The sequence below is a fragment of the Acomys russatus genome, chromosome 13 (genome assembly GCF_903995435.1).
Source record: "Acomys russatus chromosome 13, mAcoRus1.1, whole genome shotgun sequence".
Lineage (NCBI taxonomy): Eukaryota > Metazoa > Chordata > Mammalia > Rodentia > Muridae > Acomys > Acomys russatus.
In genome coordinates this window covers 48,584,675-48,728,440 of record NC_067149.1, presented here as the reverse complement: position 1 = coordinate 48,728,440, position 143,766 = coordinate 48,584,675, and the positions used below count along the sequence as shown (strand labels likewise).

The following is a 143,766-nucleotide window of genomic DNA, read 5'->3' as shown; positions in this document are numbered from 1 at the left end:
AACTCCACATATATACATTCATACACACATTTGGTGGATGAAGCAAAGTTCTAATAACTTTATTTTTCTCCTATGACTAATACACCCCAGCAAAAGCTTTCAAGCAGTAAAAAAAAAAATCACAATGTGATTCTATTCTATTTTTTCTTCTAGTGAATGATAACAATGAGTATAAGTTAAAAATATATGTTCCCCAATACCTCACATGATCAAATGTTTTATGTGTTATGAATTAAAGAGTTAAAAATACATGTTCCCCAATACCCTCACATGATCGAATGTTTTATGTGTTATGAATTAAAAAGAATCAACAAATTATTCCCAAAACGGAAACACATTGATAACTAAGTACTTGTTATGGATTAACAAAGTGTAAGCAAGCAAGGTAATTTTGTGAGCCTGTTTCTCTTACTGGCAGGCTGCAATTTGCTGTTACAAAGAAAGGATCAATTAGTTTATTATTTATCTTAAAAAGTAAACTTATAAAAACCTTAAAAGAAACACAAATCTAAACATTTATATAAAAAAACAGTCGTTTAGGGGCTGGAGAGAGATAGCTCAGAGGTTAAGAGCACTGAGTGCTCTTCCGGAGCTCCTGAGTTCAATTCCCAGCAACCACATGGTGGCTCACAGCCATCTACAATGATGCCCTCTACTGGCCTGCAGGTGTACATGCAGACAGAACATTGTATACGTAATAACAAATAAATCTTTAAAAAAACAAAAACAAAAAACACAGTCATTTATACTTTAAATCCTCAGGATGCACATTTATTCACTAATAATTTTTTTATTAAATCCCAACTAGAAGCTGAGGGCAAAAAAATTACAAAAAAAAACCAATCACTATCATTGTAAGTGCCAATGACACTGCCCAGTGAGGGGGCTGGAAGCCCCTTTGGAGTCTTCAGACAACTCAGATTATGAGGGATGTGGTGACCGTGAAGGCAACGAGTTGAGGGGTGCTCATAGGTTCCCCCATCGTGCTTGTGCTAACCAGGAGGCTGCATCCCATCAGCTCTAGAGCCAGTCCCGCCTTGGAGGAGCCCCTTCTGTGACGGGAAGAGGAACTGGGTCAACTAAGACTTTCTCATTACACGCCTTTGTCTTCAGGTTTTTCTCCTTTCTAATTACGCTGTTCTTGGAGGGGTATTTCCTGCTCCCTTCCTCCTTTAAGGAGAGGGAGAGATGGAGCAGGCAGCCTTTGAAAACCGAATGTCCCTCTGCCTGCTCCATACATCAAGTGTGTTTCCCACTACTTATTGTGTGTAAGCAAGCCAGGACTTCCTTTGTATCATTAGTTTCTTTTTTAAGGTGTGAGGCTTCAAAGAGCACTTTCTCCACGTTTGGCCAGTTCTTTCTAATTGAAAGGCAGAAAAAATAAAAAGAAAGAAAGGTAGGCATTCAACGAGTAAGGGATTATCCGCGAGCCCTCTAACCTGTGTACACCACAGAAAAACTTATAAAGCTGTTCTATGTTCTTACCTCATTGTAGTCTCCAGGGGACCTTGTGGAAGGAGTAGGCAGAGGCATTGCCCTCATGGATGCATAAAGATGAAAGTGTGAATTATGTGTGCCCTGAGTGCACGCCCCTCCCCTTCTCATCAGCAACAAAGCCAGAAGTTACCCAGGTCTTCAGCAAAGCATCAAGTGAGGGCTCCACCCATGTCTGTCAGTTAAGGAAGACCAGAACACTCTCATCAAGCTGACCTGACGCTGGCACGTGATTTGAGATGTAGATATGTGAAAGCTGATCCAGAAAAGCCTTTTCTATACAATGGGCGGGGTTACAAGATCAAAGGCCAGAGACCACATGGAACAGACTGAGATTGATAGCAGCAATGTTCTTCAAGCAACCCAATCTGGCTGAAGACAAACTTCTAAAAAGAAGGCACCGGACAAAGAGAAAAAAGTTGTGCAGCCCATGGTGGGTGTCCACATCAGGGAAAGTGACTGAATGAGCTGCCACCCAGAGGATGATGCAGCTTTCCCAGTCTCACCTACAATAAGACAGCCAGTCACAAGAGGTGTTGATGGGTCAGTGAAAATGGTTCTGAGTGACCAATGGAAACAGTGCCCCCAAAAATACAAAGAAGAAAAGCAGCTCTGAAAATTGAAAGAACAAGGGAAAGCTAACCACTCACTTTTCTCACAATCCCTTAAGAAACAGCAACCAGGAGCAGCAGCAGCCACAGCCGCAGCCACAGCCGCAGCCACAGCCGCAGCCACAGCCACAGCCACAGCCACAGCCACAGCCACAGCCACAGCCACAGCCTTTTTCTTCTTCAGAGTGCCCCTGTCCCTTTCTGGGCCCTGGCATTTATACCCTCTACGATCTGCAGCTGACAAAGATCATGCCCCTTCTAGTGCAAGAGGCAAACCATATTCACCTGCCATGAAGCAGCCTCTTATCCCACACCTGGAATTAAAACAAAAACATGTTCACATAACATAACTGGGTTTTTAAAGAAACCAATACTCTCGCTAAAGGTGACATCCTTCATAGCATCAGTAACACCACCCTCTGCTACAGCCCCGTGTGGGGCAGGCAGGGAGTCAGTCTGGGGTTGACATCAGGTCCAGATGGAGACACTGACCTCATTTCCTCCCCTGTGAGGAGGGCTTTCAGGAAGACATAGACTTTCACATGGTGAAGGAGAAGGAGATGCCGTGGAGAAGCAACAGGGACTCTAGGTCTGATGTACAACATGGGCAGGCGATGACCTGAACCCTGAGAGGGACCTGAGTCCCTTGACAGACGGCTGTCATGTGGTGTGAGTATCCAGACCACAGACTAGGGGCCTCGGCTCATGTGATCTCCAACAAGAGATAGGTCCTGTTCCCGGCAGAATTGAGGCCTCTGCAAGGGAACACCAATCACCACACAGTCCACCAGGGAAAGTGGACAAGGACTGTGCTGGGTACATGTTGGTTGCCAAGGAACCAGCAGTTTTGCAGCCCTGCTGTGGTCTGACCTCAGCAGCCCAAGGCCCGTTGTACTGAAGGCTGGTTCACCACCTGTGGCTCCATTAGGGTGGAAACCGCTGAAAGGTGAAACCCAGGGGCATGTGACCTGTGGGAGGACAGTGGGATCCCTGCCCCTGCCACCCTCTCTCTCTCTCCTCCCTGACTACAGTGAGGTGAGCAAGCTTTTACTGCCAATCAGCTCCCACCAGGATGTACTGTGCCCAAAGCAAGTGGCCAAGTGACCATGAGCTCAGTCATCTGAAATGTAGCCGAGAAAAACCTCCTGTGTTTTCCTTTAGATTGGTTGCCTCTGGTATTTTGTCACATCAAGATAAAGTGAGTAACTCAAATAGAAACTCTCTAATGACAGCAGCCACCATGATCACCTCAGGCGACTTTCTTTGCCCCAGCCACACTGGTCCCTCTCACCTCAAGGTTTCTGTTCGTGCCCTTCTACCTCTCTGGAATATTTTTTCTTTTTCTTTTTCTTTCTTTCTTTCTTTCTTTTATTTTTTAAGCGGGAGTTTGAGACAAGGTTTCTTTGTGTAGCTGTGCCTGTCCTAGTCTCACTTTGTAGATCAAGCTGGCCTCGAACTCACAGTGATCCACTTGCCTCTGCCTCTGCTGGGATTAAAGGAGTGTGCCACCATGCCCAGCTGGAATATTATTTCTCGCTCCCATATTTTACCACAGAAGGACATTTCTTTTTTTTTTTTTTTTAAGACTTACTTATTTATTTATTTATTTATTTATTTATTATGTATGCAGTGTTCTGTCTACATGTACACCTGCACACCAGAAGAGGGCATCAGATCACATAATACATGGTTGTGAGCCACCATGTGGTTTCTGGGAATTGAACTCAGGGCCTTTGGAAGAGCAGGTGGCACTCTTAACCACTGAGCCACCTCTCCAGCCCCAGAAGGGTATTTCTTTACACATCACTTCATTGATCCTTCTAGATCATGCCGAGGCTGCCACAACAAGTGTCATTGTACACCATCTGGCCATCAGAAATGGTGATACCAGAGAATCTGGAACCACAGTCATGGGCTGGAATCCTGGCTTTGTCACCTGGCTAAGTTTCTTGGTCCTTTAATGCCTCAGTTCCTTCGTCTACAAAGGATAAATAGCAGTATTGCTTCATAAAGTGTCTCAGGTGGAGTCACCTAAAGACACAGTTAGCCTAACACTGCCACATAAGTAAGCCGGCTGCACTGCCCACTGCATAGAAGTTCAAGAGCTGGAGCATGATGGAGCATACCTACCACATGCAAAGCCCCTGGCTCAATCCCTAGCACCACAGAAATATAAATACACAAAGGTAAGTAAATAAATGAGCCTCGTAGTGTTGTGCACTGCACAGAAGGCTGGATCACCGTAGCCAACTTACTAGTTTCTGTGTTTGCCATACTCTACTGGCTTCTGTTATTCTAGAGTGCACACCTGCAGCAGTCCGCAGTGCAGTGTGCTGGGTTAGCAGTGCAGCCCTATTCCTGTCAGGGTCACAGTAAGTGTTGATCACATGCACACGAAGTAAGGGACTACACCATGCAGGTGTCTACAGTACACTTGGATGACCACACAACAAAGTCATCTGAAGATGCATTTCTCAGAATCTTGCCCAGTGTTGAAGAAGACGTGATTGTGTTTACATCTGTTTCTCCTGCCAGAACATACTCTCTGGGTGGCTACGGATGCTAGGCTATGGCGGTAATTAGAGCCGAACACTGAGCTATGCCTAGCCCACACACACCAGCGATCTGAGGCAGCACTGGCCAAGTGAGTCAATGAAGGAAAAGACTCCATTCAATGAGGAAGTGCAGAGTCACCACCAAGGCCTGTGGAACCCACAGGAAGCCTAGGAGCATTATGAGAACGGTGGATAATGACTTTTCACACTCGGGAAAAACATCTGTGTACTGACCCCTACCTGGGACCGGTCTCACATAGGAAATAAGCTAGGTCCCCTAGGACAAACATCACTACCTCCAGGATGCATCTGTGGAAGTGAAGAGACACCTGTCCAAGTCAGGGTCAGCCCTCTACAAGAGGAGCTGGGGGCTGTTCACACCTGTTAGGATGTCTCTGAAGATCTGAGGGTTCTACAGGCTGTCCCCATAAGTGTGCCTCTCACCACAGGTCCACAAATCTGATTGAATGTGAGTGAGCACTGTGGAGGGCTAGGAGTGCTGGGTCCTCATAGGAGCTGGGGTGCCTGTGAGAGGACAGTGGCATGGTGGTGCTGAGGAGCAGGGACCTGGTGTCTGCACATTTGCAGCCTGTGGCAGGAGGCCAGAGGCTCGTGGGAGAGGCAGCTCTGCTGAGGCCTGCTGAGTAGGAAGTGAGAAGGCACTGGTGAGGATAACAGAGGAGTTCAGAAGGTAGGTCATATTCTGCTAAGCTCCCTGTACACATCAGCTCAGCTCAACCTGCCCTGCTTGCATAAACACAAAAGATGCTGGAAGCGGAGGGATGGATGGGAGGAGGGAACCACCAGTGTTGACTACCGACTACCAACTCCCGGAAAAATGGAGGCCACGAGCACTACCCAAGGACCCAGAGCAGGCCTCGGACAGGCAAGGCAATGGCCAATGCCTCTAGGAAGAGGGGTGTCCATGCTGTGCTCTCCCAGGTCAGTGTGAAGGGGCCAGAAGGAAGGAGGCACATATGGGGGTGGAGGACAGGAAGGAAAAAAGCATGCCTCTGAATTGCAAGGCGCGGGCAGAGTCTATTTATATTGGGTTTAATTAACTCCGCTCCCTGGTGCCACTAAAGCAGCAATCACACTGCAGACGGCACTGATTTGATTGGCAAGAGATGCACCAGGCAGAATATTAAGACACCAGGCCCCTATAAATAGGTCTAATCACAGCCCCTCACTGGAAGACGGTGAGGAAGACATTAATCAGATCTGGCACCCACCCCAGACTTAGGTGCCACATCAGGCCCCTTAGTTGCAAAAGAGGTGTGAGTGGGGCTGGGCTAAGTGTGGCAGGAAGGGCTGGGAGGCTTCCTTTGGGCTTCAAGTGCTGTGCGACCTTGATTAATTGCTTGCCTTCCCTCAGCCTCTGATTCTTTCCACCTCCCGTTCTGCACACCAAGAACTGGCATTGCTCTCTGAGAAGCTGTTAGCCCCCGTAATACACATGTATGTATTATACAGAGCATCTCACTGCAACGCCTTTAACAAGTAGGAGCCTGTTCTTGGCTCCTCCTGAAGCTTTCCCAAGCTCTGCCTTCTGTGCCTCTGGCTCCTTCCTACACTCCTTAGGCCAGCATTATCCCAGCCGGAGTTGGTGAGTCTGGCCTTCAACTCTGCCTCAGGGGTGAGTGAACTCCTCAACCTCAAACTCCCATCTCCAGAACCTACTTGGCTTCCCAGTGTTGTGAGCACCCATCTTTTCCCTCTTTTCTGCTCACCAAGGTGGAGCCACCTGCTCCCCAGTCACCCAAGGAGTCTAACTCCCTGAGACTAGAGACCTGGTCAAGAACAGCCAGCCTTGCTGTTGTCCATCATTGTGCTGAGCCTGCTGCAAACCTGCCAGGCTGTCCCATTTCATGTCTTATGTCTCAAAGCTGTAGGATCTGGGAGGAGAAAGAGAGGAACTTTCCAGGCATGGCATGGCATGGGGTGAACTCATTAGCTACCTCATCTGGATGTGTGTGGCCACCCAGGCTCACGCACCAACGGGGAGTGCAGACGCACAGCCCCCAGATCAGGAAGCAGCAAGGCCCTTGGAGAATTAATAGAGATACAGCTAGCCCATTGTTTCAGTGTTCTGCCTGTGAACATCAACTGCGCAGCACGATCTCCACAGGCTGAAAAGTCAAGATGCCAACGCAGGCAGTGACTTGCAAACAATCTAGTCCCCCTCAATAAGTATTCTAAATCCAGCTGAGTGCAGTGCTGAGGGGCAAGAAGCCCTCCTTGGGGGAGGGGTGTCTAGAAAAACCTCTTTCCACAATCATTGCCTCTCCCCAGGTACAGAAGGTACAGAGAGCATTCAGGGTAGAAGGAACTAAAGTACTCCCGCGTGCATGGCAAGGGCATGTAATCTTCCGCAGTGTGCACTTCAGCATCTTTGGAGAAGGCGGAGTGAAACACAGAGAACACTAACACAAAGATGGTGCATTCCAGCCCCTCACAAGGTCTGTGGTGCCCAGTACAGTGGCCAGAGCTGCATGCTTCAGTGGACCTTGGGAAGAGCGGAAGGTCAGAACGGAGCGTGCCTTGGTTCCTTGTCCCACTGTTGTGATAAAACCCTCTGACGATGGGGACTTCTGGGAGAAAGGGCTTATTGTCTTAGCTCACAGTTCAAAACACAGTCTGTGGTCAAGGCGGCAGGAGCTTGAAGCGGTGGGTCCACATGGCACCCACAAGCAGGAAACAGGGAGCAGTGATTGGCAAGGCTCTCTATTTCATACAGTCTAGGATCCCCACCCAGAGAATAGCACCACCTACGGTGAAAATGGGTTTCCTCACATCAGTTAATTCGGTCAAGACAACCCTCCTCCTCCTCCTCCTCCTCCTCCTCCTCCTCCTCCTCCTCCTCCTCCTCAGAGACCCATCTCCTGGGTGATCTAGCTTCTGCCTAGATGACAAGAAACAGACTATCACGGAGATCTGTAAGTGTAAAAATGAACACTTAAACCCAAAGCCCTCACTGGAAAGAAGGGTGACCGTTACCTCCTGAGATTCCTACTGGCACTTCAGGTAGTTAAGCAAAGAACAACGCTACTGATTTCACCTGTGTCTTTTCACCTTCCAATCACTTAAGTGGATGGCACAACCTACCTTTCTTCTTTCCCTCAACATCTCTCTGATTATAAAGGAGGGCATCCTGGTCTTTGCAGACAAGAGACATCCTAAGACTCAAAATAGATCACGGAGTTTTCATTTGCTTGTTCCTTGTTTTGTTTTGATGGGGCGTCACTTTGCAGACCAGTTTCTGTGGACTTTATTGAATGAGAGAGATGCTACAGCTGGAATTCATGCACACAGCAGCTCCTCCTAACCTCCCACAACTCTGTGCCCCCCAGTGTGGCCTGCCCTCTGTCTTGTGATTTGAATTAGAAGCCAGGAAACTGCATATAAAGAAATTCCCCAAACCGTAAAATAATTCTCCAAAAAGAGATGCCCCCCCCAACCCCACACAATCAGGGCTACTATCCTAGCTACTGCACACTGTTGTAGTGTGCTCAATAAATAATATCTATATTTCTTTAAAATATAATTTCACTTGTTGGCTGCCAATCCCTATTATCAGGTACCCAGTCTACTACATAAACCAGATATGTATTTTTTATTTTATTTTATTTTATTGGGGGGGGGGAATCTACTCTAAGCCCCTCTGTTAGGTAGGCATTTTCTAGTTACTTTCAATGGTCTATCTTCACACACACACACACACACACACACACACACACACACACACACCACACACACACACACACACACACACACAAAACCTCTGGAGTGACATATATATATATATATATATATATATATATATATATATATATATATGTTTATCTCTCCTAGGGGAAACTGAGGCACGAGGGTGGAGTATGGGGTGAGAAAGACTCATCTAGGGCTAATGGAAATTCTGTTCCCTGTTGAGAAGAAACAACAAACAAGAAATGTAATAATGTAATGAAAACTAAGAGTTAAATGCGTATGAAGAGCCCGCTTCTACGGAGCTGGGAGCTGTAAGAAGCCCTGCCGCCTCTGTTCTGAGACAGCTGCGGTTCGTTGTAGGCCTTTGATATTTCCTGCTTACTCATTTTTACTTTTTCATGCACTCCATGAACAAATGTTCTTGAGTTATGCTGCTTCTCACATTCTCACGAGAGCCATTTCCTCCCACGGCCCCCAGCCTTGTGCTGCTGTACTTAGAACAAGCTTCCGGCTCCTGAAGACCACTTTCCTGTCCAGCGGGAATCTTTACCAAGATGCCTTGCTTCTCAGGAAGGAGGGCTAGCAAGATGGCTTAATGGGTAAAGGTGCAGAGAGTCCCATGGTACAGCACTGACAACCTGCGTTACATCTCCGAGACCCATAAGGTAAAACTCGAGAACCAAGTCCCTGAAAGTGGTTCTCTGGTCTCCATGTGTGCTGTGGTACTCTCATGCATTTACAACACACACACACACACACACACACACACACACACACACACACAGTTAATTATAAAAGCAAATTTTTAAAACTTGTGACTTGGATGCTTCATTAATGAGAAATAAATGACTATTTTAAGTAAGCCCTTATCTATCTAATGTACCTATCTACTTGTGTATCTATGATTAAAATGTGATCCCAATCACCTCTACTCCCTCCCTCCATCACAGCACAAATCACATTCCAATAGTCTGTATTTGAAGGAACAGGACAAGCCGTGAGTGTGTATTAGGAGAACAGTGGCCAGGAAAACCAATTTGGCCCAAAGTTACAGGGATTATCTTAGAGCAAAAACCAGAACGGAGAGAAGCTGGGTTCCACTTCCTGTCTCATGGTGCCAATTACCAAGATGAGCAATGGCGCAGAAGCAGAGAAAGGAGATTTCTATAATGTGGCCACACTAGGAAAAGGGGCAAACAAAGGGATCCAGTAACCCCTGTGTCCGCCTTCCCAGCATTGAGATGAGGTTTAAACAGAGGGCGAGAGGTATACATAGTTAAGCAATCCTCTCCAGGTGTGGCCCAGCCATCACAGACCCATCTGTGTTTCAGCACCAGGTCCTGAAAGGTCATGTGATAAATTGTTTCTCCTTGAGAGACAGCCTCAGCCTCCTGGAGAATCATCTTCTTCTGGGATATCGGGCCTGTCCTGTGAGGTTTTGCTCTTCCTGGAATTCAAAGTGACAAAGGTTAAGAATGATAACTTACCTCCGTGCCTTCGGCCAAAATGAAAATGCAAAGTGAAGGCAGAGATGGCAGGCTTCCCTCTTTTCATAGTTACCCCGTGGGCCCAGTGGAGGAGTCGATGTTTTTTTTAGCAAAAGCAACTTCTAAGTATCTGTGTCAGTTCTCGTCTTCTGACTAAGCATCTCTCAGTCTGGAGGGAATTGGGGTGCTGGCCAGTCTGGCCTTGAAAGTCCCCTGGCCCAGTGGTAAAAAGTCTTAGAAGAGAAAATGACAGGCTGAATTGGCTAAAACACATCAGCGTAAAACAAAGACCATGTATGTGTGTAGAGCACCTCTACAAAGCAGATTATGAAAAGGAAAGCCACGAGGCACATAGTAAATAAACTTTGTGGAGGATCATCTTCCCTGTTAAACAGCCCTGTGTGTGCACACTAGGAGGTTGTCTCAGATGTACTTCCAAGCAGCCATGTGTAAGAGCCATTTACCCATAACCTCTTGGCTTTAGGTACTTTTGGAAAGGCTGACACAAGGGACTCCAAGTTTGTTGTTGGCAATGAGACAATGTTTCCTTATGAAGCCCGGCTATACAATATAGACAGACTAGTTTGAAAATGGAGTACATGTTAGTGTCATGTTTTAGAAACTGCTTGTACATTCCCTAAAGAAGAATCATAAGAGACTAACAAAAGACTTTGAAAAGCCATGGTTGGGATTTTGCAGAAAGTTTAGCAGCGAACAAAATAGTGTAGTTACTTTTTCTTGAATATGATGGTCATTGGTACAGTTAGGAGCACGTGGGCACAAGGGGAGGAGAGGTCAGGACCACTAGCGATTTTAGTTTGGACAGCGCCAGTTTGGTAAAGTGTTATGTGACACTATTGTCAACCTGGCGGGATCTAGAATCGCGTAGAAAACAAATCTGTGAGGGTGGTTTGTAGATTGGGCCAACTGAGGTAAGATCTGCCCTCTCATAGGCAGCGCCATTTCGAGGCTCGCAGCAGCCCTCGACTGAGTGAAAAAAGGAGAAGACGAGCTAGCCGCCAGCACCCATCTCCCTCTGCTTTAGAGTGGCTTATGTGTGGCCTCTGCCTCATGCTCCCGCTCCCTTGTCTCCCCTTCATGGCTGACCACCAAACTGTGAGCCAAGACAAACCTTTCCTTCCTTAGGTGGGTTTTGTCACACCAAAGGGAAAAAAATAATTAATTAATCAAAGTGTTTTTTCTTAACTTTTCTAATTTTGAAGGTTTATATACTCAAGGCACATGATGGATAGTTTCAATATATCAATGAGGCCACAACATTAGCAGTGCAGCTACACAAAAACCTCTCTCTCTCTCTCTCTCTCTCTCTCTCTCTCTCTCTCTCTCTCTCTCTCTCTCTCTTTCTCTCTCTCATCAATATTTAGAATCCTTCAGACAATAGGTCTATACCACTGACAAATATGGGGCTTTCTAACTTTTACAGATATACAAAACAGCACTGACCACAGATAGACTTGCTCGCTGATGTATCAGTGTGTCCCAAATACGCAAAAAAAGGTTTCCCAGTTAGGCAAAGCAAAATGGTTGTGTGCCAGGCTTGAACAGGACTGCCCAAGTGGCCAGTTTTCCATTTGAATGGTGCTGACTACAAATACTGGAAGCATCCTAAACTTCACTGGCCATCTTCTAACCTGCATGTCCAGATGCAGAACACATCACGTCAGGAAGCCCTTGTTGGTCCTGTGGTATTTATTACACTTTCATGTCTTTTACTCAACCACCTTTCACATACTGTTTAGATAAAATGTGGACACATAGTTTTACATGATTAAGTCACACACACAAACAGTCTCTTAAATTAGCCTTGACTCTGCTAAGCCTCAGTTTCTTAAGTAGTCAAATGTCTGACCTAGTCAGAAGAAAATGTACAAACTTCTGTGTCTTAGTAAAACACAGAAGTTTATCCCTTAAGGAATTTTCTTTTGTAAATGCTATTAAGATGTGAAAACATGTAAAAGGAAGCTTTTAAACACATAGATTTTGACTCTAGCTTTGTTTCAGCACACTAAGTTTAAAACATACAAAAGCCCTTAAATAAATATAAATTTTGAAGTATTTCCAATGTCTTTATAAATAGTTCCAATAGCCATAAAGAGATATCGCCTAGACCGTAAGTGTGTTTCACACAGGTGACAGCCTTCTTTAACTAGCACTATAATGTACTCATTAAAACGTCTCAACCTTAAGGGCTGACAAGATGACTCAGCAGGTAAGGGCATTTGCCCTGAGTTCAATCCCCAGAACCCACATGGTAGAAGGAGACAATTGACTCCAAGTTGTTCTCTGACCTCTGACCTCGGTCATAGCCATGGAATGCAAATGTGCCCTTTTTGTAAACTTACTGGGTCAAAGCTGTTAGTAAATCTAATTGCTCTAAATGTAGAACTTCTAAAAATCATTTTATTAACGTTTTGGTTGCAGTCAACTAAATCATACAAAAAGCCTTTTTTTTTTTTTTTTAAGATTGAATTTTCATGAGCCTCAGTTTCTGTAGTCAACACTGGAAAGCACTGCATTCTAACCATTCAACCTGGAAGTGAAAACAGAACATTTATATTTCAGTAGGTCCAGGCTGAGAAATGTCCTTGCATAACTAGTTTTTCAGGGCACAGGAAAAAAAATGCAGACAGGAAACAAACCCTGGCCCAAGTCCAAAAAGATCACATTTTAAATTAGGCATGTCAAGAATAATAATTTTTGGCATAAATGGGTCTTTAAAATGCAAAATTTTTGAAGTAGCTTCTGGTACATTAGTCCATAACTTTTAGGAATTCTGAGGGCAGTTTTGGGTCCTGGGCTCATCTTGTTGATTGAAGCAAGAATGAATGCTAGGGGACGTGTTCTGGGTCAACAACGTATGCTGCGTAATGAGAATTTCTTTCCAGAGCATCACCAATGAGCCAATGTGTCCTCTTACTTGTTTCGGGAGTCCCACCATCGAGGGGTGTGGGTGGTTCCTGCATACCTTCTGGGTGATAATTGGAGTTTCTTCCAAGCCAGGAGTGAGGTAAGCTCTTCCTCCATGCTTGCCTATGACCCTGCTCCTTCCGGTAATGAATGCCTTGGTTATCTACAGCCAAGCAGAGTGGACCAGAGAGAACATTTTCTCTTTTCAGGATCCAGGTGGGCCTCTGTGTAGATAGCACTTAATTCATGCCTTTCTAGTGGGACCACTGCTCCACTCATCGGATTTTGCAGTCTCCACCAACCCAGTCCTTATAAATGCAGACACATAAAACAATTAAACTAATGCAGAGTGCATCTTAGATAAATCATCACACATCTATAAAGCCCAGCCAGCCAGAGTTCTTCCTAGCAGGCACTGAAATACGCAGAGTTAATTTTTTTTCATGTCAATGGACTCTCTCTCTCTCTCTCTCTCTCTCTCTCTCTCTCTCTCTCTCTCTCTCTCTCTCTCTGGACTCCTTCCATTTGCTGGTTCTTGTAACCCCATCAAAAGAATTCAGATATGAAATACAGTGCAGCGTCAAAGATAGGTCAATGTAATTTTTAATCTGTCCTTTCCCTGCTAGTTGCCCACACAAAATTACAGAATTCAATTTATGGTTTATTACAGAGTAGAGTCAACTATCCCCAAGGGGTAGGAGTGGACAAAGAGACCATCTTGATGAAAAACACTTTGAGTCAGTTTTATATAGTTTCTAAAGCCTCTAGGAAGATAGGCCTTCCTGCGGGGAAATGCCCTACCCAGATGGCTGCCAGATCCATTGTGATTGACTTTTATGAGACGGGAAAGTGCGGTGTCCTGGCTTCATCCCAAAGAGCCTCCGGCATAGGTTACAGGGTTAGATGGTTGTGATGGTTGGTCTTCGCTGTCGGTTCAATTGTCTAGGTTCAGTTGCCCTGTGGCTGAGTCTGTCTTGAAGACCTAATGATGAGGTGGGTGGCACTGTTCCCTGGGGTGGGTCCCAGACTATTTAAAAAGAAGGACCTGAGCTGAATATTAAGCACCCATGTACTCAGTCTCTCTGTGGTCTTTCTTCACTGTGGATGTGGCCAATTGCCTCAGATTCCTGCCTTCACCTCCCCCGAGTGAAGGGCTCTTAACCTGAAATTGTGGGTAAAACACACACACACCCAAGTTGCTTTTGACAGGGTTTTTTTTTTTTTTTTTTTTTTTTTTTTATCAAACTTCTAGGCAGTTTGAGATGTCACTCCCTACCTAGGACCTGGAACGAGAGTCAAATTCCATTCTTCTGAATAATTCAAGTCCTGTCATTTCAGTTGCTTGTTTTACCAACTGTCAATCATAAAAGAGGGGTCCATCCCCAGTGACCTTCAAGCCTGCTATTCAGTTTCCAAGGGTTCCATAAATCCTTCTTTTGTGTGCTTTACATACTTTCCCCACTAGTTACCCACACAAAATTGCAGAAGTCGGGGTTTCCTGTTGTACTGGAAGTTTCTCAAGTATTTCAATAGAACATCACATTTGTTCAAAGGAAGTCCTAAAGACAAAGCCTGTCACTCAAAATAAGGCAGTTGCCCAGATGACTCAACGGAACTCTAATAGCTCAGCAGAGCCCCCAAAGGCAAGGAACCCAGATTTCCCATCAGTCAGGTTTTAGAAACCCAGATTAAAGAGGACACAGCAGCTCAAAAGGCCCCTCCCCAACTCACTAAGAACAAGCGCCAACTGACCAAAAAAAAAAAAGGAAAGGAACACCTGGGATCCACTGATCAGTTGTTGGGGAAAAGTTATCGAGGTACAAACATGAGGAACTGTAGCATCTAAACACTTACCTCTCTGCTTTATCCAGTGGGAGTAGAAAGAAGCCAATACTGCCCAAAGTAAGAAGATAAAATGTCCCTGGAATAAAAGTGACCCCAGCAAGTATGTGAAATTATCCACTCTTTCCTCTCCACCTAAAGTTGACTTCTTGCAAGTGGTTGACACTGAGGGACCCCTTTTCTCCTGGCTACATTTAGCAAAGTTGTTACCGGAACTTTTTAATCATAAAACCCTGGGCTTCAGAGCCCCAGCTGGCTTAGTTTGACTCCTATTCCAGTAAGCCAGCCAGCTAGAGAAATGAGTAATGTAAAAAGGCACAGAAAAATTAAGTGATGTGTTCATATTGGGGCAGGAACTAAGTAAGAGAGTCCACCGGTCCCTAATTCCATTTCTTTAGTATTGATGAAAGATTTAGGTTTAGGGACTAGGGAAATGGCTCAGCAGAAACTGTCTTGTGGAGGATCTAAGTTCAGTTCCCAGCACTCACTGGGATGGCTTAGAACTGCCCAAAATTCCAGCTCCAGGGGACAGCAATGTCGCCTTCTGGCCTCAACAAGTACCTGCACTCACATGTACAAACCCCCCTACAGGTATGTACATATAGCATGCAGATACACAGGTGAAAAATGAAATAGGCCTTGAAAGAGAGAGATTTAGGTTTAAATAAAGAGCAAGACGTATGTATAACCGATGGGTCCTGATCAAAGTCCTGCCTACCACTGACCCATTGGCTCCAGTCCTACAAGGTCATCCACCCTACAAGGTGGGCTGCTAAGTTGTCAACCTGTTCATGACTGAGGCGGCCTCAGCATTCATGGATAATTGTCATGGATAATCTGTGAGTGGCCGCGGTTTGTCCTGTAAGGTTTCAAACTCAAAAGGAAAGAGCAAGGACTCACGTGCTCCCACTTCATCCAAAGTGTGGACACAAAATGAAGGCCGAGATGTTAGGCATTCATCCTGCTTTTAGTTACCTCAAGTGCCCGAGTGACGAGTCAGTGAGTCGGGCTGTTCTTTTGTTTTGTTTTAAATCTTTAAGAATTGTGTACAATGAGTCTGGGTTATATTCCTCTTCCTTCCTCTAACTCTTCCCAGAATCACCCCTGCTCTTCCCTTTACACCCAATTTTGTCTCTTTTTCCCTCTGTCAAGGCCGACTTGTGCTCCCCAGATACTCTGTGATGTGTGGATTTCCAAAGGAGCGTGGTTTTTTAACAAATGCAGCCTCTCAGGTGCCTTTCCACAGAAGTTGCTGTCTGCCTGGAAACAGAACCCACAATGAGAAGGGCCAATGGGGAGTCTATGGAAGACAGCCTAGAGAAGCCCCAGCTACCTTTCTAGTCCCTTTTCATTGGCTATGGCTTGTTTAATGGCTACTTCCCATTCCAAAGGATCCTGGGAACTGTAGTCTGGCCACCTAAAAAGAGTTAGCCGTGTTCTGCCACAATCATGACCTGATGAGGTGGTGAGAAAATGTAAAAGGTGGGTGTAAGTGGGAGGAGGCAAAACTGTACTCAGTTTGGTGATAGCCGAAGGCAGAGAGGGGTGGGGATGAAATGGCAGACATGGGTGGGCACCAGGCCGCAGTACTAAATAACTGCTGGCCGACCTTACTCTTTTCCAGGCTGTGCGCTGGGTGGATTTACATATAATATGATTGCAATGAAATTAGGATGCCGGCATTCCGGGAGAAAAGGCAGGACATTTTTACTAATAACCCCATTTTCTAACAGACTTGATGTGACAGTGTCTCGGGGCTCCAAAAGAACAGACCCAGGTGGTGAGAAGGGCGCCAGGAGAGTCTGCAAAGAGAGAATAGGATGTTAGGATGTCACCTGGCAGCAGAGTGGGAGGAATTGTCTGGCAGGAAGAGGAAGAGTCACACAGCGCTGACTCACAGCTACACTGCACCTATTTCCTGGCTTCTGCTTAATCTTTTGTATAAAAGCTGTAACATTCATGCAGGAAAAGGCAGAGAGAGAGAGAGAGCGAATTTTCTTTTCCCCCAGTTCTGGCCCAGACTGTAAATAAGCCTCTCTCTTCACCAGTTATTGTCTCTTGCTTTTCCCTTGATACAACGGCAGGCTACAAGCCTCCCCATCCCCGGAGTCCCGAGCAAGTAGAGCCTCTCGTGTGTAAACGAATGTAACCCGTACTTTCAAGAATTTGGTAAGAAAAACATTATCTTCATTCCCCTTTCAGTTGGAGAAAAATATGGCTTTGCGATTTAAACACCTGCCCAAAGTCAGCACCCCTCCCTCCCTCCCTCCCTCCCTCTCCCTCCCTCCCTTCCTCCCTCCCTCCCTCTCTCTCTCTCTCTGACAAGGTCTCACTGTTCAGCCCTGGAGGCCCTGGAACTTACTATATAGACCAACGTGTCTCAAACTGAAAGGATCTGCTTGCCTCTGACTCCTGGGTGCTGGGATCAAAGGCATACACCAGCAAAGGGCTCTTCTATTCTAAAAGAGAAACTATGTTACCCACCCTGGCTTTGCATTCCTCACATCCATCCGTCCTCCCACCTCAGCCCTACCTCTTAATAAATACTCTTGTCAACTGCACTGTGCCAGCTCTTTTTTTTTTTTCATATTTATTTTTCTCATTTTGTTAATTAATTAACCCAACCACAGCTTCCCCTCTTTCCTCTCTCCCTAGTCCCTCCCCCCTCTTCCCCTCCCCTCATACCCCCCTCCCATCACTTTCTCAGAGAAGGGGAGCCCTCCCATGGCTATCAACCAGCCTTGGCATATCAACTTGCAGTAGGGCTAGGTACATCTTCTCCTACTGAGGCTAGACAAGGCAGCCCAGTTAGGGGAAAGGGATCCAAAGGCAGGCAGCATCCAAGCTGTACACCTGTTACATGTGTATCCACATGTGTACGTGCCAGTTCTTAATGAGGCTCTCCTGTGCTCTCAAAGCGAGTCTGCACTTGATCTTGGTAGAAGCTGTGGTTTTGGAAGACGCCATTCCTCGGATGTGTTCAGACTTTCTGGCATGTGGCAAGAAAGGAGGGAATAAGAAGGAGCTCACAAAGCCGTAACGCAACCTTCTGGACAGCATCTGGCTTTCCCAAGTACCTCCCTTCAGATAGGTGTCAGGGCTCTTCTACCAGCTCCATCCCCACCTTCCGCACACAAGCTGTGGCGTTAAGCGGGGGCCATGGGCCAAACTGACTTCTCCAATAGACACGGTGCCTGAGGCCTGCAGCAAGATTTTAATTAAAATCAGAAATAAAAAGCAAGCTTTTGGATGCAGGAAGATGGTTCACTATATAATATTACTGTACACATACACTGTCATAAAGCGTAATTTTGATGGAGTTAAATCATAAATGCACATTCTGTAAAGTCAGGATGAGATTGGTGAATCAGAGTTAAGGGTGCAAAAAAAAAAAAAAAAAAAGGAATACATAAGTATGTGTCTGTGTGTGGGTGCATGGATACGAATGTCCAGGGAGAGACTGGAACCCAAGACTTTGCTCTCAGCTCTCTGACTCTTAGACTTAAGGTCACACCTTGAGAGGCTGGTTGACAGCATCCATCTTGCTGTCTCCATGAAGCCAGGAATCCAGAACCTGCTCCCAGGAGCCAAGCACCCTGCCTGGATTTACACTACAGATGTTGTGTCCTTCCCTTGCTGGTTGTACCTACAGTCCTGAAATCCTACATAGGCCTGAGCTGGGCACAGGCAGGGCAGTAGGACTAACCCTTCCAACAGCTCAGGGGGGATTAGCTGAGCATCAGGGAGCATGGCAGCAGTAGCGGTGGCAGCATCCTCATGGCTGAGCCCCTTCCCAGTGCCCGGAGTGGGCAGGGGAACCACTGATGTCCAACAAGGGCTGCCTGGCAGCCAATCATAAGGTAGCTGCCCTATGGGGGGGGGGGGGGAAGTGGGGGGACTAAATGTCAGAGGTGGGATTATGTAAATGAAGCCAATTTCATCCAGAGCTCTGAAGCTTGAAAGAAAAATACCAACCTGAAGGAAAGAATTTAAATTATGAAAATTTTAAAGCGTGAAATGTGAATTGATCCTTAAGGCTCTTATTTAACAACCAGATCGGTCCAACAGAGCGAACCACATGTGTAAAAGTTGGTCCCCCACGGCACCTGCACTATCTAGCTCATTTACTGGAGGTTTCATTGTACTCCTCAGTGGCCCATCTGGTCCACACCTTGTACCTTGAGAAGACTGCTACTCTCAACTGATGGAAATCCATAACCTGAGATCCTGAGGTACCACTAGGAATTGTCTCTGCTCCTGAAAGTTTGGCTTTCTTGAGTATAAAAAGTCAGTAGGAAATGTGCTTTCCTTGTGTGCACACAGAGATGTCAGGACATAGGAGGATTGCAAGGTGGGTGGCAGAGCTGGGACCAGACAACAGGAAGGGGAGAGGCTATTCTGTATGGCCACTTGTCACATGACCACTTAAAGTAATGGCCTAGGTGACTAAGCCCCTGAACTGTCCTGTTAACATCAATAATTCTAAAATAAAAATTAAAAAGATACTCCACTGAGTTATTGGAAAGCTGTTACATAATATATGAAACAATTTAGACTTGCTAATCTACATTTCTAATGTAAATCATTTGCAGTCTAACTACAGAACACGTATTTCCAATAAAAACTTAACATATAAATTGAGATGTGCTATAATTCTAAAATAGACAAGACTTCTAGGGTCTAATATGTAAAAAGATATTTTTCCAATACTTCATTACTAATTTTCATATGCTTACATGTTGGAATGATGGTGTCTGAGCTGTATTGGGTTAAATTATTAAACTTAATTTCACTTAAAATTGTAACTACCAAATGGTTTTTTTGTTTTGGTTTGTTTTGTTTTGGTTTGAGTTTTGGTTTTTGGTTTTTCAAGACAAGGTTGCTCTGTGTTAGCCTTGGCTGTCCTGGACTCGCTTTGTAGACCGAGCTGGCCTCGAACTCACAGTGATCCACCTGCCTCTGCCTCCCAAGTGCTGGTGTTGGACCCCTAGAGTCCACTTCGGGAAAGGGGGTCATCGCGAGAGACCACTCAAACACCACAGCACTGATGCAAAGAGCAAAGGTTTATTGCTGGCACTGGAGAGGCCAAGGGACCCTGAGTAGCTGTTTCAGACTGCTTATAAAGACTAAAACCCGCAAGCCAGGGGGAGGAGCTGACCTTTAAACTGATTGGCTGAGCTGCTGTATCTAAGGTATGCGAGCAGAATGATTGGCTCGGGCTGGGTTAACCAGGAGTCAGAGAGCAGGCCATGTGGGGGCTTTCCGAACTGGGTGTTTTTCTTAAGGCTGCAGGTGGTGGTTTCTTGGAACTAGGGCAGGGTCAGCTTGGCCTTGTTTTTCAGGCCTTTCACTGGGATTACAGGCGTGCACCACCACACCCGGCCCAAATGTTTAAATTAAGCCTGTTGCCATCTTTATATTGGGCAGCACTTCTCTAGCCATAAAGACTGGATAGAAGGACACAAATCTAGCCAGGAATGAGGACAAGAATGAGCAAGGCAGAGAAAGACAGGGTCTCTGGGTGGCTTGGCAGGGTGAGGGTGTGGAGCAGGACAAGGTTAAAACTGTTCCATGGAACAAGCCACCGAGCTATTAACCTGTGTGGATGGCCCTAAGGCCTGTTTGCATAAAACTAACTGCTCCATGGGAGGCGTTTGCCTCAGATCCCCAGAATTAGCGCCATACTCTACTCCCAGATAGCTCAATAAAGATTTTGTCAGAGTATTAGTTACTTTTGTTTGTTCATTTGTTTGCTTGCTTGCTTGTTTTATGTTTTATCAAGATAGGGTTTCTCTGTGTAGCCTTGGCTTTCCCCTGGCTGACCTCTGCTCCACAACTCCCCACCTTCCTCTCCCAAGTGCTGGGATTATAGGCTTGCACCACCACTCCGGTTTAGTTGCTTTCTTTCTTTTTTCTTTTCTTTTTAAATTATTTATTTACTATATATAGTGTTTTGCCTGCATATACAACTGTACTCCAGAAGAGGGCACCAGATCTCATTGTAGATGGTTATGAGCCACCACATGGTTGCTGGGAATTGAACTCAAGACCTTTCAAAGAGCAGCCAGTGCTATAAACCTCTGAGCCATCTCTTACTGTGACAAATTGCCTGACATAAGCAACTTAAGGGAAGGACTTTTATTTTGGTTTATAGTTCAGGGCATACTATAGTCGTCATGACAGGGTGGGCCTGGTGGCAGGAGTATGAGACAGCTGGTCACACCATACCTATAGCCAGAAAGCAGAGGGGAAGGAATGCTGGAATGGAGGTCATTTTCTCCTCTTTCCTCATTTTAATCAGCCACTTTGTTGAGAGTTCATTCACTCCAGCATATGAGATGGTGCCACACACATTCAGGGTGAACTTCCCTCACAGACATACCCAGAGGAGTCCCCTTTATAATTAAATATATGTCCTGTTAAGTTGATAATCAGAATAACCGTCGCAGCTTAGAAGTATGCCCTTGTCCAAGCAAGCCCCAGATTAGGGCCTATCTCCAAAGCATTGGCAACCTCAGTGTGTTCAGAAGGTTGAGCGACTCTCACCACTATGTGGATTGAAAGCCTGGTTTGGTTTTTGACACAGTCTCTTGCCATATAGACAGGAGTGGCCTGGAACTTAGAATGTGACCTGGGCTCATCTCAAAGTTATAAAACTCCCTCCTCAGCCTCTGGAGGGCTGAGGTCACAGGTATATGCCACCACACCCAGGCCCCAAACCTTGTCATCACAGATCTTTTCCCCTACCAGCTCCTGGAAACCACAAAATCTACTTTCTTTTCTATGGGCATCTTTATTTACCCCGTAACAAGAATCTGGTGTGTCTCCTGACTTATACTGAAACTGTGAGAAAATAAATAAATGTGACTTTTAGCCTCTATTTTTGTGGTAAAATCAATGCAAGGCAACAGACATAGAATCTAGATGTAGTCTTTCTGCCCTGACAATATAGCACTAGCCTTAGAGCTATGCAGAGCGTAGAGGCTGGAGAAATTATTATTATGTATTTATAGGCTTTTGGAGACAGGGTCTCACATACATAGTTCAGTCAGCCTTAGACCTCATGATAAACCCAGTGGCCACAAAGTAACACATCATCCTTCACCAATTCTTCATTGATGTGACCAAGTATCTAGCAAGGAGTCATTGGAGGGGAAATAAGTTTGTATTAGCTGATAGTCCCATGTTAAGGGGGTCGGGGGCTGGCTCTGTGTTGGTACAGAGGAACTGGCAGCCTGTCACATAGTCACAGTAGGTGAGAAGTAGAAAGCGATTCCTACCCAGAACCAGGGCCAGCTATAACTGATGTCTGCCCAGTGACCCATTTCAGTTAGCCAGGCCTCTTAAAGGTTCCATGGTCTCCCCCAAACAGTGTCAAAGGTAGGGACCAAGTATTGAAACACAAGGGCCTGTGGAGGACATCCTGCGTTAAAACCATCTCAGTGGCTTACAGGTGTGTGCATTGTGCAAGGCTGTAGGAAGGGACTGGCAATTTTAATAGGAGCAGGATGAGGGGATTCCTGTTAGGTAGAAGCAGAACGCTTAGAAAAAGTGTCCATAGCATGTGGTGAGGAGCTGGCCCTTTAAGGGATAAATTAGTTGTAAAGCTGAAGAGACTTTAAGCAAAGTGTTGAAGGTGCCACCTGATTCTTGGGTTTGCTAATTAGAATGTGAGAGGATAGAGATAAATTAAGGAGGGGGACTGATTTTTAAGATTTTTAAAAAGAGAAATCAGGACATAATGATTTTGAAAATCCTCTGGCTTCCCACTTGACAAAAGGTGCTTAAATTAAGAAACACTTTCTGAGCCCTGGTCTCAGCAATGGTAGAATCTGCTAAGCCACACAGAGAGCACAGGGCCAGAAGGATACTGAGCTGCACAGCAGTCTGCTTCGGGAGAGTAAGGCTGCACCACTTCGTCATTCTGCATAAAAAATGTGCAAATTCAGACCAAGCCGCCTATTTCCACTAAACTCCCAGTCTGAGAACTACAAAAGGAGCAGTGGGCTGTTCTGAGAAGCGACCCTAGGAACCATAATTGTTAATCAAGCTCAGTTGTCAGCTTGAATATGGGCCTCTCGCCATGCCTACGGAGGGCTGTCTTGATGAGACTGATTGAAATGGGAAGATTTGTCTACCGTGGGTGGCACCATCCCCTGAGCTGGGACCCCGGACTCGGACCCTGGAGAAAGGGAGCTGAGCACAAGCATTCAGTGTTTGCTGTTTCTTAGCTGCACGTGCAATGTGACCAGCTGCCTCAAGTTCCTGCTGCGCTGTCATTTCCACATCGTGATGAATGGTAACCTTGAAATGTGGACCCGAATAAACCCTATCTCCCTCAAGCTGCTTCAGCCAAGGTGTTTTATCACCACAGCGTTAAGATAGGATCTGTCAGCCCTCTAGAGTGGAAGACAGGAGAGGTGCCCTACATGCTACCACCCACTGCCCTGCCCCTCGGCTGGCCTTCTTCATGGCAACTAACATTTCCGGGCTGGCCAGAGAGAGGTGGTAAGTGAGCTGCCATCCTCCTGAGGATGCCAGAGGCCCCAACTGATACAAAGAAGGAAGGTGGAAAATGCTGGCCCTAGGAGGAGCAGGGCCCTTGGGAGGCGCTAAGCAAAGCAAAAAACAAAAAAACAAAAACAAAACCCACAGTGACCCCACCCAGTTTTTCTCTGTGTAGCCTTAGTGTGTACCACCTTCTGTCTGTTGATCCTCCTTCAGCCTGGCTTCCTCCTCTGCTCTCTGTCCCCGCTTCCCAGGCTCCCGTCTCTTTCTTCCTTATCAACCTGTATTCTTCAGTGCCTTTGCTGTGAGTCTCTACCTGGGCTTCTCTATTTTTCACTCCCCTTTCATTCTCTCGGCTCCTCTTCCTTCTCAGCCTCTCCTCCAACCCCTGGGGAGGCTGGGGAGGACCTTCCACCAACTCTGTGAGAATATTCCAGTGGGGTGTAGCATTTCAGGTCTCTCTGGCTAGGCTAGTACCTGGGAAGCCTGCATCAGGACCTAATCGAAAGTGCATTCTAAGGTCAGGTCTCCTTCGTGGGAAAATCAATTGGCCTTCTGTTTCCCACAGCCTACTTGTAAATTAGCTGTGTGGCACTGGGCAAGTTGCCCAACCTCTCAGAGCCTCACTTGCCTTATGTACAAAACTGGAATAATAATACGCACCTCGTGGCACTATTTAAAGATTCGGCTGAAATGAAGAAGCGCGCCCTTGGGGACTCCAGTGTGCCAGGCACCGAGCCGCACGCGGAGAAAAGCAAAGATGAGTTAGATATGCTCCCAGCACCAAAGACAGCTGGGAGAAAGTGACATTTGAATTAACCTTTATTCAAGCAGAATGAAATCTGCTAAGAGTGGTGTATGCAAATGCACTGCGAGAACAGAGGAATTGGTGATAAGCTCTGACTGGGGAGAAGCTGGAGGCTTTCAAACAGGTGTTTGTCGGATAGATTCACAATGGGAAAAGAAGGTTCTAGGACGACAAAGGCTGAGAAAGGGGCCTGTGTGGGGGTAGCAAGGAATTTGTAGGGATACTGCCAGGCAGTCAGGATGAAGGATGTGGGTTACAGCCAGAAGCAGGAAAGGTACCTGCAATATTCTGTGGACTTCCAGTCCTTTCTGTAATCCACACAGCAAGAAATGCCTGTTGCGTTCCTGTCAGCAGTGAACATATGGAAACCTGAGGATCTAGCAGCTGCGGAACGTGTAAGGATGTCACCCCTCCTCATCATGGGGACTTCATGAGGGACATACTCTGTGCCTCGCTTTGTTCTCTTCTTCTACTTCAGAATTTTAACCGCTCCCTTCTGCGGTTTTTACTCTTGCATCCACTACTATCAAATAGTGCAAAGCACCACACAGGGCATAGGAAACTGGCAGGCTCCTGAAGAGGTGCTAAGCATGGCTCCCTAGTCTTGGGGCAATGATGGATAAACCCTGCCTGGCAGGTGGAGGAAGCCTATGAGGCTGAGGAACCAGCTCTGGGAAGGAATCAGGCCATGTGTGCTGGGACCGATTAAAAGAGGCAGGGCTAGAGACAGGAAAGTAGTTAGGTGTAGTTGACCTCAGAGCTTCTGCAGTTCCAAAGCATCTGAGGCCATGTCAAAGTCACGAACAGCTTGGAACCGGGCAGGATTTCCCCCCTGGAATAGGTCTATCTGACTTTGGCTCTCTGGGTGTCTGGTAGGGTCAGAGCAAACCCCCCCAATCAAGGCCAAACTTCCTTTTGCTGGTGATCTCTTTGGATATGGGGTCAGGGTGTGGACAACAAAAACAAAAGGGTGTGGCTTGCTCAGAACAAAACCATTGGCACCGTGGTCCTCACACTCTGCCATCAGAGCACCTGTGTGTCTGAGAGGGCAGAGAGCCTTGTCTTCATACACAGAACTCAGCACAGAGTTGGTCAGACCGAGGCCCAACCTACAAAGTCACCTGCTTGGGTACTGTGTCCAGCCACAGGTTAGGCCTGATTGATAGGAAGGACTTCAAAATAGTATCGCCTCGTGAGCAGAAGGTTTTGAGTTCCAGCCTCGGCTGTGCTCAGTGTCTCTGATACCCTGAGGAAGACATTTCCCGTCTCTGGACCCTGTTCTTCTCACAGGTAACATATATCAGATAATAACAGTATCTTGCATCTGCTGGTAAGATTAACAGCCTCAAGTTCTCTTTCCTTGTCACTTAACAAATCTCCTAAAAATATTTTCTTAAGATATAATTTACCACTGAGGAAATCCACACATTTTCATGTGCAGTTCTGCTGAGTTTTGACAAGTACTTCTAGCCTTGTCTATGTCCCACCAAGGTACAGGGCAGCCCCAATTACTTCTCAGGATTCAAACCCATACAATCTTTTGAAACCACCCCACTCCCATCTCTGCCCCGGCAATCTCTATCTCTGGGTATTAGCTTTGCCTGTTCTAGAACATGATCCAACCTCAGTCATAGTCAGACCAGACCAGGCGTACAGCATAAGAACTGGAGACTGAGGGTGGATCAAAGGAACAGCAGGCAGATGGAAGTGCACACCCAAGACAGGAGGAAACTCATGCTCTGAAGTGGACCACAGTGAGATGGGGTCTACAAGAGGGTACCTGGCCATTCTCCAAACCATAAGCACTCATGACATCAGCTAAGAAATGAGCCACCAATCTCTGGCAAACTGCACCCAGATGACGACCTTAACTGTATTTGTCCTGTGAGGTTTGGATATGTGCCAGGGTCACCAGAAGGGCAAAATGACAGTCACAGGCAGGATTGCTATAGTCATGATGTCAAGCTGGTACTCTACAACCTGACATTTTTTAACCCACAAACACACTAATGGTATTCTTGTGACCAGCGCCTGCTGGAGAATGGTATTTTGCTGCATGAACATGCCAGAATTAGTGATCCTCTCCACAATTGAGCTACATTCCTCTTGTTCCCATTTGGAAGTTATAATAAGGACATTTGCAGTGTATATTATGCCACGGGTCTTTTATGGGGGGGGGTGCTTTTGTTTTTCTTGGATGATTATCTAAGAGTGCACCGCTAGACTGTGTGGCAAGGATGTTTAACTTCTGCAAAACCTGTCTGCCTGTTTTCCAAAATGCTTGTACAACCTTACCTGCCCATCAGGAACCAGTGAGAGCTGTGTGAGTCCTGCATGCCAGCCAACATTTAGTGACAGTCCTCTCAAATGTTATCCGTTCTAGTGTGAAATGGAATCTCATTGTGGCTTTAATTTGCATTCCTCTACTGGCAAATGAAGTTGAGCACTTACATGCTTATTGGCCATTTTGATAGTCTATTCTGTGAAGAGCCCATTTAATCCATTTGCATGGCTATGGTTTTTATTAGCAACTTTATTTCCTCTGTCCAATCCTTGATTCTGCATTCTGGACAAACACATCAATGGTGTTCTTACTACCTCTACTTAAATGTCTCAAAGGGACCCCACCTAAAGAGGAAGGTAAACTCATAATCTCCCCTCAATCTCTGGGCTGTCATGGGAACTTAGCTTCCATCACTGACACACACAAAGTGACAACCTCTGTCTCCACACAGAGCCACAGACCAGACACCCAAGCATGCTTTCCGATCCTTCCCCGGCCTCCCTGCCCTGTCCAATCCATTTCTCTCCCCATGTGACTCCCTGTTCCTGCCATCACCAAAGCCACTGTCACACTTGGAATGAATTGTCACAGGCACCTCCATTCTGACTTGTCTTCTCCCCGTCAGCGTGTTGTATATGGGACAGAGTCAGAGCTCCTCCAAGCACAGGGTTGGTCACATTACTCTTCTGTTTAAGATTGCACTGGCTTCCAGTAACTTTCAGGGTAAGGGTTAATTGCTAATGTTTATAACACTAGTGACTGCTCCAGCGAGATGACTTCCTCTTAGCTGTAACTCCAGGCTTGTGCTTGCCCCAGTGCGTTGGCACATGCCGTACCCTCTGCCTGGAACATTCGTTCCCTTCTCCTAACCTCAGTATCCCCATGTTACTCTTCACATCTCACTTGAGACGTCGCTTCTTCAGGAAAGTCTTCCCTGATCCTGACAGTAGATTAGGTTTTACCATTAGAGAGGCCTATTCTTGTATAATTCTTATCATATTATATGCACTGGGAGTACTCAATTATATTTCTGTCACTATGCCAAGCTCCAGGAGGAAAGGGGCTGATTTTTGTACCACATGACCTGAATACCTAACACCCTAGATAGATATCTAGCCTGTGGGGCACAGTGAAGATGAAATAAGTCTATTGTCTGAAGACTGAGGGAAAGGGGCATCAATGGGTCTAAAATGTTCAGTCTTCTGCGTGCCATCTTTTTCTCTCCGCCTCCCTCCCTCCCTCCCTCCCTCCCTCCCTCTCTCTCCCTGCCTTCTCTCCATTCTTGTGATAGTATTTTTATTTTCCTGGTCATTTTAATGATATGTATTACAAGTTGTTATTAGAAGCAGAAGCCTCTGACTCATGTGGAACCACCTAAAACACAGAATTCACATTCCATAGCTAGCACATGTACACACATCTCATTCTTCCAGAACAGTGGAGACACCGCCCAAAGCTAAACTGGCTGTGTTGTTTGTGGTTTTTTTCTCTCATTCCCAGATGCTCACACATTCCACCCACACTTTCACCTCTGGGTTACCAGGGAGGAAAGAAGGGATAACAGGCAAGGAACCATAGGCCTCCTCATGCTGCTTTACGGATAGTCTCGTCATTTTAGCAAAGACGCGCCTGGAGGCATGGCTGGCTCACTTCCGGAGCACGGCAGCAAGGCAACTACAACAATACAGCAAGCCCCGTGAAATCTCTGTTCCCCACAGCACGTGGAGGCCATGTCTCCACTCCCCCAGAGTCTAAGTGTACATCTGTGCTAGTTTGGATCTAAACTCTCCCAAGGGCCCATGCGTCGAAGCCTTGATCTCCAGCTTGTGGTGCTCTTGGGACTGAGGTCTTAACCACTGAGCCATCCTTCCTGCCCCCAAATCTCAGACATTTTGAAACATCAGCAGGAGATTCATACAACTAGAATTATATTTTAGAGTGTGTATATATTAATTTAAAATTGTTACTAAAATGTGAATGACCAGCTGAATGCCTGGGAAAACTGTGCCCATGCACTTAATGCAAAGAAGCTGCAGTCTTCGAATTATAAAACACACTTTTAATGAAGCATAAGAAGCCAGGGTGTAGCTGGGTGTGGTGGCACACCCTGCAATCACAGTGCTTAGGAGGCAAAAACAGGATTGTGAGTTCAAAGCCAGCCTGCACCACGTTGCAAGTTCCAGGCCAGCCTGAGCTACAAAATGCAATGGAGGCTAATGGGTGTTACATGGCAAGAAGTGCTTCTGTGAAGATGGTTAGTTAATTAAGGGAAAAAAGGGCAGTAATTCTATCAAAGAGCGTTTTCTCTTGTTCTATCTCAGGTGAAATAGTTGCTTAATAAAAGAAGTGTCTCAAGTACATACATACTTATATGTGTGTGTATGTATGTGTGTGTGTGTGTGTGTGTGTGTGTGTATCACATTTCTTCAAAGGCCACTGTCTTCTTTTTAAGTGAAAATCATTTTGCTTTGTGTGGAACATGTGGCCCCAGAGTTGTCAGAGTCCCCACTCAATTAGCCATAGGCCTAGTGATCTTACTTTGCGCTTAAAATGAGTCTTCTCAAACTCCTTTCTTTGTGAGCACCCCGAATCCTGTCCTCGTGATGCCCTGAAAAGGCTGTGTGTGAGTGGTGAGGAAGGTGCTCACTCACGTTATCTGGGTCTCCTCTGTCCGAGGACACACCCCATTGTCCCACCAGGATCAGTATTTCCAAGGTGGTGACAGCAGGGTACGCATCAAGGTCAGAGAGCCTCTGAGTGCAAGACTCTGTAGACCCACACGGACTACCCTATGAGAGTGGCTGTGGCATACAGTAGACACTCAACAAGCATGTGCTACATGAATGAAAGGTTGCAGTGCCAGGTAAGGTAAGCAGTCCACTAAGAGGTTCTGGCTTTGTTTTGCTCATTTGTTTTTTTGAGCCACGGTCTCACTATGTAGCCCAGGCTGGTTTCAAACTCATTATTCTCTTGAGTGCTGGGATCACAGGCGTGTGGCACTAAAGCCCAACAAGCTCACTTAGTTTTGATACACACTAAAGGCCTCCTCTGTCACCTTGGAGATGCTACATACACTTTGCAGAGTACCCTTGCCTGGATTGTGTATCCTGGGCTGAGACACTTCCTTAAATATTCCAGAGCAGGAGTGAGAGCATACAGGGGTGGAGAAACTAGTGAGTCAATCTATCACCATACTTCACCTCGTATAATCGATGTAGCCTGAATGTCTAAAAATATTTTTTTTATCAATTCTTTGAGAATTTCATAGTGTTTTGATCAGACCCATCCCTACTCCTCACGGATAACTCCTCCCAGATCCCGACTTTGTATTCTCCCCTCCCTCCATTTTTATAAGTAATTCGTTGAGTTCAGTGTGTGTTATCCACATTCCCCTGTGATCATCACTGGGGTATGGCAGACCTAGCAAAGGACCACACTTGTAAGGATAATTGACTCTCCTCTCCCCAGAAGCCATCAACTGTCAACAGGTCCTCGGGGGCGGAGAATATGAACTCCTGCCCCTTCCTGTTAGAATGCTTACCAGCTCAGTGCTGTTCAGTTCTTAGGCAGGCAACCATAGCTGTTATGAATTCATGAGCGCAGCAGTCCTACCTTGTCCAGAATGCATATTTTCACACAGATCTTCCATGGCTTCTGGATCTTACAGTCTTCCCTCCTTCCGTAACGAGCCTGAGCCTTCATGGGAGATGTGATGTAGATGCTCCATTTGTCCCCGAATATTCTACTGACACTGTCTGCATTTTGACCAGTTAGGAGTTTCTTCCTTAGTCACCATCCACCACACAAAAAGACCTCTCTCATAGGGTCTGGGAGATGCATTAATCTAAAGGTATAGACACTCATTTTGGAGAGAATTTGATACTGCATCTATTGAGCAGAATAATAAGTAGCTTCACCCCTGAAGCTTGTAAGCTTCCCATCATGGGTTCATGGCCAGATTTATCATTTCAGGCATATGTTTCCTCCTTTCAAGGAAGCCTTAGTTTCAGTTGGAAAGTAGTAGTTACCCCCGTAACACTTGTGCCACTATTATACCCATAGGCATATGTTGTCACTATTGTAGTTCACAGGGCTTACAGCAGGGTAAGACTATTGATGACTTTCCCCTCCAGTATCCTACATAGCGTCTCTGGAACTATGAAAGCTAGCCAGCAGAAGAAGGCATCCTGGTCAATACCAACTTGATTTTTCCATATCCTATAATGAAGATGTATGGTGTCTTCAGCAGTAGGGTCTTACCAGCAATTTCTGGCTGATGACTAACAGCAATGGCAATACATTGTATTGTTTGAGGGGTTGTTCTGGTTACTTTTTGGTCAACTTTACACAAGCTGGGGTCATCTGGGAATAGGGAACCTCAACCGTAGGCATTTCTGTGTGGCATTTTCTTGATGAGTGATTGATGTGCGAGGGCCTGGGCAAGTGGTCCCAAGTCATATAAAGAAACAAGCTGAGTGAGCTGTGAGGAGCAAGCGAGTAAGCAGCATTCTTCCACGGCCTCCGCTTCAGTTCCTGCCTTGAATTCCTGCTCTGACTTCCCTTCATGAAGGACTGCAAGCTGTGAAATAGAGCAAACCCTTTCCTTCCCATGCTGATTTTGCTTAAGGTTTTTATCACAATGCCTGATAAACAATTTGAGGAGAGGTAGCCTACACTCGGCACTGGGGCTTTTGTTTATCAATATGAGAAGAGCGCTGTTTCCTGTGTGTGTGGTAACTCCAATTAAACTATGTTACATAAAGATGATGACTGATAGATAGATAGATAGATAGAGCCTATAAAGTTTCCATATAGCTTTCCCAAACATCTTTAGTGTGACTTGTCCCGTCTCCTCCCCTTCTGCCCTACTTCCCCATCCCTTTCCCTACTTATGCTTCCCTTCTCATTATTCCCCTCTTCCCTTCATATCATGACATAAGTGTGAATGAAGCGTCTCAGCTCACTTCTTTGGTCCACTTTCACCCTTCTCCTGAAGAGAGCTGGTATCCTACCTCATCAGCGCACAACTTTTGGGATCCATTCTGGTGAAGACAGAGCGCAGCATTTCAGTTCCGCAGGCTACTGGGCATGCTCCAATTCCTTGTACCTGGCCGTGATGCCCAGCCCATAGCTCTGTAGGTGCAGAAAGACTTCTGTGAGTCACAAGGGCCGTTAGTCAGAAGGCCTCTCTTTTCAAGGTAGGCTTTACAATGCCATGCCTCTCTGTGACCTTAGTCAAGTCATATCTAGACTCTGGGCCTCATATTCTGCTTTGTCAAATGAAAAAAAAAAATGGACTAGGTAAGTGTCCTAAAATGTGGTTCCTCAAAACTGCCAGAATCTCAGGACCTGAACTGATTGGGGCAGGGTAAAATCTCCTCAACCTCAGTCATCAGTAGAAAGAATTTATTAGCGAATAGCGACATAGGGCACACATACAGAGCATTCACTGCTGTAGGGATAACCTTCACCCTTTGTGTGTATCAGCCCAAACAGCAGTCACAATGTTCTTGCAGAATGGTGTTTAACTGCATGTTTTCAGATAAGGAAACAGGTTAAGTGACTTATCCTGGGTCAAACATCTAGTAAGTGGCCCAGAAGAGATCTGAACCTTTGTAGTCTGTACACTTACTTAACTGTATGACCATTTTGTTCACGCACTGTTTATGTATCCCTCCACCCTCCCAGCTGAGTTCCATGTAAGTCTGTCTAGCGATGATTAACCTTAAAAGAAGGTAGTCAGCCACTAGATTTTACTATTGAAAGTGGAGAAGTCCCTGGGGTGGGGATGTGGGGTGTGTGTGCTGGGGCTGCTTCCCATTTCCTAGGTCACCCTCAGGGTAGCTTCTGTGGGTGAGGTGAAGAAGTGTAGGCAGCACTCCGAACAAGAGAATATTTTAGAAGAACTTGTCAAACACAGCAGCCCACAGATTCTGTGCAGACAGATGTGACATGAGAGGCTTCTCAGGCGGCTGGAATCAGGCTTCCTTCTCCCTGCCCTGCTCCTTCATGCCTTTTTTCCTCTCAGAAGGCAGAGCTAGAGAGGTGGTCTGATGACACCTCAGAGGAATGAACTGGGCCCGGCAGAGAACAGAAATGGGAGGGTGACCACAGCTCAGTGTGTTTTAAAAAAAAAAAGTCAGTGTAAGGCAAACATTTGGTTTTGCCCTAAGAAGTTGTGAACAGTGTCTGCTAACCAGGGAAACAGGAAAGCTGAGTGGTTGCTTGCATCTGGAGGGTACGCAAGGGGAAGTGGTTTCTTGGTACCCAGCATGGCTGGATAATGCTGCTCCCAGAAGTGATGTTTTGTTTATCTCAGTGGTGGGTATGGGAAAACTAACTCCTTTGAGTTGTGGGCCTGAGTAGTTCCCAAAACAACACACACTACTGACGTTGCTCTTGACTGTCAACCAGAAGTTGAGCTGAGATCCTGCTGCTGAAGACGTCACCCACTTTGGTCATAGGCCACAGGAATCAACCTGGAACTTTCTTTCTTGCTGTTAACATTCTTAGTGCAAGGAAGTTCTACACAGGCTGCTGGGGAAAGAACACTGAAAAGCCTTACCCCATCACGGACCAAGCATTCTATAATACTGGCCTGCCAGGCTCCCACTGGTACAATAAGAGCATGGCTGTTTGAGGGGTAACCAACCACTCTCTGATTGGATTTGGGGTCTTTTCCATGGGAACGTGTACATGTCTGATACTTTTAATTTAGACAAAAGCATGTGGCCAGAGAAGTCACTTGGGGGGAACTTGGTACTGCTGTTTTACTAAATGGACATGATGTCAAACCATTTCCTAAATATCGATGTTTATACCCGGTGACTATCACTGCTCTCAGCTTGGGACAGAGAAGCTCCTTTTAGCAATGGTTGATAGATAATGCAGAGACTTATATCTAGTCAAAGTGAGGGAAGAAAAGTAGGGGAGGAAGGGGAAGAAAGAGAAAGAGAAGAAAAAGAAGAAGAAGAGAAGGAGGAGGATCGTTGAATGCTCAGCACCTCTGAGGCCCAGGGAACATCACAGAACAGAAAAAATGCAATAACCAGATGATAGGAAGAAGTGCTATGAAATCCATCCCACTGGTTATGGCAGGACCATTGCAATCAAGAACACACAGCAGCACAAGACCTGCACAAGATTGGGCCCTTCAACATTTCACCACTGTTCGGGGGAGAGGCTCATGAGTCCCACTCTATCCTGGGGAGCTCCTGGCAGGGTGAAGCTGTCATTTTCTTCAGTAGCGTAGCCACTGGTAAGTTAACCATGATCCAGCCCCTCCCCCCAAACTCATATAAACAACAATTAAGCCCAGCCTGTTTTTTAAGAAGCCATAGAAATAGCAGAACTAGTTGGGGAGAGGGAGGGGTCTGGGAAGAGAGGGAGGAAGATAAGAAAGGGTAATGGGCGTGGCTAATCACAATACATTGTATATATGAAATGATCAAAAATAAATAAAGAGGCAGCGTCCTGTGCTTTTCCTCCTAGGTTCTGTGGTACACCACACACTGGACTCCACAGTGGAATGTCTTAGGTCAAGAGAAGGCCTGTCTTGATTCCAGCACACATAGTTATGGGGTCAAAGGTCAGGTCTGAGAATTAACTTGAGTTCACTGTCCAACTTGTAGCACCAGCTGGGAAGCTTCCCCCAAGCATACTTAATGCCACTCCACAGATTTCCCCATCCACGCTCAGCATTAGAAAGGGTAGAAAAGTCCTCCCATGCCATCCCACTGCATGGCTTGCTGTGTTTTCTGTGTGTTCTTCTTGGAGGCTTCCAGCATTCTGCAAAGTCAATACAGGCTACCTGCTGGGGCAGAAGGCGTGGACACAGTGGGCAATGGCTATTCCTACCTTTAGCTGGCCTGAAGGTTCTGTTTAGATCTGGATGTATTTCCCAAACCATTTGTTTTCCACGTTCCCATTCATGTAGAACAGACACAGATGGGAACCAAGGGGGATCCCAACGTATTTCCAGATGTGTCCAGAGGCTAGGCTGGGTGAACCCCAGATTCTACAACCACAGGACAAACTCGGACTTCCTATCACAGTAAATCATCCTACCCCTGCAAAGCTGAGTACATCACACATCTGTTTGCATGCTCCCAGCAGCCCTCTGACAGGATGCTCAGAGAAGTCACGCTGCTGGGAAGGAGAGTGAGAACTCAAGCCCATCTGCCTTTCACAGAACCTGTATCATTTTCCATGATTCCATTCTACCACCCAATTCGGAATTAAAAAAATCTCAAAGAAATAAATGACCATTTGCAGGAAAGGTGAGTGTTTTACACAAGCCAGAGGAGCCTGGCTGCCTCGAGATGGATCTGAAACCAGGCAAGCGTGCATCGGCCTATCAATCAGGCAATTAGGGATGAGCAGAGCTTCCTTGTAGCCTGGAGACTCCCTCCAAGGCCCATGCTGTGAAATGCATCCTCCAGCTGGCACTGGCTGCATGAGATGCTGAGGAAACGTCTCCCCCTAGGCTGTGCCTGAGATAATCCCTGCCTAGGAAAGGAGGGTAGAGCAGAGCTATGCTATTCTCTGGTTTCCAGTGAGTCTATTTTCCTCTACCTCTCTTCCCTTTCCTGTAAAATGGGCTTGATGATGATATTCCATGGGCTTTGGGTAAAGAATGAAAGAAGTACATGCCTGAGAGAACAGATTGCTGGGAAGGAAGAAAGTGGGAATTCAAACCCACTTTCACAGACCCTGTATCGTTTTCCATCAGGACAGCATTACCGCTCAGTGGTAAAACTGCTCTCCACCTAGTAAACACTCCATTAGATGTGCTTTCAAGTGTTTTACACTTGTGGCGTTGCTAATCCCACACGCAGTTTTAGAGGACTGGCTATCTTCTCCAGGGATTCTGTTTTAGATTCCCATTGTTATAATAAATACCAAAGGTAATCAGATCATAAAGAAGTTTTATTGGTTTGTTTATTTGTTTGTTTGCTTGCTCGCTTGCTTTGCATTAGGATCCTCCTACCTCAGCCTCCTGAGTGCTGAGATGACAAGTGCAAGTTCCACTCTTAATCTGTATTTCATAAGGTTCAGAAGTTTCTACCCATGATTGGTTGGCTCTGTTGGCTCTGGCCCTGTCTGGCACATCATGGTGGGAACACATGGTCAAAAAGCTTCACACCAATATAAGAGGGAGGAAGAGGCAGGGCCAGAGTTCTAATGCCTCTTTCATAGGCATGCCTCCAGCGGCCTGCTTTCTTCCCCGAGGCCCCATTTCTAAAAGCTTTCACTACTCCCCAATGGTGCCACAGACTGGAGACCAAGCTTTGAACAACAGAGGGGATTTGGGATGGCTCCCAGCTGTAATCCTGTCCGCACATGCCATATACGTGTCGTAATATGTGGTGTGAGGCAAGAGGAGCAGAGACTAAGAATAGGAGAGTGGGGTCCGGGTGTTCTGTTTTTGTTGCCTCTTTTGGTGGTGAAACCTAAAGAAAGCCATTAATTGTTTCTGAGCCTCATTTAACACTTCTGAAAAACAGAAGTAGGAACAGACCACGGCCTGCTTACAGCCCATTGAGAAGCAAATGAATATGATGGCATTTGACACCCATGGTTCCTTTATTCTCCTGACAAGTTTATGTGACCTCAAGTCATCTGCCCATTTCACCATCAAGAAAATCAAAGTCTATTGACCCTTGAGATGAAATAAAAGTGCTGATTAGAGCCAATGGCCTTATCATTAACTACCAATGAAGCAAATGCCCACAAAAGCAGGGGTCACCACTACCAGGAAAGGCTGCCTGTTTTATTTCCCCAAAGCTGATAGTCTCATTTATTTCAACTCAGCCAACAGAACCCATACAAAGCCGTGTGGTCCAGAAGTTCTGGCTGGGTTTCAGGGAGAGAAGGATTAGCTGATGTTTTCACAGAGGCAGGGGCCTAAGAGAAATGGCCCCTGACCACCCATTCGAGATATCTGGAATCCATCAGACCTTCTGAGCTGGAGCAGGTGCTGCCACTTTCCCTTCCACAGCTGCACCTTCTAGCCTACAACTGAACAGATCCAGGTGAGAGCCCCAGAACCTTCTTGCTACAGGGAGAGAATTTATCTTCAGATGGTGACCTGTGGGTGTGCTGGCCACAGAGATATGAATGGACAAATGCTAGGTACTCACTCTGGACCAGAATGACCAAAGGGTATGTAGTCTTTGGCCATCTAAGTCGTTACCATCAAGTTACTGCAGAATTATTACTTTTAATATGCATATCTGTTACTTTTCAGGTTTTTTGGATAAAATGCCCTGACAGAAGCAACTTAAGGAGGAAGAGTTTATTTTGGTTATGTTCAAGGATAGAGTTCAGTAGAGCGGGAAGTCACAATGGCAGAACTTGGGGCAGCTGTCACGGGTCCACATTCAGGAAGCCGAAAGTAATGGATGGCAATGCTTGGCAGTTTTCTTTCTTCTTTCGTTCAGTCCTGGACCCCAGTCTGTGCAGTGGCGTTACTCATATCCATGACTGTCCTTCCCACCTTAGCCAACATAATGGAGATAACATCTCTCACAAGCAGCATCTGAAACATCTTACTGTCAGCCACGCATGCATGTCTCTTAGCTGATTCTAAATCTGATCAAGGTGACAATTAGCATTAACAATACAGCGTGTATGTATCACAGCTAAGAGGGACCTTAGAAATGACCTGTTCTACAATCTCAGTTTTTAATTAGTTCTCCTAGCATCGTATACATCTCATATTCACCCCTACCCCAACCCCTCTCAGCTCCACACCCTCCCCTTCCTAGCCAACATTTTGTGTTCCCCTCAGACCTCCCCTCCACCTTTAATTTGCATCAGATTCAATTTGCAGTGCCCAAACATTCTTGGATGTGTGGCCTCCCACTGCAGCACAGTCAGCTTATAAGGAGCTACATTCTCAGAGAAAAGTATTTCTACATCACTCAACAGTTATCGACTGCTCCTCAGCAAGGGATGAGACTTCATGCCAGTCCCCTGTCTCTGTGCTGGGACTGGTGTGGCTTGAGAGTTGACGGATCATGTGCATGCAGTCAGACCCCTGTAAGTTCGTGTCCAACTGCCCTACCGCATCCACAAGACGCTGTTTCTTTGATTCCTCTGCCACCCCCAGTTTTACTGTCTGCCCTCCTTCTGTAATATTCCTGAGCCTCGGGAGGAAGAAGTGTGACGTAAATGTCCCATTTAGGGCTTGGAATACCACAGTAGAGACATAGGAAGTTAGAGATTTTCTGCGCATTAGCCAGTTGTGGAGTCTCCAAGTTAACCACCATTTACTGCAAACAGAAGCTTCTCTGATAAGGACTGAGAGAAGCAATGATCTATGGGGATAACGTTAAGTCATTAGAAGCTGGTTAAACACTATGTCCATTTAGCAGAGTAATAATGGTGGGGTCTTTCCTAGGATCTATGGCCTATCTAGTCACATAGTTCTTGGTTTTGAAACATTTTACCATCAATAACATATATACGTAGAAAATATACTATAAAGTATATATTTCTGTGACTATATTATATGTGATAACTATGCACAGACATTATATATATATATATATATATATATATATATATATATGCACATACAATTTACCAAAATACGTTTATCATTTTATTTTTCTTATTTTATTATTCATTTTGCCATCCTGGAGATCAGGTCTAGGTCCTCTTGCATGATACACCAAGTAGTCTAGCACTTAAATACACTTTCCTGTTCCTATAATGCTATTTTAGTAAATGAGACATCCAGCTCGTGGCTTGGAGTGCCATTTTATATAGCTGCATTCTTACCCACAACCAAATCCAATTGTTCGTTGTTCTTTGTCTTTTCCATATCTTTACCTCATAATTTTATTGAACATTTTGTTTGAATATTTGCTGTGCCCAAAGCCTTGGACTTGGGGCCGGATGGATTAATAAGTAGGCACCCAGGTTCATGAAACATTCATAGGAGCTTACAGTCTTACAAGAGAAGACAAGTCCACAGCTAACTGTGCAACAGAGAGAGCAGCAACTGCCAGGGAGAGCAAGAGTAAGCTGATATGGAAATTTCCTGGAAGAAGACAAATTGGAAGCTACTCGTGACAGAGGGACTTTGGTGCAGAGTCTTGATCTGACAGGATTTGAACACGTAGACACTTGAGGTGAGAAAGAACACTTTAGACAGAGTAGAAAACACCAGAAAGATAGAAGGTGTGGTTGACTTTGGGAAAGAGTAGGTGGTCCAATATGGTTGAAACCAGTTGGACATTTTGGTTGGAATCATTACAATAAAGGTCAGATGTTTTACAGTGCTAAAAGAGAAGCTGGAAGAAGGTCAGTGAGAGAAAGAAAGAGCCAGAATATCCAGGAGCCAGCATTCACAGCAAGGCCTAAAATGGGGATCCCAAGTTCACGAGGCTGTTCTTACACGTCTCACAAATATCTAGAAAAGAGCCTGAATATGTCCTCTGATGTGTGTGACTCAAAATAGAGGATCCTTGAAAACTGGTAGAACCTCGATGGACTCAGACAAGGCCGTGGCTGCTCCACTGTCTTCACAAAAAGTCCCTTGGGTGTTGGTGGCCTGGCACCTCCCCACAGTGACAGTGGGATGGTTGGCTACCCCAGAGCTTGTGTTGATTCCCAAGTGGTCCAAAGACTGTATAAAAATGCTGCTTGCTGCGCAATATTCTCCATCTGCTGCACAGACTCTCCAGAGTCTGTTTCCCAGGTTCATGACTCCGCCTCCGTCACCCTCCCCCCCCCCCCCCCCCGCCTGCATCCTGGTTCCCACAATCGACGACTAGAAAAACACTATATTCTAGTATGGACATATGTTTAAAAATCAGTTTCCAGGCTAGCATCTCACATCTATATATGGTTTCTGAAAAAGCCAAACAGAGTAGGTGGTCCTCCGACTACCTTGACTGTCTGCTTGGAGAATCATTGAGGCTGTAATGATGGAGGAAACTAAAGCTGAACATATGAGTTTCTCTTGGCTGAGGGCACAAAGGGCAGCATGGGTAGGTCCAGGGTAGAGAGGCAATATGCTGAACTCACTGCAGTGTACCACTGCCAAGCACAAGGGAAGAGAAAACTAGGTGTGCAGTCTAGTGTTTTGTCAACTTGACAAAAATTTGAGTTTCTGGGGACCTCGGTTGAGAAAATGCCTCCATTAGATTGGCCTGTACGCAGGCCTGTGAGACATTGTCTGGTTAATCATTGATGAGGGAGGACCCAACCCACTGTGGGCAGTGCTACTCCTGGCCAGATGGTCCTGGGTTAAATGAGAAAGCTGGTAGAGCAAGCTATAGAGAGCAAGCCAGTAAACAGTATTGCTGTGTGGCCTTTGTTTCGTTCCCTGCCTCCAGGTTGCTGCCTTGAGTTCCTGCCCTCACTTCCTTTCATAATGCACTGTAACTGTAAGATAAACTAAACCCTTTCCTCCACAACCCTTTCCTTGTGATCATGATGTCTATCTCACCAATAGAAAGCAAACTAGGACAGTAGGTAAAGAAGGACCTCCAGGAATCCAAGTGTCCTTTTTGAATCTGCTGACAAATGTCAATAGCAACAGGGACGGAGACACAGCTCCATGATGCCACTCACAGCAGCCACAGGAGGTTGTTAGTTGTCATAGAACTCAACCTCAGTAAACTTGGCCTTGGCTTAGATGCAGAAAAGAACTCCAAGACAAGCCAGTATGACGCAGAGCTGGAGTTTATTGAAAAAAAAAAAAAAAAAGCAAGATGCTCAGAGAAAGAATAAGATACACCTGAGAGCATGGGCGTAGACTCCTTAAGTGAAGGTTACAGTTCACTAAAAAGACATTTTCACCACAGGTTCTAAGCACAATGGCTAAGAGAAAGAGGCATTTTCTCTGGAGAAAGAATAAGACACACTCAAGTGTGAACATGGGCATTTTTAAAAGTCTGTAGTGAACTACAAGTACTTTATTCTAATGGTTACCCTAGATACAATGACTCTATTGTCGTATCTAGGGTAACCATTAAAATGAAATAGTTGTTTTCCACTACAGAAGTAATAGTTAAGTGTCTCAAATTTAACCATATATTCCATGCTGGTAGCTTTCAAGCTACATCTCAAAGGGCTGCTTGTTTTGATCCATGAAGTTATAGGGTGGCTCCAGAAGTATCTTGGATGGGGTTATAATCTGATAAGGGAGAATCAGGAGTCATTGGGATTGCACAAGAGGATTAGACGATATCATTTAAGTACAAAGGGGGAATCTGACAAGATTTCTACAAATTTTCAGTTTTATCTGATGAAAGAGAGAGAGAGAGAGAGAGAGAGAGAGAGAGAGAGAGAGGCCTTTACCTTTATGAAACATTACTCCTTGTGTTGTAATCCTAGGCTGATTCTCAGTTGACAAAAGGTCTCAACAAGGTTCCTAAATGAGGGGCTCCTTTCTGCTTTCATGTCCCCATAATGTTCCATCTTTCTCATGACTACTCACCTGAGATGCACACAATGGGACTCTGTAGAGCTGAGAGCACAGTGGGGTCACACTGAGCACTGGAGGGCTGTGAACTGAACACTTGAGGACCACACACACTGCAGGATATGGCACAGTGATAAGCCCTTAGTAGGAGAAGACGGATCAGCTCCAGGGTGGTCATCACCCTAGACCTGACCTATCAAAGCTCAAAAACAAACTGACCCCTCAAGAAACTTATCTACCTGCTAGAACGACAGCCAATGCCCTCGAAAGGAAAACAACAAAACGTAGACCTAGCGAAATCTCAATCAAAATGTAAAAATTACTACATATATAAAGAGACGGGAAAAGGAGAACCCAAAAGCAGAGAAAACAAGCATAGCAGAGAAAGACACTGGAAGAACATTAAAAAAAAAAAAAAGAAAAGAAAAGAAAGAAAGAAATAGATGAAATTTATACAGCCGAATCTTCAAACTATAACACCGAAAATTAAAAAGACTGAAAAAATACGACACCAGAGACCCAATGACCTATTGAGAACATTACCCAGTTTAGATACTTTACGTTTGATCTCGCCGATGCTTAAAACTTCTGCAACACGTATCTGCTGGGAATCCCATCCAGTACAGATTTCATTTCCGATATTACATTCCTAGGGGTGAAAACTCCTTAGAAATTCCATTTAGTTTTTTTTTTAATCACATTTCTTGCCTCATTGTGTTCACATATGTCTTTAAATCCTTAAACATATTTGGAGCAGCTGTTTCAAAACCGTGCCTGTGAATTCCACTTCCCCGTCACTCACGCAGCGTCTATTTTTTCCCCTTCATTTGAGTCATAATGGGAATAAGAACGGACATGGACTTCTTGTTGGGAAATGCAAGCCAAGGACCCAGGAGCTGTATTTGTAAGCATGGAAAGAAAATAAAACCAGCCTGAAACTAAAGCCAGAAAAGAAGAAGAAGAAGAAGAAGAAGAAGAAGAAGAAGAAGAAGAAGAAGAAGAAGAAGAAGAAGAAGAAGAAGAAGAAGAAGAAATCCCTGAGGCCTCCAAACTGCTGCTGGGAACAGTACGGCAGCCACTGTGAAAATATCATTAGGAAGTTTCTCCCTACGTTAAATGTGTATTTCAAACAATCCAAGAATTTCAATTCTAGATTTTTACTCTTGGCAGAACAATCAAAATGTCCCCACCTGGCCTTTAATAATGATAACAGCTTATTCTATACAGTCAGAGCAAACAACTGCTGGCAGCAGTGGTCTTATTACTACGCAGCTCGTTTCCCCTGCACAGTTACTCAATAAAGTTTTCCTTCTTAAAATAAAAGTGCTAAACAACCAAAATGTTCATCAACAGATAGACAGAAATAATGCCTATGCTATACTTTCTGTTGATATCACTTTGAAATTAAAAAAAATATTAATGGTCCTTGTATCTGAGTAGATGGACCCCAAGCACGTCAGACACAAGCAAGTGTACATTTTGTAACTTTACTAATATTAAATTGCACAACAGGCAAAACTAATCTGTACTGAGAGGAGGCAGATGAGTCCTCAGCTGGGGCTGGGTACAAGAAGTTGAGCAGAGCGGAGGGGTGCTTATTACATATAACTGGTTTGTTTGTGGTGGCGAATGATTGGTGGGTACTGTCAAAATCCACTGAACTGTGCAGTCGGAATGAGTACAGATCGTTGCATGTGAATTATGGCTCCAAGTGCCCTGAGACCTCATTTCCAGAGAAAATCCTGCACGAGCAGCCTTTCCGCCTTAATTTTCCTCCTGGGTGACCTAATATGATACTATATTCAGTGGGTGTTTAATATGCAAGGCCTGTGGAAATGAACAGATAACTCCATGTTGATTCATGTCTCTGAGCTTCCAGGAAAACCCTTCCCTCCTCAATTGTTAATTCTTCCAAGAAGCATCCCCAGACCCCCCAGATGGGTGACTCCTACGACACTCTGGTCACAACTCTGTCTTACTACATATCTCAGAATTAATTTTTTGTCTTTCGTCCACTGCTCATAAGGTACAAGAGGACAACAAAGCCATCTTGGTTGTTATCATACCTTCTCCTAGTCCGGTTCACTAATTGCACGCACCTCCTAGATGTCAAACTGAACGGCTGTTTCAGAAGGTTCAGGAAGCAGTAGCCTCAGAGGCCTTGTTCTATTTAGTTTCTGTTCCTTTCAGAGTGGCCCAAAGAGCCAAAAGATCTCATTTCCAGAGAAAATTCTGCATGAGCAGACTTCCTGCCTTAATTTACCACCCCTCACCCCTGAGCAGAACTAGGCAACAAACGCGTGTTTTCTTGAGTCTCTTGATTGTACACGGACTTCTGTTCCAGGAATTGTTGATCATGAAAGAGACAGGTGTGTCTCCTCCTCAGAAGGTCTTTAAAAACGCCCTCGACTCCCACCCTGGGCCTCAGATGGCTAGATACAAGAAAACAACCGACGTGATTGTGACCTTTTAGAGCTGGGTGCTTATATCTCTCTCTTCCTCTGTGCCCGCCTCCCTTTATTCTCCCTCTTTCTCTAGGGGCTTCCTTTTTGTCTTCTTAGTCCCACAGCACTTTCCCAGAGGTTCTGCTTGGCTTGGCTCTTCCTTCCTCGCTGGTAGGACTGATCTCCATCCTGGGTTCTCATAGAGTAGTATCCTGCTGGACACGGGCTCTTCTCTGCTACCCCCCATCCTCGCCTCTCCACGCCCCCGCGGGAAGCAGAGATCCTCACAGAGCCCAGAGGTGGGAGGTAGGACCTGGCTCTGGACCCGCCCCTCAGTGCGTGTGCGAATGCCTGTGTGGCGGTGACGCGCGGGCGACGGCGGGAAGGGGAGGGAGAGAGAGGGAGGCCGCCGACCGCCTAGGCCGCTGGGCTCCTGCGCGCTCAAGCTCCCCGCCGCCCGCCGAGGCGCTGGCTGGGCGCAGGCGGCGGCGGGCGGCATGGAGAGCCTGCTGGAGAACCCGGTGCGCGCCGTGCTCTACCTCAAGGAGCTCACGGCCATAGTGCAGAACCAGCAAAGCCTCATCCACACCCAGCGCCAGCGCATCGATGAGCTGGAGCGGCGTCTAGACGAGCTGAGCGCTGAGAACCGCAGCCTGTGGGAGCACCAGCAGCTGCTGCAAGCCCAGCCTCCGCCCGGGCTTGTCCCCCCGCCGTCGTCAGCCCCACTGCTTGCTCCGGCAGCCCCGGCTCCGGCCACCACTGCGGCCCAGGAGCCGCTTCAGGACCACGGACAGCTCATACCGGCCACGCCAGAGCCGCCACTTCAGCACCACGGACAGCTCCTGGCGCAGCACCAGCCGGGCCCCAACAGCCGGGTTCAGGCTCCCCAGTCACCCCACCAGCACCGGGCGGAGAAAGAAAAGGAGCGCCCCTCGAGTTGTTGTGCTGCCACCGGAGCCCTGCTTCAGCACACATCCCCCGGTGCCCTCGGCAAGGGCGTCCTGAGCAGGAGACCCGAGTGAGTAGGGACTAGGCGGTGGGAGAAGCAAGTGGGTGTGAGCAGATAGGGGAAACCAGCATGTAAGAGTGAAGACTGGGGTACTGTGAAGTGAGGCGGGCCGAGATGCCTTGGGTAAAAATGTGTCAAGGAGAGTGCAACAAATGAGGGGTTGAGGTCCATGTTTCAGGGTTTGTGATGGTTGGAGCAAAAGGAAGTACCTAAACCATCTTTGGGACAAAGAATGAGGGAATGGGCTTTCATTGGTTGGGGATATTGATAAGTTCCAGAAATTAAGTGAGATAAGATTGGGAGTAAGTTGGGGACAGAAAAAAATAATAATAAGCCAAAGCAGGGGACTATTGAAGGATTTAAGCTAGGAAAAAATCGAAAGGGAGTTTGCCATAGTACAACTGCTTAAATAAAGAGTGAGACACCAAGACATGCTTGATCAGGAGATTTAACGGCTTTATAGGGGCCAGGGGCCAGCATCAAGGATTAGAGCGGGGAGGATAAAGCTGAAGGGCAGGAGGGATGTGAACAGACCGGGGAGCTGGATACAGGAGGATGAAGGGTGGGAAACAGCGCTGCCCAGGGGAAGGAGCTGGCTCTTTATCTGATGCAGTGGGAGTCAGAGCCAGGAGTGGCTCACTTGGGGAGCAAGCTTTCTCCCTTCCGACCCAAGTGAGCATCTTTATGCTGAGTCCCTGCAGTGCCAAATGGACACACAGAAACAACCTTCCTGGATGTCTCCGTTAGCGCTTGAGGACTCACCTGGCTGGAGCTCTCATCTGACTTGGGAGCCTATCTGGGTGCAGGGTGGTTGGCAGTCACGGGAATGGAACCGTGAGAATAGAGACAGCTGGAAGACAGTTCCTTGAATGCAATGCCTCCATAAATGTCTGTTGTAGCTACTGTGGCAAGTCCTGTTCCCCTTCGGTTATTAGGAAACCTCATCTTGGATTCCAGGAGAAACAGTAATTTTCCCTAGGCAGAGTCTAGGGCCTGAAGGTTTTTCTTCACTCATGAGGTCCGTGGAATAGGAACATGGGAGGAGGAGATGAAGCGTGCTGGGATGTTTTCTCCTCTGTATTGGGAGAGCTTGGCGATCCTGTCAGTATTACTTCCCTGATTAGACAGGTGAGGGAAGCACAGCCCTGTGGCAATCAGTACCTGGTCTCCATTGACTGATGATGTGATGCCAAAGGAGAGGGAGGGGTAAGAGAGGAGAGCCAAGCACCTCATGCTTGCTCCATCTCACAGGTGCTTTGTGTCTGAAAGATGCTTGTGAAGACTGGCTATTTTGTTTAAAAGCTCACCTCTTCTTTGCCCCCTGCTTCACTTTCCTCTCCCATCCATGTAGAGTTAAGAAGGTTGACCAGGCATGTTTGATCACAGAGTAGATTTGGCCAGAAGCACAGGAGATCTAGGATGACCTAGCTTGACAGACCTAACACATCTTTTTCAACTTCCCGGAGAAAAAATTTTCCTCCGTGGCCTATTTGTCATTCGGTTTTATGGTTGTCTTTCTTTTCTGGCACGAAAAGCAGAGTCTGGTTTTCCTCAACACCCACACCTCAGCTAGAGGCAACGTTCTTCCAAGATCTTATATGGCCTCTTCCCCCAACAGACAGGAACAATTCCAACCCATTTCCCTAGGGACAGCCGCAGAGGCTTGGCGTTTAGAATTCTTCCCCTGAACTCTCTCCTCATAATACCTGGCATCTTCCTTCCCTTCCCCTACATCCTCGGTATCTTTGCATCTCGTTGGGAGGCTGTGATCAAAAAAGGTTGATGACCGATCTCGTTCTTGGATAAAGACTTCTCTTTGGTCCCCAAAGGGTCCTAAGAGCTGATGCCTTCTATACAGATGCTCCCGCTAGGACTCCAGAGGTTGGGGAATCACTGGGCATCCTCTCCAGCCTCATGTGCCAATACAATGTGACACCCTTGTCTGTCTTCCCTGTCTTGCTTCTGCCTCACCACCAACATAGTGGAAGTTAATGGAAGCTGCTGGGAGCTCTTTACTTGGGAAGTTGTGCCAAGCACTGGCCATTGGCTTCTCACTCTTTCTGGAGTTTCCAGCTTTTCCCTTTCTTCCCAGTCCTAGATACAGAAAATGTCAAGAATGAGAACATACCTACTTCACTTCCCTACAACTTTCGCCCCCTTCTTTGTGAAATAACTCACACATTGGATGGCTGGAGACCCCTAGACTCCTATTTTCCCCCCATGTTTTTGCCTGGCTTCAACCAACATTTCACCCCATAGAACTCAGGAATTAATCACTGTTGTTCATTGGATGTTTAGCCCACTCTGCCCTCTACCCATGGATGTTTCTGTGAATCCCTTGTTCCACAGGGCAGGGCTAGACGGAGGCAGCAGGTGGAGAGACGCTTCCATGTGTAGGATGAGGCGGGCGGGGGGTAGACTAGGGCCACTAGCTGTGCCCCTGGGCCCCACCTGGTCTCTCTCCCTGATGCTTTTGCTAGTTCAGTTTTATGTATGGCAGAGGGGGGGAAAGGTGGAAGAGAGCTTCAGATCATAATTTTTCTGCAAAACTTTACTTGTTCCTCTCTGTCTTCATTACAGAAGGAGAATGTGGCTCTAGGTACGTGGCTACAGATAGACAAAAGGTCCAAAGGACCAGGCACTGTTAGATACCAGCTACACACACACACACACACACACACACACACACACACACACACAGCAGCAGCAGCAGCAGCAGCAGCAGCAGCAGCAGCAGCCACACAGTGTGCTCTCTCCTGAAGTCCTCATCTTGCCCAACACTGGGAGAATCAGGAGCTCAGGGGCTGGAAACGATGGATCATTTAGTGACCATCTGACAGGGATTAGTGTGCAGCCAGGCCTCTCTCCCTCATTCAGCTGGAGGACACATAAAGGGGCTGGCCTTGGGATCCAGTCTAAGAAAGCAGCAGTGTGGAGGCGGGTGAGTACAGCCATGCTACAGAAGCCCTAGGGGTTAGCATCCTTTCTCTGCCTGCTTCCCGCTCCTGCTAGCACAAGCCCCCACTGCCAGTGCTACTTAATGAAAGCGGCGAACATAGCTTCTTCCTCTTTGTTTCTTACAATCAAGGCTCACAGCAGCTACGGGACTGATTGATTTTTATCTTTTTCCTGGCTGGAGCCAGGCACCAGCCTGACCTGGAAAAGACCCCTTACCATGGGAGCACGTGGTCTCATGCTGCCTTTGGACGACAACGTCCATTACAGCACACTTGCCCACCACCTCAGTCACGTGTTTAGTTGGGGTCCCCAGGGCTTGCCTGTGTCTCCAGTCTCAGAGACAGGTAATTACTCACATGGAGGTAAGATTTGGGCACTGTGCTTCAAATTCAGATTTTTCTCCAAGCTCCCCAACTCAGTGTGAAAGTCCGGGTGCTGTCAGAACTTTCTGTGACTTCATCTCTTCCTCCTTCACCTTCCTGGAGCACCCTTCCCCTTCTCCATTACTTTCCTCCTTTCTTCTCTTCTTTCCCCTCTCTTTTCTTGAATGTTCTCTCTTCTCCCTCCTTTCTTCCTCTGTTCCCTTTTTCCTTCTCCTGATGGAGATTGTACCCATGGCTTTGGACATGCTAAGCACGTGTTCTAGCATTGAGTTCCACCCGCTAGAACCACATGAAACAAATCTTGAGTCATCTCTAGAGCTCCTTAGTATGATGCTGGCTAGGGCCTGGGCATGGCCAGGTGATTTATGTATATGCCGTTTAGCCAGAGTTTTCTAGGATGCTGGCTGGAGCAGATATCTCTGCCACTGAGTGAGGGTGGTCTGCCTGAAGGTGTCAGTGTCTGTCTGGCTCACCCTGGAAGCTCTACCTCCACCCCTTCTGAGTGTGAAGGTCTACCAGTGAGTTAAATGCATTAGGCGTTCAGTCTGTTTAAAAGCCTGAATTCTGTGCTGCGGAAAGACAGGAAAGAAGCAAGGAGTCCCTACGTGACATATAACGAGACACATCTAGAAATATTTAAGCAAATGCGAGCATAACTGTAGCTGCCTAGAGACATCCCCCCCCCTCTCTCTCTGAATATCATAGAGTAAAAAGAATAGGCATACATAGAAGGTTAGGACCGGACAGAAGGGTTTCTTGGCTAGAGGTGAGGGTTTGCATGAGAAAACAGTTAAGAGCCGAAGGTAGCCGGAAAGGAAACCGTCTACAGAGTCAGTCCTGGGAGACATCTGTGTTGCATGCAGTCCTTCCACTGACAGAGAGTCCCTGCCTGAGCTATGTCAGCTGGCAGGGACGGTCTCAGCATGCCCTGAGCCTCGAATGCCTGGTTGCCAAAGCTCATACATCTGTCCACGTCCTGCATATCATCCGCCATCAACAGGCAGAGGATTCCAAACGTAGTAGTTTGAAAGTGGGGTCTGAGGAAGGTTCACTTGAGGAGGGGGTGAAACCTTTGCAAAGGCCCAGACTGATCCTCTTTCTGCCCTTTAATCCCGGGGCGGGGGATGGGGGCGGGAAACCCATAGTTTTAGAGACTCAAGCCATTCCTTAGCCACTGGCGGGGGGGCCCCCTTCCTCCCGTGCATCACATAGCCTTTTGTTCCTCCCAGCCTTTCCCAAATTGTGTGGATCTCTCAGAGGCATCCTGGCACAGGTTCTTCTTGGCCCCAACCCAAGCAAGAGGCATAGCAGTTAGTACTGCTGATTCAGCAAGTATCTGCAGCCTGAGTTCCAAAGGATATTTCCTGGGGAAGAGAGGGAGACAGACTGGGTTAGGGCTGAGTGGGGAGGAAAGGAGAAGGGTTGTGATGTGAAAAATAAGCACAAACTAGGGCCCACAGTTGGGGCCAGGGTCTAAAAGGGGACCCAACTCTTGAAGTTAAATTCCATGTAAAGAGATTTACACTAACTTCCCTTATTGGGAAGCCAGAACATTTCTTCCAAAGGGGTCGACACATTAACTTCATGGTCCAGGACACAGAATGATAGCAGCTTCCTAAGAGGCCCTGGGGACACTGGCAGGTTCTCAACCAGGAGAATTCTGGCAGGCTTCCAAGCTCAGGACACTGCAGTAACTCTGCTTGACGCTGGAAAAGCACCAAGATCAGGTCTCTACAGAGGCTGCAAAGGGCTCCTCTGTTCAGGAAGGGAACAACTGGGCTTCGTGTCCGGTTCTGAAGGCCATCATGGAAAGAAAAAGGTAGGAGTGAGGCGCGGAGACAAGCTGGAGCTCTCCTCTGGAAAGAGCTCTGGGAAACCACGGAAGCACAGCACATTTAGAGTTTAAGCATCCGAGAGCCTAGGATTTCGCAGGCACACCCAGGCAGGAGTCCCGTCTTAGCACTGACTAGCTGGGGTAACTCACCTCATCCCCCTTTCTTCTTTCAGCCAGTTTTTCTGCACATAGAAAATGGAGGTGCTTTAATGACTTACTATGAAGATTAAAAACTATGAACCATCCCTTAATTTAGCACTACTCTGGGCTCCTATTAAGCACTTAATACAACACAGTATTTCAACCAAGGCCAAGGAAAGATGAGTGGGTCATGTACTCTCAGATAGCAGCCGTAGAGCAGAATCCATGCCCAGGTTCCTTCTGGCCTATTAGGTCACCTTTGGACACATGTCCCTTGCTCTTTTATTCTTTGACTACCAGACAACATGCCCCCAAACTATTCTAGAGCTGTGATTGCAGCCTCGACCTTGTCAAGCAGCCAGGGAGGACAAAGCCAGCATGGCCTGTGATCTCTATGCAATGTGACAACTTCACAGCTGGAAAATGCATCTTCGGCCAACTGCAAGCTCTCCTGCAGCACTTTTAAGATTGCCTGCCTTTCTCTTAGGGTATCAAAGTCATGTGAGTTATCACCATGCCCTCTGGTGAAAAAGAACTCTGCAATTTTTCCTCAAATGTAAAGCCACAGTGTCCTCAAGGAAAAGGCAAAGTGACCTGCCAGGGACAACAGTGACCAGTGAGTGAGGAGGATAGAACCTGGGAAACACCTTCCATGTCCAGTGAAGACCTTCTGCGGGCTGCTTCTACTGGGGACAGAGGGTATACCCTCACTATGCAGCCCCCACAGAGGTGGAGAGAAAGCGGGGAGAGACCCAAAGAGAAGAGGCTCACATGACACTAAATGATGTGAGGACCCTGCTCTCTATGGTCAGACCTAAAGGATATGAGTCTTCTCTCAGATATATTTTCTTAAGCAAGACACTTCTAGAAAAAAAGAAAGCATGTGGAAAGGAAAAAGGGTTTCTCAGATTCTCTCACTGGCTCTTGTGGCTACAAAGCCAATACTGGCATATATGTGTGTGTGTGTGTGTGTGTGTGTGTGTGTGTGTGTGTGTGTGTGCGCGCGCGCGCTTGGCGTTCTGGGTGCTCTGGGCTCAGGCTGTTTTGCTGTTGTTCTTTGCTAGGATCAGGAGAGTTATGTAACTAAGGCCAGTGCTGCACTGCGTGGTACCTAGCCCTTCCCACCCCCACCTCATGGCAGGCTACCGTGGATAGAGGGTATGCAGGCATCCTTCCCAAGTCCGTTCCCAGAGAAGGCCCCTGAGTTCTGTGCTACCATCAGGTTATTTTATCTTGTCCAGAGCTGCAGGGACTAAAAGACTTCATGGGTCCCTCTGGGGAGTCAAGCGAATGTCATCACCGGAAGGATGTTTTAAGGCCACCTGGTCCAGGCATCTTCCACCAACAAGAAAATGAAAGCCAGAGGGGGTGGGACGGGACTGGTGCTTCCAAAGCAGTCAGTCACAAGACAAGGTTTATAGCTCACAATCTCTTTTAACTCCGTTCTGTTCTCGGGCTCTCCCTGGTGACAGATTAGAAGAACCCATTGGGATGGTTCCAGGGTGCTCAGGAACAAACTTGTAGCTACTTACTGGGGTTCAAAGGGCTGGGGGAGGCCCACTGCTGCTCTACAGCTTCCCCGTGCCACAGTTCGGCCCACTGCTGCTCTACAGCTTCCCCGTGCCACAGTTCCACACCAATTGTTTTGAGAGCGTCAAATTCATCTCTTTTGTCAAAATGCCACGTCTAAAACAGGATGAAAACCATCCATGCAGCTTCATCAGTCTTTCCCACATCCACATAGAAGCGTGCTTGTGGACAATTCCCAGGGCAGTATACATGCCACAAGAGGACATGATGGCACAGCTTAACTGAAGGCCAGGGCAAGAGGCTCAGGAGCACGAAGGGCCCAATAGAGAGCTTGCTGAGGATCTCAATGTATCCTAATTTCCACTAATTTTTTTTGTAAGAATTGAAACCCCTGAGGCAAAGTTCACCTACAGGGAAGCTAGTAGTAGTTGCTGTCATTTGGGATGTAGAGGACAGCCTCCTCTTTGAGCTTCATCTTCGATGCAGAAGCCACAAAGGAAGGAGTAAAGAAGCATGAGCGTGCTGGGAGCGCTCTTTTCAAGGATCTCGGGGTAATGTTGGGGATGGTAAAGTGTCCCACGGCTATGCTACTGATTGCTCTAAAGCCGGAAGTATGGACTACCACCAAGCAGGAGATGATGGCTCATGAAACCTAAGGTGTGGGAGATGAGGACAGAGCTCAGGGCCCAATCTTTTCCTGATGAAGGGATGCTGGTTGGGAAAATACAAAGCCACCGTCCACAGAGCCAAGACAGTCTTGGATTCTGGAGTAAACAGTGTCAGGGCTGAGGAAGAGCAGTCTAAAAGACAGCTCCCTCTCCCCATAGATGGCGATTAGCCCCACAGCACTGTGCTTACTTTCCCTCCTCTGAGCATGCGCAAAGAGCAGATCTCAGGGCTCAATATTTCAAGCGGGTATCAAAGTGAGAATAGTGGAGAATGCATCCATGAGTAATGAAACCCACGTTCCTACCTATGAGGAAGGGGAGGTCGCCTCTGCCTCCATTCCCAGCCTCCTGACTAGTCCCCTAGCCTAGGAAATGCACCAATAACAAAGCTTGAGAAGATGTTCCAGTTCATGTCTTAGTCACACACATACCCTGGGCAGGTTGAAAGAGCAACAGAAAATGTGTCTACAGGAGGAGTCCTGAATCATGGCCAGGGACGTTACTCGTGCTAGAGAGCACACAGGAAGCTCCAGAATCCATCCTTCACCCCAGGAAGACAGAATAAAGTAGAGGAAAAACAGAGGTGGGAGATGGGGTGGGGATCACCATTCTCTCTGGGACACAATAGGAACCTGTGCTCAAGCTGCCCCTCTCTAGTCCTGCTCCTCAGCCAGTTTTTTCATGAAACACTTCCTGGACCACAATGTCGAGATCCCGATGGGGGTGTGGAGGCATGCACACAGTGTGGGTGTGTTTGTGAGGCTAGGTGAGTGTATTATTGAAATGGTCTTGGAGGTGCATCCAGGGCTGTGCAGGTCTAACAGAGAGGCAGCCCACCCACCCCCAATCCCCTAGTGAGGTCCCTTCGGTCAACTCTATCAGAAAGCCAGTTTCTTGTTTTCTTTTGTTTTCCTTCCCTTCATGGCAAGCCTCATCTCTCTTGGCTAGCTGGTTCTTTCCCGGCTCACTTCTGCAATCCTCTGCAGAGCTGGACTTCCCCACCCACCCTGCTGTCACTGATACCCTATCTGGGAAAAGCAGGATTGCTAGGCCCACCGGAAAAGTGAACCCCTGAAAGGCCCCCTAGAAAACGGGCTGCCCTACAGCTGAGCTGCACCCCAGGAGTTCTCTGTAGAGATACAGAGCTTGATGTTACAGCGTAGTGAAACACAACAGAAAGAAATCTGCAATGGCTTTCTCTGCAGACTCTCCAGGCTTGCTGTCCTGTGGCCAGGGCCTGGCACTAGCTGCCTCTTTGAGTTTGCCAGGTCAAACTAGCCTCCTGCTTCCAGTGGTAAGGAATGCCCTCCCATCCCTGGCACAGGCGGGGAACTCCGCAATCTCTTCCTCGATGAATGGTTCCAGCCTACCATAATTTTCAATCAGTTCTAAAATTTAACACAATGGTTATTTAAAAACAACAGAAACAAAAACTCAGCGAAGCATTTGGAAATTGTTTGATTGGGTCTAGAGCATCAGGATTTTCCTTGCAGAGCCTCTGCGTACAAGAGGCCCCAGCACTGCGGTTTTGACTAGTTCATGCTACTCAGAAACACCACAACCCTCGCCCCCGCAAACTCCGACATCCAGGACTTCTGGAGGCAGGTACAGCAGTGGGTTGACAGCACTGTCCTTTTAAGCAACTGGATTCTGATCCTGCAGCCAAGACTATGTTGAAGCCAGTCCTTCCTCACAGACCCAGTTACAGCTTAGAAGCAACCCCTCTCCTTGTGTGGACCTTGATTTGTCTTCTACTCCAATCATTTCCTCCCTTGGTTTGTACCAACAGCTCAACAAGAATTAGTGAAATAGAGCCCTGAGTGGGTTAATAGAAAAACATCCCAAGGCAAGACTCTGGGAAGGGAGCCTGAGAGAGAGAGAGAGAGAGAGAGAGAGAGAGAGACAGAGACAGAGACAGAGACAGAGACAGAGACAGAGACAGAGACAGAGACAGAGACAGAGACAGAGACAGAGACAGAGACAGAAAAAGACAGAGAGAGGTTGAGAGAGACTGACTCTCTTTCTGAGTAGGGGACCTGGCCATAGTGGGATGAAGGGGAATCCCAGAGGCTTCCAGAGCTAAGAACCCTGGAAATTTCCATTGGGTACCCTGGGGCCATCAAGGCTTAAATCTAAGGAGAAGCAAGAGGGGGGGCTCTGCAGCCAGGCAGCCGGCCTCCCTCCAGAGCTTGGGGACTACCCTCACACTTTCACCATTCCCCCTTCTGCTGTCTGGTCCCCAGCCACAGGCAGGGCTGGAAAAAGTCCTTCCTCCTCCTCCTCCTCCTCCTCCTCCTCCTCCTCCTCCTCCTCCTCCTCCTCCTCCTCCTCCTCCTCCTCCTCCTCCTCCTCCTCCTCCTCCTCCTCCTCCACCCAACTCCCGGGACTCCCGGCTGGGGACGAGAACCGAGGCTAGGCCTGGGAGTGTGGGCGGCTGGCAAGTTGCAGACAAGGAACAGCACAGGATCTCCCAGCCCACGCGCCCCCTCTGCGCACCGGCGTCACGCTCCCTGGCGGGGGCGGGTACCCCAGGCTCGGGAAAGCCGCGCGCCCCCGCCGCCCTGCCTGCACTCGCTGCTGAGTCACACGCGCGCTTGGGGGGAAGAGCTGTCCTCACCTGTGTGCTCGCTCCCAACCCTCCTCCCCCAACCCAGTCCATAGGGCCTCAACTGCCCTGTGATTGCTCCATACTTTATAGTTCTGTCAGGGCTTCCACCTAGCTTAATCCCCTTCCCCCACCAACCTCCACACCCCACCCGCCCTACATTCACTCTCCACCCCTTCATAACCCACCCCCTCCACCATAGTATGGTGGCCTGCACCTCCTCAGGATTGGCAGTAAGTGTGGGGGCAGGGCTGGTCACCTGGTGTTGAGGATGCCCTCGCCTGGCCTCCTGAGGTCCTGCCCAGGTCTGCTTAGGGATTCTCTTTGGAGAAGGGGAAGTAGAGGCAGGAATGACAGAGTCTTGCATGAGGATTGTTTTGCCAAAGTCATTTCTGGGTAGCATTCACACACACACACACACACACACACACACACACACACACGCGTACACACATACGCATCTTGTACCCAACATGCCTGCAGGAGAATCTCAGTCTTCTTCTTTCTTTTCTTTTCTTTCTCCCCCCCCCCCACCCCCCCGAGACAGGGTTTCTCTTTGTAGCCTTGACTGTCCTGGACTTACTTTGTAGACCAGGTTGGCCTCCAACACACAGTGATCCACCTGCCTCTGCCTCCCTAGTGCTGGGATTTTTATACTGCATTGGACCACAATAGTTCTCTGTGTGTGAGGACTGTTCTGAGAATTTCAGGAAGCGTAAGCAGCATCCCTGAGTTCTCCCCACGAGATGCCACTAGCAAACCTACCCCAGTCCTGACAGTCAAAACATACCCTGGTAACACTGGCAACCATCTAAGGCCCCCAGGGGTGCAACCACAGAGATTCACCTGCCTCTGCCTCCCAAGTGCTGGGATTAAAGGTGTGCGCCACCACCGCCCAGCTTCCTTCTATATGATAGAATTGCAGTCCTAGAATTCCAAAGGGCCTCCTGGCTGGGCCTAAAATGTTAGGTGACCAGGGTGCAGGGCCGAATCCTGATTCGGTGATTTACTGATTGTAGGCACAGACCTGGTATTTCACTCTGAGAGGGAAATGGTGACAAAGTGGCAGGCAGGCCATGAACCTAGCGAGGCCTCCACCAAATGTGGTACTGGTACTTCCTATGATTTGGGGACCTTGCTAGTGGCAAGAATTTAACGAAGAAAGTGTTTAGGGTGCTTTTGTTCTTTGGGGCTCTCTGCTATCAAGGTTGGGGAAGCCCCCCAAAACAAAATGATGAAAATTCCCAACGTGTCCGGTGGTTAGCTGCTCTAGAGAAAAGGCAAGTAGAGAAGAGGGCCTGGAAGTAAGAAATATGGGATAGGGGGCTGGAGAGATGGCTCAGAGGTTAAGAGCACTGTCTGTTCTCCCAAAGGTCCTGAGTTCAATTCCCAGCAACCACATGGTGCACACAACCATCTATAATGTGATCTGATGCCCTCTTCTGGCTTGCAGGTGTACATGCAGGCAGAGCACTGTATACATAATAAAAAAATCTTTAAAAAAAAAAAAAGTCAGAAATGTTAAAGAAAGAAAGAAAAGAAAAGAAAAGAAGGAAGAAAAACATGGGATATGACTGGTGCTGGGAAGTCCTCATAAGCAAGGCACTTAAGTCAGTCAGGTACTTACTGTGTGGCTGTGGCATTGGGTCTTAGAAACCTTCAGAAAGCAAACCTCACTTGGTGTGGAAGGACTGAAAGCTCTTCAGAACCCCACAAGCGCTGCCTGTCTATGATATTAACAACTCCCTATTCTCCTACCCCAAAAGCAGCTTGGTACCGTTCCTAAACCTAACCTTACAACACACGCCTGAGAGAGAGCTGGAGGTTGGGGATAAGTTCAAGGCTTGAGCTAAAGTCATCAGAAGGGCAGGTGTTGAAATTCAGACAGCTGAAGGTTCGGAGGCCCAGCAGCCACTTGCAGGGGGATGTTGAGTGGACTTCTGGATGGGCTAGAAACAGAAACTTGAGATGGCTTTTAAGTCTTTGAGACTGAACAACACCGGTAAATAATGAGAAAGAGGGTGGCGCTAAAGAGATGAGATGCAGTGACCTAAGGCAGCTAAGAAGAGCTTGGCAAATCCCAGGAACTGCAGAAGAGGCTGTCACTGCTGACATTGCCCGCACCCAGCAGGATGAGGAGGAACTGCCCAATGCCTTCAGCAATATTTAAGCAAGTGCAACCTTAAAAAGGGGAGAGCAGTAGCAAGCATGATTAGGGTGGGCCCAAGGGAGAAAGGAAAGGGGCTCAAGAGAAAAAGCAAACCCGATGCCATGGATGGGCCTGATTTCATCCCGATTTAAATGAAGCAACTGGAAAAAGACATTTTTTAAGGCAACCAAGGAAATTTACATGCAGACAAGGTATTAGCAGAGATTAGAGAATTACTGTTAATTTAAGTAGGTGTGATAATGATACTGTTATTATGTCTTTTAAAAGTTCCTACCTGTTAGAAATACATGCTGAATAAAATGATATTATTTCTGGGGTTTGTTTTTAAAAAAAAAAAAAACTCCACAAAAATATAGTGACGTAGATTAGCCAGCGGTGTTTGACGTGCAAAGGAAGATAGAGTGTAGAAGGTTGTATAAAGTGTGCGAAGAAATGTCTTTGGTGAATTTTACCTTGAAGAGTGGTGAAAACTGGGGTGATGGGGGGGGGAGGAAGCCTGCAGCTAGCTCCGTGTACTGGCCACCCGCTGCAGGAAAACTCCCAACCTAAGCACTACAAAGCAATCAGCAAAGACTCCCAGAGGAAAATAATTGTTTAATCACTGTAAGGGCACAGGAAACGTGAGCATGCACTTACCACGGGGTGGGCGTGGGGTAAATGCCCTACAGACTTTCTCTCAATATGTCCTAGTAAAACATGATGAGAAGGCTCCATTCCACAAGCCGAGCCACAAGGGGTTGCTCTTCAGATTGAAACCCACCCACGCAGCAGCTCTGGTGTTCACAGCCTCTCTTCTCCCCTGGCCCCTGTGGATGACTGCAGTCGCGTGCGTCCAACTTTCCCAGAGAAGCTTTTAAGAAATGCACCTGTCCAGGTATCTGCCTTGGGCTTGGTCACAGGGGAATGCCTTTCGTGCTTCAAATTAAGCCCTGGGGTTCTAATGCCCCTCCCTGCTTACAAGGTATTAGGCCTGCTCAGCCCAGTGCATTCATTTGCCGGCGCACAGTCCTGCACTTCATGAACATGCTGCGCAGAACAAGTCTAGAAACCCAAATGCAATGCTGCATCGGGGAGGGGAAGGGGAGAGTGGCATTAGAGCGTGTTTCTCTGGGGAATAGACAGTTTCATTTATGTTCCTCAGGGAGGAGTCAGGTGTCTGTTGAGGTAGACCATATCTGTCGAGCACTTCCTTCATGCCAGGCTCTGCCGCCATCCCCGGCACTAGGGACTCAGCAGTAAATCGAAGGCCCTGCCATTGTATGTGTATGCGTCTCCTCACAGTGAAGAGATGAACATTACAAGGACCTCGGCCGCCTAAGCTCATCAAAAAGGAAAGAGAAGTAGAAGGGAGGCTGGGAGGAGAGCTGTTCCGTTAGGCAGGACCTCCCTGCGGAGGTGACATCTGAGCAAAGACAAATTAAAACCTATGGTGGAAAAATAGGTGCAGAGCTTGGCTGCCAGCCCTGGAATGCCTGCGCATGAAGCTGCACAAACGCAGGGAAGGAAGGGAGCCCATGCAAAGACCTTGGGGCAATAAGACGGTCTTGTGTTTGAAGGAAACAAGAAAGGAAGGAGGGCGTGGAGACCTAGAGAGGAGACAGCGAGGAAGGTAGGAGGAGCTTGTGGGTAGAAGACTCATGGGAAGTCAAGGGGTTACTGAGCAGGGGATGACGTCATTCAATAGCACATTAAACAGCTCAAGGGCTAAGAGCCAAAAAGAGAGGTCAGTCGCCCTGACTCCGTATTCAGTCCTGTGCTATTTCATTTCTGTTGTGCATGGCGTTTATGAGCATTTATTACCCTGTTTATCCACATAGCTCTGGTGGTAATGTACCATTATTCCAGTTCCACAGAGGTGGAGTTTGATGGGCAGAGAGATTAGGGCGACCTACTGGAAGCCATAGAGGAAAAAAAAAAAAAAAAAAAAGCCATCTTTTGGCTCTGCGCACAAACTCTGTAGTCTGTTAAATCTTGACATGGCCATTCCAATCCTAGAGAAGAGTCCCTCTTTCCTAGGAAAAGCCTAGTCTGGGACATGAACTAGTGTTCAGAGACAAAAAGGTGGGTGGCACCATGCCCATATGACGTTGTTCATGTTGTCATAGCTGTGAATGTGGTCCTTGGCCTGCTCATCTCTGACATGCCAGGCAGGACTAGGTTACAGGACTGCTGAATGCTAGCACAGGTAGCCACAGGACGGTGGTTTGTAGGTCACCACAAAACTTTGACTATGCCTGTGATCTGTATGGTCAGGATAGGTCATGTAAGTGGCAAAACATCCATGGTCTGCCCTCAGTGTGCATACATACAGGTAACATGCGTGCACCTACAATGCTGTGTGTGCAAATGTGTACATGTGCGGCTGCACATCTAAGAGGAAGCGTGTGTGGATATGCTTCTGTGTGCCAGATGGTGCAAGCATAGGTTTGAGGGGCCAGAAGTTTAGGTAAGAACTCTTGCATTTTGGGGGGCACTCTGAATGTGAGCATGAAGTTAGGAAAATATTTAAGGATTGTGAACATTAATGTGCTGGGCACCACCCCCCCCCCCATCCCATCCCCACCCCCACCCCCCATAGAGGCCTGGAGTAGACGAGTGGAGTATAAGGGACATGAGAGGCAGGGTGACGTAATGCAAGAGGCACATCTGAAGTCTCAGCAGTGGGTCCTCAGGAGGTCATCAGACCTCTCTTAACTCTAATTTTCCATCATCCAAATGACACCAATGCATAATTATAGTTACTAACACAATATATTAAGGCTATACTATTAAGGAGATATCAGCCACGGAGCTCTTCTTAGGGCATTCAAAAATGATGGTGAGGCAGGAACACTGCACAAATGCGGTCCTCTTCATTGACCAGACTTGACCATTCTTGGAGACACTGCATGCCCACAATTGAAGCCAGGTGAGTTCCTGGTTCATGCTGCTCTGATGTTGAGCAGTAGGGGCTCGGGGTGAGGCAGCCTCTGGAGCTGCCACAGGCTTCATGGCCCTGATCCACCCTATTGAGTCATCTTTGCTCAGCAGCCAGGCACGAGTATGCCAAGTCATGAAGAGGTGTCTTCTGAGGGAAGCTGGCAAGGTGCAGTGAAGGCTCAGCTCGGTGACGCATGTGGTGCTGCCAGCCTGGCACCGGGAGGCCACCTAGCACCCGTCAGATGTGATGGGGCTCAGATTAAACCAGGCTTTGAGCTGGACAGCTAACTGGCTGGCCTTGCAAAGTGAAAGCAGAGCGGACAGCACCAGGCCTGGCCTTCTGGGGCTAAGGTGTGGGCTAGAGGGAAAAATGAAAGGGCAGTGAAACTTCCTGGCCCACTTACGTTGCAAACTGAGTTTCTCTTCCGCGTGAATCTCCCCAAAGCCTTCCAGATGGGTACGAAGTGAGGATTACAGTGAGATGATATATAGAAAGGTGGATTGTGTGCCTTGAGCCTGTGGTGGCAGTGGTGGATAGGCCCATATGTCTATGACACGCACCAGTGCTTTCATTTGCATGTGTGCGTGTGTTTTATGTGTGTACACGCTTGATTCCCCCCATTGCTTTCCAGCCCCTCGGGAACCAGGATTTATTTATGGATTCGGTGACAAGCAGTGGCTGCCCTGTCATGTGCTTGGCCGTGTCCTGTGCTGGCTGTAGAAATGAATTGGCCACAGGAGTGGCTCTGGCAAGCTCGTTCTAGTGTAGGGAGCTGTGAGGTGCATATAAACACCAGCAATGCACCAGGAAAAAAAAACTGGATGTTGCAGCCTGTTAGTTATCCAAAGAGCTGCTGAGAGCTCCCAGGTACGTGCTTCATACCATGTGTCTCTTTAACAGCCCAGCAACTCAGGCTGAATGAGGTCAGAGAACCTGCTTGTAAGTCCAAAGCCATCGCAGTAAGAAGACAACATCTGAAGGCAGGTCTCACAAATCTACAGCCTACTGCTGTTCTGGGAACCGTGCCTTCTGCTATGATTTGAGACGAGGCCTCTGTGAAATCTCTTTCCCTGTGAATGGGAGGCTCCCCCTCAGCATCACGCTGAGGTGTGAGTATGACTGGAGCATACAGCCACACTGTGCTGTGGGCCTGGTGTCTTAAACCCAAGCCCCAAACTCAGCATGCAATGAAGTCCGTGCTTTATTAAGAAATCTGCAACACGCCCAGGGTTTATTGGAGACAGTTCTTCCCTGTTCCACATAGCCTGGACTAGAGAAGACTGGCTGGGGCTTCCAACCTCATCTTTTCATCCTTAAGGTGGTCACCAAAGGGCTGGCAGATGAGGCTAGCTGATGGTTCCTTCCTTCATGGGCCTCTCTGTGGAGCAGCTGTTTGGACTTCCTCCCAGCAAGATGCTGTTTACCTGTTATTGCCTTTTTTTTTTTTTTTTTTTTTTTTTTTTAACAAACAGGAAGCAAAATAGCTCACTCCTCTGCCAAGGAGAGAAACCTGAATGGAGAATGTCCCTAGGAGGCTTTGACCACTAACCGCTGCCGAGCTGTGTCCGCTGGGAATTGGGAAATTCCCTTGTTTTGGCAGTGAAATAATCGGGGATCTCCCTGGGAAGGTACCTCTGAGGGTCTGAGGAAGACCCCAGAGTCCAGCTGGTGGGCAAGAGGGCAAAGTGAAGGATGGTTTATTCAGCATTGAGTCTTCTGGGAGCTGCCTGAGAAAGGAAGGAGAGAGCTGACTCATAAAGAAGTCATGGGTCTATGAGGGGAGACACAGGCAAGTTTACGTGCCGAAACAAAAACAGCCTGTGAAACTAACAGCCTTGAGGGCCAGCAGGAGATGGAGACAGGACAGGGGGGATAGAGAGGACCTGTTACTCAAAGTCAAATGGAGAAGGAAAACAATGGCCTCAGTCAGACATATTAATATTAATTAAACTACCTTGTGTTCAAATGTTTTGTGTTTTAACTCATTTCCTTACCATACGACTCTTTAAAGAGGTTTTTTTTTTTTTTCTTCTACAGATTGGATGTAGTTTGTCCCTGTTAAACTTCGTGGTAAAGCTTGGGTCCCAATATATTTCAATATATACAGCCTGAAGGTGGTGTGGCCTTTAGCTGGTGGAACTTAATGAGAAGTGATTGGTCATGAGCTTTTAGGGAGGAATGCCGCTCACAGAGCAATAGATTAATTCCCACAGTAGCACATTAGGCCCCACAAGGGTGGCCTGCCATAACTTAGCTTGGCCTCTCTCGGCTCTCCTGTCCCCACACCATATGAGCTCTGTCATATACACACCTACCATCTTGTGCCAGCTGCTACGTTTGGGTACAGCTAGGGAGACCTTCCCAGTGTCATGTTGCTTGGACTCCCCGACTTCCAAAATCCTGAGCCAAGAAAACGTTTTGTTTTTGATGCATGCAGCATCAGGAATTTTGTGACAGTAACACAAGACAGACTGAGGCAGTTACGAGTCTCTTTCACTGTGAGGAAAGAGCAGTAATGTCCATACAGTGGCATTAGGAAGGACTGGTTACTCCACAAGGCTCCTGTAGGCAGTGAGGAAGGGTGGGCTGCCAAGGGCCACACCGGGCACCTCCTGTCTACAAGCACAGGCCAGTGACAATCAAGGGCTCTAGATTAGAATGTTTTCTCAAGTTCGTGTGTTTTATTTGAGGGAGTGAAGTTGCCTTTTGAGACAGAGTCTTGCTCTGTAGCTCATCTGCCCAGGAAGTCACTACTTCGTCCAGGTTGGCCATGAACTCACGGTAATTCTTTTAACTCATCCTCTACAGCAGTGGTTCTCAACCTGTGGGTTGTGACCTCTCTGGGGGTCACACATCAGATATCCTGCATATCAGATATTTACATTGCAATTCATAACAGTAGCCAGGCACGGTGGCGCACGCCTTTAATCCCAGCACTCGGGAGGCAGAGGTAGGCGGATCGCTGTGAGTTCGAGGCCAGCCTGGTCTACAAAGTGAGTCTAGGGCCGCCAAGGCTAACACAGAGAAACCCTGTCTCAAAACACACACACACACACACACACACACACACACACACACTTCATAACAGTAGCAAAATTATAGTTATGAGGTAAAAAATGAAATCATTTTATGGTTAGGGGTCACCACAACATGAGAAACTGTGTTGAAAGGGTCACAGCATCAAGAAAGGTGAGGACCACTGCTAGAGCGTTCAGGTTGCAGGTGTAAACCTCCCAGGTAGCTTTTGTTTTTGTTTTGGCCCTCACGAAGGAAACACTTTCCCACAAAATTAAAGCTAATAAGCAGCTCTGGTACATAAACATGCCTCGTCATACTTCCGGAAAAACAGAAGGTCTACGCTCCTCGTTTTCTACTTTACTCTTAACTTTGATGTTTCTGGAGAGGCTGGTGGGTTACCACAAGACCAACCTCCTCTTCATGAGGACGTCTGATAAGCTGCGGTGTACTCTCAAGAAAGGTCTGGCTGAGGGGGACAGGCAGATACTTCCTACTCAGGACTCTGTCACCTATCTTTCCCCTGGTGGCAGGGGTAGGAAGACCTGAGAAGGCTGCCCCAAAGGAATGTAAGGAGGCAGTGGGGACTCCAGGTAGAAATGTCACCCCCTGGCAGGCAGTGACAGTGCCCTGAGCATGGCTGGGTGGTCACCATGCCCCGAGAATAACAAAACATTGGGGGATTTTTTGTGTGGTGAGTATCAGCTCCGGGAGCAGCTGTTGTCACTTGCTTTACTGAGACCATCCATAGCCTTCTGTGGAGCTGTGCTGTGTCATACTGTGCCACTGAGCAGAGGACATCGACATTGACTTCTACAGTGAGCAGTGACTGTCAGTTCCTGGGGGTCAGAAACCAATACTATTAGCTATTGTTATGAAGAGTCTGCCCCCCTACACAGGGGCTTAAGTTTCTCTTGTGGAGATTTCCCATCTAGGCTCGGTGAAACAAACAATTCGGGGACACGCCCCCCCCCCAAGCCTCACTTACAATGACCAGACCATCCCAGCGTGGGCTGCAGTGCACGCAGGTGTCCATCTTCAGCGCAGGTAATCTCTGCTATACATCCCAGGGACTCTCAGCCCTCGGGCCCAGCTCCCAAATTCCTCCCATCCAACTACCCCACCTAGTTTCCTCATTATCCCATTTCCTGGTTCCTGCACTCCTCTGGCTCAGTGATGAACCATCTGGTCTCTTCAAAAGCAATCTAGCAGGAGAAAACAGGAAAATACAGCATCTCTTCCCACAGCTGGGAAGGAGGTTAATACTCAAGTGACCTGGGGTGGCAGGGATTTAAAGATGAAATGCTTAATAGCCTCTGGAAAAAGTAAGAAGGGAGAAGGGGGGAAACACAAATTTGGCCTTTTTCTCTTTTAAAATCAGTTCTATTGGGGGGGGGCTTATATACAGTGAAATCGGCTCGCTCTAAGGGCGTGGTCTGATGTGCTCCGACAGACGTCTGCCATAGTGTCATAACTACTGTCATCAAGATGGAGAGCATTTCCATGGTCCCAGATGACCCGTGTTTCCTTCTGTGTTAGTCCCTTCTCTCCCATGTGACTGAAACAGACCCTCTTTCTGTCTCTGTACCTGGCTTTGGCTTACAGGAACATGTTGGCGATCCATCCATGTTGGGGCATGTGGGCTGGTTCTGCTTTACATGGCATGCATCCCACCATACAGATACGTCACGATTTGCTTGTCCCTTTAATAGATACATGGGTGTTTAAAGTGTCTCCCCCCCCCCTTTTTTTCCTACTATGAATATTTGTTGCTATGAATAGCTTTGTGTGTGTCCCTATGTGTTTTCATCTTAGGTAAGTACAGTTGCAGGGGCATACGGCAGGAGTGTATTTAACTTTACAGGAGACTGCCAGATTGCCAGTTTGCCTTCCCACTGGAAACGTGGGAGAATTCCAGGAGCTGTACAACCATGGAGACACTTGGCGTTGTGGTGGAGCATGAAAGACCACTCACATGGCCTTCCCCTCGTGCTGTGCCTTCCTATTTACTGTAAGACTCGTTCCTCTTAAAAGTCTTGCAAGGCCAGATGTTGCTGTTAGCCTGGTGAAACCATTGAGAGCATGGAGGTCTTAAAGGATAAGTGATTCATATAAACACAAAGGGATTAGGGTCCATGGGTAGGGACATACAGTGCCTTGCAGCTGTCCCACCAGCCAGCTGGGATAGGATGGTGGCAAGACCTGGTTCTTGTGGAGAAATGGTTCATGTGGGCTCTGGGGATAGATGGACTCTACTCAAAGATGCCGACCTTTCACCAGATGGGCTATAGCAGTCCATCCTAAAACAGCTGTGGGTGGGTGCCTTCCTCCAAACCCCAGGGTCCGCTACCCCGTTCCTCCTGTCTATTGGGCTCTCTCACAGCCCCTAGAACACAGTTCCTCCAGATGGGGGTGGTTCTCTGGAAGGGTGGAAAGAGAGGGAGGAAGACAAGAGAGAGCCCATGTCCTGGAGATCAGGGAATCGGGCGCAGGCTGTAGGACAATGTCGGGGTGTCAGCCCTGACCGAAGGAGATCACGTGGGGCTGCGGTTCCTGAGCACACATGCTTATCATGGCTTCCTTTCCAGCACCAACCATACTGGAGCTTCAGCCTTTGTCAGTGTACAGAGTGCCAGCCTTGGGCCGAGCACTGATCTTGGTTTCCCAGAAGCCTTATTAAAAAGGGCAATCCCTGAACCATCCTGTTCGGTTACTGTTGTACCTTCGCTACCAGCCAGCTCTGTGACTGTATTAACCGCTCTTCCTGTTGTGTTAACCAAATGCTGACGGAAACTACTTAAGAGAGAAGATGCTTGTTTCAAGGCATGGTTTAGGTGGAGGAGAGGTCAGTGCCTCACTCAGGTTGGAGAGTGTAGCGGCAGCATTGGCTCAGGTGGTGTCAGTGGGAGCCTGTGGAAGAGTTCCTCACATGACAGCCAGACCAGGAAGCAGGGTGCTCTAGTTAGAACTAGAACCGAGTAGAATTTTCACAGGCTGGACTCCATGTCTAACTAGTCCACAGATTTCCAAACAATGGCGACCAGCTGGGAGCCAAGTGACCAAACACATGGCGCTGGGAATTTTACATTCACAATGTGACAGTAAGTTTGGGCAAGTCACTTACCTCCTTCCTCCTTTGCACAAAAGGGGCCAACAAGGCCCAGCATGAAGAATTGCCATAAGGAGGGAGGTAGACCACATGTAAACCTGATACATCCCTAGAAGTTCACAAACACAAGGTGCAGCGGTTTCCTCTTCTGTTGAGGGAGTTCTGGTGGGTGTCAGGGTTTTGTACAGATGAAAAATAGTGTGTGTAAGAAATGTGTAGAAACAATATAAAGTGATAAAATGCAATCACTGGTAGTTTCCTTGGCGTTTCATCAACATTTACCTATCACCTGTCACTTATCGATCGCCTACCACCTGTCCTGATGACCCGAACCTGAGACTTTATCTATGCTCTCCCGCTTTTTCCACTGGTGTCCCTTTCGTGGTCCAGAACCTGTGCTCCTGGCACATCGCATGCCGTTATGTTGCCTCTTCAGTGTCCTCTGTGGTTTTTATGTCCTCGGAAGTTTGGGGGAGTATTAGTGGAGCATCCCTCATTTAGAACATAAATTGTCTGCTGTCTTTCCCATGATCGCACCAAAGGAGGAAGGCCATGGGACAGGAGTCTTTCCCATCACAGATACCATTTCATCTTTAGTGAGAATGAGTTAGTTCCTTGGCCTCCTCTTTAATGCTCCACTCCGCTTCAGGGTAGAGGGAAGGGCAGTTCTGCACAGCAGGTAACATTAGCCCAGGGAAGCTGCCCACGTCAGAGGACTTGGAACATGATCTTGGGTGAGGGAGGGAATCTGAACCTGCAACTCAGTGTAGACTAAAACTTCAGGGGAAGACAAGGAAGCTTTGGGAGCAGCTGTGGAGGCCCAAGGGTAGGACTGGATGGAGGAGCAGCAGGAGAAAGGCTGGAAGCCTCGGCCCCTAAGGGACCCCAAAAGCAGGAAGCTCAACCAAGACTGAACCCCAGCAGCACTGACAACCAGCCACATCTGGAGAGCAGAAGGGGTCCAGGACATCACACTTGTTATCAGCCATGTCACATGTCAATGCAGCTAGAAAACTGAGGGTCTGGGGGGGGGGCCTCAGGGCCAGCCTTCCTTTATGACTGGACAGCTAGCATTAAGCAGCTTGCCTCAGAAACAGAGACTGTCTCCTCAGGCTCTCTGAGTCAGCTGGTAACCGCGGTTTCCTGAAATACCATCTTCTGGCTGGGCAACAGGCTGCTTATCTACCTATGTACTTGCTCGCTTTGCCAAGAACTCTAAACCTCCTGTGGACATAGGGGAAGCTGATGGACTGGAACTGAAAGTGTAGGCGAGGCTTTACCCTCACACCTGGCTTACAGTGCTCCCCTCCCCTAGTGTTGGGGCTCTTGGTCCTTCTGCTTCCTGCAAGAGTCCTTCTCAACTCCCTTTCCCGAGCCAGGAAGTTCTATATAGCATCTCAATGTTTCTTGGCTCCAGACAATTCTCCAAGGTTTCTGATTTGTCCCAGAAAGCCAAACAGGGTGGTCAGGGCGGAGGGGGGGGAGGTAGGTAGGAGGGGGGTGAGTGTGGAGGAAGCTGGAAGGCTGACCATAGGACAATTCTAGACACATTTGTCTCTATCCTAGCCCTCAGTTTCATCTGTAACAGGAATGTTTAGAGTCAGACATTTATTTTTTTTCTCCCCCCCACCACCGCTCCTTCTCATTATTCATTCTCCCCTGCCCCTCTCTCTGTCTGTAGAGGGTTATATGTTCACATGTGAAAGTCAGAGGTGGACACTGGATATTTTCTTCCATGCATTTCCTTTGGGGGTGGGGAGGGGGGCTGAACTTTGACTGGTTGGCCAGAGAGTTTCTGGGGACTCCTCCTATCTCTATGCTCCCACTGTCGGGGTTCCAGCTTTTAGGGAGCACTGGATGGTTACCTGAATTGGGGCCTGATATTTGCAGGGCAAACATCTGACTACTGAGCCGCCAGCCCAGCCCGGCTTGTTTTCTCTGTTCACCTTTTCTTTATTCTTTGGCCATATTAAATATTGAATTCATTCTCTTGTGCATGCTAAGCCTTCATTCTCTCATTGAACTATGCTCTCAGCCTTTGCCCTTTTACAATGTCACATTAGTTGAATAACAAATTAACAAATCTATAATCATAGGTTTTATCTTAACCTATAATTGACAATCCTTTAAATTAGAAAATTCAAAACGAAAACCATATGTGATTCCTGAAATGGCATCAGTATTTGTGTTGGTTTCTGACACTCTCTATTCCCATCCAAGTATATATTCAGCTTTAATATATTTTCAGTAATAGAATGAACACAGATTTATATTTGACTTTTTAAATCACTGTCACACCAAACATTGTTGTTTTCTTTTTCTCTTCTACTTGTGACCTTTTTTTCTCAGCTTCATCTGCTGTGGTAGCCAAGGTTAACAGCTTAGTTTTCACATAAAACACGGAGTGCAGACATGTAGATTGACATTTTTGGGGTGTCCTAGTTTGCATCCTATTGCTGTGATGACCACCATGACCAGAGGAAGGATTTGTTCAGTTTATACTTCCCACATCGCAGTCCATCATGGAAAGAAGTCAGAGCAGGAACTCAGACAGGAACCTGGAGGCAGGAACCGAAACAGACCACAGAGGAGCAAAGGAGCGCTGTGCACTGGCTTATTTCTCGTGGCTGCTTGGCTTGCTTTTCTACACAGCCCAGGACCAGCTGCCCAGGAGTGGCACCACCCACAGCAGCCTCACCCTCCCATATCAATGATTAATCAAGAAAATGGCCCCCACAGACTTCCTTACAGGCCAATCAAAGGCAAGCATTTTCTCATCTGAGGGTCCCTCTTTCTAGATGATCCTAGCTTGTGTCAAGTTGAAAACAAAAAACAAAAAAACTAACAAGCACAGGGGAGGGGGGTCACTGTTTACTACTAAATTGGGGTTATACTCTCTACTTTTTTCTGCACCATAGTTTCTCATGTAGCATCTATCCACAGATGCAGAGATAACGTGCTGGTTCTTTTGTACAGGCATGTAATCACAAAGTATGGATGAAAATCCCACAGTTTTATCACCCGTTCCTTGTTCCCTGGGGTATTGTTTCTAGCTTTTCTTTCTTCTCGAAAGCAATGCTCCCTTAAACATTTGGAATAAATACCTTTCTGAGAAACATTTGAGTCCCTGCAAGTGTAACATCTCAGAAGTGGTTTTTCTGCATGTGAAGGCATATCGTTTCTAATTTCCCGAAGCATGTATAAGAATTCCTACCTACTCAGGCAGATCTGAGAGCCCCTGTCTCCCACAGCCTCATAACACTGGGAGCTGGCAATCTTGTTAATGTTTGCCTGTCTGATGGATGGGCTATGGTACCTCAGTGCTACCTTAATTTGCATTTTCCCAGCTACAAGCTATGTGGAACATCTCTTCATGTATCTATCGGCTCTTTAGACTTCCTCTTCCAAGAACTATTTCCACGTTTTTCTCTCTTGGCTTTGTCTTTTCACTGTGGGTGTATTAGAGCTCAATGTAAGAAGAGCTGTAACTTGACAGAAGAGCTGAGAGAAGCAACTTGAGGCACAAGAAGCTTATCTTGGCTCGCAGTTTCAGAGGTCACAGTCCAGCATGGCAGGGAACACATGGTGACTGAGCAGCTTGGACCATGGTGGTAGGAACCACTGGTTTGTGGTAGTGTAAATTTGCGGTGTGGCTTTATTCACATGCTGGAAGCTCAGGAAGTAAGAGACAGGACCAGAAAGGTCTCCCAGGTACCCACTTTCATCAGCCATGCCACCTATCCCCAGCACTCAACAGCCTTCTCACCAGTTAGTCCAAGTGTTCAAAAACAGAGCTCATGGGGAACATCAGACTCAAGTCTTAACACCTTCTGCTGTACATGGTACAAAACACCTTCCCAGTCTATTACCTTTGACTTGGCAATAATACTGCTTTATAGCAACAGGATCTCAATACATAGCACTAGCTAGCTTTAAACATGTTTCCTAGCCCAGGCCGGCCCAAAGCTGGTCCTTCTGCCTCAGCTTCCAATACACCCCAATGCCAACATACAATTTTTATTAATGTCATCCTTGTCTTCTGTTTTGTTCAAAAACATCTCCCAACTCATAAGCTATGTTTGTTTCCTTCTGATTTTTTTCTCTCTTAAGTATATAATCTCTGCGTAATTGTGTTTATCTACTTAAGGTGGGCTCTTTTGTTACTTTCTTCCATGGATATAGCGGAATGTTGTCCTCTATGTAGATCTCTGACCTCAGAACTTAAGGATTCTTGAGAGGTGCCTGGGAGATAACATTCCAAAACTGGGCCTCGGGGCTCTGCAAAGTGGCGCAAAATCTCTGCTTCCCAGAGATATAACTGACCCCCGTTGTCATCCTACCAAATGTGCATTAAGTAACAGTTTGGTTTGGACAAGGCACTCTGGACCTAAAGAAAATCTGATACCTTATTTCAGATGACCTAGGATCCTTCTTAGACCTGACATTTGTTCTCTGACTTAAGAAAAGAGAGTTGACAACAGGGAGAGTTAACTTCACCCAACAATTAAGTTTTGTATTAGCTCTAAGTTGTCTCAAAGCGGGTACCAGAATCCCAGCGTGTTAGCCGGAATGGGTCCTTGGTAGCCTGGAGTTTATAAAGAGCCCTAGTGCTTGGACTCCTGCCAGACCACATGACTCTGAGTCCTTAGGGTGCAGGACCTACCTAAGGTTTGGTATATTTTAAAATCTGATGGCTCTAATAGGCAGCCGAGGTTAAGAACCACTTCTTCAGTTCAACATCCTGGTCTCAGTAAAAGTGCAAGTTGTCACAGTAGAGTAAGTAGATGGAAGGCCACAAAGGTGGACCATGAATACAGCTGGCCACCCAGAGTTCCAGCCAGAACCCATACTTCCTCTTTGCCGTCAGACTCCTTGGTGACATCTCTCACCAAGCAGCACACCCTGAACTTCCAGGAGGCAACATGGAGGCTGCCTGCATGCTCGGAGGCTTTGCATGCAATGGGCTTTACCTCTGTTTATTGATGCCGAGCCCTCATGTTTAGACCTTGATCTGCCTTATAGGACTTTCAAGAAACAGGGTCATAAAGAGCTAGGATGAAAGACAGCTGCGTGAGCAGAGAATCGCAGGTGGGAGCCTCCTGCAGAGATGCACACTGCAGTAGGAGATCATCGGGGAGTCGGGCGGGGGTGGGGGGGGGCTGTGCTCAGGGCCAGTGTTTGAATTTGCCCATGAATGGTTTTGAGAAAACGTGGATGGACAGAACATGTGACCCGCACGCTCCTCCAGAGCAGTGTTTGGTGGCCTGGGTATTAATTACACTGGGAGTTCCAGGCAAGGAAAGGGATGCCAGGTTTTGAAGGGAAGATGCCGGGCTCAGCCTGCCTTGTACTCTGACCTTCTCCCCTCTCTGCTTACAGGAATGAGACCGTGCTGCACCAATTCTGCTGCCCCGCCGCTGACACCGAGCAGAAGCCTGCCTGCTCTGACCTGGCTTCCCAAAGGTGGGAACTGGACCTTCCTGCGTTCCCTGCTACCCTCCTTCCTCTGTGAGCCCAGCATCCAGCACTAGTTGCTTTGGCTGCCTGTTAGTCATGTGTGGTCTGTTTGCTTTTCTCTGCCTCCCCATCCTCCCATTCCTCTTTCCTTCCTGCGGTCCTACGTGAGTGAGTCCCACTTTTCAAGGTCATTATACCCCATGGCTCTAAACCCCAGCTGTGCTCCTTCCTGCTGATCGGCTCGTGTAAATTATGGATTTGGCAAACAAGAGAGGTGAATTTGGCTTGCATATATGAGTAGTCCTTGTGCCAGGGCGGCTGGGTTCAGTGGGTGCTCAACCCATACCCACTGCCTGGCCTTTCTGTAGCAGATTCTGTTTTCCTTCCGATCTTTCTCCTTAAAAAAAAAGGGGGGGGGCCAAGGAGACTGGCTTTAATTTTAAGGATTTCTCAACCCTCACTGGGCTGGCTGACAACCCGGAGAGGAAGGGCACTGGTGACACAGCAGGCTTTGGTGTCACTGCTCTGTGCTGTCCTCATTCTGTCTAGGCCAATCACACCCCCTCTTGCCTCTACCACCTTTATCTGTGGTCCTGTTGTCATGTTGTTGTTGTTTTTGTTTTTGTTTTTTTTTAACCGCACCCTGCTCTGTGCTACTATCCCTCCCTGCCTTGTGCTTTTAGTGGCTCTCCTCCTCACCCACATCACTGTCACCTCCCTCTGTCTTTGCTCTTCTCTCAGTCTCTGCCGATTTCTAGCATTTCTCTTTCCTTCATATCACTTGCATTCTTGCCCCCATCTCGAGTCTTCAGATGTAGGAGCTACTTTAATTCCTTAACACCCCCGGCCTCAGTTTCCTCGTCTGTAGAGTCAGGGCTGGGTCTGTCCAGGAAGTGGTGTTTACATGCAATGTCACTCACTGAGTAGCTCAAGAGGAAGAGCAAGCAGATGACCCTCCCTGCAGTGCGTGGGTAGATGAGGCTGACTGTGGACAGCCCACAGTCACGCAGTCAGTTCCAACTCCTGGGTTTAAACCTGGGGCCATGAAGTCCCGATACTTATCATTTTTACATTTGAGGTTCCATGATTCAATTATTGTGTCCCCTTTAACTCCTTGGGAAATAACAAGGGATATTTTTTTAAAACACACACACTCACACTACCACTCACACTCACACATATACACATTTACACACACACACCCTGAGGTATCTCTACTCAGATGTCCTTAAGAGAGGATCACTGGGAGTCACAGTAAAAGACGAGACTCTGAATCAGACACTAGGAGAGGTGGGCCAACAGAGAGGCACATGGTTAGGGTCCTAAAATCCAAGGCTTAGGAAGAGGTGGGGGTTCCCTGAAGCTGAGCAGGCTGGTGGAGGGGAGACAAAAGGGAAGGGTCAGATCTACCCTCTTTTGCATGGTCTCTGCCAAGTTTGGGGCCAAGTACAGGGGCGTAAGAAATACAAAGTTCACTCAGTCCCTTGAGAAGCCCTTTGGCCCTACCTAGTAGGGCACTGGGATAACACCAAAGTGAAAATAGCTCATCAGGAAGTTGGGAAGACAAGAAATGGGAAACACAGAGGAAGGGGAGATGAGGAAAACAGAGAGGAGTTCTGGGGGGCACAGGTGACACTACAGGATGAGACAGAGGGCCCTAGCTGTTCGGTTGGCAGGTGGGGAGAAGTGGCCTCCCACACCAGCAGTCACTGTTGTGCTGGGAATGCATAAGCACAATGCTTCTTTGAGGAGGGTGAACAGAGAGGCTAAGGCCCAGGTGGGGCACACGCTCCCTGCCTCCCTTCTACCCTCGCGTTCCCCTAGACCACCGCATCCAACAGCATCGGGAAGGAGGTTAGTACCCCCGTAATGGGTGAGGGTTGTTTTCAAGGCTTGCGTAGTTCCCAGAAGGTTTGCTGTGTCTCTTCTAGAAGTTCAGGGGACAGGCTGAGGAATGGAAGTGCTGGAGGAGGAAATGCAAGAGGTGGGAGGTCTCAGGAATGTCCCAGGAGAGCCCCCTTAGGACACTACATGGAACGGGGAGTCATTTCTACATGGGAAAGGCAGTCATCCGAGGTCAGTGGCCTGTCTCCAGATCTCAGCTATTGTCCCATCTGTCTGGTTTATAGTTTTCTATAGTTTCTTTTATCTATCAGCCTGCTGCCAGCTTCTTGGGTCCTTTGGGAGGACTGCTCGACAGCGCATGTGTCTGTAGATCTGTCTGTTGCTAGCTTCTGGGAAAACTCCCGAACTAAAACAAATTTTTCTCCCACTAGACTCCCAACATCTCCTGACCCTATCACTGACTCCTCCACAGCCCTTTGTCCCTTTCCCTGAGCCAGGCATCCCACCTCCAGAGATGATAGGCCAAACTCCCTGAACGTTCTTCGAGAAGATGGTGTCAAGGTCGAGGCTGAGGCTGAGAGGCTGAGAGGCAGGCCAGAGACTTTGGGCTCCCCCTAAACTCCTTGCCATGGCCAGACTGGTTTCCTACCAGCTCTGTCTATCTCCAGACAGAGGACTTCTGGAGATCAACCAGCTGGTGTCAACAGAAGACTTTGAGTGACAGAGAATCCAAAACCAGTCAGTAAGCTCTTTTAGCCAATTCTAGAAGCTCCTCCTAGTCTTCCCCTGCTTTCCAGCTGAGGTCAAGGTCAACACAAGCCTCTAGCCTAACGTTCTCTCTTTTACCACATTCCACACTACAGGGCCGAGTCAGGGACCTAACTGTACCCGCGCAAGAGCACTTTACCTATCTGTCCATTGTGTTATCCTGAGGCCAACACTCATGCAGAAAGCTGGGGAGTCTGGAGGGACCCCCCCACTAGTTCCCAAAGAAACAGAGAAACCCAGTCCTAGGGAAGGGAAGACAGCTTCTCCAGGTCCCCAGAGTCGCAGCTGGTAGCTGTGTCAGGAAACGACTCTCCGTAGACCTGGAGCTTGCCAGGGAGGGTTGCTTGTTGGAAAGCGAATTTGCTGAAACTGAGTAACTCTGAAAGCATGTCTGTGAAGGGGAGGCAGGAACAGGCACCACCGGGGAGCCAGGTGCAAAGCAGCAGTTGTGGCCTGGCAGAGAGTGCTGAAGGAAGTTGATGAGGCAGTATTACAGTGGGGCACCGATGAGACTGACTCCCACACAGCTCAGGCAAACAGCCTGGGCCAGCCAGGCCAGGGAAGTGAACCCTCAAGCAGGAGCTTGGGAAGCTAGTGACCAGACAGGAAACAGCAGCAGCTCCGTGCCAGGCTCTCCTCCCTCTCCTCTCATCCCTGGCGAGGGACCTGGTGCTGGCCCCTCCCCACCTCTCTCTCACTACTGTGATGACAGGGCTGTGCTCTGGGAGCTCAATAAGCTTGTAATTGCAGCTACAGGCCCAGTGACATTCAGAACAATGGATGACCCAAGAGCTGGCCAGCCGCCTCCCAGCAGCTCTCAGAATTGCAGCCCACTTCTCTCTGTGGGTGGTAATGGGGCTGAGATGAGAAGCGTTGGCTTCCATTAGAGTAATGGGAGGTGAGTGGCAGGATAGGCGGGTAGCAGAGGAAACCCAGCAGGAGGGAGAGAAACCCACCCTACCACTTGGAAGCCTGGGGCTCAGCTTCCTGAAGGGACTCCTCCTCCGTGGGTGCCTGCTTCTTTCCCATCGCCTCAGCCTTCTGCCAGGCAGTCATCCCAGCATACCCACATCTGTGAGACAGATGTGATGTCCAAGTGCAGACAAGGACTCTATATGTCCTGGCGAAAGGACCACAGCTAGTAAAATCTGGTAGCTGAGCCAGGTCCAACTCCAAGGCCCAACCTCCCTGGATGCTGACACTGGGATTTTTCCCCCCTAGGACTCAAGGAAAATCCTCCTAACCATTTCATTTTATCTTAAATAACATATTTCCTTTTAAAAGTCTAGTGGATGCAGAAATAAAGTGAGAAAATGGGGGGGAAAAGCCCTCCAATCATACCGCATTAACTACTGATATTTGAGTGGACAGCCTTCCACTGTTTTGTTTCTCTCTGCCTTGGGTTTTATGTTCCCCCACCATTTAAAAAAGAAGAAGAAAGGATCTGTAGCCTGCATTCTTCTCTGGTATGCAGCATTGCAGTCTTTCCAGGGCCTTCAGTCCTAACCAGGCTCCTTGGGTCCTACCATACCTGCCTTGGGTTGTGACTCACATGCCTTACCTGGTAGCCAGCTGGCCAGTGAGCCTATAGCAGGTCCTAGAGATCTGCAGGATGCTGAACCAACTTAATACCCTTAAGGCAGGATCATTCTGGAAGGACTGTCAGGCAGAGATGCTGAATTGGCCTGGGGAAACCCCTAATCCATCCACCTCTGTCCTTCACCCAGCTGGTTATCATGGGCCTGAAACAGACCAATGGACCAGCTTGTGTTTACCAGACAATTACAGTTTTCACATGCCTGTCCCTTTCTTTAGTCACTGAGGCTCAGCGGCTTCTTAAAACCCATCTCACCCACTGATTTAAACCAACTCAGGGGGATCATCCAGGTCACACTGCTGGGGTATGGTCCCATGATAGCCTTCAAGATACCAGGGGCAGCGCCCTAGCCTGCCAGGCTCCTGGCCCTGAGGCCTCAGTGTCTTCACACCAGGGAGGCAGTGCACAGCAGAGGAGGCAAATAAAAGTATGCATCTCCTTCAGGCATCCTGTGGCTTCTGAGTACCCTAGAGACAGCCTCCATCGGGGGAGCTATGTGAAGGAGTCAGGAGCATGGGCCAGGAGGGGAAGAAATCTGACCCTGAGGAGCTGTGCAACCTCTCCCTTTTGGTCCCATCAAAAGCCCATTCATGAACTCCAAGAGCAGAATGAACTGCACCCCAGGGGTACCTTGCAGTCCCACAGTGCTCAGCAACACTGTCTGCCCAGTTTTCTGGTGAAGCTCTTTTAATTGTATTTACCAAAACTGTCTTATGGGACTCCTTGGGATGTTCTTTTCTGGTTCCTGGGAACACCACCCTCTCCTTGAAGGCCTGGAGATTTTTTTTTAACCCACAGCTTCCTGAGCTTCGTTTTATCTCCCTTCTGAAAGATCCCCTTTATCATTTAACCTATCAGCCCTCAATAAAAATTATAATTTCTACAATGGCACCTAATGTCACACCAAAAATAAATAAATAAAACTCATTTTTAATCAAACCAAGAGTGGAGGAAAGGAAAATAAAAAGAAATAATCTATAGCAAGACTGATTTAATCATATCAGGCATTCTGAAAGACATTATTACCTTTTTAGAAGCTTAAGATGCCTTAAGATAGGAGCCATCTAGAGATTTTTTTTTTTTTTTTTTTTTTTTTTTTGAGATCTCTTAAAAGGACAAATAGTAGACTTGGTGGCCGATAATTCCAGCATACCAGAGGCTGGTGGCAGGGACATCAATAGTTCAAGGTCAACCTGAGCTACATAGGAAGGTTGTGGCAAAAGAAATGTTAAAAAGAGGAAACTGTTGGTGAGGAGATGAAGAAAGTCAGTGTGTGTGGCTGTCCCTGGTAGGGAGAGAGCCAGAGGAGTGAAGAGAACATATCCACTGGAAGAGCCTTGTCATCTGCACTCCACAGGGGAATAAACTTCAGGATGATGTACAACTGGGGTTCCCAGAAGCCCAGAACTTTCGCCAGCACAGTAAGAAAGGGGATACCCCTTATCTGTGCCTCAGTTTCTTCAGTGTGACATGAGGGTTGCACTGTCAAATCCCAGCCTTTGTCGTGGACTTGGACACTCTTTCCCTCCAGACCCAAGGATACATGTGATTTTAAGAGGGCAGAGGAGGCTAGACTTCATTTTTACGCTCATGAGAAGTTCCCCAACACATCTTCGGCTATGCGCTTCTCAGCAGTGAAGTGGCAGCCTGGGTGGCCTCCTGACTGACCTTGGGAAAGAATTCTGTGTCTCCTCAGAGAAGATGGGACAAGAGGGTAGAGACTGGCAGAGGTGAAGACCAGAAACCATTCAAATACAGCGGCAGCCAGTGGTGGCTGTGAGCCCTGCTTCTTTTGCTCATGTTGGGATGTATCAACTTGGCTGGACCACAGTTACCAGCACCCACCCAGACTGCTGAGCTCTCAGGGTGGCTGTCATGCTGTATGTCTCTGCCAAGTCTTGGAAGGCTTAGGGAGTCAGTCAGAGCTCCTCAGGTCTCCAGGGGAGCTATCCTACCAGACATAGTCATAAGAGATTGATGTATCTTATCAGTGTGAGTTGGCATCTTAGTGAGCAGGACTCTGTTCGCGTATTACTAAAAGCATTACTTTCCTCTCCAGGGGTGAAAGGGTGACCCCCAGAGGGCTGTTGTGCCTTCCAAAGGCAAAGGAGTAGTGAGGTGCTCAGCAGTGGAAGATGGACACAGGGAGACTTCATCACAGAGCAGTGTAAAACAGGTGACCGTGCCAACTGGAGTAACTTAAATCCAAGTTCAAACCAAGGCCTGGTGTTTACAAACTCCAAACCTTGGTTAAGTAATTTAATGTATCTTACCTTCACCAGTGGGGGTCAGGGCTAGCAATAGCTCTCATCTTTGGGATGTTTGGGAGGCATTAAACATGATGATGAGTTAGAAAGATGCCTGGCGTGTCCTAAGAACTCAGTGGGTGCTAGCTTCCTGAAAGCTGGACTTGCTAGGAATAGCTTGATGGTAAAGTACTTACCTAGAATACATGAGACCCTGGCTTCCTCTCCAACACACACACACACACACACACACACACACACACACACACGGGGAAGGGGGCAAGATTTTCAAGATGACTAAGAAGTGTTTAGATCAACATCCAGAAGTGGAGCCCGCGGAAGACAGGTGGGGACCATGACCTTCTTGTTGCATATGCTCGTTATGTGAGAGAAACAACTTAAAGGATGAAGGTGTATCTTGGCTCACAGTTTCAAAGGCTACAGTCAATGGTCACACGGCTCCATTGTTTCTGGGCCCCTGGGGGTAGCACATATCATAGAGGGAGCATGTGATGGTGGAAGCTACTTACTTCATGGCAGCCAGGAAGGAGAGAGATGGAATAAGAGATGGGCTCACAGGGAAAGAAGAGAACAGAGAAAAGGACAAAGGCTTGGGGGTATCACTCACTGTCCCTCTAAAGAGCACACTCCAGTGCCCTGAATTCCTACCATCAGACCTCATGTCCTAAATGTGCCTCTACTTCCTAGCAGAGCCACAGACTAGCAACCAACACATGGTCTAGGGGAGCATTTCAGGCCCAAATCATAACAGTCACCATGCTGGGCCCCTCAGAGAAAGGTCCTTTTTTTAGGCATGGCAGGTGATGGGCTCACAGGGAGGAAACCTCATCCAGAGAGTTCTGGTCTCACCTGTGACTAATGACATACTGGCCAAGAAGAATCCCGTGATCGAGACAGACTCTGAATGGAGGGAGTGATTTGAATCAGATTATAAAAAGGGATTGTCCCAGATGAACATGGGCAACCAGAGAAACAGATTTGGGACATTTTCTAGATATCAGGCAGAGGTTAAACCAGAGCCTGGATGTCACCACAGAGCCTGGGATGATATAGAGAGCCAGGCACTGTATCTGAAAAGTCTCCTTGCCAACCCAGAGCTTGCTGACTGATCCTCTGAGAAGGGAAATTAATTTAATCTCAAGAGTGAAGGGTTTATGGCTCAGCCCCGCCCCACAGCTGTTGAGCAAGCTGGATTTGCCGGAGCTTCCTCCCAAAGTCAATATGTAGTGGAAAGACTCTCAACATCACCTCAGATGCCACAGCAGGCTGACAGCCCTTCCTTCAACACTGCAGGAAATAATGGAGCCAGTCTGATAGCATACCTTGTGTTTTCTACTGGAGCAAGAAGAACCAGGCAGGACACCAAAGAAGCCTCACAGGAGGGAAACTGAAAGGAACTCCAGGGACTGACAGTGTTAGAAACAGCCTTCTACTTTACTGGTGATGCTGCCATATCCAACTTTCGAGTCGTGCAGTCATCACCCTGGTGTCATAACAACCACAGTGCCTGATAGAAACACGTCAGGGAGGAAAAATTCATTGTGCCCCACAGCTTTGCAAGGGTTTTAGTCCATGGAGGGGACAGCATAGCGGAGCAACTGAGTTCACATCAGTGGGAGCTTGTGGTGGGAGGGGTGTCCAAATTATGGTGGGCTGGGGAGCAGAGAAAGAGGCAAGAACCAAGGATTGAGTAAAACCTCCCAAAGCCTGTTCCTAGTGACTCTTCTGAGGACTGGGCCCTGGCTCTCCCAGTCTCTGGAGCCTCTGTCTTATTAGTTACTTTGTCTGATGTTGTGACAAAACACCCCTGGCAGGGGGAGGGTCAAATTTAAGGAAGAAGCTTCACTCATAATCTGAGGTTAAGGTCTGCCATAGTAGGAAAATCACAGCAGCAGAAAGTTGAGGCAGGAGGCCTCACTGCATCCACATCTGAGAAGGAGAGAACATGAATGTGTGCTCGGCTCACACAGCCGTCTCCTTTTCACACAGTCTAGGATCTCAGGCCACAGGATGGTGAGGGGGTCTTCTTATCTCAATTGCTCTGGTATCCCCAATGGGGCTGCAGGGAAGCCCATTCCCCCGGGTGACTCTAGGTCTCACCAACATGATGACTGAGATTAACCCCATCAACAGCCCCAGACACAGCACCCCCGGCCGAGGGCTAAACACTCAAACCATGAGTCTGGGGTGTCATTGACAGTTCAAACCAAAGCAGGTACCAGGCTACAGTTTTCAGAAGGTCCGTGCCTTCTGGGGAGAGACCTTCTTGTGTCATGGGATCATTCTGGGCCTCTGAGTAGCTTCCTTCCTTGGAACTAGGTCAGGGACAAAGAAGTAGAAGCAAGGTGGGTAGCTAGGGTCAAAAGGGGAGGAAGGCACAATGAAGGGTCTCTATGGATGGGAAGATGCAACCCCCTGCCCTGTCTCATGGATAAGTCATATGCACAGGGTTTGGACAGTCACTCTAACAAGTTCGGAGGGTGGACAATTAAGTCTTCAGGCACAGAACTCTAGGGTTACACACCGTGCCTTCATGGCTGGAAATCTTAAGTGCTGCCTGAACCAGCTGTGACATTACATTAGACTATATGCTCAGGGAAGGTTCTGGAAGCTCACCAAAAGGCTCAGGGAGACAAGGGTGTCAGGTAGTAGGAGCTTCCTCCTCCTGGGGTGAGAGGGCCAGCTAATAGCCGAAGCAAGACAATGCTAGAGGGGCAGAGTGCCTCTGATCTGTTGTCTACCAGGCACTGAGAAAGACAAGCTCGTGAAACTGTGTTGTGTGGTGGTAAAGGGCAGAGGAGGGTCACAGAACTCAATTTTGGTAACCGAACCCCATGATGCTTGTGGAAACATGACATGCTTGGCAACGTGAAGACTTCAGTGGCAACAGAAAGTATGAAACAGTGTGGGTCAGGCTGGAGTTCAGAAGAAACATTGTCCAGAGGAGGTTTTGAGATGAGGCATCTGGAGTGTCTTGGGACATGGCAGACGGGTGATGTCTCTCACTGCATGGATGAATCAGGAACCGCCAGCTCACCATCAAGGCCAGCCATCTGTGACCACTTTGATGAGTGACCTGGACATAATAGGCCTAGATAGAGTGAACACTGGAACTCAGGCAAGAAGCTACTATTTCTTTGTCAGGAAGCCCCTGAGGCAAAGCAAACCCAATGGCTGCTTGTGGGATACCTGTCAGGCCAAAGTTTCCATGAGGCCAACAGGAAAAGAAGATAACTTCTCTCTCAGGGCCCTAGGAAGCTGGTGGGGAAGGGCTGTCACCACCAGTGGAGCTATAGCTGTCCCTGAAATGGAAGAGCCCCTCCTCCCTGAGGCTTCTACAGCTGACCTAGCTTCCAGCTTGGGTTGTGGTGCTCAAGGAGCAAAGGGACAGAGGAGCTTGTAGGAAATGTTCTAGCTGGGCGTGGTGGCACACGCCTGTAATCCTAGCACTCAGGAGGCAGAAGCAGGCGGATCGCTGTGAGTTCGAGGCCAGCCTGGTCTACAAAGTGAGTCTAGGAGAGCTAAGGCTACACAGAGAAACCCTGTCTGGAAAAAAGAAAGAAATGTTCTAGGGAGACATAGGAGACTTCTGCATAGAGATCTGCGGTGGGCTGAGGGCTGGGAGCATGAGCAGGGGGTAGAAGAGTGCGGCCTCTGGTGGTGCACAAGGCATAAGAATTAGGAAGCCAGCCTCTCTCTCTCCTTCCACACATTGTGTAGAGCAACGCTGCACTGGAAAACACCGTTGCTTTCCTCTGTAAACCAGAGAAAGTAGAGTACACTAAGGGAGGGTGATTGATGTCCCAGTATGACAGAACACAGAAGGAGGAGAGATCAGCCCTGGCTTTGTTCTGACCGCCTTGGGTAGGATCTTTCAGCCCATTTCCCGACTTGGTCCTTGTCTGTCACTAATGCTAGCCTTCTCTAATCTCAGCCCTTCCCTGTGTCCCACCTGGGGCCCAGGAAAACACTTGGCTTCATATGCTCATCCTGCCCATCTGAAATAGCTCTATTGATTCAAAGGAAGGAGGGACAGGCGTGCTTTAGTAAGGGGTGAAAAACCTTGAGGGGCTCTGAAGCACGTTGTTAGCTCTTGTCCAGGAAATGGCTTTGTTTCTTTGTCCCAGAATGGGTTGGAGAATGAGTGGCAGAGTCTGGAGTAATCTGGTGTGGGTGTCCAGGCCCTCAGGAGGAGCCTTTGCATGAGAGAGGAGTCCTTCGGCTTTCAGAAACCTTCCAGTGATGTCTCTGGTGGATATTGTTACAGCTACCACAGTGGCAGAAAAATAAATACATCTTGCTTCTCCAGAAGCCAACATCTGCTGCTAGTGACCCCTTGGGGGTCTGCACGTTTTCTCATCACCTTATCCCAACTGTGTGCGGCGCTGCCAGGCAAGCTAGCATCTGCCTGGGGAGAGGTGGTTCCCCTCTCCAAACAAAGCCACCAACCCCTCCCCTGTTTCTCAGTGCCCCCCTCAGAGCCTCCAGCTCCTGACACTGCAAAATGTGACCTATTAAGGCCTACTAAGGAGGCTAAAAGAACACTCCCTTCCTGAGTCAGCACCATGACGGAGCTATGTGAATGTGGATGGCACACCTGCGAGGTCACTCCATCTTCAGCTCTCCTGGGAGCGATGTATTCACAGCTCCATTTTTTTTTTTTCAGATGAGAGGATGAGGCACAGAAGCACTGGGTACCTGGCTGCTCAGGTGCAGAAGCAGGGGCCTTACTCCTCTCAGGCTCTCTAACCTTGATTAAGCATTCCATCAGCACCAGAGATAATGGCGAGCCTGCAAAGCCATCTGGTACTTAGTCTCCAAGCATCTTTCCTGGGCCCCCAGAGATACCTACAGCCCTTAGCCCAGAAACTGCTCCATGATCATTGTTCCGAATAAGTGTTCTTACCTGGGTGTATGCATGAAGTCCCTACAGCACTGATGTGACAGCAGAACGTGGTAGGCGTGAGAACGTATGCAGTTTCCTAGGAAGAGAACCCAGAGAGTTTTAGCAAAGGCACTTGGGTCTTGGAGATGATCTATGTAGGTCTGAGGACAGAAGACAAAGATAATCCTAGCCATAAAGAAAAGAGGAGCCAGCAGCACGCTGGGCTTCCACTGTGAGTTTGGTTAGCACACTCTTACCCCAATGTGTCAACCTTTTACTTGCATTGCAATTGGGAGGTCTTCATAGAAATGAGATGAGGGGCACAGCAGAGGCAAAGTCTAAATGCACAATGTCTGCCAGTCTTGGCCAATCTGTTATAAGCACTGGGTGAAGAAAAGAAGTCCAAACGTGTCCCAGTGGACTTTTAATGGCCCTGTTTCAGTTGGTCATGTGGGCGTTCTTGGGGAGGATGACTTGGGGACAACTTGCTCTCTGTTGCTGAGATATTTCATGGTGGGGACAATAGCACTCATAGCCAAAGAGACTCTCCCAGGGCACTCTCAGCAGATAGGCAAGAAAAGCCCATCCTTGGGGGGCAATTGGAATGGCACACACTGAAGTATAGTCCCGTGCCTCCACCCTCGGAAAAGTAGTAAATATTAAATATATATCTACCCACCTATCCATCTATCCATCCATTAACATTTATTATACACATCTTATAAGCTATCCATGTAATAAGTACCTGTGACTTAAAATGGGCGTGCATGTGGAAGTCTAGTGGAGAATAAAGACACTTAGAATGTCATTGTTGAAAGAGAATCAAGTGTCAAAACTTACTTGTCTAGAGGTAAGAAGAGGGATGTAGAGGGAGGATCAACTCTTCCCACAGGCTCTAAATGAGTCCTGAGTTCACAAGGAGGATAGATGTGTGGGTGAGAGGGCTGTGCAGAAAGAGAGGGACCATCTGAGATGCACGGTGGCCTGAGAGGGCTCGGCTGACTTGGCAACGGTGTGGATGGAGCAGTGAGGTCATCCAGTGGGGGCAATTGTAAATGGACTTCTTCCTCCAGCCCCGGAATCACTGAGGGACTCTGAGCAGAGGATTGGCACTAAAACACCTACATTTCAGGAAGGTGGCTGTGACAATGGACACAGTGGACAGAAAGGAGAAGTCACAAAAAAAAAAAAAAAAAAAAACCTAAGAGAATACTTATATATGCTGTTATTAGGCTAGAATCAGGCATACACGGGAAGGTCTACAGTGACCCTCAAACCACAGGCCAATTTCCCACCTAGTGACCCTCTTCACATGTGATGATTAGTTCCAGGACATGGGTTATCTGCTGTGGGGACATGTGATCATCCTCTGATCAAGAGCCTGTCCCTCAATCTCCCAAAGACCTCCACTTCCCATATGTAAATTACTGCACTCTCAACTACAGGCTGGTCTTTATTGGTGCCCTGGGCCCTTGTAGACATAGGGGCCTACTGTCACATGGGCACAATCAAAGCTTTCTCAGAGCCCTTTCTTTTGGTGCCATCTATATTATATTTTTTTGCCTTTTCATTGGGTATTCAAGATCAAGGAAGAACCTGGTGAACAGTTTCACTCATATGCTAGCAAAGTTTCAGGCAAGTGCATTGTCCCTGGGCCCTGGGGAGTGGAGATCCCCTGGACATCCTCTAGAAACTCGGAGGTTAGACTGTAAGGAAGCTATTTTGTTTGGAGAATGAATAAATGACCCTCATTTGCAGAACCCCTGTTAAGGCCTAGAACCTGAGTTATTAAGGAGCTGCATAGACACAGTCCTGGAAGAAGCATTACTCTGGGTGCAAATACAAGAAGCTGTACACCAAAGATCACAGTCTCTAGGTTGGAGTAGGCAGGCCTCCATCTGTGATAGTGTAACAGGACATAGCGCCCATTCTGTTGATGTTTAGACACAAAAATATAGGTTCTGAGCATGTAGTACTCTTCTGCTCCCTGGTCAAGGGCCCAATTTACAGATTTACACAATGGACTCTGGACAGTGTCTATCCAGAAAAGGTCACATTGTGATGGGTACAACCAAGGAGCTTGCATGAAGGCAGTGAGCACAGAGGAGCCAACCATCCCATCAGTAATAGTGCTCAGAACCAGGACCTCTTCCCCATGCAGAGAACAGGGTTCAGGTAAGCCTCAATGAAGCCTGTCCATCTGGACGGCTGACAAAGGCCATGTCTTGTATGGAGAACCTTGTTATTCAGTTTTGTTCAAAGGGCTGACAGAAGACCAGATGGGGGACAGTACCTTCTAGTTCACAGTATTTCGTGCTGTGTGGTTCTGGCTCAGAAATAAACCATTCCCTCTATTCATTAAGTCCCCACTGTGTGTCAGACACTGAATATATGCTTTATCTGTTCCTTGTGGCAACGCGTTGTAAGGTACTTATCCATTCTGTAGATGAACAGATAGAGCTGCAAAGCAGGTGGCTAAGTGGACCAAGGTCACATAGGAAGGAACAGAGCAGAATTATAATTCGTACTTCCTGACAGCTAAGCCATAATTTTCTCCCTCCACTATCTAATCTCAACCATGTTGGTGAAGGCAATTCATGAAGCTCATGGCCACTTCCCCTCGTGTCGCTTATACGTGAGTGGAGGGGAGAAAGGCAAAGCTAAGAACTTCTCTGCCAACCTACAATGTCATTGGCAGAGCTCAGCTACCAAAGAATAGCAACGTCACGAAGACTGTCAACAACCAAAGAAAACAAATGGCATTGCAGGTATGAGCAGTCCCCAGTTCCCTAGAGGATGGAGTGGCCCTGGGTGTCAGGGCCAAGACTGAGGTAGAGACATGTTGGAGAAAAGAGGGTGAGAGAGTGTTCTTGCCAAGCCCTGGATGCAAGGTGGCCCACTAGTGGGTGGCGGCCATTTCAGTGCATTTTGGAAGGAAGAAAAGACACATGCTGTAGCAGGACAGGCTGAAGTAGCGTGGTTAAAAAGAACTTTCTGGTGACTGTAGTGAGAAAACATGTAGGATGTCTAGAGTGCTAGACCCCACCGTGGAGCTTGTCTGGTGGCCACACAGGAAGTGGCAAAGGTTGCTTGTGGTTGAGACATGCCTATGAGCTCTTCTTCATCTTCTGGGAGGAGGGAAGCCTGGGGCAACCAATAGAGATGGGGACCAGAGGGTTTTTCACCCCACCTCTGTTCCCTAAGGTCAGGGAAAACACACAAAGAGGCCTTCTAGCATAGTTTGGAGTACCTTTGATGGGGGGCACAGTCTTGGAAGAACTAAATCCTGAGGTGTCCCAGCCCTCCAGTACCAGGGACACCTACCCCAAGGGACCCATGTTCCTCCTCCATAAAAGTTTGGCAGGTGTCACAGCATGACCCTAAAATCCTGGCCTTCTGTTACTGTCTGCTGTAGGATCCATTCCCAGGCCCTTGGTTCTCCTTGTGTCATATATCAGTAACTGTGTGCATTTATCATCTGCTCAGCTCTCAGCAGGGAAATTAGAATCAACTAGAATCCAGGCCTTGGCCTCTAGGAAGAGACAGTGTAGAAAGAAGAGTTTGATCCAGACATGTCCTGTACTAAACCCCTTAGACACGTAGACCCCTGTGTTTCTCACTGTAGCTCGCTGAGATCGGTGTTGACCTTAGACACGTAGACCCCTGTGTTTCTCACTGTAGCTCACTAAGGTCAGTATTAACCCTGATTTTGCAACGAGGAACCTCAGGCTCAGAGACAGAGCAACATGATCAATGCCATGCAGTTGTGGGGCCTGGACCAGGGCCCAGCTGTTAACTACACCACTGTCCTCTACTGTGCAGTCCACAATGGCTCTCTGAGGATGGCTCCCTGTGTTCTAAGACAGATCAGGGAAAGCTACAGTCATCCAGAGGAGCTTCTTAGAGACTTAGCTCTGGGCCTTGAAGTAGGGCATAGCTCAGAGGCTTGTGGGGAAAGAAGCAGCCAAATTACTGACTCTGTATCTTCTTAGGGTAGGTAAGAGGAAGGCAGTAATAGCTCAACCTGTTGGGGGCTCCATGCGAGTAAAGGAGAGCCAGGGCAAAACAGGGGCCTCTCTAAACCCAGAAGAGCAGGCTCCCTCCTTTCCACAGACCCAGTCCCAAACTGAAGTTTGGAAAGGCCTGATGGCCAAGCCTGCCTTCTAAGTATCACTCCCTCTCCTAGACTCAGTAGGGCTAAAGATAGAGCAAGTCCCAGTAAGCCTTCCAAGCCGATGGCCATAGAGCTAGACTAGAGACCACTGCAGTGGTTAGCACTGTGTACAGGGTGTCCACAAGCCAGGCGGTTTGAAGATATGCAGTAACTACACCTCTCCACTTCCCATGAGGCCTGCACAGTTAACACGCCCATTTCCAGGCTGGCAACGGGTGCCAGGTCATTAAGTAACCTGCCAGGGTACCCCAGCTGCTAAGAGGCAGATCCCAGATGTGAGCCCAGCCACTCTTCACCATTCTGCCCCAGCTCTGAATTCTAGCCCTCTTTACCTGGAGTGCCCTCCCAATCTCAGGTTTACTCCTGCCTGGGGCTCTTTCCAGCCATAAGAGCCCTTCCCTAGTGGGGCGGCAGAAGCTATCCCATTAGTTCCTAGCATTGGAAAGGACTAGAACCAGGCAGGTCAGGCCACATGCATCATCCCCCTCTCCCCCAACCGAGCACCGTTGCCTTCTGTTCACAGTGATGGCTCCTGTGCCCAGGCCGGTGGGGGCATGGAGGACTCCGTGGTGGCAGCGGTGGCAGCCGGCAGACCCAGTGCCCATGCCCCGAAGGCTCAAGCCCAGGAGCTACAGCAGGAGGAGGAGCGGCCGGGGTCGGGGGGCTCCCCACGGGCTGGGCCCCTCCGCGCGGCCTCCCCCGGCCAGCAGCAGCCTGCTCTGGCGACGGCGCTCTGCTCCCACACTCCTGCTGCCTCTGAGTACGAACTCTCCCTTGACCTAAAGAATAAACAGGTACCCAGGGCCTCCCAGGGGGGCGGGGAGGGTGGTGAAGGGCCCTGCCTTTGGGGGCTGTCCAGGGTGCCAGGGACTTGCAGGCACACTTTCTTTCTATGTTTCTCCCCAGCTGAGCTACCTAGCTGCCCTTCCCTAGACCCTAAGTCCTCAGGAAGCCATGCTTAGCTCCCATACCTGCCTGTACCTGGCAAGATTCATGTCCTACACCACAAGGCCTGTAGCTAGTACATCCCTGCACTGCCCTTTACACGGTGCAAATTTCTAAGCAAGTAGCTGTTGTCAAAGGAGTCCCCACTTCCACTTTACCCAAAAGAAATGGCCTTGTTTCCATACTTTCCAAGGAAAAGCCCAACTCTTAGGCATGCACAAGAAAAATGAGGTGCAAAGTCAGTGGCTGCTTATGGATTGTCAGGATTTTTCTAAGGCTGACCCAGATGAGGGCATTCAGAACCTCCCTAGTGGAAAGGGGACACATGCTTGCAGGGAGATGTACCTTAGCTGTTAGAGTCTGTCCAAAAAAAAAAAAAAAACCAGATTTGAACTGGGAGAGGTAGATATGGGATCCAGTCCTTACAGTGCCTTCAGGAATGCCCATACAATACTCTGGCCATTGCTTTCCTTAAAATTGGGAAATAGGCCTTCAGTTATTGCCAACAGCCCTGCTAGCTCCATAATGTGTAGGCCCTAAAGAGCCAGTCTTGGCCCATGAGCAAGGCAAGTCTAAAGAAGCCAGTAGGATTGAATAAAGTCAAACTAATTTCATTCCTTTGGTGGTGGTGTTGGGGGAGGGGGGCGACAATGATGCCAAGCTCTCTTCCTGGACTGGTACTAGCAGTGGGCAATGTGCCCGACTTTTAGTAAAGCATTTTGACAAAATCCTTCATCATATCTATGTGACAAGAGAGGATTATACGGATTAGATGGCAACACAGACAGGTGGGGTTTTTCAAAAGTAGAATTTGTGAAACAGAAACAAAACCCAAATCCTCAGCGTTTTCTATGTGGTCTACATCCAGGAAAAGGGACCGCTGTCCTTGGTTCTGCCCAGTTCCGCATTTTGAGAAAGCACTGGATGAAAATATGGAAGTTATAGCTACCAAACTTTCCAATGAGATAAGGCTGAAAGACATCACCAAGAACCTTAACAACAGAACCCAAGATTTGTGGGGTTTTTTTAAGTGGGCAGAAAGATGTTTCAAATGAAAATAAGTCAGAGAAAATAGGAAGAATTCTAAAATTCTGCTTGTAGTCTTGCAGTGCCCAAAGTCCCAGAGTACTCACAGCCTTTAGGGAGTTGGGGGGCGGGGGATGGGGGTGCTCAGAGCAGATGTCGTAAAGCCCCAGGACAATGGGGTGGCCAGCCAGCAATCCTACACTTCACACTCCTTTGGGTCTTCTACATTCTGGATGGAAAATGAGAACTCTGGGAGTCCTGAAGAAGGAGAAATAGACTTGGTTGCGGTCAGGTGAATAAGGCATAGACTAGAAGACATTTGAAATATGGAAGGGCTGAGGTATGGAAAAGCAATGAGATGGATTTTTCTATCATTCCGGGAAAATACAGAGGCACTGACATGTGAAAGCCGCAGGTGAAGAACACATTTAGCTTAATGATTAAGCGTGCAGAGGTATAGAGCCTGGCCTGTGAGGTCCTGGGTTCTTCATTACTGAGGTAGCTGTGGGAGGATCGGGACAGTGTGGCATGGGGCGTGGGCTAGCTCTGAGCATCCCCACAACCCCACAGGTCTCTCCGCTCCCCTGGGATCTCCCTCCTCTTTTGTACCCTTTCCCTCAACATCCAGCAAAGTGTCTCGGATGTAGTACGTACCAATAGAGCAAGTAATGTTTTTAGTAACTATGATACAAAAAGCAGCTGGCAGTAGGGCACCGAGGAGAAAAGTCAAGGTTCCTTTCCCACCCCCAAGTAATTGCAGTCCCATTTAGAATCCCATCAACCAAACGAAAGAAAAACCTGGCTTGAGCAGGAGAGACTGGTAGAGATGCTAGGTGTCGCGGTGGGGAATGGAGAATTGTGGCAGATTCGGATCAGAGTGGTGACTTATTTGTGGCGAGTCTAATTCTAACACATGGGATTGTATCTCAGGCCACTGGGACTGAGCTGAATAGACAGTGTGGATTCAGGCTGAGGACCAGCCAGCCTCCTATGAGTTTTATGTCTTTCTAGTCCAACCATAGGTAAGGCAGGCAGGAGGAGAAACAGGCAAAGGGGAATTGAGGAAGTCATAGCAAGGTAGCTGAAACATGCCATACACAGTAAACTGAACTCTTCTCTTCTCTTCTGTGAGGCCTCGGACAGGCTCTTTACCTTCTCTGAGGCTCAGCTAGTCATATGTGTGTCTGGGGCTTTGCATGTGCACCCCCCCCCAACATTTCCTCTGTCTCTGCAGTTCTTCCCAGCACTCCTGCCCTTGGCCTCTTACTTTCCAGCTTGTTGGAGGAATTTCCTCCCTCCTCTGGAAGCTTCTCTGGCCTCTCATCATTACCCTCCCAGTGTCCAGTGCAGCGCCTGGTATGATAAAGACCTTCTGAAGGAGAATTCCCATAGCTTGTGGGTTTCTGGGCATGGTCCCCAGCACCACAGTGTGGTGAAAGCAATTAATAAAATCCTGCTTATTAAAGAAGAAAAGAGAAGCATGAAAATGTCACAGTAAAACCCATCCCTTCTTAGGCCAACTTAAAAGCTAATTTTAAACTGTATGGAAACATCAGAGATATCAGAAAAGATTCAAAGGAAAAAGAAGGTGTTCAGAAAAGGAAAGGAGAAAGAATGACTTTGACAAGGACGGATGAGGGTGGGCAAGAAGCCTAAGCTAGGTCGTAAATGTTCTGTAACGCTTTGAGATACAGGGATTAGTATTCTGACCTCGAAATTACCCACAATCATACGGAATCCGCGAGTTCTCAGGCGTGGGGTTGTGGGTAACCATGGCCTCCCCAGTGCTCCCCTTCCTAGGTTTCCAGCAGACAGCCTAGACCTAGAAGCATATATCTGGCTCCCTGTTGACCTGTATCATCTCTATCCTTAACCCTTTCTGAGACTGCCTCTAACTGTTCTCCCAATCCCACCCTTTCCACCATCCCACGTCAGGCCGGGTGGGCCAGCGTGCCTCTTGCCTGCCCGCCCCACCCCCACCCCCCGTCACCTCCTGCCAGCTCCAGCTTCAGCTATGCCTCTCCTACCTGGCCTCCACAGTGCAGCTGAGTCATCCCTGCACAGTGCACTTCTGGTCACGCTGCTCTCTGCTTGAAACCCTCAGTGGCTGCTTTTATGTGCAGTACAAAGGCTTCTCTGACTTCCCTGCCACACACCCAAGCCCACTCTAGGGTGCCTGCTGTGCCTTTTCACAGTACCTGAATCCCCTGGCTACCCTTTGCCTCTGGCTCTTCATCACCCATGTTGCTTCCTCCACTGAAAGATCCAAACCTAAGCTAGTCCCAATGTGTTTCTCAGATGGTCTCAGCTTATACTTAGGTCCCATCCAGAAGCTCCAAGCTGGGCCAGCACTTGTAGAGAGTACCAGTGGCTTACACTGTTGTCTGGTAGCCGCCTCGACTCTTACAGACAAGGACCATGTTCTTCTCTGGCTCTTGCAGAGTTGAGTAGACTGTGCTTTGAGCACTCACAGCACAAGGGCAGGGGTTGTACTTCATAGTGCAATTTATATGGAGAGCTAGTGGCCCCAGAGTGGTATCCTAGTTGTTGCTCTGCTCTCAGGCATAGTTCTCCTGCATGCTGCATGGTCCCTGGACTCTAGGAAATGCTCAACCTGGGATATGTGAGTGAAATACATCTGCTCCAAGCATCCCTGCACCTCACTCACCCCTTCCTCCAAGACCCTGCCTAGGAAGAGGGCCTCTTACACTATTTCCTCACCCTTCACCCCTTCTACCCTGCCTGTTTACTTCCTTTTCAAAGATGGTTGGGCCTACAGTCTAGGGATCAGAGAGACAGAGAGAGTAAGCATGCATGTTTCTTAGGTGTGCCCTTTTAGGAAAGCAGCTATGGTAAGGGTACATACTCTATACCCCCTACACTATAGAGGGCCCAATGTGATTCCCATATCCTCCAGCTCTCCAAGGAGTTTGCACCCTGTTCTCTGTTGTGGCTGCTAAACAGGCCGATTAGGCTGGCTGTCCAAACTGTAGGGCTCCCTGATCTAGCCAAACCACAAGGCCATGGAGCTGTGGTCAGCAGCATCCCAGTATTGCTCCCAAATCCAGGATCTATAGGTGTCGCATTCTGTACCCCCCTTCTTGGCATATCTTCTAAACCCCAAACTTGGAAGTCCAGCCTTACCCTGAGGCACCTTGCCAAGAAGTGGTTGTCTAGGGTTCCAAATAACCTTTCCCCTCTAAGCCTGTCTCCTTGTGTGTGAGATCAGATGCTGAGCTGAAGTGTATCTGGGCTCTTATCACTCCGAAGGTGAGATTTTTGCCCTAAGTAAGAAGAGAACCAGAGGACCAGGCTGCAGAGAGTAGGGGTAAAGACGAGGCCATGCAGAAGTGGTACCCTACTTGGCTTCATTCTCAGAGAAGGGTATCACACCACTGCTCTCTCGAATTAGTCTTCCTGTGGTAGACAGTGACATGTAGGGGCCACCTAGGGCTAGGCCTGGTGGTCTGTTAGGTATAGTGCAAAGCTTTTGCCCTACATTGTGGTGCATATTGTTACTGCACCACAGCGTGGATGGGAAGACTTAAGACACAGTCCCTGGTCTGAACCTGTTACCCTCCCATCTCTGGCTGTCACAGCAAACTACTCGCATAGGCTCCACAGATCAATGCACACAGCCTGACCTGTTGCTCAAAGTGGGCTCTGGAGCAGCGCTGCTTTTGGGGGTCTCTGTTCTCAGCCAGATGTTTGAGCTTGCTTTTGCCAAGTTCCGGAAACTCATAATAGGACTGGCTTTAAGGTTCTCAACTGAGAAACCTTGAGCCAAAGGAAATCCCTTTCTCAATTTGAAAGAAGACCTCACCCAGTCCAGCCTCCTCAGCAACGTGCCCCTCCCCCAGCCAGCATCTCCTTCTCCACTCTCACTTGCTGCCATCTCTCAGCACCCTCATTAGGCTCAGCTGGCCTGACTTCTGGGGGAAAAAAAAAGGGAGCATGTTGTAATGACACTGAAAGCCCCTCGCCACTGCTCCTGGCAGAAGCTGAAAGATCATTCTCTTGGAATCAGGCAGAGTCACAATTAATTACCCATGAATCATGGGGCTCAGAGAGGAGTGAACAGATATGCTCCTTGGCCAGTGGGTCCAGCCGCTCCCCCACCCCACCCCACCCGTTCCGGGGCGCTCTAGGCTACCACATCGCCTCTCAGCTCTCTACCTGACTCTCTTAAGAACAGACTGGAGCGACTGGGTGGGCCTGACCTGGGCCACTGCCGAGCTCCTCGGTCCTATGAGAATTTGTCTGTCAATATGAAGGGGGACGAAGGATGGAGAACTTGGCTCCCAGCCTAGACCAGGAAGAAAGTCTAGGGTTTTATTTCTCCCAAGCATAGGAAAGAGTTCATCTTAGCTCATGGCCACACACTCATTTACTAACCTCCAGCCACGGGTCTGGTCCAGCGCCAGGCAGAAGGGATGGCTTTGAGGGGTGGCGTGAGAGTGCTAAGAGATCAGAGCAGCGCAGAGGTGTAAGCATCAAGGGAGGCTGTAAAAGATGGGAAGACAGTAATAGAAACAGCTGGAGCCAGCAGGGGATGGCTATGCAAAAGGATTGGAGAGGAGGGTGGTGAAGTAATGACTGAATTTCTTCTGTCCTTTTCGTGAGCAGCACCTCCGAACCAGGGTAAAGGAGACCTAGCAAATGGCTCGAATAATTGATGCTCCTGTAGAGTCCGGGGTGGAAAGAGTAGACAAGGAAAGGAGTGGATAGTCTAAGTATCCCCCTCCCCCCCGCCAAAGTTCATGGAAGAACAGAGTCAAAGATCAGTTTGAACAACCTCCTGTGCTGGCTGGCTGGCAGGTTAAGACGGCTTTCTGGAAGGGATGAAGGACATTTGGGACAGGTCTTGGAGCAAGGGGAATATTTACACCTGGAGAGGAGCTGGGTGAGCAGAGGCCCAGTGAAGCGTTTTTCTGTAGGTAGAGCAAGTAAGCAGTGGGCCTAGTTGCTATATCTAAGGTGCTCAGAGAGAAAAAGAGGTGGCCCGGCCGGATCCTTTGGGTTGGAAGAGCAAGCGGGAAGAGTTTCCACTCACCGTGAGTGGTGGCTCTAAAGCAACAGAAGGCCCGTGCTTCCGTCTGGGTTTTGAGAGGTGGATTAGGTTCATAAAGTGTCAGAATGAAGATGGGGACAGAAGCAGGAGCATCCTGCCCCGGAAGCTGCTCAGGTGGCCCACCTAAGTCGTCAGAGGCAGCTCCTTGGGGTGACACTGTTGTGGAAAGATCAGGGGTGACTGCCAACAGTGAAGTGAGGGCTTCCATCTGAACTCTCAGAGGACAGAACGAAGGAGGACACAGGGACAAACACAACATGCCTAAAGAGGGTGGTGTAAAATCGAGTTATTTATTTGTTTGTTTACTTTACATCCTGACCACAGACCCCCTCCCTCCTCTCATCTCTGTCCTACCCTTCCTCTTTCTCCTATTCCCCCCCCCCCCATCCCCTACTTCTCAGATAAGGGAAGCCCTGCCTTAACCCACACCAGTATATCAAGACGCATCAGGACTGAATGCATCTTCCTCCCCTGTAGCCTGGCAAGACCAGGAGGATGTGATTGGAAAACAGGCAACAGAGTTCATGTCAGAGACCCCTTTCTAGGAGTCCCACACTAAACCCAAGTTACCCATTGGCTATGTATGTGTAGGGGGCCTAGGTCAGGTCTATACATGGTCCTTGGTTGGCGCATCAGTCTCAGTAACCCCCCCACCTAGGCCCAGGTTAGTTGGTTCTGTTGGTCTCCTTGTGGAGCTCCTGTCCACTCTGGATCCTTCTATTATTCCCCCTACTTTTCCACTACACTCTCTGTGCTCCACCCACAGTTTAGCTGTGAGTCTCAGCATCTGTCTCAATCCAGAAGAATCAAAGTTTTAAGAAGCAAACAAAGAAGGCAGAGCTGGTTGGGCTGAGTTAAGGAAGGACAGTCAGTGGCTTTTTAGCAGCCAGAAGTATCCATAAAGGCCATTGGGCATGTGGCTCCAGGATAAAGGGTCATAATGGAGATAGATCTGAGACTCACACATATGGCATCATTGTCATCTTCAAATAGTTATCATTTACCAAGCACAAGCCAACTGTCAAGAGCTTCATAGTCTCATTTAACCTTCCCAAGCCTCAGGATCAGCAGAGTTGGCCTCATCTAATGGATAGAGATGTTAAAACTATGCCCAAGGTCCACCAGCACAGAAGAGGCAAATATAAAAGGAGCTGTTTTCCTATGTGATGTTTGCTCATCACGTTATTAGAGTGGCATTCTGATAGTGGGCAAGGTGTGAAGATAGTCACTGGAGAAAACAAATATATTTAGAGTCCTGATAAGGGCTATCCCTGAGATTCTTCCTCCTCTTAATTAGTTGTTAATTATCACCCATCAAATGCATTAAATTCCCAACTTGGAAAATATGGAAGAGGCTCTGAAAATGGATAGGATGGAAATGAAAATGTATGAATAGAGTTTTTAAAAATGGTATTCATTTGTGACCAGCATGCAAAGGAATTCTATAGTTAGAGTCTAGGATTGATAGTCTGGCTGGGGATAAGTGTTCTGAGTGTCAAGGGGTTTCACAGGAGGAGCATCGAGAGCTCCAGAAAGGAGGAAAGAGGAGGGGTGAGTGAGGACCAGTGCTGAAGAAGCCACACAGCTGGTCATGAGGATCTCTTCAAAGGACCTCCAAAGTTGTAGGATGTCTAGAACCCAAGAACAAGGCAGAGCTGAAGGGTCAGATGGGGAGTCTGACTGCCTGGAAAGGAGGTGGGGAGTCCACTTGCCTCATGGACAGTGGAGTCAAGTGGAGCTATATTTCAGTCTTCAGAGAACTGGGAGATGGTTCAAAGGCAGGAGAGAAGCAGCAGATAGAAGGGTGGACATTGGGAACGTGGCTAAGAAACAGGAAGATGAGGGAAAATCCATTAAGAGACAGATGCTACGGGATCATTTGCTCTGAGCGTGATGGGAACTTTAAGAGTCCCGAAGATAACCTGGGGGAGTCATTCTTTCATTTATTCACTATGTATGATGCTGACTGTGTGCTGGATACTGTCCAAGAGCTGCGGATCTGACAGTAAAAATGGCAAGCAACGCCTTTGCCTTCACAGGGCCTTGCTTGCTTTTGTTTTCATTATATCTGATTTGCATCATTGTGACCACCAACTCGAGGGAAGGAAGAGGCTGGGGGCGGGGCTCATAGTTTCAGTTCCATCATAGCAGGAAAGGCATGGGGTAACAGCTTCGTCCACAGTGCTTGGGACGTGTGGTTTTTCACAACCCTATAGACAAGGAACCAGAGAGCGTGACAAAAGCCAGGCCCTGGGTATAACCTTAGTAACCAGCTAGGCTGAACCTCCAAAAAGTTCCATAATGTTCCAAAATAATATCACCAGCTTGGGACTGAGCACTTTCAAATATGAGCCTGTGGGGGCTGTCTCCCATTCAAGTGGAAACACTCCATCTGCGGATGTCATAATACAAAATGCACTTAGTCCAAATTTAAACATATCTAAGTCTTAACACTCAGGGGAGTGGGAACAAAAGAGAAGGAGGGAGAGGAAGCAAATATTGTCAAATATCTGAAAACAATTGCCTTTATGAAACTGAGCATTGTGAACAATGAATATATTCCCCTAAAAGTTGTGGGGGGCGGGGGTATCTAAACTGCAGGGTCTCATTAAGACTCAAAGCAATCGCTTTCATCATGAGCCTCTGTTTGAAAATATTATAATGAGCTATGGACTTCCAGTATGCAATGGCACAAAGCCAATATTCTCATTCCAAAAAAAGAAAAGTTGAAGTGAGAACATAGAAACAAAGGATAGAGCTACAGGAAGACCAAAACCCATCAAGTTTTCCAGCTCCATGCCTGAGAACTGGCATTTGAGCTCCATCAAGCATAGACAGCCCTGACATTTGCAATCCACGTGACCTCTTTTGGGGTCTGATTCCACCAGTGCCTAAAGCTTTCCTTGGCAAACAGATAGTCCATGTCCCTGGCTGGCATCTCTAGTGTTTCCGAGGTCTTATTGTATCTCAGGTTTTCACACTTAAAGTTTCACACATTCCTGTCAGAGACCCCCTGGAGTGGGGGGATGTGACCCCCATTGACCTTCCAGCCCTTCCTTATGAATCTAGGATCCAAGCCTCCATTACCATGTATTCTGCATGCCTACAATATCAGCACCAGGTAGATGATGCCAAGTTTTGTTGAGAGCTTCGGCAGTAGCCAGACCTTTTTAGGCCACAGCTACAACAAACATCCTCTGAGTGCCGGTATGGTTGAACCTGAGAAAGTACTTCTCTAGGCGGTTCTTTACAAGTGGAGTGCCCCCCACCCCCCACCGCACCCCCACCCCGTGGCATTCTCTTTTCAAGGGTTAGTCTTTTGAATGAGTCAGCTGTTTTACACCCTGGAGCCTCCAGCGGGTGGTCTTGCCACTTTAAATGTGCCACTGTCTTAGTTAGGGTTACGATTGCTGTGATGAAACACAGTGGCCAAAAGCAACTTGGGGAGGGAAGGGAAGGGCTTATTTCAACTCACAGTTCCCTACAGCAGTTTATCATCAAAAGCAGTGAGGGCAGGAGCCTGGAGCAGGAGCTGATGCAGAGGGATGTGGCCTCTGAGGGATGTGGCCTCCTGACTGCTCCTCATGGCTTGCTCAGCCTGCTTTCTTATAGAACCCAGGACCACTACTAACCCACAGATGGAACCATCCACAAGGGCCTGGGCCCAGCTCCATCTATCACTAATTAAGAAAATGCCCTACAGGCTCGCCTACAGCCTGATCTGATGGAGGCATTTTCTTAATTGAGGTTCCCTTCTCTCAGATGGCTCTAGCTTTGACATGAAACTACCCAGCATAGCTGCTATTCCGAACAATGTTTTTCATATCTTTCTACACTGCTTTTTGCTCTAAATTGTGACTGTATACCTGGCTTCAAGCATGCGGCAACAACCATTTCACAACTTGAATGCTTTGCTGTCTTGAAATGCCCATGACTTTTTAGTGCAGCCTTGCTCAAAATGTCAGGTTGCAGGCAAATGCAAACAAACTGTTTCCAGGCTATATCCAAATGGCTGTAGCCCAGTTCCCAGTAACTTGCTCCCATCTGAAATATCATGAGTACAGTCTTTGCTATCCATGTTTTATCACCGTTCTAGCTTCCAAAGCTTTGACCAGTTAATCTCTGCTTCTACAGTTTCTGAAACTCATATCTCCAACTCTTCCAGATTCTCCCTACAAATCAGCTGCAACGGCATAAGCATCTCACGGTCAGATTTAATTACAGCAACAACCTCTTCTGTGGCACCACTTTTCGGTACTGGTTAGTGTTTTTGTGATTGCAATACCTAAGAGAAACAATTTAAAGGAAAAATCTTCTTTGTATTTTTCTCACAGTTTGAGAGTGTTTGGTCTATAATTTCAGAGACAGCATAGCATGGTGGTAGAGGCTGTTCTCATCAGAAAACAGAAAATGACAAAAGGAATTGCTAGCTATAACCTGTCTTTACTTACCTATTTCTACCAGATAGACCCTCACCTCCTTAAAAGGCTCCACACTACCCCCATAACAGTGCTACAAGCTGAGGAGCAAGCATTCGAAGTGTGGGTCACTAGGAGACACTTGAGATGTGAAACATAGAGAATTGAAGTGTGTAGGAAGGTCTTGGTAGGACAGGGACAGGAATCTAAAATTTGGCTTCTTCAAACAGCATAGACATTGAGCTTGAAGATGGACCCTCCTGGAGACATCTTGGCCAGCCTTCTGCCTCTGAGTGTGAAGATAGCTGCCCTAGTTTGCTTTCTCTTGCTGTGATAGGCATCATGACCCAAGGCAACTTGGGAAGGAAAGGGTTAACTCGGCTTAGAGGTCATAGCCCTCCATTGAGAGAAGCAAGGCAAGAACCTAGAGGCAGGAAGTGAAACAGAGGCCATGGAGGAATGCTCAGCCTGCTTTCTGACACAACTCATCAACTTCCCAGATGACCCCAGACTGTGTCAAGTTGACAAGAAAACCTAACCAGCACGATGCTATAGCAAGCAGACAGATTCTTCACCACATCGGAAGTATCTTAGGCAGTGAGTTTCCGCATCTTCTTTCAGTTGCTATGGAATCTTATCACCTGTCAAGATGCTCTTGGGTCTCGGTTTCTTCAGGAAGTAGAAATGGGAAAGAGCTGTGAAGTCTGGCCCTTGAGTGAGTTCCTCTTCATGGTCCTTGAGAAAGGATAAAACAATAGGGGTGCGGGGAGGGGGGTGATTTTCATCTTACTCTCCACGACAAAGCAGGTCTTCCTTTGAGGCACACAGAACGTCATCCACCTTAGGTTCTGTTTTATTTTAAAGGGTTCATCCAATTGCATCAGATCCACAGGACGATTTTCCTTTCGGCTAACTGAAAGTCAGTTGATTGGAAATATGTTTCTAATACACTGGAAATGTATGCAAATAATGTCTATCGAATTAATTAGACCAGCTCAGATTCAAAGGGGGATTGTATAGGATAAATACCACAGGGGGAGGACCCATCGGTGCCATCTTGGAATTGTGTCTACCACATAGCTGAAGAGTAGCCTCCTTGGTGTCTCTATGTAGCACCTCCAGTACCTCTAAGAAACCTGGCTTTCTGCCTCAGGGCATCTGTCTCTGCTCTTGCAGACATCACTCTAGACAGCAAAGAAGATCACAGCTTGGTTGGTTCTCAGTGCTGAACTCCAGCACATCCACTGAGGCATAGAACAGAGATGCAGCCTTGACTCCCGTGGGAAAGTCCTCCAAAGATGCTGCTCTACACAGCTGAATCCAGTTGAGCACTGTCCAGACCATTGATATAAAGAACTAAAGAAATAAACACGTGTTTTGATAAGACAACATACCCTTATCAATAGGATTGTTTTTAAAGCAGTGTTGCGGATGAAACCCATGGCCTTACATGTGTTAGGCAAGGCCTCTGCCACTGAGCCATGTCTCCAAGCCCATCCTGGTTTGCTTGTTAATATCACCATGAAGACTTCCCTGTAACCCATGGTATACAGGGGCGCTTCCCCGCTGATGTTTAGAGCATGTACCGGTTATCCCAGACACAGCCTTTGGTGGGATGATAAATCAGGAATCAGGTTACAATGCTATACTGAGAGATGGGCTTGCCCTTTCCATGTGCTCCGTGGATAGCAAATCTACCTGGGCCCCTCCTCATCCTGATTCCTGGAGAATGTAGGAACGGCAGTGCAGTGGTAACCCTCAGCCTGCTCATCCAGATGTTTAGTTGCAGACGGACACAGTGTGTAAGTGGAGGGCAAAGATGAGCGAAGCATAATTTCAGAGTCCGGACTTACCTTCCTGCTCCCAGAGGAGGCAAGGGACTTACTGAGGAGTCTTGAGCCTATCTCCTTAGTTTTAGCCTGAACTTTCATTTAAATGCAAAGTCCTCCAAAGAGGGAGGGGGGTAACAGTCAGTCACTTCTTGGGGCTTCTTTCTTGAGAAGTTTTGGGAAAATAGAGAAAGCAAAGAGGGAAAAAAACAGAGCTAAAGGGCACACTGCTGAACAAGTTATGCCATGGGAGCTCTGCTCAGGTGAGGCCCTAATCAAGACTGGCCATGGCTGCACAGCTTCCATTGATACCAACAAAGGTGACATGACTCATGCTACCCTAGAGGGGATCCTACTTTTGGGTCATTCTTCCATCTCATTATGTTCACATTCATTGAGGACTTCTTGTGTGCCTCAACCCAGACTGGGGACTGGTGATGCAAAGATTGTCAAACCCAGATGCTATGCTGTTGGTGCCCCCAGGAAAACAGAAGCACCCCAGAGCAGTGAGAGTGCCCACGGGTGAGCAAGGATCACAGTAGGGGTTTTGTTTGTTTGTCTGATCTTGACATCATTGTTTAACTTTTCATTTTTTAATTCTTTTTAATTGTCTATCAAGGCAGAAACCATAGTGTAATAAACTCCCATACAGCCATCACCAAACTCATCCATCCTTATTAATGTTTTTATTAATATTAATATCATGGTAAGTAGTGCATTTTACCGTATTTAAATACAAATTCAGGATAAGTATTTTACTCATCAATACTGCATGCATCGCTGATATAAGCGTTCTTTATTAAGCAGAAGATTAGCTAAGTGTGACTTCCACCTCAATACCTCTGTCCACAGGGGACATCATGAATCTTGAGTGGAATCCTCAATCTTACCTCTAGGAGTCTTGCTATGGACTTGGCATCTCAGTCATGCCAGGCTGTGGGTCTCTGGATATAGGCTCCCAGTAAAGTCACCTTTTACACTGTGGACCCAGACAGAACCTGGCTCCCGAGGTGGGCTGTACTAATCTAACCCACGCTACCTTTACCCTCTCTAACTGGGCCCTTGTCTCTGTCCCTGCTGCAGATTGAAATGCTAGAACACAAATACGGGGGCCACCTGGTATCCCGACGCGCCGCGTGCACCATCCAAACCGCTTTTCGCCAGTACCAACTCAGCAAGAACTTTGAGAAGATCCGTAACTCACTCCTAGAGAGCCGCCTGCCTCGGCGGATCTCGCTGCGCAAGGTGCGGGCGCCCACAGCCGAGAGCCTGGTGGCAGAGAAGGCGCTCTTGGAGGGGTGCGGGCTACTGGGGCTCCCGCTTGGACGCTCGCCTTCCCTGCCGCCCACCTTCGCAGGCTCGCTTACGGAGCTGGAGGACTCCTTCACCGAGCAGGTGCAGTCCCTGGCCAAGTCCATCGACGACGCCCTCAGCACCTGGAGCCTCAAAACCATGTGTTCGCTGCAGGAGAGTGGCGCGTACCAGCTTCACCAGGCGCTGCACCCGGGTGCCGGGCAGCCAGGCCTGGAGCCCGAGGCGCAGGAACCCGAGAGCATGCCTGGGTCTGGAGATGAGTCCAGCAGCCTGCCTCAGGGTCACAGCGGCACCCTCATGATGGCTTTTCGGGACGTCACAGTGCAGATCGCTAGCCAGAACATCTCTGTTTCCTCCTCCACCGCCCTGTCTGTGGCCAACTGTCTAGGCACACAGACCGCCCAGGCCACAGCCGAGCCTGCAGCTGCCCAAACTGAGCAAGGGGACGCCGCAGTGCAGGAGGTCTCGGAAGCCCCGGCCTCGGAACAGACAAACCCTCCGGGTGAGGACTCAGAGGCAGCGGAGAGCCGCGCCCAGAGCACACCTGAACCCGCGGTTGTCGAGGCGGTGGTAGAGGAGGCGGTGGCCACAGAGGTGGAAGAGGAAGGGGCCAGGCAGGCAGGGAAAGGGGCGGAGGCCGAAGGGGTTGACAACTCTGAACAGTTGAGCAGCAGCAGCGCATCCACCAAGTCCGCAAAATCTAGCTCAGAGGTTTCTGCCGCTGCTTCCAAGGAGGCCCTGCAGGCGGTGATCCTGAGCTTGCCGCGCTACCACTGCGAGAACCCAGCCAGCTGCAGGTCCCCCACCCTCTCCACCGACACCCTGCGCAAGCGGCTGTACCGCATTGGCCTCAACCTCTTCAACATGTAAGTGAGCTTGGAAGGACGGGATCATGGGGAGGTCTTGAAGGGTACCAAGTCCTGACTGCATCTTCCCAGGTTCCTGCCAGGCAGTTTGCACCTGCCTCGCCTGATACCCCACCCTCAGCCCCCAGCCTATCCGCCTCCTGGGGAGTGTTTAAAATGTACACATATATTTTCCTGATGACCAGCATATCGAACACAGATTTTTCACAACTATTTGCTTTTTAAAGTGAAATGGTGGTTTGGAAAATGGGAAAATACAGAGTTGAGCACGAGCAATACGAAGGCTTAGCAGGAATCACTGAGGACGGAAATGAAGTCAGGTAAATGGTGTTATTTCACTGGAGTCACAAAATGAGAAAATGATGGAGACAGGAGAAACACTGTAAAAAAATAAATAAAATAAACAAATAAATAAATAAGGTAGAGTCCCCGTGGAGAAGATTCAGCCTGTGAGCCTGACAGCCTGTGTTTGGTCCCCGCGAACAGACATAAAGGTGGAAGGGGAACAGGTAAGTCCATGGAGCTGTCCTCTGGCCTCCTGGGAAGGCCATCCCCTCTCCATACAATCACAATTTATTTTAAAATAATTTTTAATGAGATAAAGGGACAGGTAAGAGGAGAGACGGACAGGAAGGAAGTATAGAGAGGACCAAGCGGGATGGAAAAGGAATTAGGGCAGAGAAGGAGAGAGAATAACAGCTGTCGCAACTCAGAGACCCAAATGAAGCTGCTCAAGAAAACACACACACACACACACACACACACACACACACACACACACACATACACACACACATACACATACACACACATACACACACACATACACACATACACACATACACACACATATACACACACATACACACACACATATACACACACATACACACACACATACACACACATACACACACACACATACACACACATACACACATACACACACATACACACATACACACATACATACACACACACATACACACACATACACATACATACACACATACACACACATACACATACATACACACATACACACACACATACACACACACACATACACATACACCACACACATACACACACACACATACACACATACACACACACATACACACACATACACACACACACATACAAACACACACACACATACACACACACACACACACACACACACACACACATACACACAAAGGGACACACAGGGGACGTAGACACCTCCCTCCCTGCAAGATATGAAGCTCATTAACCCTCTCTCCCCCTTTCCTTCAGAGCTCCTAGCCCACAGCATGAATCCTTCCCTGTGCTCCTGTGTTCCTACAACTATTATTTACTGCATGTCAGGCCCGTACCGTGCAGATGAGTGAGACACAGCTCCCGGCTGGCCCTCACGGTGCTCTCACCTGCAGTCCTCCCAGCAGTATCTAGAGATAGGGCACATCCTCCTGTTTCACAGACTAGCAAGCAGGCGCACAGCGAGGAGGAAGGTTTGCACACTGTTCAGCTGCTAGCAAGAGGTAAAGCTAGGTGAGGCCGGCTGCCAGAGCCATCCATCTGGGGAGCATAGTCCCACCCTAGCACACCACCATGACGCCCCCCCCCCACACCATCACTTCTTATCCTTCAAGACGGTGATTCCCAACCTATGCCTAGCAAAGAGCCAGTTTGCTCCCCTCCCCTCTATATGGGACGATGCCTTTGCAAAACACAATACAAATGGATTGCCAGGACAACAGTCACAGACTTAGATGTCCTGAAAATGTCAACCATCTGAGGAAAGGTTCTCAGCGTTGACTTATTATCTCCTCCCACCCAGTAAGCGCCAGCTCCAGGAGCAGCTGAGGTGCGGGGCTGGAGGAAGTGCCTCCTCATCTCGCCTGGGGTATTTGGGGCTATCCAGAGCTTTAGGGCAGGGACAGAGAAGGGAGTGTCTCTACTTGCTCTGGGTTCTTATTGCGTTAGACCTCCTCTTCTCACTTCAAACCACATACCTGTCCCATCCCCCACTCCACTCCCAACTTCCTCCACTATGTGTGATGTTCAGGTGACAGTTACTCCCATGGGAAGCCCTGTGGGGGGGGGGGGGGCGGGGAGTCCCTAGGAAGTAACTGTTTCTGGGTTTATGGGAGACAGGACAGCAGCCCCAAGCAGCCTTGGCTTCCTCTCTCCTCCCCACACCCAACCCCTCTGCAGAAACCCGGACAAGGGCATCCAGTTCCTGATCTCACGTGGCTTCATCCCTGACACCCCCATTGGTGTGGCCCACTTCCTCCTCCAGCGGAAAGGCCTCAGCCGCCAGATGATAGGAGAGTTCCTGGGCAATAGCAAGAAGCAGTTCAACCGAGACGTGCTGGAGTGAGTTGAGCGCCTGTGATGCAGCCCCTGCCCCCCTTTCATTCGTACCCTGGACCCAGGAATTCTCATTTTTTCCCCTTGGGAGGTGGGGATCCTTGCTCCAGCTTCCTGTGTGGTTTCGGTGCAGTCATTCGTTTGGTGGTAGGATGAGCCTGGAGGGTGGGGACGGGGCATAAATAGTAATGAACTGTGCAGCTCAGGCCCATTTTTGCTGGGGGACAGCTTCTCAGCCTACCTTCTCTCTGCATCAGTCCCAGCAGCCTCGGGATACCCATGCCAAGGCTCATTTTCATACTGATAGAGACGAAACATAGAGACTGAGGGTTATTAAAACAAGGAAATACTAAGATTCCATAAAGAAGAACTAACCAGCAAAATCACCAAAGAGCCTATGCCTGAAACTCCAAAAATGGTTGGGGTGAGGGCCATGTGAACTGCCTCAGCTGTGCTGGGCCTTGGGCTGCTCAGTAGCTTCACCTCAGAGCTCTCCTCTGGCTGAAGAACAGAGCCTTGGAGCCTCCTCACCCTTGGAAAAGGTGAGGAGTGCCCATATATTCTGCCCTAGGCCCCTGGGAAAGCATGGCCTCCTTATTCTTGCCCCTTGCGAAGGCTACAGAGAGAGGGACAAGGGGCTTGGAGCTTGGAGGGTCACTGTGTTTCTGGCCACTGCTGGCTGGATGATCAAAGAGATGACGTCGACTCATGGAGCAGTCACAGCACTCTTGCAAAGTGGACACGGCACGGCTAGCTGTCTGTGCCCGTCCTGTGAGAGGGTGGGGGCATTTGGCCCTGTGGATGGACCTGTTGCTCCCTGAGAATGAGGTTGGGCATCCTGGCACACCTCATGGTCCGAGAAAATGGCAGCTCCTTGCATGCTCTGGAGTCACTGATGGTGACAGGGGAGTGCCTCTCCGTGCAGGCAGGATAGCAAGGACTGCATGGCAGAACCAATGCTCTGCCCTGCCTCTCTGGGAGCTAGGGTCTAGGCCTGGGGCTGCACACCTAGAGGAGAAGTGGGAACTGATAAATTCCAGGGGTTCCCACTTGCTCTTTCCTTCTCCCCGCTCCAGCCTCGCTTTCCCTGTCCTGACAGCCCTGTTAGGCAGTGTGTCCTGAAAGGATGCCCAAGAAATGATACAAGGACCCAGAACATGCTGTGCAATTCAGGAGGAGGAAGACCACATTTCCAATCTCTCCTCATTGCACACCTCCTCCCCTGTGTCTCATCTTTGGCTTCCTGTCGCTTTCCTTTCCGCTAACTTCCTTCTGTCCAACTGGCCTACTCCTGTCCCAGGTAGAACAAGAGTGACCCTGCTCTCCTCAGAGGGTTTGTCTGTTTTCTTCTGCCACACCCCCATCACCATACAGCTTGGCCTGCATTCTAATGCCAAGCCCACATTTCATCCGGAGCATGCAGGACACAGGTTTTGTGTTGAACAGTGCAATGAAAACTAATTGTCACCCTTCCCAGGGAGACAGGGCATGGGAGAGAATGGGGGAGTCAGTGGGGGATGAGAGTTCCAGTCCTGGGCCTGCCACTCTGGCTTGTGCTGGAGAAGACCAGGCTAGGTAGTAAGCTGGCAACAAAGGAGCCCAGGACTCAGTGGGACCCACATCAACTAGCATTCCTGGCGAGAGGTGGCTGGTGGGTAGATTTTAAGAAATGAAACAGCAGTCTCTGCTCCTGGGTGCTAGGATGCCCGGGAAAGGTGCTCGCTTAGGTCCTGTTTCATCTCTGTAGGAGGAGAAAATTGGGCTGTGTGATCTCAGAAGTCCCTCTGAGTTCTGCGAAATCTGTCATCTTTCCCATTCCTTGGTGCATTTGCTGGTGCATTAGGGCGGATGATTCTCCGTCTTAAACGTCAGGACCATGCTTTGTCATCCTGTCAGAGTCTCAGAGCTGCCCTTAGGCGTGAGAGCAGTGCTGCAGCTTCAGGGAAGAATGAAATGACCATTTGTTATTCATTCAACAAACACTGAGTACCTATTCGATGTTAGGAATGAAGGCAGACTAGGCATTTGTATGTGGGAACAAGTATGGCTCATAGTCTCATGGAATTTATATACCTGCACGTTGATGGGGAAAGATAAGAAAGGTACATAAAAAGGCAGTAAGAAGAGCAGAGTTTTCCTGCTGGCGTCCTGAATGTGGGAAGAAGGGTGGGGCATAGAGCAGAGGCATCACACACACACACACACATACACACACACACACACACACACACACACACACACACACATCTTATGTCTTATGCTTTATTCTGCAGGTACAAACTCTGCCCCAGGATCTGAACTTCTGACACACACAGCCTATGCCCCAAGTTCATAACCCCCTAGTTTGTGCCCGAGATAGAGCATCTCCCTGTAAAATGCAAGAAGACATGGAGAAATAAAGAGAGCCAGGTGTCAGCATCAAGAGCCATGACATCAGGGGCATTGGTCTCTCCCTGACATTCCAGCCACCTCCCTGAAAACATTAATAGCGCACTGCCTCCTCCTTACTCCCCCTGGACAGAGCACAAGTGCTAACAGCTGTCTGGTGCTGCTTTGCCCAGGCTGGCAAAGCTGCACTGGGATATTCTACAGCTTCCCCCACCACTGCCTGAAGGCGCTCAGCAAGCCACGCCCATTCCATACATAGCTGTTTGCCAAACAAAAGGACGTAAGTCACCTATGCCCTCAGAGACCGTGACATGCCAAGCCCCAGCATGCCCCCAACCGGCGGCAGCAGGCAGGAAGGTGGAGGTGGAATGACTCTCAGAGGGAAATTATCATTTTAGAGATGACATTCAGACCCATGAGGGGGAAAAAAGGCTGAAGGATGAGAACAGAACTGGTCTCAAAATGCTCACCCAACGCTGGGCATACCATCGTGGCCCCTTGGTGTTCTTGGTGGCTGACGGCTATGTTCTGGTCTCATTTTCACAGGAGACACTTTGCATTTGAATGTGAAGTGTCTTAACCTCACGGAGCTGATTCTAGAAGTTTTAGAATCTTGCAGTGTCTGCCTGGTTGACAGGTACAAGGCCAGGCCAGGGAGGGTAGAGATTATATAACCCAGCCATGGTTCTGACCGTATCTCTCTGCCTTCTCCTCTGCTGAGTCGTGAGCAAATTTACCAACACTCTCCCTGTCTTTAAGCTTCCTGACCAAGCTTTCCCAACCATGCTGAACTGTGTTCCCTGAAACCGTGAGCTAGAGTAAATCCATTCTCATTTAGGTTGTTTCCTGTCAGGTGTTTGATCACAGCAATGAGGAAAAAAAAAAATAGCTAACACAGAAAATTGGTGCTGAGAAGTGGGGCCATTGCCCTAATAAGGCTGACTGTGTGGTTTGGGGCCTTAAAGACCTGCTTGAAGGAAGAATGTGGAAGAGTTTGGAGCTAAAGGCTAGGGAAGTCTTAGATGGCCGTAAGCATAGTCTCGTGAGCATTGCAGAGTTTAGAAAAACAAAGTGCTGACTGAAACAGACAATGAAGGTCCAGCTCCTGAGGCTGCAGAAGTGACCAAGGACTCTGCCAGGACCCAGACTAGAAACATTCACGTTATGTATATCAAGTTACACATGTCAAAGCCATCTGCCTGTGTCCTACCCAGATCCTGACATTTTGAGAGAGACTGGGTCTAAAAGTAATGGATCCTAGTTTCGAGGCAGCATAGCGTTAGAGTGTGGTGCAGCTACGACTCACTGCAAACACAACAGGCACAGTCATGATGCCACCATGAGCCCCAGATGCTAAGTGTGAAGGTACAGGGTTGGCATTTGCCATGTTGAGCTTCAGTCTTGCTTTGGCCCCATCCTTCCTTGCCACCCTCACCCTTTGAAAGTGGAGCACTTGCTCGATAGCATTTCATGCTGCAAATACATAACTTGTCTTTGCATTTTACAGAGGTTTACAGTTAAGAGACTGCCTTGAATCTCAGAAGAGATTTGGGGATTTGGAATTTTGAAGTGTTGAAACCGTAAGACTACAGTGACTGGTGGTTGTACTGGATGCGTTTGGCATTTTGAAAAGGGCACCTAGTGAGGGCTAGAGGTGGGGTGTGATGGTATGGATGGGAAGTGTCTCACGAAAGCTCATGTGTTTGAACACTCCATCCCCAGCTCACGATGCTGTTTTGGAAGATGTTAGAACCTCTTGGACATGGAGCCTAGCTGGAGGACACAAGGCTCTAAGGACAGAACTGGTTGGTGATTGACTGGCCCTGGTTCCAACCCAAGCTCTCTGCTTCCTAAGCCACTAAAATGTGAATAAGATGCCTGGTATTCCATTACCACTAAACTGCCCTCTGCCACACCCTATTGTGGCTGACTGTGATCCCTCAGACTGCAAGCCAAAATAAATCCTTCTTCCCTTAAGTCACTTCTTGCCAGGTATTTGGTCACAGCGCAAGAAAAGTAACCAATAATAGAATGATTTCTTCTAGGCTTACTATAAAATAAGAATAAAAGGTATCCTTGGCTCAAAGGGCTGTGCCTGCGCTAAGATATTGGCTGCTTGTTTTTTACGCCAATGCTTGTTACATAAAAGTTATAGTATCTGCTGAATTGTGTCTTTTTTTAGGTGCATGTGACGTGTTGGGCTGCCTGAGGCTCAGGAGGATTTCTATAAATGTTAGCTGTTTCCATTTTTATTTTTCCTACCTAAAACTGAGAGACATTAGGACCTCTCTGCTGCATATTTAGTGCAGAAAAGCTCAAATGTACCATTTCTGGCTTGATGTCAGGTCTTCTCACCAGATGAGAACTTGCTAGGATTTGCCAGGGAAGGATGGGAAAGAACAGAGTGGGTGTGGCTTGTCCTGGGGACTACCCTGTATCCTGAAGACATCCCTTCTGAATGTAGAGAAGAGACATCTTGCAAGCCCAGGCATACATAGGAGATAGGCAGGCTTGGGATCCTTTAGGGCTAGCTCCCCCCACCGACAGTTTTCACATGGCTGGGAATTTAGCTCTGCTCTATTTCCTTCCTGACGTGTTCGCTTCAGCGGGCCTGAAGGTCGGCGGATGGGAGAATGTTCTGGGCCGGCTGTTAGCAGCCTCTCTTCCAGCGTGGATGATTCTTTCCGGTGTGAATCACAGGCATGAGGAGGACACCCATGTCTTGTCATTTTAGTGAAAATGCTTGAAGCACAGCTTTAGGCTTAAGTCACCAGCCGGAAAATTCTGGCATGTTCCTTCCTTCTTACTAGCCTTCTCGGTCCTCTGTGAAGTTCCGGGGCATATTAATTAACATTTGATGTTGGAGTCAGATTTTCATGACTCCACTTCCACCAGTTTGTATTGGCCAGAGTGGAACAGACTTGTTCTTCTCGGGACATTTTGGAATGAAGACAGATTGTCTGTTATACCCAACAGTCTGGGAGGATATGGCCTTTCTGGCTAGAAAGAAAAATCTTTTAAGAACATCTTGCCCAATGCATTGTGTGTAATTTCAGAGCAAACCTAGGCCTGAGGACTTCCCTTGAGAGGAAGAGCAGGCTGGGGCCCAGGGAGACCCTTCCAGGTTCCAGGTTCTAGAGGAGAAAGGGGGAAGAAACACGTAGGAAGAAGATAATGCTATTTCCACGCCTTTGAAGTGTTCTCTACTACCACTGAGGGGCAAAGGGGGAGTGTCTCTTTTAAAAATGCTTTCTTGGGATAATATATAACTTAATGGTAAGGCACTTAACTTAGCATGTATAAAGCCCCAGGTCTAAGTCCTGGCACTGTCAGAGAAGAAGAAGAAGAGGAGGAGGAAGAGGAGGAGGAGGAGGGAAAGGAGGAGGAGAAGGAAAAGAAAAGAAAGAAAAAGGAAGGAAGGAAGGAAGAAAACAAACCAGTGGTGTCTCTGGATTTACAGCTTTGACCTCCCTCCCATCCCTACAGACACCCCACCCGATCCTTGACACAGATAGACAAAGACTTTATTGAATAGTAAATAGTCATGAAGGGTTAGAATTGGAGACTTTGGGGACCCCAAAGGTAGGGCAAACAGTTCAAGGTTTGAGGATCCTTCTGGCATATAAATTGGAATGAAGCCATAATCTCACAACACACCAATGTCCATGCCCTACCCCTGAGAGGAGCGTGATGTGGGGCATTCGTGGCTCTCGTGAGTCGCCGTTTCCGAATGGCAGCCCTGGAAAAGCCCCATGAGTGCTCAGCTGTAACTCAGTGTTCTCATCTTGCCTGGGCAGAACAGATCCAGAGAGAAGAAATGTCCTATCCACTGGCCAGTGGCGGGGAAATTGAGTGGAGTCAGGTGCAATGCCATCCCTCTACCGCACTTTATTTGCTGTGCTTTGATCCTCTGGGCAAGAGCAGAGCAAAGAGTGTGATTCCAAGGCTCAAGAGGCCTGCACTAGACCCAGTTTCCTCTGCTTGATATGCATAGTAAAGCCCGTGGTTAGCCAGCGGCTGATGCTGTCTGCAGAAGTTACCCTCAACACTTCAGCTAAAAGGCAACAGTGAGTCCACTCAATTGTCTGGCATGTCAACACAAGCTTTATCCCCAGAAACGCATTGAAAGCCATTCCTTACTAAGTCCTGCTATACCGTGGCCTTTGTGTACATCGTCTTCTTAAAATGCACCCTAGCCCTGCCCAGAAGACATGACAGGCGTTGTGTCTATTCCATAGGTGAGGGAAGTAAGGCACACTGGAACTCAGTGACTTGAGCCAGACTGCTACACAGCTGAAACGAGACTTAAATCCAAAGCATTGACCTCTTCCCACACTGCTACAGGACACAGTCTTACATCTCCAATTGTGGTGCCTTGAGTGGCAACATCAGCATCACCTGGAGGCTTGTCAGTGATGCAAATGCCGTCTCTGCTCCAGGCTCACCGAATGAGACAGTCTGGGGCCCAGTAATCCAGCCTTATAATAAGCACCAGGGGATTCTGAGATATGTGTGGGTCTAATGACCCCTGCCCACTAGGATGCTGCCAAGTCCAGTAAGAGAAAAATCTGCTCTGGCATCCACAGTGTCTTCTGATTTGTCTGGGTAGTTACAACTGAGTACTCCTGATTCCTGGGTCCTCACAGTGTGCCTAGCAGCTTCCCCTTTACAGGTGGCCTCAAAGAGGACCCTGGGCCTTAGCACCATCACGGTAGCACACTGGTAGGCCTCCCTGAGTCAGCATCCTCTCGTTCTGTTTGCTTGGCCCCATTCACTTTTCTAAAAGGCCTTAACTTTTACAGAGCCATGTTATGAGTTCTGACCAGAAAAAAAAAAAATAACCCTCCAGAGGATGAGGATATTTTTCATTAAATTGTGTAAGCCACGCACTACAGAATAAAAGCAGGGCCCCTGCATCTTGTGGCCCTTTCGCCTCAAGGGCAGCTACTTGCTTTCTCCCCGGCCTCAGCTGGGCCTCGCTGACAATGTCTCTACCACCTCTTCTGGCCAATTAAAATATCCCTGCTGTTGCTATTACCTATTTTCAGCTTCCAACCAGCTCCTTTGTCTGCCAGACACTGTCTTGCTCTCCTTTAAAAAGGAAAAAAAAAAAAAAAAAATCCTGAAATGACGCAACCCGTTTTGATCACAGTTGTGTAGGGTCCTTCATTTCCCCTGCAACGCGGATTGATTGCGTGAACAGACCAGTGTTAACAAGCAATTTGATGCAAGAGTGTACTGTTCATACAGATGCAGGCACAGCTGGCCCTCTGCTTCCCAGCTCTCCAGGGGTGCTTGCTGCAGTCCCCCCCCCCACAAAAAAAAACATGCAGGGAAGAAGGAAGCCCAAGCAAACCCTCTCTTCCCACCCCACCCTTGATTCATTTGCTGATCCATGCACAGTCCTCTTGAGCAGGTCCAGATAGTCTCTCCAGAAAGCAGTCCAGCCAGGACTTGTACACACACTCCAGTTCTTGTTCGCACGCCCACTTGCTCCTGCACACACAAGTGTGTGTGGCGCGTGCTGCTTCGCTGGCCAGCATCTGCAATCCTCCGGGACATTTCCCCGGCGGAGGTCTGGGATCAATTTCAAATAATCTGAGAAAAGAAGGACTGAGCGACCTTAGGCCCCTGGGTGTGGGTGGAGTTTTCCAAGGGCTCTGGAGTTTCTTCTCCAGCTGACCGACCTTCAACAGCACACTACCCTGTGCCGTCCAACCAATCCCACAAAAGTTACTGGGTTCACATATACTCCAGGGAGGTAAAGGTGACACTAGCTGGCCTATCCTGAGACAGATCAGAGAAGCAACAACATGTTCTGGCCATGCCAGGAATTTTTGAAGCCGACAGGAGACAGGTCCGGAAAGCCGTGGAAGTCGGGGAGAGCATCAGAGCTTCCAGACTGGGATTAGGGATCATGAAGGCAAGACTCTAGGAAGGAGCCAGGAGGAAGGGGCTTAGTTTTGCTGGGGAACTTCATGCAAGGGGTGTGAACAGGGAGCCAGTGAAGGCCAGGCAAGCATCCCGGAAGGATAGTTCTCAAGGGTGACTTGACGGCAGGGAGTAAGAAAGGGCCAGGCACCTAGCCATAACCCTGGCAGCGGCAGGGAGGGTAGTGGGTGGATCCCAGAGGCTGCAGCAGGTGTGGGAGGACAGCTGAGAGCTGAGAGCTGCGTCACCATGAGTGGCCTCCTGGGTGGATGAGAACTCAGGGCGCTCATCCTTACATTTAACTAACTGTACTTGTGCCCTGAGCTCATTACATTGGTGTAGATATCTCCTGATACGTGTGCATATTTTTTCAGTTTAAAATGGAGGGGTATGCTGCACTTAAGGACATCTCATCTGCAGAACTGAGCAAATTTGACGTCAAATATTTGCTTAATCAAGCCAAATGTGTCAACCACCAGGTAAAACAAAAGATGCACAACCTGTCATCTATGCAAGAGACGTCAGGACATCCTACGCTCTCACAGGTGTCACCCAGTAAGGATGTTCAGACCTCAGGTGACTCACCCAGAAAAAAAAGTGTACCACTGATGCTCCGGTGGAACGCAGAGGTGGTGGTGATGCAATTGCCCCCAGCTTGGTGGCACTATCGATAATTTTTTTTTTTTAATAAACAGTGGAGATAAACAATGGAGACCCAGCAATAAGGGGACTTAGTGTAAGAGAAATCCCTAATTATCTCTCAGCGACAGGAAGTAGTCAAAGCCCCTGGAACTGGCAAGGGTACCTGAGGAAGGGGGAAAGGCCTGGGGGCCACCCCTAAGTAAGAGATCAAGTAGAGGATAACCTGGAAAGAGAGAGGAGTCACTCTAGGAAGAGGCAGTGCTCCCCATACCTGCTGGGATGACAACTAGAGTCCTTTGAGCTTGGTGACATCGTGCCCGGTGGTGACCTGGAAAAGAGACATTTAATGTAATGCCGACAACATAGACCGGAACATGAAAAGAAGTGAGGATACAAGGGATGAACAGGGATGTCTTCCTGGAGTTTGGCTCCAAACAAAATCAGAGGCAAAGGGAGTTGACTGGGAAGCAGGGAGGCGTCGGCACAAGGCTTTCATGCGTAAGGTGGGAGAGAGAGAGAGAGAGAGGGAGAGAGAGAGAGAGAGAAAGAAAGAACAAGATAGCAAAGGAGAGACAGCAACACAACCAGCCTCTCACACCTAGCATCCCAAGCTACAGCCTCAACCTAGGCTCCTGCTCACCTTGAGTCCTGGCCCATGCTCACACTCAGCTATGGGACCCTGGGATCCTTCTCCTTGTAGCTTCCGTACTTTCTCTATCCTTCAGTCCCAGATTCTTCTGAGCTATATCTTAGACACCCGCCCCCCATCTCTGCGTCAACCCAGACGCAGCCCCTAGCTTGGGCTCCCTGCTTTCTCTTGTCCACCGCTCCCTCCCTTTCATTTCCCCCGCCCCCATCCTATAGCCACCAGAGAAACCTCATCAAGAAACCCAGATCATGTCACCCCACTGCTTCCCCCATGCTGCCGTTGCCTGCAGGATAAACTCTAGAATCCTCATGACTGACAGATGACGGCCCCGCCTGCCCCAAACCCCCATGTCCTCCAGCCTCCCCTCCTCTCTGAGTTGCGGACTCACCAACCTTTTCTAGATACTTGGAAGCTTTGTCTGCCACAGGGCCTTGGTATAGGCATCAGCCTCCTCGACAACTACAACTCCTCTTTCCGGTCTCAGTGGAAATCGCATGCCCCCTGAGTTCTTTACGGACAAAGCAATAGAAGATATGTCCTCTTTGTCTTTGTGTGGAGCTTGTCCGTTCTCTAAGTAGAGTCTGTGATGCTTGTGAAGAATTTCAGAGGGTGGAAGGGGAGAGCTCAAGCTGCCCTCTACCATGTGATCCTTCCACTCAGCCACCCAAGACCTAGGAATATAGGTGTTCGCTATAAAGGAATAGTTTTGACTGTTTTTAGGGCATGGCTCCCAGTCACTGTCAGGGTTTCTATTGCTATGATAAACACCATAGCCAAAAATAAATAATAAATAAATAATAAGCAACTCATGGAGGAAGGGGTTTCTTTCAGCTTACAATTCCACATTACAGGGCATCGCTGAGAAAAACCAGGGCACGAACTCAGACGAGGCAGCAATTTGGAGGCAGGAGCTGATGCAGAGGCTGTGGAGGGGTGCTACTTACTGGCTTTGCTCCTCGTGGCTTGCTCAGCCTGCTTTCTTTCTTTCTTTCTTTCTTTAAAAAAACATTTTATTTAACTTTAATTTATGTGCATTGGTGTGAGAGTGTCAGATCTTGGAGTTACAGACAGTTGTGAGCTGCTATATGGGTGCTGGGAATTGAGCCCAACTCCTTTGGAAGAGCAGGCAGTGCTCTTAAACACTGAGCCGTCTCTCCAGCCCCTCAGCCTGCTTTCTTATAGAACCCAGGACCACTAGTCCAGAGACCACACCACTACAGTGATCTAGCCCCTCACATGTCAATCCTCAGTCAGGAAAATGCATTATAGACTTGCCCACAGGCCAATCTGGTGGGAGAATTTACTCAATTGAGGTTCCCTCCCTCCAAATGACTCTAGCTTGTGTCAAGTTGACATAAAACCAGCCAGCATCTCACCCCCAGAACAGAGACTGTTTGTATAGCTAGCAAGTCACAACAGGTCCTTGGCCCAGTCTTGTACTTAGGAGCCATTTAATGTATGTGTTGAAAACAAGCCAATCAGTCACTCCTGGAGCTCTGGAAAGGCCTGGAAAGGCAGAAAATAAGAGGTCAGGCCTGTATGAATGTGTCCAAATGTCCTCTGAGGCACTCCTCAGGCCCCCACTGTGGATCTGAGGGAGATAGAAGGCCTCAGAGAGAACATTAGCACCAATCACTGAGAAGCAGGGGACACTAAGGAGGTGGGGAAGGTGGCCAGGCTTGCCCAGGAAGTATTGCTGCAGTGGGGTCTGTGGAGTTCCTCCACGGGGCCAGTCTCTTCTATGGAGACAAAACTAACAGTTAATAGTTACTATTTCATAAAATGCAGATTATTAGCTTGTTATGTCCCCTTTTTTTTTTTTTTTTTAGTTTTTCAAGACAGGGTTTCTCTGTGTTATCTTGGCTGTCCCTGACTCGCTTTGTAGACCAGGCTGGCCTTGAACTCACTTTTTCAGACATGAAATTACTTACTTTTCTTACCACTCTCGACAAAATACTTGACAGAAGTACCTTACCGAAGGAGTGGTTTACTGTAGTTCGTGACTGCTGGGGCACAACCCATCAAAGCAGGTGCATTGGCAGCCTGAGGAGTGGGAGACAACAGCTCCTAATTTCCTGAGAGAAACAGGAAATGGAGATGGCACCAGAAGCTGCTCAACAGGGCCTTCCATCTGCCAGCTGGGTCCCAAAGTTCCATAACCTCCAATACAGCGCCACCGGGTGGGACCCAAGTACTTAAGCACATGGGATTGTGGGAAATGTCTCATATTCGTCATGTAACGAGCTCTAAAAGTACCCTCAGTAAGCAAGGGTCCAAAGGGAGCCTCCCAGCCGATGCTGGGAGTCCTGCTGGCCCATGCGCACAGGAAGAAATCCCAGCAAGAAGAGGCCTCCCAGAACCACAAGGGAGTCTGCTCTCCTAATTGTAGCAATGCAAAAAAAAAAAAAAAAAAAAAAGCCCCTAGGTGGCCCAAGAGATGCTTAGTGTAAAATTGGGAGATGAAAAGACTGTCAGGACAGTAGGGACAAAAGGTGACATTACCCTTACCTTACCCGCTCTGGGACCCAGCAGCAGGAAGATTTGGCAAACTGATCAACAATCTGCTCTCTTCAGTGATTCCAGAGGGGCGAGAAAAAAAAGCATGGGAAGAGGGCTACAAAAAAGAGGTATGGAGAAGGAAAATGAGGAAAGTAAAAGATGTGGAGGTGCCACCAGGAATCCATGCTGAAGGAGCGTCACAGGGGACGACCCTGAAGATGACTGTCTGCTGGAGCAGACTGCTAGGGACCAACACAGTCACCCTTTCAGCCACCTCCCTCAGGAAGTCACAGACCCTACCAGGAAAGCAAATGACACCTCCCTGAGTAGAAGGTGGAATGGCCAGTGCTCACCACAGATGACTTCTGAGTCAGCCAGAGCATTAGTTATATCCTTGTCTGTCACCTTAGGTGCTATCGTTCTGTGGTATCATAGGTGGGCTGTGAGCTCACCTGCTTTTGTGTCCTACTTTGGGAATGGCAGAGTTAGGAATGAGGGTAGGGCAGGTCCTACAGGTTCACCTGGGCTAACGGGGGTGGGGCGGGTCCTAAGGGTTCACCTGGGCTAACCCACAGGCTTGTGAGAAGTGACTTGCCATTATGGAGAAGTGAGGGTTTACCCGTGCCTCTGTCTGTTCTTTTCCCTTCCAGCTGGCTTGCAGCCAGAGAATATTAAGATTTCTCCCCAGGATGCAAGGGTCCCGGGACTGCACCAACTGTCAAACACTCATACCGTACTTAAGAATACTGGCTGATCTTAAGGAAGGCCTGGGTTCAGTTCCCAGCACCCAAGTGGCAGTTCCCAAGCAATCGTTCACTCCAGCTCCAGGGGACCTGTTGCCCTCTTCTGTCCTCTTAAGGAACTGCATAAATATGTTGCACTTAAATACACATAGGAAAATACTCATATACATAAAACAAAAACAAAAAGCAAACAAACAAAAAACACTGATGTCTCAAGGTACATCACAGGGAGGCAGTTTGGGGGTGGGTGATGTTTTATCTATTCATAATTCCAGCCCTCTGCCCTTTACTACCCCCCCCAACACACACACAGAGTCACCCTGATAGCTTTGGATGATGGAAACACCCATCCCTTTAAAAGGTTGGTGGTCCCTGGGGCTTGGTAGTAGCTAGACTGACATTCCAAAAGCTTCCAATGGGCTGAGCTTCCTCCCACCCCTCGCTTCAGCTCAACCCCTGATTTCCACATTTTAAGCATCACCCAGAGTAATGCTGACAAAGAATGCAGATTCCCAGGCCAGCCTCCAAGTGTTCTAACTCACTGATTCTGGATAGGGTCCAGGGTGTTGCATTTTAACTAACACCTTCTCCATCTCAGCTCAGGCCTCTCAGAACAGGCTAGAAGATGCTGGGTTAGAGGCACTGTGGCTTCATGGCGGCCCTCCCATTCCTGTCTTTGGATGATGGGAGCTGTGTTTCACCTGGCTGCTTCTCCTCAACGGGTTCATTACTGGAGCTCTTAGCCACAGTCCCGATCCAGTGATCCGGTGAGCTGGCAGGCTGCGTGTCACCTGAGTAGAGGACTGGAAAGTAGGCCATTGTGCTTGGCTGAGCAGATCCCATCCCCCCACCCCCACCCAGCTGCTACTTTCTTCCCTGCCTCTCCCATAGAACTCTGCTTCCAGCACCCACTCCACCATCTAGGAGAGAGACCTGGCCCAGAGCTCTGGGGGCAGAGAGTCCTGGAGAGAGGCTTCTTTCTGAAGACACACACACACACACACACACACACACACACACACACACACACACGGAGGGGGGGGGGAGCATCTTTAGGAGCCCACAGCAGAGGGGTCTGGGGGGCGGGGCCAAAGTGGATAGATGGACTGATGGCCCAGGCCTAGGAAGCTGCCAAATGTCAGCCCATTGTGACCAAGAGCCAACCTGGACCTTAGAGGAGGCAGGCCCTCTAGTCAGTGTTGGCCCAGCTGAGCCTGCAGCAGCCCTCTTCTTTGTCCTTATAAGGGTCCACAGCTCTCGGGTAAGAGGATACAATGTGTTCAGCCTCTGCATCCTCAGGCCCCTTACCCAATACATGGCATCTTCCTCACCCAACATCATCTCTACCTGACCTTTCCTGTCTCTTCCTCTCCACCCTCCTCTGTCCACCCCCTATCTTTTCTTGTCTGTTTTCCTTCTCCAGGATAGCAACACCATGTGGTTCAATATCTGGCTCCTGCCCGGGCTCAGCCACGGCCACCCACAGATGCTCACCCTCGGGTGCTCCCTCCCAGTTCCCAGCAAGCTGAGGAAAGTGCAAAGCAGAAACAAACGCTCAGCTAGCCGTGAGAAGCCAGAGCAGTCTCCACCTGGGTGGATTTGGAGGCTCTGCCATCCCAGGCATCCCTCTCCAGTCCAGACTGACTTTCGGGCTTGCCAAGCCTCATGCCTCTAAGCACTTCCTGCCCCATCCACTAACCCACCATGACAAGCTGGAGACAAGCCTTAGAGGAGCCCAGCAAGCTCAGTGGGCAATGGCTATGGCTCTGCCCAGGCCAGGGAGAGTAAAGAGGAAGTGCCCTGCTCCCTCTCAGCCCTCCCTTCCTTCTTTGCACTCTTTGAGGGCTACCCTCTCTTCCTACTCTCTCACAGTGGGCTGGCAGAGCCCGCACACCTCCATGGCCAAATCACTGCTTTATGGCATCTTTCCTGACAAATGGCAACACAGTTGAGGGTCTTTGGGTCTTGTGAGATCATATGGGAGAGGCGGTTCCGGCTCAGAGCCTGTCTACATCACAGCTGGCCACTCTGTAGATGTCTGATAAGTCATTGTCCGGAGTGCCAGGGACTGAGCTACTGCTTGGCTCAAAGCTCGAGGCAGCCTTGAAGGACAAGGTGACTTGTGCCCACATTGTGTTGTGATGCTTTCTGCCAGAAGACTGCACAGACAACAAAGGGCAGGCTCTGAAGGAGCCAGCAAGGAGGTAACTAGGATGGGGCAGGTGACAGAGATGACAGATGTCAGGCATATTGTAACAAGCTTCTCTTGGCAGGAAGGTCTCACGTTGGAAGTATCAGATCTGCAACATGGCCACACCCAGATTCCTGTCACCCCACACAAGAGCCTGGGAAAAGAGCACCCAAAAAGAAAGCAAGGCTGAATGGTGGGGGTTGGTTGGACACGGGCAACACTTTGTGCAGGCATTGTCCTTTTCAGGCAGTGCAAGGAAAAGGGGATCCAGGAAAGACCCGCCCTCTTGGAGATTCTGGTGGGGAGAAATGGACTCTCCATCCTTCTTGATAGGATATATGATATATAACATTTATCTCCACCCCATTTGTTGTCGTTGTTTTGGTTTTTTGTTGGTTTTTTGGTTTTTTGGGTTTTTTTGTTTTGTTTTGTTTTGTTTTGTTTTTTAAGACAGGATTTCTCTGTGTAGCTTTGGCTGTCCTGGACTAGCTTTGTAGACCAGGCTGGCCTCGAACTCACAGAGACCTGCCTGCCTCTGCCTCCTGAGTGCTGGGTCCATTTTTTTGTTTTTTGTTTGTTTGTTTGTTTGTTTGTTTGTTTGGTAGACTCCTTATGTACCCAAGCAATCCTTCTGCCTCAGCATTCTAAGTAGTTAGAACCATTAAGTATGAGCCACCATGCCTGGCTCATTTCATTTACAAGCGTTTTATGACCCTGAGATCCTCTGGGGCTCGGAGAGAATTTGAAATCAGAAGAGGAAGGTCTGAGCTCAGCTTTCCACTGTCGTTAGTGGCACTGGACAACAGCTCATCCCTGTAGGCCTCAGGTATTTGGCTATGGGATGGAGACAGCAGCCAATAGCTTGGCCTCCTGGGGCTGCTGCACGATATGAGAAGTGACAGGAGAAAGCTGTCCTCCTGGGTTATTCAGAGGAGACCCCAGAGCGGTGAGCAGAGCTGCAAGAGATCATTCCTTCATTCCCTCCCGGCTACAAACACACCAGATCCTCCGACCCTTCCAGGATGGCCCGGCCTCACCCCTCAGCTCCTCTCTGGAGGAGTTGACAGGGCCTGCCCTCACTCACTGCCTCACTCACTCACTCCTGCTTTGCCCTCAGCTGTGTGGTAGATGAAATGGACTTCTCCAACATGGAGCTGGACGAAGCCCTCAGGAAGTTTCAAGCTCACATCCGCGTGCAGGGGGAGGCCCAGAAGGTAGAGCGCCTCATAGAAGCTTTCAGGTGAGTTCCTTTTCCCAGCCCCTCCCCCCACCCCACTCCCACCCCCACCCCCATCCCTGAGAGGCAGAGGTGGTAAGAAAAGCTGCCATGATTCTGGGCCACAGAGATACTGAGCTGGGCAAAGCCTTTCTGGTATGGGCAGGAAGGTGGGGGAGAAAAAGACCAGAATCCCTTAGTGAGCCCTCCAATCTGGGAGCCACATGAGACCCTCTCAGTGGGTGCCCCTTGCACACCTACAGACAGCCCATTGTATTAAGCACATGTGGGAGGTGGACGGCCAGGGATCTCCCTGGTCCCCAAACCCTTCAAGAGCTGGGGCGGGGGGTCTGATGGTCCTGCCCCACATCCCCCGCAGCCAGCGCTACTGCATGTGCAACCCTGAGGTGGTACAGCAGTTCCACAACCCGGACACCATCTTCATCCTGGCCTTTGCCATCATCCTTCTCAACACCGACATGTACAGTCCCAACATCAAGCCTGACCGGAAGATGATGCTGGAAGATTTTATCCGCAACCTCCGAGGTGAGGAGGCTGGACTGGGTAGGTGGGGTGAGGGTGCTGCACAGTGCAGCCTGGTCCCGTTCATGTTAATTTTGTGAGTATGCACTCTAACTGTTGGTGTCACTTGCCCTTAGGACCTGATCACCCCTAGCATGCTGGAAAGGCTGCATACTTTCTAGCATACTGAATGTCCAGGTGCCGGAGCCCTGCTCAGAGCACCAGGGTCCTATAGCAACGCCTGGCAGACTGTCCCCACTAGGTGGCCTCAGGGACACTGGCACTAGAATGGTGTCTGGGTGGCTCCAGCTCCTCTCACTTCATGACAGAGACTGGGAGTAGGACTTCTGAGCTCCTCGCATTCGGCTTTGCAGTCACCTGATAGATCTACCAGAGAAACCTTTCTAGTTGATACCATGCACCTCCCACGGGGACCAGACCAAAGCTATCAGCGTATAACATATGTAATATTGATAGCTTTGGGCATTTTTTTAAAAAAAGCAGAGTGCTGGGTGTTGTGCTGCACACCTGTAATCCCCAGATCTTGGGAGGATAAAACAGGAGGATCGCTGCCTGTTCAAGGTCAGACTGGACTATAGAATAATACCTTGTCTCCAAAAACTAAAGCAGAAAGCAACCAAAGTTATTCGTGTGTATGTGTTTAATAAAGTAAAAGCATTCTACAAGGTTCACTACAGAAAAAAAAAGAAGAAGAAGAAGAAGAGCCAGCCCCTGTTACCTGCCATGCCCTCAAGCCACACTTTCAATGGTTCTCAATTGCTTATTGATTTGTTTTACGGTGCTAGGATAGAAGCCGGGGACTTCTGAAAGCTCAGCCAGCCCTCTGGCGCTGAGCTACATCCCCAGCATGTTGGCTTTGTATTTAGCGTTCCTTCCACACCAATAAATGGCATGCTGTTCCTTTCTTCCTATCTCTTGTTATAAACACAGACTATATAAGACATATAACCATGACAAGGGTTTATATTCATGGGCGCCCATGTGGTCACACCTGTGACTACAAACTGGCCATTTCCGACACCCCCGGAACCTTCCCTCTCATCACATCCCACCCGAGGCACTTGTCTAAGCTTTAGCACTGTCGTGCCTTCTAGTGCCCTCGAGATATAGAAATAGAGTCACACAGTACACATACTGTGCTGTTTGCAGTTTTTCACTTAGTAAATTTTTATTTTAGCATTGGGTCAATGGTATATTATGTAGAGTTTTATCTGCTTTCTTCATCCACTGCCACTAAAACCAGTACTGAAACAGGAGAGCAGAGTGAAGACAGCCCAAAGCTGAATCCATCTTCCTTGGAGTTGGCATTTACCCTCATATCCAACTCGGCTCCCCATGTTTCTACCACTAAAACATCAGACCAGACATGAGTGCCAATCCTTCACATCTGGACGGAACCCTAGGCATTTTGTCTCCTAGTCAGTGTCACCCTGGCATCTCCTATGCTGCGTTCTTGGCTCCTGGACATCACAGCTGTTTCATTTTTTAGTTGTTTTCCAAAGAAAGGAAGCATTGGAGACAAACCGGGAACTTAAGTTCTGAATCTGCCTTCGTGTGTGATCGGGAAATAACTGGAATAGAATCCCAGACTGGAGCTATATAGGTTAGATGTGGGCACTGAAGTGTTGCTCTGCCATCCCAGTATTTGGCCTTTGGACAGTTGTTTTCGTCTGTGTCTGAACACTTATATGTTCTTCTGTTTGTCTTCGTGTAGTGAGATCTCACAAGGATATGCCTTTTTTCATCCACTGTAGTTCTGGGTCAATCATTTTAGTCTAAAAACTCATGTCAAGCTGTGTGAAGTTTTCTGCTACATAGTTATGCTTCCATGTATGCAAGGAATTGTTTCCAGGACCCTGTTGGATGCTCAAGTTCCGTGTGTGTGTGTGTGTGTGTGTGTGTGTTGTTGTTGTTGTTGTTGTTGTTGTTGTTGTTGCTGCTGCTGCTGTTGGCATATATCATTCACACTCCCTCTTTTATGCTCTAAGTCATCTCTAGGGCCAATACGATGCAAATGTAAACAGTTTTTACACTGTATTATTTAGGTAATGAAGACAAGAAAACACATCTGTACATGTTTGTAACAATTGCAGATCTTGGACTACCTTTGATTGACAGTTGGTTGAAGAAAAGCTATGGGTACAGAAGCCATTCGGTGCACTGTACACTGTGCACAGTGCTTTCTCCATGTTCTTATAACTTTCTTTAACCCCTGGAACTCAAGTGTCAGAAGCTTGTTTCATATGCTGTTATCGTAGTTCTCTAGACAGCCATTTCCTTGGCTGGCTTTCTGGAAGATGTTCCTCCGCCTTACCTCTCAACTCTTCTTCCTGGCTCTCCGTTCCCACTGTCATTCTACTCTGTATTTCCATCCTATTGCTTTTTTTGCTCACCAAGGGTTACCAGAATGTAACACTGGGAAGCAGGACACAGGAGGGTCTCGCTGCCTGTGCCATCCCAAGACACTGGCCTCCTAGTTGCTTCCTGCTCAGCTTTTAAGTTCCCAGTAAGAGAAGACTCCTCTCACCCATTCCACAAGTTGCTGGGCACCGTGTCCCCTGCTAAAGGGGAGGGGAAGACCCAGAGAGAAAGGATTGCAAAAAGGACAAGACAGACGATATCCATGCTCATGGGAGACACAGGGTGAGGTCACAGAAGACAATAGAATATACAGAAGACACAGAAGACAATAGAAATGTGGAATCGAAGATGCTTAGCAGGAGCCTAGGGGCCCCAGGAAAGAGGCCTGGGTTTTCGATGCAGAGGACATTAGCAAACAGGGCTGAAAAGTGTGTCTTCCCTTTAGTGGGAGTGGACAGCCAGTTGTTAAAGCGCAGAGACAAAACAAAATCAGAATTCCGCCCACCCCACCCCACACCCACCCTGGGGCTTCCCTGTGGAGGGAAATCTTGCCCCTCTTGTCTGAGGCTCTGACCCTCCCATGTTGGTAGGTGTGGATGATGGCGCTGACATCCCCAGAGAGCTGGTGGTGGGCATCTACGAAAGGATCCAGCAGAAGGAGCTCAAGTCCAATGAGGATCATGTCACATATGTCACCAAGGTGGAGAAGTCCATCGTGGGTATGAAGACAGTAAGTGGACATGCAAAGCAGCGCTCCCAGCCAGCCATCTTCCATGTCCTGTCCTTTCTTCTGGAAGCCTCTCCCAGTCTGTTCCTCACCTTTTACGTAGTCATCTCTCTGTTAGCCATGAATTGAGTTTGTGCTGCGTGCCAGGCACCACATCCTTTTCCCTCTTTGCATAGTTTCCTCATCCCTCTTCCCTCCCCCCCCACTGCTGTCACTAGGATGTGATGTCAAAAAGGACGGGCTGGTGACCTACAGTTAAAACATATGGATTGCCAGTTGAGAAAGTTTAGGGTGCCCTTCACAGGAAGCAGTGGATAATAGGCATGCCTGGATAGTCCAGATGAGAAGAAGACAAAAAATGAGCTATATGGACTGTAGGTTGTGGCAGCCTGGGCCCAGACAACATGTTCTAATGTGCAGTGAGTATTAAAGCTGGCATCCTCTGTGGCTCACTGTGTTACTGGCACCATACACTGAGTGCAGACAAGGCAGGGAAGGTTCCTATCCCTCCCACTGGAGGGCGCCTTTGAGCTCTGTTTGTGAACTCCCTCCTCCATGCAGAAAAGAGCTTCATGTCAGAGCAGCTATAGCTGAGGGCTCAGCGCGCGTACGCTCTGCAAGCCAGTTGATAATTTACTTACTAGGCTAGATCCCAGGGCTTTTATAATCCTCTCCCCCTTGCACACTTGCATTTGGGTGTGCAGTAAAGAAATGGGTAGCAATTTCACACACGCATGGTCCGAGAGGCGGGGAGCGGCTGAGAGGTTTTGAACACTCTGAAGGCTTATTTCAGTCTCTGTTCTTCATCCCATAATCTCATAATCTCATTATGAATGAATCCTTTCTCTCAGTATGCTGCCCTGGGGCATGATGAAGGGAACAGACCCCGCCTCCCTCTACCCCTACCCCCCCCCCCCCCTCACCCCACCCCACCCTACACCAACCACTCCACCCCCACGCCATAAGAAGCCAAAGGTCAAGTGTTAGCCCAGGCCCATTCCCTGGAACTCTATCTCCTCATCTGGAAAGTGGGTGCCATGGGCCGGGCAGGGGGAGGGCCCTGGGAGCTTCCCTGTAGAGCCCTGTCTGGGTTCCAGGTGCTGTCCATGCCACACCGCCGCCTGGTCTGCTGCAGCCGGCTCTTCGAGGTGACCGATGTGAACAAGCTGCAGAAACAAGCTGCACACCAGAGAGAGGTGTTCCTCTTCAATGATCTGCTGGTGGTGAGCAGTACAGCCAGGCCGGGATGGGGGAGGGCAGGGTAGATGAGGTTGGTGCTGTCCTGAGTCCTTGCCTACTGGGACGGGGTGGGACATGCCCAAGCATGCAGGCACTCACTGGGCAGGGTGGACCAAGATAAGTCATTTCTGCTTGACACGCCATGAATCTAAGGCACACAGGTCAAAGTGGAAAAGAGCCAGACCCCAGACAGCCTGCCTCTATAATACTGAAAACCTGTGGCAAGGCACACAGCATTGGCAAGGCACCACATTCCTGCCTGGGAGGTCATCAGAAGGCCACTGTCCTTGGGCCCAGGGAGTGGCTGGATAGCGCTTGTCCCAGATGCTAAGAGGCAGGCAGGGTGAGTAAGCTCCTGCAGCCTTGTGCTCTCAGGCCTTCTCTGTAAGGGAGTCACACAGAAAGCTCTGCAGGATCCCACAGAAGCACCCCCCTCTCTCTCCACCCTGCCATTCTGGCCCCGTGACTCTCTGGGGGGGGGGGTGTCCTCCTCCTGTAGTCGGAATAGCAGAGCATCTTGGTGCCTGTCACTTGCAGAGCCAATGAGAAGAGGTAGAAACTACACCTCAAAACTGCTCTGTTTAGAGAGTGGACAATCCGAGAAAACAGTGTATCGGCATCTTTAAAACCTGCCTTGTACCTCATCTCTTTGCAGCAGGTTATTAGGAGAGCAGCATAGGGCAACACATGCAGTGGGTCATTCGGAGGCCAGTCTTGTCCGTCGGTCAGGCAGTCATTTTGGGGGATTTGTGATGTCTACACTTCTCTTGTTCTTGCTCCCACACTTGGCCTCATGAAGTGGAAGTTTGGGCTCAGGCACTTATTGAAACACTGAGTAGTCACTGACTGTGTTAATTCTTTATTCCTGCAGGAGCGTTGGGTCTAGGGGGAGGGGCTTAACTCAGGATAAGCAAATCATTAACAGTGTGTGTGGACAACCAGTGATAGCTTATTTGTGCGGGTTCCATTTTTGCAGTATGGAGTACAAATGTGTCTATATAATACAGGATATTAAATGATCCTCTCAGTCCCTCTGTCCTTTATCGCTCCCACAGAGCAGCAGTACCTTTCTGGAGTGCACATCAGGGCCCACCAGGCTTCAGCGGGATAAGAAAGAAGCCCCATCTTTTGCCCCAGGCTCCCCCAATCTCAGAGGTCTCTGAGCTCATTTTCTGCACACGCCTGGTTGCTCAAACACCTGGCCCCAGGAGCTGCTTCCCACTGGCAGTTGCTCCTTCTCTTCCCATTCCAAAGCTCCTCTGGGTGCGGTCACCTCCCTCTCTCAAAGCAGGTCTCTAATTGAATGTGGCCTCCCGGCTGGCCTCTTGTCCAGGCAAGGCAGCCTGCCCAAGCGCCTTTGATTTCTGATTCTGTTTTACTTCATTTGCCCCTAGCTTTGCTTTGACTTTGCTGGGTGGGTCGAGGGGTTTTTCTCCTTAACTGTCTTCCTCCTCCATCACACGAGCCTCTGGAGAGCAGGCTCTCTGTCACATCCATTCTTCCACATCCTCTGTGCGCAGCGCATAAGAGCTACTAAATAAAATATAAGCGTACATGTTGAACACCTGGTGAACTGATCTTTCATTTTAGGCAGAAATGAAAGAAAAAGAAAGAAAGAGGGAAAGGAGAGAGAAATGGGAGGAAGGGGAAGAGGAAGGGAGGGAGGGAGAGGGAAGGATGGAAGAAGGAAGGAAGGAAGGAAGGAAGGAAGGAAGGAAGGAAGGAGGAAGGAAGGAAGAAAGGAAAGCTAATAAACTATATCCAATGGTGGTAGGATCAGAGTGACTGGGTTTCAGTGGAGACTTGGGGGTTGCTTTTCGTTTGTTGGTTTAAGTAGGATTTTGAAAGGAAGCTTTCTCTAAGGAGCATTTGGGTTAACTTAACTAATGAGAGGAATCTGGCCATGCAGAAAGCTGCAGGGAGAGTTGTAGAGAGGGAACGGCTGCTACAGAACTGAGCTAGGCTGCTACAGGCTGCAAAAAAGGAGGTCAGTGTGAGGCCAGCATAAAGCCCATCTGGGGCAGAGGCTGTGTCTGGGAGGACATACAGGCCAGAGCTTCTAATGTGGAAGTAATGGGATCCAGTGGGGTTTAAGCAGTGACAGCCCATGTGTATGGACCACCAGGTTGGAAGGAGGGGGAACTGTTCTGATGTATATAGGTGTGCATCTCCGTGTATTGACAGTGCCCACAGTGTCTCTGGGTATTGGTGCCTGTCCATGTGCACACACATTTACAGGAGCCCCCTCGTCTGCTTCTGTCCCTCCCCTGGGCAGATTCTCAAGCTGTGCCCAAAAAAGAAGAGCTCCTTCACATACACCTTCTGCAAGGCAGTCGGCCTGCTAGGCATGCGGTTTCACCTCTTTGAGAACGAGTGTGAGTCCTCCCGGGACCGGAGGGTGGAGGTGTCCCCAAACACCAGCCTCCCCTGCACCCAGCTCACTGCCCAAAGCTCACTGCTGGGGATCGGGCTGGATTTCAGATTACTCCCACGGCATCACTCTGGCAACTCCACTCTTGGGCTCTGAGAAGAAACAGGTGCTGCATTTCTGCGCCCTGGGCTCCGACGAGATGCAAAAGTTCGTGGAGGACCTGAAGGAGTCAATCGCTGAGGTGACAGAGCTGGAACAGATTCGGATAGAGTGTAAGGATGGCCCCCTCCCCCCACCTACTCCCCACCCCACCCCCCCATCCCACCCTCACCCCTCCATCCCTACCCCCCACCCCCCAGCCCCCCAAACCCCAAACCCCCACCATCCCTACCCCCTCCCCCACCCCCAGCTCCCAAGGCAGAGAGATGGGGTCCGCAAAGGCAGAGGCAGCATGCATACACACCTGCCTCTGCCTCCTGGGAACTGTCACTCCTGCACTGCCCCAACCGGAGCTCCCCCCTCCACCCCTGAATTCCTAGCCCCGCTGCCACATTCCATCCCAATGTGGGGTTGCTTCACAACTGAAGTGAGCCCCACCTCCCAGAGTACACACTGGTGTCTGCACAGGGCGCACAAGGGTCTTTCTCACCTAGAATGCTGTTGCTACGTTTCCACTTATAGTCACAGTAGCCTACAAGGGAGCTGTTTTGTCCCAGTTGAGAGGTGAAGCTCAGAGACAGTGCTAATGCACAGGCAGAGCTGGCATAGGCAGTTAAAGCTGATGGTTGGTCTCATGGTCTTTCTACTGTGGGACTGAGGTTCTGTGTACAGTCTCCTAAGAAAACGCTCAAAACTTGGCTAAACTGAAACCCAAGCAGGTTGCTCCTTGGGAAGTGGGACGGTGCGTGGAGTGCCTGCTGGTTTTGTACAACATTGGTTTCCGTGGACTCAGGGGTGTCACAAACAAATTCTTTTCAAGGGTTGGACTAGTTACCTTAGAGGGCCCTGTTTGGCTCTTTGTTCTGAACATTCTCAAAGGTGTGTCTTGAGATTGATTTATTTTGCCCCTGGTCAGAATGTCACAAATGGCTCCAAACTGCTTAGAGAGGCATTGCCCGCCTGGCCTCGGCAATACTGAGGGAGAAACATTTCTTCTGGGCGAGGGGGACAGCCTAGAAGTCCATTCTCTGAGCATCAGAGGAGCAGATCTGGTCAGAATCCATTATATCAAGGGGCAGGGAGAAAGCAGCTTCTGCAACTAACTTCACTACGCGGGGTGGGGGGTGGGGGAGACAGGGGTTATGGTGGACAAGAAAGCGGGGCGGGGGGGGGGGTGGAAGCAGGGTAGACAAGAAAGCCAGAAGAAAAGTAGGTAGGGGGCTGCCTCTGGGTCTTCAGATGAAGAGAAAGTGGGTGACAGGAAAAGGTGGCTGTGGAGGCAGGCAGGAGAGGAAATGAGTCAGCAAGGAGGCAAATGGAAGGCACAAGTAGCCACCATTTCAGGGCCCCGCTATGCACCCAGCACTGGGCAGGCGGCAGGACCCAGCATTTAGTTCCTACAACTCCCCTTGTGTGCACATCGTTCTCTTCCTACTGTAAGCAAGGCAACTGACGCCAGCAGCACTCAAAATGGGGGTCCAAGTTCTCACAGTGAGCGGCAATGAACGCCACGCCCAGGCCCTCCAAACTCATGCGTAATTACGTAATTAGGACACTAACTCCTCCAAAGCCAGGAGGGTCCCTCTGGGGCCAGCAAGCAACTGAGTTCCGTGAGAATGCGCACAAGGGAGGGATGCTGTGGTGCTGGCAACAAGGACAAACTGCTGGTCTGGACACTTACTGTGTAGTGTCCCTGGCTTCTAGACAGCCAGAGAAACAGCAATGCAACCCAGGCGGGTAGTTTTAATAAAGGAATCTTGAGTCATGTCTCTTGGAACCAAGAAGCTGAGAGCGCGCTTTAATAATACCTGTCAAATCTACATGGATGGCAACTAGCCAGGCCCCTAGAGCCACTGGGAGAATAAACTGCAGTTTCTAGTGCAGAGAGGCTCCAGCGGAGCACCAGCCGGGGGACATGTGTCCCAGCCACACAGATTATGGAATCTACCCCTTGGGAGCATTGCTGAACACCCTGTAGGAAGCTCAGCAGCTGACAGCTGGGGATGGGGCAGTATTCCTGCCAAGCACACATGGACAGACTAGATGTCACCAACTGTGTCTAGGACCAATGCTGCATTTTCCTGCCCACTGTCCTAAGGCTTTCAAAGCATGGAACACTCGCCCAGGTCAGGCCTTGTTCTGTGTGCTTTACCTCAGGCCATCTTCTTAAACCCTATCGGGCAGTGAACCCAGCTGTCTCCTCAAGTGAGGCAGGCATAGAGAGGCCGTGTTACCTGCCTAAGACTCATCAGTCCAGGGTGCCAACCCCAGCACACCACCTCCCTGTCCCACACCAGCCTTTTGTGGCCCCTCGGACAGTCAAGCAGATTTTGCCATCACCACTCATGGATGCAGCTGCCAGACAGATTTAACTGGTTCTCAATGCTCCAGCCCAACCCAAAGTCCCTGTGGGACTGGAGAGCGAGCACTCTCCCCCTGCCTCCTTTCACTCTCCCCTACCTCCTCCAACTCTCTCCCTACCTCTGCCCACCCTCCCCCTGCACTCTCCCCCTGCTTTCTTCCACTTTCCTGTGCCTCCTCCCACTCTCCCCTGCCTCCTCCCACTCTCCCCCTGTCTCCTCCCACTCTCCCCCTGCCTCCTCCCACTCTCCCCTTATCCCCTTGCTCCCTGGGACTGGGGGCTGTGAGTGCTGCCTCTGTATCCTTCTCCCTTCCTTAGGGGAACTGGAGAAGCAGCAGGGGACAAAGACACACTCTGTAAGGTCTGCTGGAGCTCAGGGGGACCCACAGTCGAAGCAAGGATCGCCCACAGGTGAGAGTGGGCTCTGCCCTTACTCTGGCCCATGCAGAGGCCACCATGGTCCTGCACCTGGCTCTGGGGGCTTTGGGTGGGCCGTGCTGTCTCTCTGGCTATTTCTTTCCATGGAGAAGCTCCAGACTTGTGTCCTTAACTTTTAGTCCTTAGCTTGGGGTGGAGAAAGGTGACTGAGAAATGTGTCCACTTTGCAAACTGTCCCAAAGTGCGGGACTGCATGTGGAATGTCACCATTTGCCCCTGGAGTCTGGCCAAGACCCCTGATGGCCTGGAATCAATCCAAATGAGCCCTGAACTCTATTTCTTAATTGGTTTCTTCAGATTAAATTTCCCCTGCTAGCCGTGTGAGCTTAGGCCCTAGTATTCCCTTTGCTCAGCCCTTGAAGTCTGCTTACCCTCGCCCAACTCTATTCTTTCTGCCAGTTACCTCAGTCTGATCCACCAGCAAGGAGCAGGAGAGGTGGGCTCTGACAGCCCCCATAGCCTCCTCATAAGGAGAAATTGGAAGAGAAACAGGAGACAGATACACAGAAACCCCGTGCACAGCTCACGTATTAGCTTACCCATTCAGTCTCGCATCCACACTCAGAGCTTGTAGCATGAGCGTTCTGATTGCACCGGCCGAGACATGCCTTTCCCTTTCGCAGCAAGGCTTCGGGCTCTCTGTGCTGTGGAAAGCATCTCTCTAAGTTGTCATCTATATAGTGCCATAGCTCTCCACCCACCTAAACCAATAGCCTCCTTTACTTTCTGCGGGCTCAGGATGTGGGTCACTGCTCACTTTTCAGGGCCGCCTGCATTTTACCATCTGGGTCCCAGCTGACGTGACTTATCCCTCCAGCTTCTCTTGCGAGAACTGTGAGCCCCTGTCAGATGTGCATGTGTATCTCCGGGGGGCTTGCCCACGCTACCCTTGACTGTGCAGCTTCCTTTGCACTTTTGGGAAGCCGGTGGGGGAGCGAGGGGCTGAAAACTATAACCCTGGGGATGAGGAATGAGAAACTCCAAGGAGCTCAGATTTAGAAGACCTCAGCCAGGAAGAGTCCTCAAGCCATTCCTGGGGGTCCACAGGGCTCCCTGGTGCATGCCAGGTGGTGAGATGCTGTAGTCCTAATCACAGGCCATTAGCAGCTCTACGTATGGCAAGCACCATGGTGGGTGTGCTGCGGGGCCCTTAGGTCCTCAGAACGCCACAGCACCCCTTAAGTCATAGTGATCATAGCGAATGGCAGCCCCTCCTTCAAGGGACCTATGGTTTACATGGTTCCCACAAGTCACTTAAAAGCCAGCTTTCCCGGGTTCATACAAGGATTCGACCAGAAGAAAAATGACTCCACAGTACAAAATCAGAAAGAATTCCAGAAAGGTTTCCTCGTCTGTGGAGGTCCAGAGAGGTGCAGCACCCCTACCCCAAATTACACAGCTACTAAGTGGCCCAGGGAGGCTCCCTATGCCAGGCAATGCCCCAGTGGAGTGTGTGCGCGCATAACCTACAGTCTCGTCTTGCTACCCACACCAGCTAGAGGGTAGTGATGCCGGATGGGGAGGAAGGGACCCCGGGTTCCAGGCAGGACTGGTGGAGAATGAGCCCTATGCTGTTTGCATTCAAAGCCAAAAGGGAAGCGATGGCAGGAGAGAAAGCGGCGGAGAGCTCGGGGGAGGTAAGTGGAGGCCTGGTGGCATCCAGGTGAGTGAGCCTGTGACCCACCCCCCCCCCTTGTTCCTCTTCTCACTGTCTCTGTTGTTTCTCTTCTCAGGTATTAATCAATGCCTCCCCAGCCCGACTCACCATTTTACCAATTTCAAGAGATACAATTAAAAGTTACTGCTAGCATGGGTAATGCCACACTCTTCCAGCGCCTAGTTAAGCCGCAAGCACTGCCAAATTGCTTCCCAGCCAGCCAACCCGGCCTACTGCCCTCCAGGGCCAAGCTCCCAACCCAGCCCAGCCCAGGGAGATGAACCCACAACACTCCCGTGGCCTTGGCCCACCCTTCCATGCTCTTTGTGTATCCACTCCCCTCACCCCCAAAACACTGCTCTTTCCTCAACTATATGCTATAGCCGAGACTCAACAGTCCCTTTCTAGGTCCTTCCATGACCTTCCATTCCCTGAACAGAGAGAGCCTGGCCTCCCTCTCGATGTCAATTCCTAAAGTCAAGGCCTCCATGATCACTCCTAGGAACCCTTGGGGAGACTGGAGGAATGGGGTTGAGACAGTGAGAAAGAAGGGATTTCTCCCTGGGACAACTAGTCTCTGGAAAGTTGGCCATGGGGTGGGGTGAGCACAGGAGAAAAAGAGGCAGAACAGGGTTGGGGTGCCTCAGAGTTTTTGTCCTGGGGGATGAGCTCTTAAAGCCAAAGACCCTCCTCATTGGAGGAGAAGCTGCCATCTCCAAGCCACCAGGGAAAGGACTTGGAAGTAGCAGCTGACTTCCGCCAGCCCCAAGGCAGTCCCTAAAGGCAGCATACACTGCCTCACATACAGACCCTCTCCTTGGCTGCCAGGCCTTGAGGACCACCAGCTGCTTGCTCATAGACAGTCCTTTCCCATGCCCACTAGCAGGAGGGCTCCCCTAGATGTGGAGGGAGATGCCCACTCAGAAGCCTGCCAAGCCCTGGGGAGCCACAGGATACCTGGGAGTTCAGTTTCTCTCTGTCCCCGCACCCCATCCCCCACGTGTTTCTGGAGGAGGCACCTTTATCCGGAGGAGCTTCCTGCCCCAGCAGCTGAACAGCCCCCAGGGTGGGTATTCCATCCCCTGCCCCTGCGCCCGCATCTTCCTGCAGCTGCCCATTCTCAGCCTTGCAGATAACCCTAGTCACCAGCCCTCCAGCACATCCTCCTGGGGCTACCCAGGGAGGACCAGCCATATGATGCCCCTCTTCCCTCCTATCCACCCAAAGGACCACGTGGCTATCTGCAAGGCTGCCCTGCCCCTCCAGCTAGCTCCAGGGATCCTGCCAGCCTCTGCTCCCCTAAGCAGAGGGCAATGTGGCCACCCCCTTGGCCTCTCAGCTTGGTCTTAGCTCCTTCTCCTCTGGCGTTGCTTGGCCAAGCCCCTATGGCAGGCGCTCCTCCATCTCCTCTGAGCTATTGTGACTGCTACTCATGTTCATTCTCTCTCTCTCTTTCTCTCTCTCTCTCTCTCTCTCTCTCTCTCTCTCTCTCTCTCTCTCTCTCTCTCTCTCAGGCTTTTTCACTTTACTAAGTCTTAAAGGATCTGGGCTGGGATGAGACTGTCATGCACATGGAGGGAAGTGGAGACTGTACAGGGCTGAGGCTGTGGGCTACATGGGAGAAACTGAGGATGAGGAGAGAAGGAAGGCTCACTGGCCCTGGATTGGGAAGCCCAGCATTGGTGCATCAGACACACATGAGGGTGCTGTGACTCAGGGGTTAGGAACCAAAGAGGATGCTTGGTCAGGCTGTCTCAGAACACTTCTCCTGGAGAATTATTCAGAATACAAGTAGGTATGAGGCTAGCCTGTGCCCTGCTTTAGCAGTGGTGACATGACATCCCCTGGGAGGACAGAGATGCTGGCCGCGCCCTCTGCGGGCTGTGTGGCTCAACAGTAAAGACCTCTGGCTCCCTCATCTCACGTGATTTCTGGCCTGGAGAATGCTGTCCAGGCGGAGGGAGAGGATGGAGAAAAACATCCTTACAGCTGGCTGATTTGGGTGCTGGGGCTTGAGAATCTTGAGAGGCAAAATCTTAGGGAGCCTTAGGGGAGGCAGCACAGCTTTAGGAAAGGAGTCTCTGAAATTACCCTCTTAGGCAAGAAGCAGGACTGGTAAACACTGCTCTGGGACTCTGGGTATGAGCTGTTCTGGCCCAGGTCTGGAATAAGGTCCTCTCCCCTGCATCCTCAGCACACCCCTCTGTGCCTGAGAAGTTAGCCCTACAAGGTGGTACCTCAGGACAGACACCCCAGGAGAAAGCATCTTCAGAGAGAAGGGTCCTAGCCACCTCCGAAAGGCCCATGTGTTTGGAGAAGATGGTGGTGGGTCACAGCTAGCTACCGGCTAGGGAAATGAGGGATGAGGTAGAAAAGGATGAGGAATTAAACCATTCTCCTTCCCTCGTGGTGTCTGTTTCCTCCACCTCTTCTGCCATTAAGAGAGGGGCCTGGATGTGTTCCTGCTCCTAGGCCTTCTGAGGGGGCCTTTCAAAGGTCTCAGACGCAAGTCCAACAAGGACAGATTATTGTAGGATGAGGGGTTTATTTAAAGAGTTATGAACATCCTAGACAGACAGACAAGAGTGTGGTATGGCTCTAAGGAGAATCGGGCTCTAAATGGGGGTTCTGAAGAGAGGAATCGGAGCCCACATGGTAGAAGTCCTTCCTTAGAACTGTGTGTAGAAGCATGGGTGTGCTACGAGGCTCTCTGACTCACAGGCAGGAGTCAAGAATGTGTGACCACCAATACCCACTTGGATGCTAGTGCACTTCTCTGCATGAGAATCCTGGCGCCTGGAAGCCTGTTAGCTAGGGACTGTTGGGGGGGGGGGTGGGGGGGACAATGCCCTCGGGAGGCATCTCTCAGCATCTGTGGGAAGGGAAATGCTGCTGCTAGCAGGTACTTTAGCCTGAGCAGCAATTCTGGTCCAGACTCAAACATTACATTCTTACGATGAGTCTGCCCTGGCCACCTGCTCCCGGCCCATGCAAGGAGTCAAGAGAGGAGCTCTCTCCATCTCTCTGCCTTGTAACATGCAGGTCTAACCAAGACCTGCAGCTTGAGTGGCACAGGAAGGTGAAGGGGACTTCTCAGCAGCTCTCAGACACAGGGGTCATGGCCTTGGGGAGTGTAGGAGGACAGGACAGGTTAGGTCCACAGGACCCCTTCAAGGCTCCCTAGCATTCTGGGTTCAGGTACCTTGACGGTGAATGACAAGGTTCCCTCCTTAATCACACCCTGGGCACAAGGAGAATGGCCCTGCTTCTTGGGGTAGAGAGAGAGTACATAGGGAGGAGTTAGCCTCCTTTCTCACAGATGAGCAGACTGGAACCTGGAGAACCACGGCTGCTGTAGGCACTCTCTGTACCACCACAGAAGAGTGGCCTGAGAAACAGTTTCCCTGTGGGGGCGGGGGAGAGAAGCGGGGTCAAAGCCAGGGACTGAGAGCATCCTCTGGACGGCAGGCAGGAGAGGTCTGAAGGGAGGCTCTGGGAGGCTTGGGTGGCCAGCCCCAGCAGCTGGGAATTAGTGGTAACTTTTCATGCTTCTCTGGCTGTTTCTAAACTAGGTGTCAATTCACAACAGGCTTCAAACGTCCCAGCACAGCCCCAGGTTGGGTGTCGAGAGGGAAGCGCCAGCACCGTCACCACCAACATCATCACCACCACCACCACCACCGTTGCCGCCAGACCCACAGCCTAGCCCCATGAGGGAACAGCCCCCACCGCTGCCACTGCCGCCACCCACACCCCCAGGCACCCTGGTGCAGTGCCAGCAAATTGTCAAGGTCATTGTCCTGGACAAACCCTGCTTGGCCCGCATGGAGCCCCTGCTGAGCCAGGCTCTGTCCTGCTATGCCTCATCTTCCTCAGACTCCTGTGGCTCCACACCCTTGCGTGGCCCAGGCTCCCCAGTTAAGGTCATCCACCAGCCTCCACTGCCTCCACCCCCACCCCCATACAACCACCCTCATCAGTTCTGTCCGCCAGGCTCTCTGCTGCTCCGACGCCGCTGTTCCAGTGGCTCAAGGAGCCTGGTGTAGGCTCTGCCCTTAGCAACCGGCTGTTCCAATGGGCTGTCCTTCAGGAATCTGGGCTGCCCCTTGCCACTCCTCACATCGTGGCATAATGCCTCCCTGGCCACTGATCACTGTTGTGGAAAGAGAATGACCTGGCAAGATGGTTTGCTTGACCCAGCCATCCTTCACTAAATTATTTTAGTACCTTGCCACAAACATGTAATACCGCCTCACTCTCCTAGGGGTCCCACATAGCAGGATGGGCCATGCCTTCTCCTCTGTATTCACTATGCTCCCCCAACTGGACTATAGATTGAAGGAAAACTGAAGGCAAAGGGCCTGTGGCCTGATGAGCTTGCAGACTTGGTCTATTAGCAAGTACAGTGGATAAGACCAAAGGCTAGACTTGCCAGCAGCACACCCCAGGACACGAGTAGAGTACCCTAACATAAGGTGTATCTATGACCAAGCTAAATAGAGAGCTAACCCTGACTCCCCAGGGTGGGGGTCTAAGAGTAGCAGGGGAGAGGGGGTTTGTCTGCTGCTTTTGTCATCCAAGCCTGTAGTTGGAAGTCTGGTTCTCTGTGCCCCAGGGACATTAGCTCCCTTAATCATGTCTGTTCTGCCACCTCCTGAGAATTCTGAGCTACCCAGACCCAGGAAAGATATAAGGAGAAGGGACAGACTGTCTAATTCTATGCGGGTCAATTCAACATGGCCCTGGGAGGTCATGTCTGCAAAGTGCACTTGGTGAAAACATTTGGTCCTCCAGCCTCCAACACAGGGGCAGTTAGCCATAAACACATGTGAGAACTGGGTTGATTGCTTCTTTGTGGAACCAGAAGCAAGGAGTTGGGGTGCTGGTCTGCCCAGCAGAGGTGTGTCTCGGTACTACTGCAGCCTCTGTGTATACAGACAAGGTAAAGCAGTGGGGCTGCAGAGTCACTGTGTCACCCTGCTGCCCTACCCTCGAAACAGTCCCTCCCTGGGCCTGCAGACTGGCTTCCAGCAGTGATGGCCAAGAGTTCCCGGGATTTTCAAAACTGCAGAACAGAGCTAAGCAGGGCTCAGGCATCCACTTTCCAGACCTACCAGGACCAGAGTCAACACAGGTGGCCCTGGTCCAGCAGAGCCTCAGACAGATGAGGCAGCCCCAAAGACTACAGAGATGGTGTCATAGGCTGTCACATTCATGGCATTTTCAGGGACCATCTGTCACAAGCCAGGCCAGCCTCCTTTATCCAAGGCCAACAGCTATTTCTGACCTTCCTCAGTATGGCCACCTAGTCAGAGCCTGTTTTTAAAGCTTTAAAGAGGTGAGAGGCACAGTGAATACTGCCATTGTTGGAAGTAAGCTGGCTTTTCCTGGTCCCTACTATACACCCCAAAATTCAATATTCTGGACCAGACAAAAGGCAGAAGTAACCCAGGCTCTTAGAGGGGCCAGATGACCTCATTTCATGTACGTGCATGCGTGTGCATGCATGCATGTGTCTGTATGTGTTTTCACCCTGAGGTCATTGTGATGTCGCCCGGGGAGTTTCTGGCCAATTCCTGTAACTTTTGGCCAATATTCTATCTCCCCAGGGGCTCCCAGCCTGTGTTTTTCTCAGTTGACTGCCTTGAACCCTTCTGGAGTACCCACATTTCAGAAAATAATCAGAACCTGTTAGAGTGGAACAGCTGGCAGATAGGATCACTCTTTAGACACCTCACCCATCTGGGCCGGAGCAGAAAGTGTTAAGGCCTAGGGATAGACCAGAGCTTTCGGTGGGATGGGATGAAGGCGAGGGCTGAAAATAGAGGGAAATTTATGACTAGTGCAGAGGATGTATAAAGGAGTGTGAGTTATGAACGTGTCTAAGTGTGTTTCTGGAGTAGGGGGTCATGGTGTCAAGGGCTGATGAAGAGGGACATAGCCCTGGATAGCCCAGTTCCCGTTACCAAGCCCTGTTCTCTGTTCACATCTGGCTTCATGCTAACAGCATCTCTGTCCGTCCCCACCTCAGCTGAAGCCTGACTTTCCAGGTGAGCTCCTGCTCCAACTGGCCGAGGTTTGGGGGCCCGGTCCACATGTGCAGGCTCTGGGGACCCAGGCTGTCAGGCACTGTGCTCCTTTTCTACAGGGAGAGGTTGCTGCAGTAGACCTAGAGCCTGCTGGCAGGAGCAAAGTCCTGCACAGGAAGCCACACTGCTTGGGGTCACAGCATAGAACAGTCCTGAGCTGGCAGAGCTTTGAGCCCCCAATGGCCCAGGGCAGGGAGGAACTAGTGCACCTTACTGGTCAGGCAACATTAGAGCCCCCAGCATGTGTTGCCTCCATCCCCTGGTCAGCCAACCTGCAAATGGTGGCATCCATCTGTATCTTAGTCCCCAGAGATCTGGGAGAAGCCTCCTGCCCGTCCCCATGGCATGGCCATGTCAGGGCCTCAATTTTTCTTACAGGCCCAGAAAGAGACTCTTGAGACTCTAGTTGTCTCAAAATTAAGGGAGCAGTGGAGTGCTAGCTGAGTTTCCAGATCCAAACGCCCTAAGATGCGCTCATCCATCAACTTTCTAGGCCTTACTTTGGAGAGCCTGGGCCCCTCTCCCAATTTATCCATTTGGCCCCAACTCCAGAATCAAGTGGGAGGTGGAAGCACCTTTCCTAACCTACTTTTAGGCAATCCCACCTCCAGTTCTAATGCAGGTCCTGTCTTGGCAGCCTTTCCTGGAAGCCAGCCTGTATGTCTTCTCGTCTGCAAAGATGTCTCGCTCTCACAAATATGTATGGGTCCTGGGTCTTTGATTTCCCCACTCCCAACCTGTCCAGAGCCTGCCAGGATGTCTCTGTTACCCAGTAGGGGTTCCTGATATCATCCATCTGTCTGTCTCCGCATCTGCTGTCCATCTTCCAGTGGTACCTCTCCTCCCCTGCTCACCCTTCACCAGATGGAGTGACAGCTCTCTGGGGACAGGCAGGGTGGCTGCACTCAGCAACTAATCCAAATGGCAAATATTTTGTAACAAAATAGCCCAGAGGTATTTTATCTGTTCAATTCATAGAGTTTTAGAGATTCTATTGAAATGTGTCACTTGAGCAAACTTGTGTCTGTTGTTTTTTTCACTCATGTGGGGGGAGAGGTGGGGAGTCACCTCAAATTAGAATGTCTCCCTTGCTAGGATCCAGAAAGACAATATGCTGACCCTCTTGGGGCTACCCAGATTCTCTCTGGCCATAGCATCATTCTTTTCCCCCATGATTGACAATGTCTTAGGGTATAACTCTCTTAGGAAGTCCTGTCTAAAGAAGCTGAGGTCTGAATGCTAGACTAGAAAGGACTAGACATCTAGTGGGTGGGTACTGGAGCAGAGATGAGGTGAAGGTCAGAAAACTACTCTGCAAATGCAACTTGCCTCCATCCCAACTAACACGCATGTGCATTCAGTGGAGAACAAGGCCTGGCCATCTGCTTCTGGTTTTCACCAACACTCACGTCCAAAACCTGACACCTAATCTAAGGGATGGCTTAACAAAACCAGCGTAACGGGCCTGGGTGGAGGAATTGTGGGATACTGTTGGGGAAAAAGCTACCTTAGGAGTGGGACCATATTCCCAATGCCCTTCAAAACCAGGTCTCCCTCTGGAAGCAGAAAAGGAATCCAACATTCTGGAAAGAGTAAGACAACAGCCAAGTGCTTGTAAGATGGGTTCAGAGATGGCTATGGCGGCTTTACGCCTATAATCCCAAGCACACAGGAGGCTGAGGCAAGAGGATCACTGTGAGTTTGAGACTTACCTGAGACACACAGTGAGTGTCACACCGGCCAGAAACACATAGCAAGATACTGTGCCAAGACACAAACAAAAGATACGTCCAGGATGCCAGAGTAAGAGTGGAGGGAGAAGGGCTAACATGCACGTCCACAGCCATGGACATTGCTCAGCTCACTCAGCAGACAAAGCAAGAGGTTGTGGGAGTGACTCTCCTGGCAGAGCCTCCAGCATGCATCAGAGACTCTCCTCTCAGGATGAAGATGGTTGGTACCTGAAAAGAAGATGCCCAGCTCCCAAGTGACCAGAGCTCTGAAGCCCCAAGACCTCAAAACAGCTCCACAGGCTGTTTCCATGGTCCTCTATGAAAAACCTTTGGGAAGATAAGTTTGCCCTTTCCCAGGAAGTAGGAAATTCCAGAAGAAGCAGATACCAGCTTGGACCTGTCATGTCCTGGGAATTCTCTGACCCTGAAGCACTCGGCTGGCCCCTTGAGAGTATCCTTGAGGAGTTCAGCTAAGGGTTAGGCCTGGGAAAGGGCCTAAGGCCAAGAGGACCCCAGGACCAATGATGCGAGCAGGCTAGTAGGCAGCTCCACTCTCCTAGCATTCTGTTCTCTGCAGTGTAGGCCAGGAGAAAGGGGAGCCTCCAGAAAGAAAGGGAAATCAAAATGTTTTAATGGCACCTCTGAGTCCATCTGTCATAGGTCAGTGTCCATGGTGACTCTTTGTAGACAGAGGAATCACTTCATTGGTGTCTGACTTAGAAATTTTCTAGGAGGTCCCGGAATTTGTGGGTTTCTGGCTCAGAGCAATGGGCATCTTATTCTGACAAGATGCTGGTGCCAGAGTTGGTGAGTTTAACAATAAGCTCGACTGCAGCTGCCAGGCAGTCGGTGGGGCACACATCACTATGTTCAAAAGCTCTACTCTCAAAACCAGACAAGGGAAATCCCACAGGAACAAGAGCTGTCTGGCGGTATCCACACAGTATGGTGACAGAGAGGGGTGATGGAGACAGGTGTTAAAGTGGGCATTCAAGGAGGGAGTGTCCAAGAGGACAGTTCATCCAGGTCAAGGTCAGAGAAGCAATCTGAAAGCGCATCTACAGAGTAGGGCAGAGGTATCTTTTTGAGGTAGAAGCTGAGATAATCTGCCACAGGACTATGAACAAACACACCCTCACTGCAGAAGTCAGAACACTGACCTTCTTCAGTATTCAGAAGCCCAAAGAAAGAAAGGCGCGACAGGGGCTGATAGTGGGAGGGCAGATAGCGCAGAGGATGCAAAACTGAGGGATGAGCATGCTGTTGGACTCAGACCCTCCCTGGGGAGCTGGGAGGCAGACACTTGAGGGCCAAGGCCACAGGCAGAGCGGGATGTACTCTCATGAGTCTGCTCCTGACAACTGAGCCTTCTTGAGAGCTCTGACACTCTGGATGTCCAGCGCCACTCTTTCTGGGTAAATATACAGCTCCGACAGCCTGCCAAGTACCATGTCCTTCAGGCTCTCTTTCATTCACCTCCCACCAGCTCCTTCCTCTGAGCCACAGGCTCTTATTATGGTATTTAAGGTTCCAGCTGTAGCTGAGGAGTGAGGGAACACTATGAGAACATCCCACCCCAGGGTACACAGTTTGACTCTCTGAAGCAAGGTCCACTCCACATCCGTCTGAGCATCTCCTCTGGGAGGACTGAGGCCCCAGGACAGAGCCCGAGAACCAAAGTATGTTCATGTCCTTAACTGTTGCCCTGCTCTTCTTAGGTAGGCAACCAGGCCCAGAGCTAGGCCCCCTGGAGGTTTAAATAAGCAGGGACTGGGGGAGGGGGAGGGTCAGAACTGGTCCCAGCAGGAATACTCCATCCTGGATTAGCCCAGAAGATAGGCAGGAAGGAATGGAAACCCACTCCTACCGCCCCTCCCCCTTACAGGTCTGTGTGTTTTACTCCCTAGAGAACCAGCCAGCCCTTTGCCACTCAGGGCATCCTGCTCTCACGACCTCAGGCCTGAGTGACCTCAGGCCCACAGTAGACTCTGGGAAAACCAGAGCTAGCTATTCAGAAGGCTAGAGACCCGACTCCACCCTTCCCCCACCCCACCCCACCCACCCCCATCCTGTTTTTTTAATCAAGCCCCCTAGGCAGACATGCCTTGCTCTCCTTACCAGGGAGCCTCATCCCCTTTGCCTTTAAGACATCTGGGCTGTGCAGCACTTGCCCTTGGGACATAGAAGAGGGGGGATGAGAGAGCCTTGTCCCCTTTCATAGATAGGATGCACAGCATCCTCAGGGCTACTTACTCCAACTAACAAGGTTAACTATTTTTCTCATGGATGCTGAGATACCTAGCTTCAGGAGTTAGAGAAAGAACAACAGAACCAACCAAAATAAGTAGACATATAGAAATAAGAAAGAAGCAGAGATGAAGTGAAAAAAAAATATGCATACAACAGAGAGTAACATAATTGAAAGCTCATTTGATGACCAATAAAGCCAGCAGACTTCTAAGATCGAGCATGAGTGAGAACTGAAGTTGGTGCTGCAAACACTACAAGGTTCCTCACAACCAAACACTACAAAGAAACTGTAAACCCATGACTATCAAAATGTCTTGCCAAAACATAAAACCAAATAGAGCCAGTTGTCACATTGCAGGGTATGCCATCAATCCCAAGACCTCTTAAAGGCTGAAGCACGAGATTTGTGAGTTCGAGGACACTCTAGGCTACATAGTTAGACATTTTCTCAAAACAAAACAAAACAAAAGTTTTTCTCCTAATGCAGTTGTCTTGGTTGGGGGCTTAGATGGAGACAACCCATCTTGTCTCCGATGGCAGCCACAAAGAACACGGTCTCTGGAGATGACCAACTCTAGGCCCCAACTTATAAAAAGTAGAAAGGGCACACTGGGCTACAAGCAGACTTTGAAGATGAACAACAAGGGCAAAGCACAGCAGTCCACCCTCAACCAAGTGCCCAGCCCTGAGGAAGCGGAAACAGAATACCACAGGAGACTGGCCGAAGCTATTGCCCGTCAACACAGTGGCAATGATATTGAATTGGGCACAGCATGTAGAAAATACTCTAGCATGTACACACTGGCTGCCATTGATCCGGGGCCTTCTGATATTATTAGGAGCACGCCAGCACAGACTAGAGAAACGTAACGTAGGAGAATTTTTTTCTTTAATAAAACTTACCGGAGTTTGTTTTCTTAAAACCTAAGGAAAGAGGAAGGAAAAAATTTTACAGTATATGACAATGACAGGTCATATATATTTTTTAAAGCCTGTGTACATGCTTCCCAAACCTCTACCTGACACTGGGTCTGGTGACTGACTGCATTCTGTGTACACTCAGCGAACAGAGACTGCTGTTCTCACATGAACTCCAGAAAAGACAAAACTAGTCCTAGCCCCCTCACGTATAAGCCCAACATGACCTTAAGAACAAAAGACCCTGGTAAGGACAATTTAGAAAAGAGATTACAGACACCAATCTAGCCTTATGAACCCGCATACAAAAAATATACACAAATATTAACAGACTGAATGTGGCAGCAAATAATTTTAAAAAGAAAAAGAAAAAAAGAAAGAAAAACCGC

General features: G+C 48.8%; 1 protein-coding gene across 2 annotated transcripts; it reads left to right on the top strand.

Moving 5' to 3' along the window:
* Positions 1–43,568: 43,568 nt before the first annotated feature.
* Iqsec3 (IQ motif and Sec7 domain ArfGEF 3) lies at positions 43,569–136,706 on the top strand. Of its 2 annotated transcripts, none has more exons than XM_051155286.1 (14): positions 43,569–44,127; positions 70,831–70,914; positions 86,968–87,238; positions 100,817–101,913; positions 104,116–104,277; positions 120,432–120,554; positions 120,910–121,076; positions 124,025–124,164; positions 125,259–125,384; positions 127,676–127,775; positions 127,882–128,043; positions 130,611–130,703; positions 132,318–132,367; positions 135,960–136,706. In XM_051155286.1, the coding sequence occupies exons 1-14, from the start codon at positions 43,607–43,609 to the stop codon at positions 136,431–136,433; spliced, it is 3,570 nt and encodes a 1,189-aa protein (XP_051011243.1). In that variant the 5' UTR covers positions 43,569–43,606; the 3' UTR covers positions 136,434–136,706. The 2 variants fall into 2 exon arrangements, with proteins under 2 accessions (XP_051011243.1, XP_051011244.1); XM_051155287.1 differs by having other exon boundaries at positions 135,977–136,239.
* The last annotated feature ends 7,060 nt before the right edge of the window (positions 136,707–143,766 follow it).

Bases quoted from the DNA above. Each gene is read 5' to 3' on its own strand.
- Iqsec3 (XM_051155286.1), top strand. From the start codon at position 43,607: ATGGAGAGCCTGCTGGAGAACCCGGTGCGCGCCGTGCTCTACCTCAAG. The intron at 70,915-86,967 runs GTGGGAACTGGA...TTCTGTTCACAG, and splicing joins TCTGACCTGGCTTCCCAAAG to TGATGGCTCCTGTGCCCAGG. The intron at 101,914-104,115 runs GTAAGTGAGCTT...ACCCCTCTGCAG, and splicing joins GGCCTCAACCTCTTCAACAT to AAACCCGGACAAGGGCATCC.